The sequence below is a fragment of the Anolis sagrei genome, chromosome 4 (genome assembly GCF_037176765.1).
Source record: "Anolis sagrei isolate rAnoSag1 chromosome 4, rAnoSag1.mat, whole genome shotgun sequence".
In the NCBI taxonomy this organism is placed as follows: domain Eukaryota; kingdom Metazoa; phylum Chordata; class Lepidosauria; order Squamata; family Dactyloidae; genus Anolis; species Anolis sagrei.
This window is the reverse complement of record NC_090024.1, coordinates 105,813,513-105,957,691: the sequence shown is the minus strand read 5'-3', so window position 1 is coordinate 105,957,691 and position 144,179 is coordinate 105,813,513. Positions and strand designations below refer to the sequence as shown.

The 144,179-nt window shown below is 39.7% G+C and overlaps 2 protein-coding genes across 3 annotated transcripts; both read left to right on the top strand.

Annotated features, from left to right (window-relative positions):
- The first annotated feature begins 30,075 nt into the window (after positions 1-30,075).
- LPCAT1 (lysophosphatidylcholine acyltransferase 1) lies at positions 30,076-100,083 on the top strand. The gene is made up of 14 exons (XM_060774620.2): positions 30,076-30,499; positions 53,468-53,610; positions 58,208-58,422; positions 65,966-66,078; positions 70,497-70,557; positions 78,383-78,441; positions 79,811-79,845; positions 80,418-80,472; positions 82,433-82,515; positions 82,747-82,872; positions 83,703-83,856; positions 85,466-85,564; positions 87,014-87,152; positions 87,426-100,083. Exons 1-14 carry the CDS (start codon positions 30,323-30,325, stop codon positions 87,599-87,601), a joined length of 1,635 nt encoding a protein of 544 aa, XP_060630603.2. The 5' UTR covers positions 30,076-30,322; the 3' UTR covers positions 87,602-100,083.
- Positions 100,084-105,208: 5,125 nt separating this feature from the next.
- Positions 105,209-140,386, top strand: CLPTM1L (CLPTM1 like). Of its 2 annotated transcripts, none has more exons than XM_060774621.2 (17): positions 105,209-105,500; positions 111,221-111,321; positions 113,340-113,529; positions 113,974-114,119; positions 115,185-115,263; positions 116,137-116,254; positions 117,267-117,361; positions 119,499-119,583; positions 122,074-122,177; positions 123,790-123,855; positions 126,872-126,922; positions 128,180-128,262; positions 129,918-129,952; positions 132,781-132,836; positions 132,955-132,999; positions 134,123-134,238; positions 137,938-140,386. In XM_060774621.2, the coding sequence occupies exons 1-17, from the start codon at positions 105,225-105,227 to the stop codon at positions 138,020-138,022; spliced, it is 1,731 nt and encodes a 576-aa protein (XP_060630604.2). In that variant the 5' UTR covers positions 105,209-105,224; the 3' UTR covers positions 138,023-140,386. The 2 variants fall into 2 exon arrangements, with proteins under 2 accessions (XP_060630604.2, XP_067323659.1); XM_067467558.1 differs by lacking the exon at positions 105,209-105,500 and adding an exon at positions 111,097-111,119.
- The last annotated feature ends 3,793 nt before the right edge of the window (positions 140,387-144,179 follow it).

Genomic DNA, 144,179 nt, shown 5'->3' with positions numbered 1-144,179 from the left:
ATATCATTCAACTAGGATGGGCAATCAAAACACAGGACCCAGCTTCTAGGGCCCATGGACAACAAGCCGGCACCCCTTGGCCCAGTCCTTAGTTCTTCTTGACCACCCAGGTGAGAAGCTGGTAGAGCTTGGTGGGAGTTGGTCTTATATATTGCAAGCAAAGCCTCCCAAGAAATAGTTTTAGCAGCAGTGTGGAATAATGTTATTGCACCTCCGGCCAGAGAGGGCGATATTGCACTTAACAGAGTTTGTGTTGCTATGTGTTCTGATGAAAGCAGCTGAAGGCTGAAACCACTATCAGGTGGGCCTTCCTGTTGTTGTTTGGGCCCACAATGAAGGAGAGATTAACGGTGTTCGCTTTCCGGACAGCACGGTTGGACACAGGTCGACCCAGTAGCAGCTCTGGGAGATGGGTGATGTGGCTGCTGATGATGGTGGAGAGCGCTGATGGAGCACGGCGTCCTGGAGCGGCAAAGAAAGGCGCCCTGTTGAATGGAGCCGAGCAGTCACCATCCACCCAGAGCATGGCCCCGCTGCTAGCGCTGGAAATCAGCCCGGAAGTAGTCCCGGTCGAATGGCGGCGGCGGCGGTCCCAATTGAATGGCAGCGACGGCGGCGCCCAGCGTCAAGGGGTTGAGGGGCTTCTTCTCTCCCTCCCCCGGATCGGCGGGGTGGGGGGGCACACGGCAGTGGGGCCTAGAAGGCCCGATGAAATGCCGGCAGGCCTTGCTTCTTCCCTCCCTCCTCCGGATCGGCAGGGGGAGGGGCAGACGGCGGTGGGCCTAGCAGGCCCGATGGGAATGCCGGCAGGCCTTGCTTCTTCTCTCCCTCCTCCGGGTCGGCAGGAGGGAGAGGCCAACGGCGTTGGGCCTGGCAGGCCCGCTGGTATGCTGGTGGGCCCTGCTTCTTCTCTCCCTCTCCCGGATCGGCGAGAGAGAGGGCATGCAGCAATGGGCCTAGCCGGCTGGTGGGATTGCCGCAGCTAGACGGCAGCAACCAACGATGCCCCGGGGGGAGTGGACGAGACGCCAGCACACTCACCGCCAGCGCAGATGTCGGGCCTCAGGCCTCCGGGCTCCACAGGTCTCCACAGGTAGGCAGAGGATCGGTGAGGGGTTTTAGATTTTAAAATTGAGAGAGCCGGCCGCGTTGTAGTGGCGGTGCTCTATCTCGTCACCCTCTCCGCTTCCCTGCTTTCTATCTCCTTTTTTCCTGGCTCCCTCCAGACCATCCAGCCTCTTCGGACTAGTGGGATTTTCGACTCTCCCCTGCTTGTATTGAGGAGGTTGGCGGGGGTAGGATCGCCCTGGATTCCACCAGATTTGAGCTTCAGTAGGCGCAGCTCTAGATCTTCCAGCTGAGCGCCATACCGGAATCAAGGTGATCAGTTGAAACATTCACACCTAGCTCCTGCAGACAAGAGTCCTTTGTCCCACCCTGGTCATTCCACAGATATATAAACCCTTTTTCCTAGTTCCAACAGACCTCACTACCTCTGAGGATGCTTGCCATAGATGCAGGCAAAACGTCAGGAGGCAATGCCTCTAGACCATGGCCATATAGTCCAAAAAAAACCTACAACAACCCAGTGATTCCGGCCATGAAAGCCTTCAACAATAAATATGTTATTCTCCTTCTCATGTACACAATTCCTAACTTCCCAACATTATTTACATCACCATGTAAAACTATTATCCAATCCAGAAAAAACAAATACAATAATACAGTGATGCTCTTCTTGCCAACTGCATGATAGTACAATTTATTTTCAGTAGCCTGCCCATCACTGATTTAAAAAATGAGATGGGGTTCTTTTGCTTCAAGGTATTCAGGGAAGTCAATCATAATACATTATCAACAGTTTAAAATGTCAGTCAAATGGTTGCCTGCGTAGTGCAAAGTGCTTCGGCATTTATGGACAAGACTGATATGTCTAGAGCAAGGATGGGCAAAGTATTGACCATAAGTGTGGCCCGCAGGACTCTCCCTCCTCCAAAATCCATACAAACCAGTATTTCCCCAAATTGAATTCCTTTCAGGCTGATTTTTTTTTTTTTTTTTTTTGCTCCTCAACCAGCCCAAATATCTCAAAACTGCATAAAAGAACACTCTGCTCCCCTAAGTCCCCAGCCTCCCCCAAACAGACTCAAAACTGGTAAGATTTTGGCCCAAATAGCAGCTTGAAGTGGCATCACATCAGTTAGCATGTGATATGTGTTGCTACAGACGAGGAAGGGAAAATGGTTTCTGCCTCTTTTGTCAAATCAAATCAAATCATTTATTTTGGTCATTGACCAGCACAGGAAATAGAATCACATTTTCATACAAACTTGGTATGTTTGGTACATTAAAAATACAAATATAACTACTGAAGCACAATATGGATGAGGGAGCGGAAGGGAAGGGGAAACAGGTTAAAAATATACAATGCCCAGATCCATCACCAAATTGTAGATTCAGAGAAGAAGACACACAGTTAACTTTTGGAACTAGTCATTCCCTGACGGATTTTGTATGCTACTGCACAGAATTTTGCAACATTGTAGGTTGTAACTGAATTAATATCTGCAAGTAGCATGGAGGTATAAAATTGTCCTGAATGGCCTGGGTGCTTGTATAACAGAGGTAAGATAAGCCTGGCACGGATATCCCTGTGGAACGGGCACTGAAGAAGCACATGTTCTATTGTTTCTACATGACCCGAGTCACAGGGGCAGAGTCTCTCTGGGAAAGGGATCTTCCGGTAGCGGCCTTCGAGTACAGCTGATGGGAGAGCGTGGCATCGAGCCAGGGTAAAAGCCCTTCGCTGAAGAGGAACCTCTAAGTTTGTTAAATATGCCATAGGGGAGGCAAGATATCTGCTGTCTTCATTGATAAGGAAGGTTGGAACCGAGGCCAGATCTAGTTGTCACTCTGTGTCTGTGATATGGTGTTTAATAAGTGCTTTGGCTTGATTGTAATCCATAGCGAATAGTAGACCTGGAGAAAATCCCAATGAGGAGATTTTTGATGCTACCGCCTGCTTCCATGTGGATTGGAAGTCATCCTTCATGGTTAGTGGGGCAAGACCAAAGGTGCATGGGATAGTCTGAGCCAGAGGTTGAGTATGGCCACCCACACCCTGGCGTCCACTCTCATAAAGCCCGTCTCTAGTCGCAGGGTGGCATTAGAAACACATTTAGGTACCTGCAAGGCCGGTCTCAGAAACTTTGACTGAACCAGCTCTAATGGGGCAAAACTGGGGAAGGGGCCCAGCTGAGCACCATACAAGAGTTGGGCTAATGACTTAACTTCAAACAGCTTGAGTGCTGCCGGTGTGAAGTGGCCCCCTCTTGTCCTAAGATATTTAAGAATGGCAATTGAGCTCCCTTGCGCGGTGTTGGATACTTGATCCCCATGAGCTCTTCTGCTACCATTAGATTGGAAAACTACACCTAGATATTTGAAGGATGTAACTTGTTCAATTTTATGCCTCTTTTGTCATTGCCCATCCTGGTCTAAAGATAGAGATGGTTTATACACTCCTTCTGTATTGATATATGGGGAAGTAAGTAGGAAGATCAAGACAGCAGGCAGGAAGAGAAACATTTGTGACACAGAATAAAGACACAGCATAAGGGAATAGCAACCAAGGACCTCATCAGATGGGTGTAGGGCTCTGTTTCCATAAATGAAGCCCTACGGGAGTCCCATGGAAGCCATCACATGACACAAGGGTGAAGGGATTAGGGCAAAGGGAAATGAAAAAAGGACAAAGAGAAATAAAGAAAAATGGAAAAAAATAACCCAGCAAAAGTGCACTTCTGATGGGACTCCATTTGGCTCAATTTCCACAACACATGGAAACAGAGTCCTATGGCTGTCTTTAGGAGTTAGGTATTACCCCATTCCAAACAACCTTAAGATGAGAGAAAGTGGGGGAAAGACGGGTAAGTACCGAAGGCAATGGGGTAAGATGGTTCCCTCCATTTCCTCCCATTTTCCACTATCCCTCCCCACCCCTGCTCCATCTGATGAAGTCCCAAGATGTAACAGCATACATCAGTGGAAAGATTAAACTGAAGGTAGAGATTGTAAGAAGTTGACTGCAGACTTGCGTAAATAAAATTCCTTCGCTTACAACATTTTAAAAGAGAAAATGGCCTTTCGGATTAAACATCCCATTGTCCAACTCCATGATACTTTGATACACATCCAGTATGAACTAAATTGGTACCACACACAACAAATCATACATTTGTCTGACAATGTTAATGATTTTAATTTACAGTTATACGTTATTATTTTAAGATATGTAATGTTGATGATGATGAGTGCTTCTACAACGTGACCATATAGCCCAAAAAACCTACAACAACCCAATTTAGGCATTGTTTGTCCTTATAGCTTTCATTAACACCAGAATTAAAATAACCAGAGTTAAGATACCACTCTTTCTGCGATCCTTTCCCTTCTGTCTGTAGAGGAGATCAGGTTTAATGCTTTATTAAATCTGTTTCTTTTTACTCTAGAGGAGACAGGCACTGCAGGTGCTCACACGCTTCCCGGAGCACACACTATGCAGCTTTCTAAGGCATATTAAAGCAGCTTCCCACTTCCCAGGGAAGAAAGAGCGATTGACCTGGAACTATCCTATGCTGGGCTTCCTTTTAAAAGCCCTCTCTTTTCTCTTGTTTACACTACAGGCCATTTCTGGAGTAGTGCCTTTCCCCCCTTATGCTTCAATCTCATTTCGGCTTCAGATTTAATAATTCCTTAAAGGTTTTTCTACTTTCTACTCCAGAGGAGAGATAACAAGGTGGTAGCACAATTAAAGTCCTGGCAGACCGTACAAAATGAATATGCAAACCCCACCTCCTCCAAGATCAGCTGAACCACCTCAACTGGGCTCTACAGGCCAATGGAGACTCCACCTCATACATCAGAAAAGCTGCAAGACCGAGAACAAGCCACAAGAGTAAGGACAAAGATCCACCCAGAGGAAAAGAGTTCTTGCCATACATCAAGGGAACCACCGACCGCATAGGGAAGCTGATAAGCAAACACAACATACAAACTATTTTTTAAAAAGATATGTAATGTATTGTTTTTATTTGTATGTGAGGCATTGAATTTTTGCCAGTTATTATGCTGTACACTGCTTTGAGTCCGCTTATGGGTGAGAAAAGCGGTATAGAAATGCAGTAAATAAATAATAAATAATATTTTTTGTTGACAACAGACAGGCTGTGAAATGTATTCTTGTAAAAGTAAAACACCAAATGTTAAAGACACTGAAAGTAAAGTTGATAAATCTACTTATCAATAATCAGTACTGTTCCATTATCCAGGCAGAGGCCACTAGGGGCCGCTAGAGAGAGAAGGATACTTCATTTTATGAGGGGAGTTGAAGGAGGAAAACCATTTCTCCGTTTTCACTGGTAATTCCCACTTCCCATATCATAAAGGAGGGTTGTTTCCAAAACTGGAACATGGGTGGGGGAAATAACAGGAAAATAGGGGGAGATGGTTTTACTCTTTCAACCCACCCTCCACCCCATAAAATGAACTATCCATCTCTCTCTATCACCCACTAGTGGCCTCTGTCTGGATAATGGAACAGTACCCAATAATCTATTTATGGATATTTTGATGGATTTATTTATTTCACTAAACGTCTATTCCACCTTTTTTTAACTAAAAATAAGACTTATGATAGCTAATGGAAATATTAAATACTAGCCGTCCCCTGCCACGTGTTGCTATGGCCCACATGGGGGTTCTGTGTGGAAGGTTTGGCCCAATTCTATCATTGGTGGGGTTCAGAATGCTCTGTGATTGTAGCTGAACTATAAATCCCAGCAACTAAAACTCCCAAATGTCAAGATTCTATTTCCCCCAAACTCCACCAGTGTTCACATTTGGGCGTACTGAGTATTCTTGTAGAGTTTGGTCCAGATCCATCATTGTTTGGGTCCATGTAGGTGAATTACAACTCCCAAACTCAAGGTCAATGCCCACCAAACCCTTCCAGTATTTTCTATTGGTCATGGGAGAACTGTGTGCCAAGTTTGGTTCAATTCCATCGTTGGTGGGGTTCAGAATGCTCTTTGATTGTAGGTGAACTATACATCCCAGCAACTACAACTCGAATGTCAAGATTCTATTTTCCCCAAACTCCACCAGTATTCACATTTGGGCATACCGAGTATTCTTGTAGAGTTTGGTCCAGATCCATCATTGTTTGAGTCCTTGTAGGTGAATTACAACTCCCAAACTCAAGGTCACTGCCCACCAAACCCTTCCAGTATTTTCTATTGGTCATGGGAGAACTGTGTGCCAAGTTTGGTTCAATTCCATTGTTGGTGGGGTTCAGAATGCTCTTTGATTGTAGGTGAACTATAAATCCCAGCAACTACAACTCCCAAATGACAAAATCAATTTTTTTGGAGTGAAGGACATACATTGGGTTGTTAGGTGTCTCGTGTCCAAATTTGGGGCCAATTCGTCCAGGGGTTTTTGAGTTCTGTGAATATCACAAACGAACATTACATTTTTATTTATATAGATAAGAAAGATACAATTAAAACACAACTGAAGATCAAGTGTGAAAACAGAATTAAATTTAAAAAAAATTAAACCATCTCTGTCAATCAGATCTGAAAGTGAAGAAACGCAGTTGGAGTCCTTCATCCCAAATCTGGAAAATCCATTCATTTGTTCAACACAGTAGATATACCTTCAAAGTCCCTGAAGCCATATAAAACCGACAATGCAATTACCTGGGAACAAGCTTTATTGAATTCAATGGACCCATGCTTAGAAGACATATATTGTGCTGCATTGTTAGTTTTCAAAATTTACTGCAATATTACTAAATCTTCCTTGTAGAGCAAGTGCGATTTGGAGATCAGACAGAGAACAATGAGGTACCACTATATAGTTTCCGGAATGACAGGTTTTGCAGCCCTTGGACAGGTGGAAAGCCACAGATCAAAGTATGTCAAACTTCGTCACAGTCCTGACCATAAGGAATGCCAGGTTCTCTGTGGACAAGCAGCAAAAATGTAAATCATATTCACTTACAGAACAGATTGTTTGTGAAAAGCTAAAGATTAAAATAGGGAGCCCGAATATTGCAATCTACCTGGACTGAGTGTGATCAGGAAGGGGGCAATTTCCTATACTGACTGATCATAGACCCACTTTAAAGTCTTTTCAAGCCTGCAAGAAGAGTACAGTCGGCCTTCTACATTTGCAGGTTTGACATTTGTTGACTTGATTACTCATGGATTTCATTAATGTGTTCTCCTTTGGAAATCTAGGTCCTCCAGTGCAACTGTATGGTCCACCTCCACCAGAAGTTGTATGGGGTGACCTTGAGATTTCAAAGTATTTGGAGATCCTCCAGTGGGATTTTTAAAATTTGTTTTATTAGTTTTTAACTGGGAATTTTTAAAATACTGTTTATATTTAATCCTGTTTTAATATTTCCAAATTTCTATATTTTAAATGGTTATGCTGATGCTTTTATGTTTTTTTGGGGGGGGGGGGTTATCGTGTCAGAAGCGACTTGAGAACATACTGCAAGTTGCTTCTGGTGTGAGAGAATTGGCCATCTACAGAGACGTTGCCCAGGTGATACCTGGATGTGTTACCATCCTGCTGGGAGTTTTCACTCATGTCCCTGCAAGCTAGAGCTGACAGATGGGAGCTCACCTGGTCTCGTGGATTTGAACCAGCAACTTTCAGGTCAGCAACCCAACCTTCAGGTCAGTAGTTCAGCCAGCAAAAGAGTTTAACCCATTGCACCACCGTGATTTCTATGCCTTTATGTTCAGTTCCTTTGAGTCCCCTTCAGGGGAGATAAAGTGGGATAATAATAATAATAATAATAATAATAAAGAAGCAGATGAAACAATAGATCACATCTTCAGCTGCTGCAAGAAGATCGCGTAGACAGACTACAAGCAGAGGCATAACACCGTTGCTCAGATGATTCGTTGGAACTTGTGCCACAAATACCATCTGCCTGCGGCGAAGAACTGGTGGGATCACAAGTTACAGAAAATGAACACGTCAAACTCCCCTGCTGAACTTCCGGATTCAGACAGACAGAGTTTTGGAGCACAACACTCCTGACCTCATGATCGTGTTAAAAAACAAAGTATGTATTGTCAATGTTGCAATCCCAGGTGACTGCAGGATTGAAGAGAAACAACTGGAAAAGCTGACACGATATGAGGATTTAAAGATCGAATTGCAAAGACTCTGGCACAAACCAGTAAAGGTGGTCCCAGTGGTGATCGGCACACTGGGTGCAGTGCCTAAAGACCTTGGCCTGCACTTAAATACAATTGGCGCTGACAAGATTACCATCTGCCAGCTGCAAAAGGCCACCTTACTGGGATCTGCACGCATTATTCACCGATACATCACACAGTCCTAAACACTTAGGAAGTGTCCGATGTATGATCCAATACAACAGCCAGCAGAGTGTCTGCTGTGGACTCATCTTGTTGTGTTTCAAGTATAATAATAATAATTATTATCATCATTATTTTATGGTCAGCTTCAGGTGGAAATTGACTATAGAGTTGTGCTGGACAACATAAGTCCCTTCTATACCTGCCATATAATTCAGATTATCAAAGCAAATAATCCACATTATCTGCTTTAAACTGGATTATCCGAGGCCATTTCTACACAGCTCTATTAAATCCACATTATCTGCTTTGAACTGGATTATCTGGCAATGTAGACTCAAATAATCCAGTTCAAAGCAGGTATTGTAGATTATCTGCCTTGATATTCTGGATTATATGAGAGTGTAGAAGGGCCCTGAGTATACACTTGATATTCTGGATTATATGAGAATGTAGACGGCCCTGAGTTCAAAGCAAATAATCTAGATTTAATACAGCTGCGTAGAAGGGGGCCCTAGATAATCCTAGACTTTTATTTCAGATTAAAAATAGTTTTTGTTTTCATCAATTTAACAGGGGTCCTGCACCTCTATCCCAGCAAATGTGGGGGATTAATTGTATTAATGCAGTGGTTCTCAACCTGTGGGTCCCCAGGTGTTTTGGCCTACAACTCTCAGAAATCCCAGCCAGTTTTCCAGCTGTTAGGATTTCTGGGAGTTGAAGGCCAAAACATCTGGGGACCCGCGGGTTGAGAACCACTGAATTTGTGTCTTATACTGTATGGCAATACTTACAACAAAGTCTCCTTGGAGTCAGATGTTCTGATATTTGAAATGATGTGCTTGTTGTTGGGAGTAAAATTAAGCTACTTGTAACCTTCCCAATGCTTTTTGATGTAAACTCCCAACACCACTCCATATTAACTATATCATGTCCATATTAGCTATATTCCAGGTCACCAACATCTGAATTGGCCCACACCTACTGTAGACACTATTCTTGAAAAAAGTTTTACTTCCATTATTCAGTCTAAACAGGAAAATGGAATTCAAAATTTATACCATGATCTATTTATTTATGTATAGTCTTAGCTATAATATAGACCTTTTACCCACTTTAAAATTCCAATTTATCTGATAGAAATGTTACAGGCACCTCCCATTTTTCAACAGCTTGCTTTTAGATGACCCACACTTCTGGCTATTGTGAAATTAGTACCCAGTACCATATATTCAAAACGTGGTCTAGTCTTTTTGACCACACATTGAATTAATGGGTTTTGACTGCATATTATTTAAAAGCGTTGAAAGAGCAGTTCAGCAGCTGCGTCTACTATAGTACTATACTCAGACCGAATGAAAAGATTGCATTTTGCACATAACTTTTGCAACTCCACATGCTGTTTCCAACTCAGCACCATCTTTCATTCACTCTGTGAACCATACAATGCAGCAAAACCTGCAGCTGTCTCCTTGTTCTCCTCCTCCTCTGATACTGAGAAAGGCATTTGCGAGGGATGTTCAGCTTCACCCAGAAGCACCTGAAAAGGTTTGGAAGCGGCTGTAAATTGAACAGATCCTACTTATATTTGGGTGCCAGCAAGTGGAAGCCACTCAACCATCAATAACTAGGTTTTTGGCAGGTAATTTATTGCCAAACCTATTAACTATGTCACAAGAAGAGGAAGTATTCACTTGTTGTTCTGCATGGTCAAGTAAACTCCCAACATATGTTGTCGAGCAATTTAGAGTAGCTGTGGATAGAGAGATCCAAGCCATTGTGGGTTGCCTGGTGAGAAAAGAAGCCAGTTTTCCAGAATGAATTTCACCAAGTTGAAGAGAAAGCCACCAAGGTTTTATTTCATTCCAGCTGAAAAGGATGATGATTGCAGTAGCCTGCCAACAAATCAACATAACCTACTGGGCAAAGAAATACAATATATATAGCCTTCAGATTCAAAAGTTCCCATGCCCAACCCTGGCTTTGTTATGATTGGCTGTGACATCAGCAAGCCAGGAAAAGATCCAGTGAGGGCTCTCACCCTTCTTTTGGCCACCCAGCCAATGGGGTGGAAGGGAGGCGGGCAACATGGAAACAATTAAGAAATGGGTTGTTGTAGGTACCTCTGAGGATGCTTGCCATAGATGCAGGCGAAACGTCAGGAGAGAATGCCTCTAAACCATGGCCATACAGCCCAAAAAAACCTACAACAACCCAGTGATTCCAGCCATGAAAGCCTTCGACAATTAAGAAATGTCTAGTTGACTAGATTAAGAATGGCCGCTGTTTGCCAAATGGCTGGGCAATAGCTTTAGGCTCTCAAGCCTGACCTAGGTTATTGTTTGAGTCCTTGAATTAACATCCTTATCTTTATTCAAAGGAGTTTTGTCATTGCCTTCTTTTGAGACTTGGGCCCCTTCTACACTACCACATAATACAGATTATCAAAGCAGATAATCCAGATTATCTGTTTGAACTGGAATATATGAGTCTACACTGCCAAATAATCCGATTCAAAGCAGATTTCATATGACAGTGTAGAAGGGGTCTAACGACATCATCACATTGGGCTGAAATTGGCGGCATGTGCCAATTTTAGCCCAGGTCAACCACGGACTCAGTCAGCTCCCATCACATGATGCTATGCTGGCTCTGTGGGTGAAGGAGGGTGGAGCCAGGGCACGCCACCAGAAGGTCAACACAGGAGAGTTCCTGTGTTGCCATACAGTCTATGGGCGGGGGGGGGGGAGCCACACACACCACACATGCTGTGTGTGGATCTAGGCAATACGGGCCTTGGGGCGTTAGATTCGACACTTCCATATAATCCAGTTCAATGTGAATTTTATACAGCTATGTGGAAGAGGCCACAGTTAATGAGGGAATTATAGTGCTTCAGGCTTCTTACCTTATCATGACAATTCCCTGTTGTAACTAGGCATGTGCTTTTGGCTTCATTAAAAAAAAAAGATTGCACCTAATGATGAGTGTATTTGCTGTACTGGGGCAGGGGAGGTGCTGGTATAGAAAGGAAGATGATCAGGTAGTGGTTTCATATACTGATGTGCTCTGAAGGTATTGATTCCATCTAATCCTAAAAGCTAGAGTCAGATCTAGTTAGTACTTGGATGAGAGACAATAGCTAATCATTCCTGCCAGAAGTCAATGTGACTTGGGGTCCTTCCATACAGCCCTATATCCCAGAATATCAAGGCAGAAAATCCCACAATATCTGCTTTGAACTGAGTTATCTGAAGGCCCTTCCACACAACCCTATATACCAGAATATCAAGGCAGAAAATCCCACATTATCTGAGTGTGGACTCAGATAATCCAGTTCAAAGCAAATATTGTGGGGTTTTCTGCCTTGATATTCTGGGATATATGGCTGTGTGGAAGGGCCCTGAGTCCACACTCAGATAATGTGGGATTTTCTGCCTTGATATTCTGGGATATAGGGCTGTGTGAAATGGCCCCTGGAAGCATACATATGTTTATGCAATAATAAAAACATTATTGTTGGTGAAACTGCTACAGTGTTCAAACTGGGTATTGCAGATCTCAGGCCCCTTCCACACAGCTGTACAAAATCCACATTCAACTGGATTATATGGCTGTGTGTACTCAGATAACCCAGTTTAAAGCAGATTTTGTGCATTATCTGCCTTTATATTCTGGATTATATGGCTGCATGGAAGGGCTGTCATAGAATCAAAGAGTTGGAAGAGACCTCATGGGCCATCCAGTCCAACCCCCTGCCTAGAAGCAGGAAATCTCACGTTTGCAGATAAAATCTGAGATTCCAGCTTCAACCAGGCATTGGAGCTTTTCGTAATTCTGGTTTCCCTACATTTTTGTTACAGTTTAACTCTTGTTCTTTTTTATTTGTTGTATACATAAAAACAAGGTGAGAAGCAAGTACTAAAGAGCCAATCAAAGGAATCACTGTGTGTTTTATCTGCTCTGGTCCTCTTTACAATCTTCTTTATAAGCAAAATAAAAAGGTAGAAGGTATTAAGGAAGCCCTGGAGCAGTATCAAATGGGAGTTTTGAAACAGCTTAAAGAGCATTTAAGCAGCCAGTTTATAATACCCTTAGTCTAGCCATGTGAGAATATCTTGTATCTGAAGATCTGCCAGAGGGAAGAGATAGCCCTTTACAGTGTTCAAAGATCTGCACAAACTGAGTTCCTATTGTTAATTGCCATCAGATTGACTTCAACATATGGAAACCCTATGGATGAAAGACTTCCAAGTCATCCTGTTTTCAATAGCCCTGCTAAGGTTTTGCATTGAGTCAAGCCACCTGCCATGCGTTCTTCCCTCTTTTCCTACTGCCTTTCTTACCAAGCATGACTGTGTTTCTTAGTGAATTATGTCTTCTCATGATGTGTCTAGAGTATGACAGTCTCAGGACTTCATCCCACACAGTCTTCTCTCCATCTTCTCTCCATTTCTTGGCATTGCCACAACGGAGTCCTACGGAGGCCATCACATGATGTAAGGCCACTTTCGGGGTTTTCCAAGGGGATTCTGTTGTGGCAGCACCAGGAAATGGAGGAGAGGCTCAGTTTTCAGGAGACGGGTGCTACCCAATTCCCAATGACAGAAGCTGTAGAGAAGCTGGATGGGGAAAGGCAAGAAATGGACATGGAATGGCTGCCATCCCTGAAGATGGAAAGGCATGATAGGGAACTAAAGAGGACAGTTTCCTCCGCATTTCCCTGCTTTTCCCCACTTTTCCCACTTTCATGTAATGAAGTCCTTAGTTTAGCCATCTCAGCCTCTAGGGAGAGTTCCATCTTGATTTGCTATAATAGCCTCCCCGCCTCCGCTTTTTGACACTCCATACTACCCGCACAACTCTCCTTCAACACCACATTTCAAATCTGTATTTCTATCTGATTTCTTCACATACATAGAAATTGTAAATATAGGGTGAGGCAGCATAACTTCCTTTTTTAAAATGCACACCATTCAGTCGGTTGAAGACATAGCGGAGCGCTAGTGGTCTCGTTCGAGAGGCGGGAAATCATAGCAGGGCTATTGAAAACAGGATGACTTGGAAGTCTCTCAGTTTTGTCTTGACACAGTTCAGTCGCCATTATGCGTTGGAACAGTGTGGAGTGTGCTTTTCCCGTTGAGGCCTACTTTTCTAGCGGATTTGGAGTGGCCGGCCCGCTCTCCAGATTTGGCCCCTTGTGATTTTTTTCCTATGGGTTTTTTTGAAATCCTATGTTTATGTGAACCGTCCAAGGACCCTACAAGATTTGAAGATCAACATCCAGGAAGAAATTGCCAACAAAACGCCTGCTATGCTGGCAAGAGTCATGACAAATGCCAGAAATCGGTTTACTCAGTGTATGGAGAATGGGGGACGTCACCTACCTAATTTGATTTTCAAAACTACGTAAAACAAAACTTTAGGTATGCATCTACATTATAAAAAAAATCTGATTCATACAATGGGTTTTATTAAGTTTTGAAAAAAGGAGGTTATGTTGCCTCACCCTGTATAATGGCATGGACAATCCTAATTTTGGTATTCAATGATATAAAGCAGGGATTCTCAAACTTTTAAAACAGAGGGACAGTTCACAGTCCCTCAAACTGTTGGAGGGCTGGATTATAAGTTGAAAAAAGCATGAATGAATTCCTATGCACACTGCACGTATCTTATTTGTAGTGCAAAAGACACTTTAAAACAATACAATAATTAAAATGAAGAACAATTTTAACAAATATAAACTTATTAGTATTTCAATGGGAAGTGTGGGCCTGCTTTTGGCTGATGAGATAGGGTTGTTGTTGTTGTTGTTGTATGCTTTCAAGTCATTTCAGACTTAGGTTGACCCTGAGCAAGGGCCGGGTAATTGACCTTGGAAGGCCTATCCGGCCCCTGGGCCTTAGTTTGAGGACCCCTGATATAAAGTATCTTTACATTTGAGAATCTTGTCTAGTCCTTTCATAGCTCGCCTCCAGATCCTAGTCTTCTGATTCCCTGATGACAGTCTCTGTTCTGAATTTTGATAAAACCAAGCTTTGGAGGAAAAAAAATTAAATGCCTTCATTATATACTCTAAATCTTCTGTGCTTATTTTTTGTGTTCAACTTGATGTTCAACTGTAAACCTACTCTTATATTTTTTCAATAGTGCTTTCAAATCATTACTATTTTTCTGTGAACTGATGTCATGTGCAAACCTTCATTTGTTATGTCCTCCAGTTTTTATTGGAAGCCTCTTTCCTCTGTGTCTTATCCAGCTTTACCTTCAGTCTACGAGTAAAGCATATAGGATGATAAAGCGCAGCCTTACATGACCGCTTGCCAATTGGAAATTAGTTTACTTTTCTATATTATGTCCTGACAGTGGCCTCTTGTTCTGAATTATGCATTGGTACAATCAAATGTGTGGCAAATCTATTTTCTTTAAGAATGATTCATAATCTCAGTTGAGTTTAAAGATATCATTTAATGCACCAACTGCTGGGACCCCTAGTTGGTCAACAGCAATGGGCATTAGAACATTAACTGGCCATTAGACTGAGTATGGATACAGAGCACCTGGTCATAATTCTCCCTACCAAAGTGGATGTCTTATATCTTTATCTATATAAATAAAAATGTAATGTTCATTTGTGGAATTAACATAATTCAAAACCCACTGGACGAATAGACACCAAATTTGGACACAATACACCAATCAGGCCAACAAGTGACAATCACTGATAAAACACTGAAAAACACAGCAGAAGGGACTTTTTAAAAAAGCCGAAAAAGCAAAAAAAAAAATGCTACAGTGCATGCGCAAAAATGACTCCCCCAGCAAACAAAACACACAATATATTGTCAAAGGCTTTCATGGCCGGAATCGCTGGGTTGTTGTAGGTTTTTTTGGGCTATATGGCCATGTTCTAAAGGCATACATCAGGAGAGAATGCCTCTAGAACATGGCCATATAGCCCCAAAAAACCTACAACAACTCAAAACACACAATAGCATATCCACACTCTCTTCCAGACTACAGCTCCCAGCATCCCATAGACAAGACCCTCAATCGTTCTCCGCATTTGATCCCTTCCCCATGACCGGTTCCCTTTCCCGATCTCCCGGCGCCTCACCTGCCTCCTCTCTTCTCCCCAATCCGCAGGTGGGCCAAGGAGCAGAGCCGCCGCGCCTGGCCCGCTTTGGGTTCGGAGGCGTGTCTGAAGGCCGCAGCATGCGCACCAAAAGTCGCCTCTTCTCCTGACTTTCTCTTCAGCCATTGGGACCAAGAGAGAGAGAGAGAGAGAGAGAGAGCCCCTCCGGCTGGAGATATCTCCCACCTCCGCTCCCTCCTTTGTTTTTGCGCCTACCTTCAGGAAAGGTGGGCATCTCCACCTCTCTCTCTCTCTCTCTCTCTCTCCCTCTCTCTCTCTTGCTCTCTCTTGGTCCCAATGGCTGAGGAGAAAGTCAGGAGAAGAGGCGACTTTTTGGTGCACACGCTGGGGTCTTCAGGCACGCCTCCGGACCCAAAGCAGGCCAGGCAAGGGAGCAAGTGCAGCAAGTGTAGTTACTGGGGTGTATAGTTCACCTACAATCAAAGAGCATTCTGAACTCCACCAATGATGGAATTGAACCAAATATGGCACACAGAACTCCCACGACGAACAGAAAATATATATCAATGATTGTTTGGGGGGGAGGGTGCTAAAATACTGTTTACTTACCGTTGAAAATTACCTAGAGCCACCTCTGCTTGTATGCATCAGTGGAACACTTGGGAGATCCACATAGCGATTTGCATTCTGTGGAGTGCGCTGATGTGCATTAAGGGCTTCATTGGGACATTCATAGAATCATAGAATCATATAGTTGGAAGAGATCTCATGGGCCATGCAGTCCAATCCCCTGCCAAGAAGCAGGAATATTGCATTCAAAGCATAGAATAGGCAAAATAGACGTATTTGATTACTAGGCTTAAAGCATGATGCATCATGCTTTCATGGCATACATACTATTGCCACAATGTTTTGGATATAGCTTAAATCCACATTAAATGGTCAGTGTAGATGGGTCCTAAGAGGGTTTTAATATCCTATCCTATATGCTTGGTTTCAAGGCATCTTTCAGTTTCTGGGTTGAAGAAGTCTGGATTGCAGTGCCAGATTGACATGGGACATCTTCTCACTGTGCAGTGGGACTGGGTGTGTGGCTGTTATGGCCACCATGTTCACAAATGTGGGCAACTGAACTATCTTGGAACACTGAGGCTTACTGTCTGATCTGTGTTTTTTTCTGACCTTCTTGGCTGCACATAGAAACCATGATAGGCAGGGATTTTCCAGAGTACCCATTTCTCATCCTTCACTGTGGGAGGCAAATCTTGTGAATTAGGCATTGCTGGATGTGAGAAAGAAGTCTAGTTGAAGACAGACCAGTCTCTGCGTCAGCCGATCCAAGACATCCTGATTGAGAGTTCATTCTCACAGGTCCCATACTTGCCTGCTGAATCATTCTGCTTTGACATTCCAGGTCCTTTTTTAGATATGTAGAAGTACAGACCTAAACAGTCTCATGGCATTTTCCATGCTTATTCAAGTAAGATGTCATCCCTCCCTGCTCCTTCAGATGCAATTTTGTGACTATATTATCAGTTCATGTGAGAATAGACCAGTTCCTTACCAGACGGGTGAAGTGTTGAAAAATTAATCAATCAGATAAAAACTTGTATATTTAGTATATGTATGTCCTCGTTGAACTTCATTTTGTTAGTTTTGGCCCATCTCTCTAATCTGTCAAGATCATTTTGAATCCTGCTCCTGTCCTCTGGAGTATTGGCTATCCCTCCCAATTTGGTGTCGTCTGCAAACTTGATGATCATGCCTTGAAAAAGAGGATTGCCATGAAAGAACTGGAAGCTATCTTTTTAGTTTTTACTCCCCACATTTTTCATTGTCACTTTCAAAAGATAGCTTCCAGTTCTTTCATGGCAATCCTCTTTTTCAAGGCATGATCATCAAGTTTGCAGACGACACCAAATTGGGAGGGATAGCCAATACTCCAGAGGACAGGAGCAGGATTCAAAATGATCTTGACAGATTAGAGAGATGGGCCAAAACTAACAAAATGAAGTTCAACGAGGACAAATGCAAGATACTCCACTTAGGCAGGAAAAACGAAATGCAAAGATACAGAATGGGGGACAATGCCTGGCTCGAGAGCAGTACGTGTGAAAAAGATCTTGGAGTCCTCGTGGACAACAAGTTAAACATGAGCCAACAATGTTATGTAGCAGCAAAAAAAGCCAATGGGATTTTGACCTGCATCAATAGGAGCATAGTGTCTAGATTTAGGGAAGTAATGCTACCCCTCAATTCCGCTTTGGTTAGATCACACCTGGAATATTGTGTCCAATTCTGGGCACCACAATTGAAGAGAGATACTGACAAGCCAGAATATGTCCAGAGGAGGGTGACTAAAATGATCAAGGGTCTGGAGAACAAGCCGTATGAGGAGCGGCTTAAGGAGCTGGGCATGTTTAGCCTGAAGAAGAGAAGGCTGAGAGGAGATATGATAGCCATATATACATATGTGAGAGGAAGCCACAGGGAGGAGGGAGCAAGCTTGTTTTCTGCTTCCCTGGAGACTAGGACATGAAACAATGGCTTCAAACTGCAATAAAGGAGATTCCATCTGAACATGAGGAAGAACTTCCTGACTGTGAGAGCCGTTCAGCAGTGGAACTCTCTGCCCCGGAGTGTGGTGGAGGCTCCTTCTTTGGAAGCTTTTAAACAGAGGCTGGATGGCCATCTACCAGGGGTGATTTAAATGCAATATTCCTGCTTCTAAGCAGGGGGTTGGACTGGATGGCCCATGAGGTCTCTTCCAACTCTTTGGTTCTTTTATTCTATGATTCTACGAAGAGTTTCATTATCTGTCTTCTAAAATTCAAATTTTGAAGCTAAAGGGCTTGGTACAGTGAGCAATAAATATTTGTGAAAATCCATCTTACGCTGTTTTGTTTGAGTACAGTGTGCCTGCTGCAGCTTTTGGAGTCTGTATATTGTTTTGAAATAACAAAGACATAACTGTAATTAAAAAAAAGATAAACACTTGTACATGAACTAAGTTCTTATTGGGTTATTTCTGAACACTGGCTTCACGTCATGCCAGGAAATTTTCTAAATGTTTTTCAATGTGGAAGCCCTACAGAGAACTCCAGCCTATTGGGTTCATATTGTTGGTTAGGGTAACATGCTGTTGTTTTTGTTGTGTGCCTTCAAGTTTTTTCCAACTTATGAAAACCCTAAGAAGATAGTATTGGATTTGATGAAGATCACCATGAAGGAGGCAGCAATTCTGGCTGTGGGCTTGAACATGTCCAGGGGAACATGAAGCCTACTCCCATCACAGCTTGTCTGATAACCTCCATGCTTTCCTTATCAAGATAATATTTCTGAGAATGTTGTTGAAGATCTTGACTGCTTTAAGAACTGATGCTGAAGGCAACTGAAATATAAGCCTACTCCCATCACAGCCTGTCTGATAACCTCCATGCTTTCCTTATCAAGATAATGTTTCCCAGAATGTTGTTGAAGATCTTAAGTGCCTGAAGATCTTGATGCTGAAGGCAAATGAGTCTCTGAAGATGACTGTTCTCTGGAAAGATCTGCAAGGAGACAGTTTCTACCCTGATCCATGGATAGTTTTTCTGCTTCTAATATGTTAGGAGGACTTGAATGCAAACCTCACCCCTGGACAATCCACCCTAGAGATTGCAAGGCCTTCACAAGCTTTAGGAGGACATCATGTAGAGCTTGAGGAGTTTCTTGCCATTTTATGGAAACCTCGAAAGCTTACCTTGCCTGGGCCTCCTCTTTTGAAGAAGAAGACCCTTCAAAAGAAGGATTCAGTTGTGTAGAAAAATAGTGATTTGGGACAGGCTGGAAAGCTTTTCCTTTGTTTCATAGGACTTGAGGCAATTGGATTGTCTAGAATGCCTACAGTGTAGTTTTGAAGCACAATATACCGTATATACTAGAGCATAAGCCGACCCGAATATAAGCCGAGGGACCTAATTTTACCACAAAAATCTGGAAAAATGTATTGACTCGAGTATAAGCTGAGGGTGAGAAATGTAGCTGCTACTGGTAAGTGTCAGTAGGTTAAATGTTTTTGAGTATTTACACAAAACTGTAATTGAAGATAAGACTGTCCAACTCTGATTCAACCATTATTCTAACCTCCTTCAATGTAAATGTGCTTACCAATTACCTATAATGATAGAATAAAATAATAACATGCAATGACATGTAATAAAAATAATAATAGAGTAAATAATGGAAATTTAATAATAATAGTAATAATAATAAAGTAATAAATGTAATAATAACAATAGAGTAAAATAAGAAATGTAATAAAAGTAATAATAGAGTGTAATAATGTAAATGTAATAATAATAATAATAGAGTAAAATAATAAATGCAATAAATATAATAATACAGTTAAATAATATAAATGAAATAATAATAGAGTAAAATAAGAAATGTAATAAAAGTAGTAATAGAGTGTAATAATGTAAATGTAATAATAATAATAATAGAGTAAAATAAGAAATGTAATAAAAATAACACTAATAGCAGAATAAAATAATAAATAACCTTGACTCGAGTATAAGCCGAGGGGATTTTTTTCAGCCTAAAAAGGGGGCTGAAAAACTAGGCTTATACTTGAGTATATACAGTAATTTTGGAGAACTAAAATGTGTTTTTCCTGGTACAGGAGGTTAATTTATGAAAGAAAGGTTCATTAGACTCAAACTTCTAAAAAGACTTGGTTACAAAGTTAATTTTGTAACTATACTTCAACTTAATTTACCTTTTAAAAAGAAAAAAATAGAGTAAATATGAGCTTGCCTAATGAAAACATAAATGATAGCAATGAGTATATCTCATGGGGCCTATCTATATGACAGATTTATATCTGTTTGAATCTTATTTAATTGTCAGGACTCCTTTGAAAGAATTCTAGACTTGTGATCAGGAGTGCTGTTAAAATCTCTAGTCTCCCTTTAGAAAATTAGGTACAAGCCATCCCTGGGGGACAATGAAACATCTATTAAATCTTTTTTGAGGCTATAATCTTAAACACATTTATTAGGGGGTAAATGCCACCTAATATAGAGGGATGTACTTTTGTGAATACACCTGCTGAAAAATCCTTTCCTGAATAGTTATTAATTGTGCTGGGGCCCTGTTCTCTTTTTTGCACCCTGTGTGAAGCAATCTGAAACAGTGAGATGCAATCTGTGGGGAGCAAGGATATCTCTGAGATGTAAGTGGGAAAGGGGATCAAGTATCCTTGTGTGTAATTTCCAGCACCCACTGTTCTCTAAGATAAGTGATACTTTATTTTCCTTAAGTAGATTGCTTACATCCAGAAGTACGGAATTTCTCCAATAATGTGTTTACTTTTAGGAAGGAAGCCACTTAAAGTTCAAATATTCAAGGGCTGCATATTTTCATCTTCTCTTCTCGAATGACTAAATAAACAGATTTCATAATTAAGATCTGACTGATGCACGTACTGCTACTCCTAAGTATTGCATGAAGACATACTGGTGAAATAATCAATTCCCATGTCTGAGTAAAAGAAGGAATAAGATGAACTCTGCTGCCTACCTACATAATTTTATATATAACTAGCGGTCCCCTGCCACGCGTTGCTGTGGCCCAGTCTGGTGATCTGGAAAATAAAGTAATGAGAAAGTGTTGGTTTCTAATATATGTAATGTCTTTATGCATGTGGGTAAACAGTATTTCTTGCTGTTTCTTTGCCAGTGTTGATATGGAGATTGTCTGGTTTGCTTACTCTGGAACATGCAACATATCATTGTCCTTCTTTAGGGGTCCCTTTCAAATCTTTGATACTGTATTTGTCATATACATATATGTGTGTGTGTGAATGGCTGGATGGCCCTTTGTTAGGAGGGCCTTGATTATGTTTTCTTGCCGTGGTGAAGGGAGTTGGACTGGATGGCCTTAAGGCAGCATTTCTCAACCTGGGAAGTCAAGATCCCGGAGGGGGGGGGGGTGGTCACCAGGGGGCGTCAGAAGGGTCACCAAAGACCCACCAGAAAACACAGTATTTTTTGTTGGTCATGGGGGTTCTGTGTGGGATGTTTGGCCCAATTCCATCGTTGGTGGGGTTCGGAATGCTCTTTGATTGTAGGTGAACTATACATCCTAGTAACTACAGCTCCCAAATGTCAAGGTCTATTTCCCCCCAACTCCATCTGTGTTCACATTTGGGCATATTGAGTATTCCTGTCAAGTTTGGTCCAGATCCATCATTGTTTGAGTCCACAGTGTTCACAGGATGGAGGTGAACTACAATTCAAAAATTCAAGGTCAATGCCCACCAAACCCTTTCAGTATTTTCTGTTGGTCATGGGAGTTCTGTGTGCCAAGTGTGCTTCAATTCCATAGTTGGTGAAGTTCAGAATGCTCTTTGATTATAGGTGAACTATAAATCCCAGCAACTACAACTCCCAAATGACAAAATCATAATGATTATTCGTGCCAAGTTTAGTCCAGATTCACCATTATTTGAGTCCACAGTGCTCTCTGGATGTAGGTGAACTACAATTCCCAAACTCAAAGTCAGTGCCCACCAAACCCTTCCAGTGTTTTCTATTGGTCATGGGGGTTTTGTGTGCAAAGTTTGGTTCAATGCCATTGTTGGTGGAGATCAGAATGCTCTTTGATTATAGGTGAACTATAAATCCCAGCAACCACAACTCCCAAATGACAAAATCCTAATTTTTTGAGAGATGGTCACTCTTGTGTTGTGAGACGTTTTATTGCCAAATTTGGTGTGATTTCATTCATTGGTTCTTTTGTTTTTAAGGTACTCATTACTCACAGAGCATTTTATATATATAGATTGGCCCTCTACATTTGCAAGTGGGCTTCTGTGGATTTGATTACCCATGGATTTGATTAATATGGTTTCTCAAGGAATCTTTACATCCTCCAACACTTATCTACGGTCACCTTCCTGTTGATGTAGACCACAGAATTGTAATGAAGAACCTAGACCAGGGGTCCTCAAACTAAGGCCCAGGGGCCGGATACGGCCCTCCAAGGTAATTTACCCGGCCCTCGCTCAGGGTCAACCTAAGTCTGAAACGACTTGAAAGCACACAACAACAACAACAATCCTATCTCATCAGTCAAAAGCAGGTCCACACTTCCCATTGAAAACTAATAAGTTTATATTTGTTAAAATTGTTCTTCGTTTTAATTATTGTATTGTTCTAAAGTGTTTTTTGCACTACAAATTAGTTATGTGTAGTGTGCATAGGAATTCATTCAATTTTTTTTTCAAATTATAATCCGGCCCTCCAACAGTTTGAGGGACTGTGACCTGACCCTGTGTTTAAAACGTTTGAGGACCCCTGGCCTAGACATTCGTAAAGGGGTGTTTTCCTGGGTTAAAAAATAATTTTAATTCACGGGTATTGTAGGCTTTTCAGGCTCTATGGCCATGTTCTAGAAGCATTATCTCCTGACATTTCGCCTGCATCTATGGCAAGCATCCTCAGCTTGGAACGGTTTCTCCCCATAGAGAGAGTATGTATTGTTGAAGGCTTTCATGGCTGGAATCCACTGGGTTGTTGTAGGTTTTTCAGGCTATATGGCCATGTTCTAGAAGCATTCTCTCCTGACTTTTCGCCTGCATCTATGGCAAGCATACTCAGCTTGGAACAGTTTCTCCCCATAGAGATGTTTAATGTATTGTTGAAGGCTTTCATGGCTGGAATCACTGGGATGTGGTAGGTTTTTCGGGCTATGTGGCCATGTTCTAGAAGCATTCCCTCCTGACTTTTCACCTGCATCTATAGCAAGCATCCTCAGCTTGGAACAGTTTCTCCCCGTAGAGCTGTTCAATGTATTGTCGAAGGCTTTCATGGCTGGAATCACTGGGTTGTTGTAGGTTTTTCGGGCTATATGGCCATTTTAATTCATGTTATTTCCACTTTCATGGGGGTCTTGCATTCCTAATCTCAGCAAATGTGGAGAACAGTCTGCTCTTCTGAAGCTACTACAGTTTAAATTTCCTGTCTGATAGTGAAGAGATATTTTTAAATGTGGGAACATAATGCAGGAAAACAGGAAATAGCCAATAGAATTATATGTACAGTGGAGGGAGAAACAGTGATATGACAGCTATGGTACTCTTCTATTTAGGTTCTGGAGAAATCAGACTGGATATCTTTTGATTTCTGAGCCAAATTCAAAATGCAGGTGCTTACATTTAAAGCCTTAAATAGTTTAGGGCCAAAATATCTGAATTAGTCTACTCTTGTCTTAAAATCGTCTCCGTGTGACAACTAGGAGAAAAATAACCCAGAAACAGCTCAAGAACCAAAGTTTTTGTGTGGAGATTTTCAATAAATGGGGAAACTATAAATGGGAAAACTTTCACCAGTATTAGGTTTATTCCTTTTGTTTAGAAAAGATAACAAACATTGTATTAGTAAAAAACATTTTGTCTAGCAGATTGTATGGCAATTGCGCAAAAGGCATATACAGCTTCACTTTGGATTGCTGGTATGAGAAGTTGTGGTTTCCTGCTCTTAAAGAAAAACTGACAGAGCATGTTTGCAACACAAGAAATAAATTCCTTGATGACTCCTTTATTATAGTTTGGTTACCATTACTTCTTTTGTTAACAAAAACAGAAGTAATCTAGTTCCCTGTGGTTTCCATGTTGGGCTTTGGAAATTATGGTACATCTTAACTCAAAGGCTACAAAAAAGAAATGGGCGTGTATATAAATGCACACATTTATTATATGTTTTATTAAGGACCTCTGAGGAGGGACTCAGGTCAGCTGACAACATAAGATTCAATACAATAAGAAAAACATTATAAATCATCAATATAAAACATTAAAATACAATTATACAATTCATGCAGGTTACAGCAAAAATCAGTTCATCCAAAAGTATCACAAATTCATCGCCATCTGCCAGAAAGGTTACCAGTTATTGAATCAGTCATCATTCTGCAAATGCAGTATCCCAAAGTCGTGTTTTTACCAGCTTTCTAAATGTCAGGAGGGAGGAGGCAGGTCTAATCTCCATCGGGAGGGAGTTCCAAAGCCGAGGGGCCACCACCGAAAAAGCCCTGTCCCTCGTCCCCACCAAACGCGATTGCGAAGGCAGTGGGACCAAGAGCAGGGCCCCTCCAGAAGATCTTAATAACCTTGATGGTTCATAGGGGAGAATCCGTTCAGGCAGGTAAATAGGGCCAGAGCCATTTAGGGATTTATAGGTCAACACCAGCACTTTGAATTGTGCTCGGAAGCTGATTGGCAGCCAGTGGAGCTGGCGCAACAGAGGAGTAGTATGCTCCCTGTACCCCACTCCTGTTAGTAATCTGGCTGCCACTTGTTGTACTAGTTGTAGCTTCCGGGCAGTCTTCAGAGGCAAACCCACGTAGAGAGTGTTGCAGTAGTCTATACGGGATGTAACCAGAGCATGTACCACCGTGGCCAAGTCAGACTTCCCAAGGTACGGGCGCAGCTGGAACACAAGTTTTAATTGTGTAAAAGCTCCCCTAACTGTTTTACATATGTCTTCTGGCATATGTCCAGTTACCTGCTTCAGTTAGAGTAGATGCATTGAATTAATGGGACACATGAAGTCAACAAGTATGCCTTTCCTATGGGTTCAGTGGAGCTACATTAGTTAACACCCATAACCAGATTTCGCTCTTTTCCTTCTAACTATTCATGAGATCACCGTAAGTCAACAGATGACTTGGACCCCATTTATACTGCCATATAATGATGTACAATTGCATTATATGAGTCCAAACTGATCATATAATGCATTTTGAAACTTCATTATATGGTAGAATAGACGGGACCTCAAGGGCACACACAAACGCACATTATTCCAAATCAATTCCATATAACTTTGCACATCACTTTTTAAAATTTGGTAGTCCTAACCCATGCAGTGGGTTAAACCGCTAAGCTGTAGAACTTGCTGATCAGAAGGTCAGTGGTTCAAATTCACAGGACAGGGTGAGCTCCCATTGTTACCCCCAGCTTCTGCCCAACCTAGTAGTTTGAAAACATGCAAATGTGATTAGATCAATAGGTATTGCTTCAGCAGGAAAGTAACGGGCACTCCATGCAATCATGCCGGCCACATGACCTTGGAGGCATCTATGGACAACGCCAGCTCTTTGGCTTAGAAATTGAGATGAGCACTACCCCCCAGAGTCGGACACAACCAGACTTAATGTCAAGGCAAAACCTTTAGCTTTACCTTAACCCACACAAGCAAATATCCATACGTATAGAAATTCTTATTAATAAGCCTGTTAGTGTGTCTACATCTCCCAACAACAAATTCATTTCTAAAAACAATTCATTATTTTCAGTGTGGCTAAAAGGCAAAAAAAAAAAACATCCTAAAAAAACTAGTAACAGGTCATAGGACAGCAAGGACAAGGCAACTTGCAATCTAGTATCAAATCTAAAAGACTCTCTCTACAACAAGATACTTGTAGCAGCTTATGGTTTCCAAATTCCTAAAAGATAATACAGGTCAGTCAGTTTTAAAATTGAATTTCTTGCTTCCCTTTTTTTCAGTTTCTCTATAATTTAGTTTTTTCTTCTTCTACCTTATATCCAACACATTTTTATTTCTGCTTATTTTAACATTAACACATTATGGCTTGACACGCCTTCCTCTTGGCACGTTTCTCTCTTTCACCCTCCATTCGTGCCTCTTCAAATTCTGGAGCACTGCTGGTCACAGCTGACCTCTAGCTGGAGCACTCAACTCTGGCTTCCCAGTTCTCAGTGTCTATGCCAGAGTTTTTAAGGTTGGCTTTGAGCCCATTAACATTAATATCTCAACAGTTTATATTTCCAAACCTATACAATGTATAGTATACATAGAACCTTTCCCTTTCCCTCAGAGATATAAACTGGTGAAAAAAGCTTTTCATTCTTGTAAGAATGTGTCCAATGACTGATTCCACAACAACATTGTTATATGCTGCTGCTTACTTTATATGTAAGTAGACACATATGCTGTGCAGTTTGATATGTGTTGTTTAACTTACTTACTTACTTACTTACTTATTTACTTAGGTGATCCCTCATTGGATGAGTAGGATAGTCTTCCAGGATCAGTATTCTTATGGATCCGCAGGTGACTGTGGAGCCCTATTCTTGACCTGCATGTTCTCCCGCAGTGAGGGCATCTGTTTCCAGGTGGAAGGAGGTCTCGGTCGGGGTTGGCTTGACACGCCTTCCTCTTGGCACGTTTCTCTCTTTCACCCTCCATTCGTGCCTCTTCAAATTCTGGAGCACTGCTGGTCACAGCTGACCTCTAGCTGGAGCACTCAACTCTCGCTTCCCAGTTCTCAGTGTCTATGCCAGAGTTTTTAAGGTTGGCTTTGAGCCCATCTTTAAATCTTCTTTCCTGTCCTCCAACATTCCATTTTCCAATCTTTAGTTCGGAGTAGAGCAACTGCTTTGTTGGGCATCCGGACAACGTGGCTGGTCCAGCGGAGTTGATGGCGGAGGACCATCGCTTCAATGCTGGTGGTCTTTGCTTCTTCCGGCATGCTGACGTTTGTCCGCCTGTCTTCCCAAGAGATTTGCAGGATTTTCCGGAGGCAGCGCTGATGGAATCGTTCCAGGATTTGCATGTGACATCTGTAGACAGTCCACGTTTTGCAGGCGTATAGCAGGGTTGGGAGGACAGTAGCTTTATAAACAAACACCTTGGTATCCCTACGGATATCCCTACGGAAATGTTAACCATTTCCACTACCTTGGCAGCCACCTCTCCACAAAAGTCAACATTGATACTGAAATACAACACTGCCTGAGCTCTGCGAGTGCAGCATTTTTCCGAATGAAGCAGAAAGTGTTCCATCTGAACATTAGGAAGAACTTCCTGACTGTGAGAGCCGTTCAGCAGTGGAACTCTCTGCCCCGGAGTGTGGTGGAGGCTCCTTCTTTGGAAGCTTTTAAGCAGAGGCTGGATGGCCATTTGTCAGGGGTGATTTGAATGCAATATTCCTGCTTCTTGGCAGGGGGTTGGACTGGATGGCCCATGAGGTCTCTTCCAACTCTTTGATTCTATGATTCTATGATTCTATGAGGACTGGGACATCCGTAGGGATACCAAGGTGCTTGTTTATAAAGCTATTGTCCTCCCAACCCTGCTATATGCCTGCGAAATGTGGACTGTCTACAGACTTCACATGCAACTTGTTCTGTTGCGCGCTGAGCCTGTAACAGCTGTACTTTTCTATAGGACGTATACTTTAAGCCCAGCAGGAAGCCAGGTGGCCTCAAAGAGAGGTTCTCATGGATTTTTCTGAAGTGATGGTCTTTAGAGTCTTTGATAATGCAACAAAGTCTTTATTTTGGAACAAACAACAAATCTTCAATGGTTCAAACAACACTTCTAGGCTTTCTTAGTCTAGACCTCAATGGACTGGCCCCTGACTTTGAATAACTAAACTTTCTCTGTAGGAAAAACCCTTTTTAACCTCTACCAGGCTACTTTCTATCTATGCCTCATCGGTGTGGGACCTACTACTGACTCCAAATGCATCTGGGTATTGAGTAGACCTACTAGCCTAGGCTTGAAAATATTTCGGCTGGAGTTCCGTGGATCTGTAATGCTGTTCTCCCTTCGAGAATTCTTAGAAACTTCAGGGCTGTTCCCTCTGATGCTGTGAGGCTGTGAGGCTGTGAGCTCTCAGCCAAAGCTTTTGGGACCTTTCTCCTGGAATTTCTGCTTCTGCTTCCCCGGATGTTATTTTTCCCTGGATGCTCCTTTTTCCCTAGATGGTTACTGAGAAAGGAAGCCTTTTCTACGGGATGAGCTGGTCTACGTCCTATAGCTTAGCTACCTTGTGTGAGACTGCCCAAAAAAATGGCTCCTTTCCCTCCCAGAGCCCAGAACAAGGGGCGGACCCAAAGCTTAATTATGATGGACAAGAGGCCTGTCCTATGACTGCAAAACAGATAACATAAAGAAAATAAAGTTGGAGCTCCTGGTACAGCCGTACCAGCACACAACTCCTGATTTAGCTGCCCAGAGGGATACCCTTGCTGTTGCTGGGGGGACGCCAAGAGGAGTGGTAGTTCTCATAAAGCTTTTCCTTGATTTGAGTCTGCTGGGAGGAGGCTGGTAGCCATGTAGTGGGTGGTTTTCAACCTTATTTCTCTCACATTTAGCAGCAACTTCCCGTCGTACAACAGAGGGGGCAATGCTGGCTAGCTTGTAGTTTATTAACAGGTGTAGGTTTAAGACATCCTGTGATTATTCTGCATGTTTCATTCACCATGTTTTGCATGGGCAGACCTATGCCAAACAGGCCAGTCATACTCTACAGTTGAGTAAATACAAGGCTAGGCCTGATGTTCTTACTATATTGTAAGACAAGTGTTCAAGAACTACAAACAGAATGATGTGGGAGGATGGATGTGTGTGTGTGTTATAACTGTGCTTTTCCCGCATGACAGATGGTTGGAATGGAGGGCACTTGGGGTCCCTTCCAGCGCCTTTATTTATTTATTTATTTATCGTGTCAAGGACAGACCAAACAGTTGCATTGCATTTTTAACAAACAGACAGACAGACAGACAGACAAAAACGCAAAGTTTGCAAGCTTGGTAGTTGATTTAAGTTGTTGACGTGCTGGCTGATACCCAAACAAAGGATGAGGTGGAGATGTCACTCCCTTGGTCCTTTCACTATTGGTTGCTACTTCCCGGCGGATGTCAGGTGGTGCAATACCGGCTACACAGTGTGTAGGGCACAGACACCCCGTGATGATGCGGCATGTCTCATTAAGAGCCACCACATCCGCTGGTCTTTGGTGACCCTTCTTTTTTTTTGTTGTGTCAGGAGCGACTTGAGAAACTGCAAGTCACTTCTGGTGTGAGAGAATTGGCCGTCTGCAAGGACGTTGCCCAGGGGACACCCGGATGATTTGATGTTTTTATCATCCCTGTGGGAGGCTTCTCTCATGTCCCCGCATGAGGAGCTGGAGCTGACAGAGGGAGCTCATCCGCCTCTCCCCGGATTCGAACCTGCAACCTGTCAGTCTTCAGTCCTGCCGGCACAGGGATTTAACCCACTGCGCCACCGGGGGCTCTGGCGACCCCTCTGGCACCCCCTCATTACCCTCCCAGGGGTCCCGACCCTCAGGTTGAGAAACACTGTTGTAGAGTTTATTGACAGGTGTAGGTTTAAGACATCCTGTGATTAGTCTGCATGTTTCATTCAGCATGTTTTGCATGGGCAGACCTATGTCAAACAGGCCAGGCATACTCTGCAGTTGAGTAAATACAAGGCTAGGGCTGATGTTCTTACTATATAGTAAGACAACTCTATATACAGTAGCAAGACAAGTGTTCAAGATCTACAAACAGAATGATGTGGGAGGATGGGTGTGTGTGTGTCATAACTGTGCTTTTCCCTCATGACAGAGGGTGAGAATGGAGGGCGCTTTGGGTCCTGAGTCAGTGAGAGAACTAGCGCGCGCTCAAGAGGGCAGCTCTGCTTCCCTTTTTCCCGCCCACCGGCTGCCCGCTTGTCTCTCCCCCTCCACATCATTGGCGCGAGTGCGCCTGCGCGCGGCGAGGGCGGGGCGCGAGCGGAGAGCCCGGCGGTGGCATTAAGCAGCAGCAGCAGCGTCTGACAGAGGCGCGCATCCTCCTCCTCCTCCTCCTTGACTGCCGGCTCCGGAGGACCAAGCGGCCGACAGCCTCCTCCTCCTCCTCCTGCTGCTGCTGCTGCTCCAAGGCTTGGCCTAGTTTCCTAAGCCCTCCGTCGTCCATCCCGTCCTCAGCAGCCTCCTTCTCTTTCCTTTCCCTCCCGCCATGAGGCTGAAGGGCCGGGGATGCTGCGCCCCGGGCGAGCGAGGAGGAAGAGGAGGAGGAGGAGGAGAAGGCGCCGGCGAGGAGGAGCAGAAGCAGGAGGGCCGAGGGCCGCCCCCTCCCCCGCTGCGCAGCCCCTTCGCGCACCAGCTGCGCTTCAGCGCCCTCCAGAAAGCCAAGGTGGGTGCCAGTGTGTGTGTGAGAGAGTGTGTATCTGAGGGGAGGGGGCAGAGGGAGGGAGGAGGGGGCGTCCCCCCTCCCCTTCGAGGAACAGGCCACGCGCCCAATGGAGCCTCTGTTTCACAACAAGCCTCCATCCCTTGCCCAAGGAATGAATACCCTTCTGCCCTGGCCTCATCTCCCAGGATCTGGCCCCAGGTTATCTCTGTTTTGAACTGGATTATGTGAGTCCCCACTGCCAGATAATAATCTGGGATAAGCAGGTAACCTGGGATTGCATCTTGAGATTATAAAGGGCCTGAGATTCGTGGGGTCGGCTTGGAGGCAGGCACACACACACACAAAGGGGTGAATCTATCTACACCAGTGATTCCCAACATTTTTAAACCAGGGACCATTTGACCAGGAACCACTCTCCAACATTAGTACCAAATGGGTTGCAAATCGGTTTTTGGTCAACTTTAGATTCAGTTTGGTTATTTGGGGTTGCTGATTCAAAAAACTGCATTGGATAGACCACATCAGCTCTAGTTTCTGATACAGAACATATGCCATCCAGAAATAGCCATCTGCTCAACCATTGGAGCCTCTGTTTCACAACAAGCCTCCATCCCATGCCCAAGGAATGAATCTCTTCTTCCCTGTCCTCGTCTCCCAGGATCTGGCCCCAGGTTATCTCTGCTTTGAACTGGATTATGTGAGTCCCCACTGCCAGATAATAATCTGGGATAGGCAGGTAATTTGGAATTATATCCTGGGATTATAAGGGGCCTGAGATTCTTGGGGTCGGCTTGAAGGCAGTCACACACATACAAAGGAGGAGAGCTATCAATACCAGTGGTTCCCAGCCATTTTTTGACCAGGGACCACTTGAACATGGACCTCTCGACTAGGGACTGCATAACCAGGGACCACTTGACCAAGGACCACTCTGACCAGGGTCCACTCTCCAACATTAGTATCAAAGGGTTGCAAATCAGTTTTTGGTCAACTTTAGATTTGGTTTGGTTATTTGGGGTGCTGATTCAGAAAATTGCATTGGACAGACCACATCACCTCTAGTTTCTAATACAGAACATATACCTCCCCGAAGTGGCCATCTGCTCACAAAGAGGAGCCTCTGTTTCACAATAATAATAATAAACTTTATTTGTACCCCGCCACCATCTCCCCAATGAGGACTCGGAACAACAAGCCTCCATCACTTGCCCAAGGAATGAATGCCCTTCTACCCAGTCCTCATGTCCCAGGATCTGGCCCCAGGTTATCTCTGCTTTGAACTGCATTATGTGTGTCCCCACTGCCAGATAATAATCTGGGATAAACAGGTAACATGGGATCACATCCTGGGATTATAAAGGGCCTGAGATTCATGGGGTTGGTTTGGAAGCAGGCACACACACAAACACACACAAAAGGGTGAATCTATCTACACCAGTGGTTCCCAACATTTTTTTAACCAGGGACCACTCTCCAATATTAGTACCAAAAGGGTTGCAAATTGGTTTTCGGCCAACTTTAGATTCAGTTTGGTTATTTGGGGGTGTTGACTCTGAAAACTGCATTGGATAGACCACATCAGCTCTTGTTTCTGATACAGAGCATATACCATCCAGAAGTTGCCATCAGCTCACCCAGTGGAGCCTCTGTTTCACAACAAGCCTCCATCCCTTGCCCAAGGAATGAATACCCTTCTGCCCTGTCCTCATATCTCAGGTTATCTCTGCTTTGAACTGGATTATGTGAGTCCCCACTCCCAGATAATACTCTGGGATAAGCAGGTAACCTGGGATCAGATCCTGAGATTATAAGGGGCCTGAGATTCATGGAGTTAGCTTGGAGGCAGGCACACACACACAAAGGGTGAATCTATGTACACCAGTGGTTCCCAACCTTTTTTGACAAGGGACCACTCTCCAATATTAGTCCCAAAAGGGTTGCAAATCAGTTTTTGGTCAACTTTAGATTTGCCATCAGCTCACCCAATGGAGCCTCTGTTTCACAACAAGCCTCCCATCCCTTGCCCAAGGAATAAATACCCCTCTATCCTGTCCTCATGTCCCAGGATCTGGCCCCAGGTTATCTATGCTTTGAACTGTATTATGTGAGTCCCCACTGCCAGATAATAATCTGGGTTAAGCAGGTAACCTGGGATCAGATCCTGGGATTATAAAGACCCTGAGATTCATGGGGTTGGCTTGGAAGCAGGCACACACATACACAAAGGGGTGAATCCCAACATTTTTTTAACCAGGTACCACTTTGACCAGACACCACTCTCCAATATTAGTACCAAAAGGGTTGCAAATCGGTTTTTGGTCAACTTTAGATTCAGTTTGGTTATTTGGGGGGTGCTGATTCAGAAAACTGCATTGGATAGACCACATCAGCTCTAGTTTCTGGTACAGAACATATGCCATCCAGAAGTTCCCATCAGCTCACGCAATGGAGCCTCTGTTTCACAACAAGCCTCCATCCCTTGCCCAAGGAATAAATACCCCTCTATCCTGTCCTCATGTCCCAGGATCTGGCCCCAGGTTATGTCTGCTTTGAACTGGATTATGTGAGTCCCCACTGCCAGATAATAATCTGGGATAAGCAGGTAACCTGGGATCAGATTTTGGGATTATAAGGGGCCTGAGATTCATGGAGTCGGCTTGAAGGCAGTCACACACATACAAAGGAGTGGAGCTATCAATACCAGTGGTTCCCAACCTTTTTTTGACCAGGAACCACTTTGACCAGGGACCACTCTCCCATATTAGTACCAAAAGGGTTGCAAATCAGTTTTTGGTCAACTTTAGATTTGCCATCAGCTCACCCAATGGAGCCTCTGTTTCACAACAAGCCTCCATCCCTTGCGCAAGGAATAAATACCCCTCTATCCTGTCCTCATGTCCCAGGATCTGGCCCCAGGTTATCTCTCCTTTGAACTGGATTATGTGAGTCCCCACTGCCAGATAATAATCTGGGATAAACAGGTAACCTGGGATTAAAAGGGGCCTGAGATTCATGGGTTTGGCTTGGAAGCAGGCACACACACACACACACACACACACACACACACACACACACACAAAGGGGTGAATCTGTCTACACCAGTGGTTCCCAACCTTTTTTTTGACAAGGGACCACTTGACCAGGGACCACTCTCCAACATTAGTCCCAAAAGGGATGCAAATCGGTTTTTGGTCAAGTTTAGATTCAGTTTGGTTATTTGGGGGTGCTGATTCAGAAAACTGCATTGGATAGACCACATCAGCTCTAGTTTCTGATACAGAACATATGCCATCCAGAAGTTGCCATCAGCTCACCGATGGAGCCTCTATTTCAGATAATAATCTGGGATAAGCAGGTAACCTGGGATCAGATCCTGGGATTATAAGGGGCCTGAGATTCGTGGGGTTGGCTTGGAGGCAGGCACACACACATACACACACAAAGGGGTGAATCTATCTACATCAGTGGTTCCCAACATTTTTTTGACCAGGGACCACTTTGATTAGGGACCATTTGACCAGGGACCATTCTCCAACATTAGTACCACAATGCTTATGAATCAGTTTTTGGTCAACTTTAGATTCTGTTTGCTTATTTGGGGTGCTGATTCAGAAAATTGCATTGGATAGACCACATCAGCTCTAGTTTCTGATACAGAACATATGCCATCCAGAAGTCGCCATCTGCTTGCCCACTGAAAACTATAATTAATAAGCCTTGGCACTAAAAGAGGATTTTACGAGACCAGCTGCTCTTGTTGCAACAGCGTAGTAATGGTGAGGCTGTGGACCATATTTTAGTTGCTGCAGACCACTGGTAGTCCATAGACCACAGGTTGGGAACCACTGTCTGAGATAAGCAGATAACCTGGGATCAGATCCTGGGATTATAAGGGAGCTGAGATTCATGGGGTCGGCTTGGAGGCAGGCACACACACACACACACACACACACACACACACACACACACACACATAAAGGGATGAATCTATCTACACCAGTGGTTGCCAACATTTTTTAACCAGGAACCATTTGGTTAGGGACCACTCTCCAATATTAGTACCAAAAGAGTTGCAAATCAGTTTTTTGTCAACTTTAGATTCAGTTTGGTTATTTGGAGATGCTGTTTCAGAAAATTGCATTGGATAGACCACATCAGCTCTAGTTTCTGATACAGAACACATGCCACCCAGAAGTCACCATCTGCTCACTCCCAGAAAACCACATTTAATAATCTAGAGCCATGGACCTTATTTTAGGTCTCGCAGACCACCAGTGGGCCGCAGCCCACAGATTGGGAACCACTGATCTACACTGTAGCATGGATGGAGGCTGACCCCGCATGAACTGCTCCAAGCCATTGGATGATGATGATGATGATGATTATTATTATTATTATTATTGCATGTATTACTATTTATACCCCACATTATCTCTCCAAAAGGGACTCAGCCTCCTTCCACACAGCTGTATAAAATCCACCTTCAACTGGATTATATGGCAATGTGAACTCCGAGAACCCAGTTCAAAGCAGATATTATGGACTATCTGCCTTGATATTCTGGGTCATATGGCTGTGTGGAAGGACCCTCATACACTCTATTTTTGATAATTTTGTGCATGAAGCAAATTTGAGCACACTGACCCATCTGAAAGCAAAGGCTGTGGGCGTAAGGTTCCCATTTGAAACATAAATGAATGTCATGCTTGGGCTTGAATCCCACCTCCACAATATGTCATTAGGGGTGCAGGTCCAAAATATAGCTACCCTAAAATCCGAAACTCCCCTGGTCCTAAGGATTTTGAATAAGGAACAGTCAACCTGTAGTTGTGGATTATTCTCCTTGATATTCTAGGGCCTCTTCCACACAGCTGTATAAAATCCACATTGAATTGGATTATATGGCAGTGTGGACACAGGGCCCATCTACACAGCCATATAACCCAGAATATCAAGGCAGAAACCCACAATATCTGTTTTGAACTGGGTTATTGGAGTCCACACGGCCATATCATCCAGTTCAATGTGGATTTTATACAGCTGTGTGGAAGGGGCCCCAGTCCATTTTCAACTGTGAAATTTCAACCAGATGTTTGATTCTCCGTATAAGTCCAACCTTGGTTATGTGTATTTTATTAATGATAGTAATAATATTGTTATTTCTTTATTTATCACCCCAAAAGGATAATAGTATTTTTATTTATTACCCACCTCTTCAAAAGGATAATAATAATAATAATAATAATAATAATAATGTTTTATTATCTGCCACTCCAAAAGGATTATTTATTTATTTGTTTCCCACCTGAAGCCAAAAAGAGGCGGGTAATAAATAAAAAAAAATAACATTACTGTTATTATTATTAAACTACACATAACCAAGATTGGCACATCGTCCAATCAAAACACATATGAAAACATAGTTAAAATACAACCGCAAAAGTGTGTGTTACAGCATACGCATATTAAAAGACACAATGCAAGAAATGTAGCATGCAGTTTTTAATGAGGGATTTTAATGTATGCATTTTAATATTTATTTACAGTATTTGTATACCGCTTTTCTCACCCCGAGGGTGAGAGTGGCCAGTGAAAGAGAAGCAGGGAGCAAATAAAATGTATTATTGTTATTGTTGATAATTATGGGAGTTACAGTTTTATAAGGACTTTAGCCTTCTCTACCAAAGAGGGCTGGAGTCTTTACAAACTACAACCACCCCAAATCCCAAATAATTTCAGCTCAAAACAGCATTCATTTCTAAAGTGTGAGTGTTCGCTGTCTAGGCTTCAAAGTATGGCTCCATCCCCAACATGGGTAAAACAGGTGCTTAAACCTGAACAAGGTATGTGATCTTTAGTTGGCCTACTTGGCCAAGTTTTAAAAACCAACAGCAAGAAGGATAGAAATCTGTATTTCTTTGTCTCCAGGCAAGCCATTCACTTGTATCAGCTTCAGTGAGGACCCAGGGTTCAGTCCTATGGTTTCTAGATGCACCAAGCTTCAGAGTCCCCCATCCCTTGGGTTTTTCTTCTGCTATTTTTTGAAATATAGGTTGTTTGTCGTAGTACTTTACAAACCATTTTCATCCGAATGTTTTGGACATCGTTTCTCAGAATCCTGGCTATTATTATGAGCAGTAATTAGGGATTCTGGGAATTGAAGTCCAAAGCACCTGGGAGAGCAGATGTTCAGTGGAATTTATATAAATAAAAATGTAATGTTCGTTTGTGGGATTAAGATAACTCAAAAACCACTGGACAGATTGACACCAAATTTGGACACAAAACACCTATCGGGCCAACAAGTGACCATCACTCATAAAAACACTGAAAAATACGGTGGAAGGAACTTAAAAAGCCAAAAACCAGAAATTACATTACAACGCATGCGCAAAACCACATATGTACACAAACACATATATATATACATATACACAAATATATACACAGATATATGCACACACAAAACATACACAGAAAGGGGGAAGGAAGAGAAGGAAGGAGAGAAAGAGGGAAAGAAGAAGGGAAGGAGAGAAGGGGAAAAAAGTAGAGAAGGAAGGAAGAAGGACAGAAGGATATAAAAAGTGAAAGAGACAAGGAAGGAGAGAAGGAACGAAAGAGAGAAAGAGGGAGGGAAGGAAGGAAGGAAAGAGACAAGGAAGGATGGAACCAAAGAGCAAAGAAATAGAGAAAAGAAACAGGTAGAGAAGGAAGAAAGAAGAAGGGAAAGAAAAAGAGGGAGGGAAGGAAGGAAGTAAAGAAAGAGAGAGAGGAAGGGAAGGAAGGTTGGCCACTTCAATGCATGGCTGGTACAGCTAGTTGTTTAACTAAAAATAGTTTCTTTTAAACTGCAATCTCCAGTTTGGCTATAATACTGGACCGGGGTTCTGTGGAAGTGACATTATATATTGTACTTGTCTGGGCTGTGATAAGAGGCAGTCATGCAGTCATGCAAATCTTAGGTTTGTCTTCATTTATGCATATAATTTTGATCATTATTTTGTATTTAGTCCTATGTGCAAAAATAGTTAAATATGTGGAGCGAGGGGCTTAAATTCAGTTATTTATTTCAGTTGGAGAAGACTCACTGAACATAAATGTTGACTCACCAAGTTCCCATAGATTTGGTGGGTCAACCCTGATTGGATCTAATAGCTGAATTAGATCATCAGAGAAGTGTGGCTCTAACTTTATGAATGTAACAAAGTTTTCTCACATTCCACTCTAATTGTAACTTTTTAACCAGAATAAAATTTCATGAGAGTTGGGATAGTCTGTACAGCCTCCCAACTGTACAGCAGTTGAGAGGCTGCAGCAGAAAGTGTGAAGAGTTGCAAATCAGCAACCAACTTTCTGTCTCATTAATCGAGTCTTAATAATATGAAAATTTCAGCAAACACTGGCCAGTTTGTTATACATGCAGTGTCTTCTTTTAAAAACAACACACATTTAACTGAGATTTGTGCCACTGTAAAACAAAAATTCTCATAACGTGTGATGTACAAATAGAGCTCAGATGGATTGATTTGAAATATCATTAAAAGGAAACTGTCTTAAATCAAGGTATAGAATTCAAAGACATAGCCATGTTAGTCTGAATCAGAATGCAAAGAATCTTGAGGCGCCTTTGAGACTTGAGGGCCCTTCCAGACAGGCCCTATATCTCAGGATCTGATCCCCGGTTTTCTGCTTTAAACTGGATTAAATGAGTCCCCACTGCCAGATAATCTGGGATAAACAGAAAACCTGGGATTATATCTTGGGATATAGGGCCTGTCTGGAAGGGCCCTCAGAAAGAAATTCGTAGCATAAGTTTTTCTTGACTTCTGTAGACTTAAGTTGATGAAAGCTTATGCTATCAACTTCTTTCAGTTATTCTCAAAGGTGCTGCAAGATCCCTTTGCATAGTGATGTAAATCAGGTTTCCTGTTATGACCATGTGGTTGATAAACAATTATGGATAATGACATTTTAATAAAGCATGTCAGTGTGCAACTAAACAAAGGATTTACTTTATCTAGGACAGTATATTCTGTTTAATCCTGTTTTTATATTGTTAAATTTAGAAAATGTTATATGGTGCAATGCTTATTTAATGGATAACTCACCCATTATGGAGCTGAACAATGCTGCTGTCACTTCTTTCCAAAGTTGTGGCTTCCTGTTAAACTTTTGATCCTTTTCTTACAATAGTTTTCTACAATGCTGTCCCAACTCCAGAGATACAAAATAATTGAATGAAAGCCAAATTTGCTTATTGTATCCCATATAATTTTGTTTAGTCAACAAAGGGACTTAAAATTCTCAGATTGGTTGGTGCCAACTGGATAGTTACTTTCATAAGATGCAGGGAAACCCTAAACAATGTTCAAAAATCAGATAAACAGCCAAGAAATCGTGGTCAGTCGTGTACTCCTTTCTGTCATGCTTTTTATTCAGATTGGTTCACAAAATATATATAATTTATCTTGTGAACTAATCCGAATAACAAGACATTGACAGTCTATCAATATCAGAAACATTTCAGTGTATTCGTAAACAAGATCTAAAATGGACAAAGTGGGTGATTCTCATATTTATTTGAATAATAGTATCCCTTGAAGCTAGAAGGTGCATCTCAGTACTGGGAATTGAATTGCACTGTCTTGGCTCCTCTAATAAGTGTAATAGATGATCGTAAAGAGAACCAGTATGATGTAGTGGTTGAGTGTTAGACTATAGATACTCCTAGCAGTCACTGCTAGGAGTATCCTGTAATAGTTTTGTCTTAGAGTCACTGTAAACTGTTTTGAACTTCTTCAATGGAAGACATGCTTCAAAATTATTTCTATGAAGATCTCTCTTTGTGAACTCTTATAATGCTTGCAAAGGCATAAACACTCTGACGCTAAAGAGCAAAAGACCAGTTATACCACCAATATCCCAAGTTTCTGTTTAAAATTCATGAACATTTCAAATCCTTCTTCAAATCACGTTCTTTCTTGCCTTAACTGTTCAGGAACACTATTATGAAAGTGAATGCTTCTGTTTGAAAGAAGTCACTTGCATCAACTGTTTATATTTATATTCCTTTGCTTTTGAACCCATAAAGCTTCTCTATTTATATTTCTTTTTTTAGACAATTCCATATAACTTTTTTTTATCAAATTCGTGGGCAATACAGATTTTAATAATTGCTCTGAATAGAATAGAAGTGGGGGTTAAATACTTTAGTAACAATAAGACCTGGATTTTGACCTTAAGGAAAGCTAGTGAGGAATTATTCATCATCACCATCGTTATTTTTATTCACTATTATGATTCCTCACTAATCCAAACACACAACCAGTATAGCACATTGGCTGTTATTATTCCTCTCCAATATGATGATGATTATTAGAGTGCTAGTAGTAGTATTAGTAGCACTATTAGCATTTCTTGCCCACTTCTCCCAGGTAAGGGGTGGTTGGGGAAAAACAGATTGAAATACAACAACACATAAACATATTACACCATTTAAAATATGAATGCTGATTAAAATGCACACTCAATTATAAAAGCATAACATCCATTAAGAAAGCATACTAATAAAAACTCATAATTTGAAAACCATCTGGATAGGCCTGCCAGAAGAGATTGTTTTAACTCAGACAGCATATCTAGTTGTTAAATCTTTTCCAGAATATGATTCCACAATTAGGAAACAGCAAAAAAAAGTCTTCTTGTTTAGTTACAATCTTAGTACTAGCTGACTGAAGCAAATGTCTCTCAGAAGACTCAAGTGTCTGGGACAAATAGTACGGAAGGCAATCACCATCCATGGGTAACATGGACCAAACTATAAGGGGTTTTCAAGGTAACACTTTGTGTCTTGCTTGGAAACTAAGTGGCAACCAATGGCATTATTTTAATATTGGTATAACATGATTACTCCTAGATGTATGTTTTGCACTAATTTAAGTTTCCAAACTTGGTACAGAGGTAGCCTAGAATAGGGTTTATTCTAGAAGTCTGGCCTGGAGGTTACCAGCATGTGCACTCCCATTTTTAGATCCTCTAGCTCTAGGAAGAAACACAACTGACATATTAGCCAAAGCTGTTAATAGGCTCAGATAGATTGCGTCTATCTAGGCTGTCATTTGGAGTGATCCAGAACTGGTTAACACCTCAAAACTCAGATTAGAACCCTTAACAATAAGAACCTCTGTCTTGTCTGGATTCCGTTTCAGTTTGTTTTCCTCATCCAGCACATTACCTCCTCCAGATATTCATTCAGAGGAGACACTATTTTCAAAGGCATAGAAGTGTTTTGGAGTGTCATTAATGGCTTCAGATGATCTTTCCTAGCGATTCCTTGTATATTTTAAAATGGCATGGGGAACAGAGTGGTATTTGGGTTGTTTTAGGTTTTTCGGGCTATATGGCCATGTTCTAGAGGCATTCTCTCCTGACGTTTTGCCTGCATCTATGGCAAGCATCCTCGGAGGTAGTGAGAACTTCACTGCCTCACTACCTCTGAGGATGCTTGCCATAGATGCAGGCGAAATGTCAGGAGAGAATGCCTCTAGAACAGGGGTCCTCAAACTTTTTAAACAGAGAGCCAGGTCACAGTCCCTCAAATTGTTGGAGGGCTGGATTATAATTTGAAAAACAAAACAACACACAAATGAATTCCTATGCTCACTGCACATATCTTATTTGTAGTGCAAAAAAACCACTTTAAAACAATACTATAATTAAAATGAAGAACAATTTGAACAAATATAAACTTATTAACATTTCAATGGAAAGTGTGGGCCTGCTTTTGGCTGATGATATAGAATTGTTTTTGTTATGTGCTTTCAAGTCATTTCAGACTTAGGTTGACCCTGAGCAAGGGCCAGGTAAATGACCTTTGAGGGCCATATCCGGCCCCCAGGCCTTAGTTTGAGGATCCCTGCTCTAGAACATGGCCATATAGCTCAAAAAAACCTACAACAACCCAGTGATTCCGGCCATGAAAGTCTTCGACAATACAGAGTGGTATTTTGTGGTATGCCATATGACGGGTCCTTATTTGAGGATCCAATAACCTAAAGCACCACCACCACTTGGAATCTACTTGAGTGATAGGTCTGGAACCACTGAAGCACAGTACCCTCAATTTTCATCCCCCTCAGAAGGATGCCATAGCCAGTGGGGTCAAATACCTCAGAGAGTTCCAAAAGCACCAGCAGAGACACACTTTCCCTGTCAATTCTCAGGCAAAGATCATCCACTAAGACAACCATAGTGGCCGCATATCTGTATCCTGTTTTCCTTATAGAATGAGAGCATATCAGATGTTTGGATATCACAGTTGTTGTGTTCTTCCTCAATTGGCTTATCTTACTCATCTTAAAAGACTATTTTGCTTTTCCAGCTGAATCACTCTGGTTCATAGTCATCTTGTGATCCGGACCCTAGCAGCGTATTTCTTTTGTGTGGTTTCCATCTGATGAATCTTCAGTAGATAGGAAAAATAATTAATATTAGCTTCCAAATTTTGTTACTGCTCTCAGGCATGATACAGCAGAATCTAGTACCTTCAAAGTGCCATTTATTTCAGTAACAGGATTAAACATGTCCTTAACAAAATAAAGCGCTTAACTTTGGCTTGCTTCTACCTATGCAGTTTTTGTGTGTGTGTGTTGAATTCACTTCAGTAGTGTACTTTCTAGAATGGGTTCTGTCCTTGAATGGAGCACCAAGCAGCTACTAGTTTAGGGGATTTGGGGCAAAGGAAGATAAGTGGACCTTGATCTGACCCAACAACGTATTGTGGCATTGAATTATTACCTATTCTAAGGCCGCTCTTAGTCCCCTGCAGGGTGAGAAGGGTGGGATATAGATACAATAAATAAATGAATAAATAAATACATTTCTTGTAATGCATAAATAGGATCATTGAATACAGTATTGAACTCTCACTTTGTATTTATACTTTAAACCCTCATTCAAAACCACAGAGAAAAATGAGACATTGACTTGGTTTGGGAGAAGTCTTAGTGTAAGCAGAAAAGTCTTAAAGAAGGGGACACTCCTCACCAGAGAACTGGCTCAATGAGGAGATACTATATTCACTAGTCACAGGATGCTGATTATACTCTGGAAAAAATAAAAGCAGGGAGATGGAAAGCGTTGCTGGAAGAAGACGTGTCTAGAAGTAAGAGATGTGACATTTTCTTCCAGGTCCCTCTTGTTCCCTTCAATAGTGAACTCAACTAGTTAAGCACCTGCATAACCTAGTCCTAGGCAGTGGAATGGACCCCCCCCCCCAATAAGAGGGCCAAGGTTTCTACATACCTGGGTAACCTTGCAGGTTTACACAAACATAGACAGGTTTGTGAATTAAAAGAAAACTAAACTTAAACCCCATTCCTAAAAGAATCGGTCTGATCATACCTGCAAACTTAAATGACTTAGAATATCCCAGTCAAAGCCTAGACTACAACCACACTGAAAATGTGACAGGAAAGTTGCTGTTCATTATGAGTCCTCAACCAACCTGATAGAGCTAGAGCAGTTTTGCCAAGAAAAATGGCCAAAAACTGCAGGAATTGATCAAGAGAGCTGTTTGGCAGTGGAACTCTCTGCCTTGGAGTATGGTGGAGGCTCCTTCATTGGAGGCTTTTAAACAAAGGCTGGATGGCCATCTGTTGGGGGTGCTTTGAATGTGATTTTCCTGCTTCTTGGCAGGGGGGTTGGACTGGATGGCCCACGAGGTCTCTTCCAACTCTGTGATTCTACATTTAAAAAGATGCACAGCTGTAATTGCTGCTTAAGGTGTTTCTGCCAATTGGAAGAGTGGGTGAATACTTCTCTTAAGGCACTGTAGCTGTTCAGGCTTCTTCCCTTTGTATGACAGAAGTCATGTTTCTTTTTTCCAGTGTAGGTAGGTAATATCTGTTGGAATATTTGAATCCTAAATTGATTAATTTGTGGTATTTCTTTAGCCTGGAAAGCCAGCTGTCATCTTACAAGGGATCTGACTAGTCTTGGCACACGATGGATGTGATGAACCCAGGCTTGCGGCACATTCTGTTAATAATCTTCTACATCATGAATTATTTTCTTTCCAGAGACCTCCATACCTCCAAATCTAGCTGTAATTATTTGAAACTTTTTCATTGCTGTTCTTTGATAACACACAAACACAGCATAAAATATTCTCCATTTCATCAAGTACTGTCCCTGACTTTATGACCCAGTCCCTTGACTGGGCCATAATTAGATGTTCCAATATGTGGTTCTGGCCTCAATGAGGTTTTAGGTTCTTGGTCTTTGCCAAGCAGTTAACAGAGCATAGCCAGTTTCTGACCCTGCCACCTAACCATAGCAGCTTTAGTTTTGCATCTGCTATAGCACAGAAGAACAGCTTCATCTAACCCTGGGTTAAACTTCATCTAACCCAGGTTTCTGTTTCAAATAGTGTCCAGCCACGTGCTGTCAAGAATAAAATAAATAAATAAATCTTTCTTTGTACACTGGCAGGAAGCGCACAAGTGACACATACAATGTTTATTTCCCAATACATGTGAATTTGTTTTCAGGTACAATTCAAATGCCTGATTATGACCTATAAAGCCCTACATGGCTTAGGTCTCTGTATGAGTCTTATCTATATCCTGAAATCCTCAGCAGAGGCCCTTCTTTCAGTCCTCCAAGGCATGGCTAGTGGGTGTGTAAGAGAAGGTCTTCTCACTGGCTGCTCCTAGTCTCTCTGTAGAGAAACTGGAATGCTGTCCCTTGTGTCACTACACAAATACTTTTATTATTCCTAACTTTCAGAAGTGATGGTTGGTGAGGAATGGGAGTTAAGGGGGGTGCTGTATTGTTTTAAATTGTATTATTTTTAATAAACCGCAATGAGTCGCCGTTTTAGGCTGAGATATTAGCGGTATACAAGTGTACTAAATAAATAAATAAATAGTGACTGTTGTGCGCTTTCAAGTCATTTCCAGCTTATGGTATTCCTCAGACAAACTTGTCATGAGGTTTTCTTGGCAAGATATCTAAATAGGAGGTTATCCTTTGCGGAGAGAGTGTTCATCTGGTGGGTTTCCATGGCTGAGCAGGGATTTGAGCCCTAGTCTTAAGAGTTCTGGACAATATATGAATCATTACACCATGTACTGTTTTAAATGATTTCTGTAATTTTAAGTGTGTATTTTAATCTTATGGTTATGTTGTTTTTACTTTGTATGTTTTGTGATGCTACCTGGGAACCGCTCTGAGTCCCCTGAGGGAGATGGAGCAGTATATAAATAAAGTTTATTATTATTATTATTATTATAAATTATTTTAGTATCATTAATGTTTTGGGCAAAATATAAAATTTACTACTGTTAAGACTTCAGATTTCATCTTAGTCTCAGATGCAACTACTACTTCCTTTTTTTATAACAAGAAAATAAGTAAAATACCTTGTTTCTTTGATTCTGACATGTAATTTCCCCCATATAAACATCCCTAAATTTGGGGTGCATCTTATAATCACAGGGTGTGTGTGTGTGTGTGTGTGTGTATAGAGAAAGAGCTTTTTCTTTTGGTGTTACTAAAACTAGTGTGTGTTAGAATTGATGCTGCCATAGAATTGAAGAAATATGGTATCAGTTATGTCTTTTCATTATGATAAATAGAAATGTTTCCGAGCTTTAACTATACTTGATCTCTCTATCAGTTTTTTCTGATTGTGCCACATTGCCTTCAGGATTTTGGTATTACTTTTATGTTTTAAAATTTCTTGGGGTGACTAGCACATTGTGGACATTTTTATGTTGGCTATAGCTTCATTTTATGCTCTTAAAACTATGCTATTGAATAGTTGTCCAAATGCAATAAAGGACTAGATGTGGATGAATAGACAGAGCCTTTTATCTAGACAGGAAGGATGTGATGCTGGTCAGTAGGAAAACCTATCTGGGATTGGGATCACAGACTATTCTGAGTAGGGTTGCTCTTTTGACAGTTTGGTAGGGGGTCATTATATGTATGTGTAAATAAATAATTGTAATACAGTACATGAAAACAACACACTTTTAAAAAACCAGCTGTTGAAGTATTTTTCTGGATCATTTGCCTATCAAGGAGGAAGTCTCCCTGAATATATACAAAGAATGTCCTGGCAAGCAGTTATTTCCCCCAGACAGAAGAATGCTTGCCATTGATAACAAGTAAAAAAGCAAAAGCTTGTTTGGGGAAGAGAGTGGAAAGACTGGGCCTTCAATGAAACCTTAGCACAATAAAAGGTTCACTTATAATCTCTAATCAGTTGAACTCAATCTTTCATTTTTATGATTAAGACAATTCCGGGAAAAGTTGCCTTTGCTGAAGGCTTGAAAAAGATATTCTGCATTTCCTTCTTGCTCCATTAGCAGTTCCTGATAAAATCTATTTTTGGTTTGTTTAATGAATTTCACAAGAGTGTTGAACATCTATGAAGAATTCAGCTCTCTAAAGACATTTGGGGAACTCATTTATTAATTTAACTTCATATAATACTGGCATCAGAAGCTAAGAAGGTTAGTACCTGGATGATAAGCCACCAATGAATACGAGATGTTATAGGCTCTTTTTTAAAGGAAGGAATGGGCAAAACTACTTCTGAGTATTTTGTGTCTAAGATAACCCATTGGAAGTCATGCAGTTGTTGTATGTTCCTATTGTTCTTAAAGACAGAGGACTTAAGGCATATGCATACACCTACTCTTGTCTGGAATCTTATGTCTTGAAGGTCATCATACTGGTGCACCTGACAAGTGAAGTTAGATGGGTAGCTACAAGGGAGTTCTTTTCTGTGCTTAACTCTATTATTATTATTATTATTATTATTATTATTATTATTAATAATAATAATAATAATAATATTGTGCATTGCATTTACAAAGTTTCCAGAGAACTTTGTAAATAAATAATAATGTGACTTGCACATTTTTAAGAAATTGACTCTTCATTTTTTGAAAGGGTTGGTTTCCAAGTTTCTGTTATGGTTTGGATGCAGTTTATACAGAAACTAACGCTACATGAATGGCTTCAACAACAGGACTTTTAATTGGGTTGCTGTAGGTTTTTCGGGCTAGGTTATATGTTTTTAATTGGGTTGTTGTTGGTTTTTTGGGCTATATGGCTATGTTCTAAAACATGGCCACAGAGCCTGAAAAACCTACAACAACCCAGTCATTTCAGCCATGAAAGCCTTCAACAATACATCGGACTTTTAATTGTTCCTCTCTATACATTGCAACTTCTGCATTCTCTGAACATCAGATTAAGAGGATGTCTTAGGCTCCTGGAGAGAATTGTGAGGGCAAGCAATGAATTTCGGAGTAGAGAGTGACCCTCCAGAGTGGGAGGAAGGGCTGACATAAATGAATTGTAATGAATTTATTGAACATATTAATAAGAGTTGAAAGATTTGCAGTAGTTCATCATTGCCTCAGAATTGAGATTGGGTATTTATTTTTCTGAAAGCAGCTTAATGTAATTGTATTTTGTATGGTGTTCTTCCTATTGGAATTTGCATTAATGCCAACTTGCCATATTACCGTTTAATTTTGATCACATATAATATGGTATAGTTTTGACAGTGTTCATGGAGATAGCAGCATGCATTCCATGCTGAGATCTGCAAAACATGTACTACAGTAATTGTGTGTAATTCAGTGTTTTCTTCTGTGATTAATCTTATTTTATTTGTGAAAACTTCCATGTTTCATGCTTAGCTTTCATCATTTTGGTAGCTGTGTTTACATGTTGTTTCACTGAGATAGTGTCACAGTGATACTTAATTTCAGGCAAACTGATCCTTCAAGTTGTTCTCTGGCATAAATAGTAAAACAAATGGAACTTGTTGTAAACCTTGTTCATTCAAGTAACATGATTCTTTACCCCAAATCACTTTTGAAATCTTAGTCAGCTTCTTGTTAATGATCTGTATTGAATTCTCAACTCTTTTTTCAGAGTTGAAATTAAAGTACTACAGTTTAAAAACATTGTGTTGAGCCCAGACCTTTTCTGTTACCGAAGGAATAAAACAAGATCTTTAATCACAAGTCTTAATCCACATGTGCATGTGTTAAAGTTTCCTTATTGGATGTTTTTCTGTGTTGATCATCATGCCATTAACTTTTTATTAAGGTGATTTCACATTTACGTTTCATGTTTGCTATGTCTACCAGAATCATAGGGTCCTTCCACACAGTCATACGAGTATAACCCAGAATATCAAGGCAGAAAATCCCACAATATCTGCTTTGAACTGGGTTTTCTGAGTTCACACTGCCATATATTCCAATTCAATTCAGGTAATGTGGGATTTTATTCAGTTGTGTGGAAGGGGCTTAATTCACCAATTCAACTGGTTTGACACATTGTCTCTGCAATTCTTTGTAGAGGAGCAGCATCTTTTTTTTTCTCCAATGGATGAATGGATTTTAAAAATATGAATGAATCAATGTCCCATGGTAATAAAATCTCACATATTAAAAAAAAATTCTGGAAGTTTGTCAAAGTTTGCAATCTTGTCAGAAGAAGTTGATGCCAGAATTACTGTAATCCAATTACCATCATGCTTTTATAAAGTCATTCAGCTGAATGTACAATAAAAGCAGCCTAATGCATACCATGAACTTCAGCCGGGAGCCTTTGCTTCTTGATACTTTCAGTTTCATAGAAGAAATGGCCAGGTGTGTGAATTCTATGCTCATTTCTTATGGAAACAATATCCCAAGTTGTTGCACGATACTACTTAAAAAATCAGGAGGAGAGACTGCAGACGCTAGCATTCATGTTTCTACAACTCTCTGCTTGTTTCTATAACTCTCTGCTCATGGCATGTGCCACCTTTATAACTTCCGTCTTTGTCTGCCTTTTCAGTGTGGGAGATACCTAGCATCTCCAATGGCCATTATAAGTAACACCGTTACCTCCTGGTACATGAACATGCTCATGGGTCACATAGAACAGTGTAGTTCCCATTCCCAGTGATGTCTCTCTTTTTTGACATGGAAAGAATCCATATAGCAGGAATCAATGGATAGCTAGACTTTCTTCATGTTTCCAGCCCCAGATAATGCTTTGTCTCAGAGATGGGAAACTCCCCTGCTCAATGTGTTGACTTAGCAACTAAACCCCATCTACCAGTGGCAAGAGAGAATGAGTTGTTGTCTAAAACACAGAGGACCAAAATTTTCCCACTTCTGGCACCAGAAGTCCAAAAAAAAATTCTGTAAATTAAATTTAAGAAGCTTAAACCTATTTAATTGCTAAAAACACAGCAAAGATCTTAAATATTTATTTTAAATATTTAAATTACGTAATTGTTGATTTCTGGCTATCCTGGCAGGGGCTGCTCAGAAGTTGTTGACATCTGAAGGGCACCATGTTGCCCACATTGCCCCAAGCTATAGCTGCTTTACTTTAGTCTTTTAGTGAAGGCAAATGGTTTCAGAATTACATCAAGAATGAAAACTATTAAACTTTCTAAATATTACTTTTTCTAATGTTTGGCTTGGATCTGGGTTGGCATTTTAATTGTTTTCCTTGAGTCAGACTTTTCATAGTCTACCGCCTCTCCAAAAAACCCAAAAGAACTGAGCCTACAAAAACATATGAGCAATAGCAAAACAGCTCTTGGGACCTGTATTGTATGATTGATTGCATTGGAATTGTAGTTGTCTTTTTTTTTTAATCCACTGTTTATTTTAACCTTAATTCTGCAGTCATCTAGAGAAAAACGAAATATACAGTATGATCCCTGTATCCATAGGGGATATGTTCCAAAACCACCACCCCAGTAGATACCTGAAAATTGGTATAGTAATAAGCCTGGGGCTGGAAGTGTACCATAGAACAAAGTTTCTCAAACTCTGCTCCTCCAGATGTTTTGGACTTCAGTTCCTAACAGCTGGTAAGCTGACTGAGATTTCTGGGAACTGAAGTCCAAAACACCTGGAAGAACACTGTTTGTGAAACACTGCCATAGAATAACACTGGAGGATCTAGAGAAGCCTAGAAATCGAAGGTTTGTCAATCTCTCTAGATATTGGAAGAATATCATAGGATTACAGTGGATGGCCTAGAGAGGCCCACTAACACTTTGGGAGAGGGGCATATTTTTTGGTGCATGGATAAGTTGGGGATATTGAAATTGTGAACAAAGATCGGTGCCTAAAGTGAAATATCTTTGCCACAAAATTGCAATCATGGTGCAATTAGGGACTTATTCACATAAAGGGAGTGTAAATGTTTGTGCTCACTAGCTTATGAATTCTCTTGATTGTATTATGGCTGCCTATAATATAATGTTGAAAGAAGAATGCTGCTGAACTGCATCTCCCAGCAGCCCTTAGGCAGGAGCAGGAGCAAGGAGTGTTAGGAGCTGCAGCCCAGCAATATCCAGAAAACCGAACTATGGTTACCCCTTCTTTAAGTTTACAGTGATTTTGGACAAGTCTGACAGTTCCAGGTGTCAGCTTTTCTGCCTTAGAGACCTCTAGAGACAACATATATTGTCCAAAATGGAAAAGTATCTGTGGAAGTGTCCAGAAGGCTATGTCTGGTTTTGAAAGATGAGTATTTGTAATGTTAAATCATGCAGAGCATCCCTGCACCCTAAGAGAAGTGTCCATCCACACTAGGAGGCCCCAGTGGTGCAGTGGGTTAAACCTTTGTGCTGGCAGGACTGAAGACCGACAGGTCAGAGATTCAAATCCGGGGAGAGTGTGGATGAGCTCCCTCTGTCAGCTTCAGTCTGCCATGCAGGGACATGAGAGAAGCCTCCCACAAAGATGGTAAAACATTTTTAAAAACCTCCAGGCAGGCATGTGGGGGGGGGGGGCTTGAGGGGCTTCAGCCTCCCCTCCCCCAAAAAATTCTCAGGGTGGTCCGCGAGAAGGCCTTACTGGTACATTATTTAAACTGTTATGTTTATTCATATCATGATCTGATCACCATGCTCAATATATCCCATATGCATGGGGATATTGGGATAACGATACAAAAGGTTTGCTAGGGTAAATCCTCTCTCACTCAGACGCAACCCCCCCCCCCAAATCAAACTCCCCCCCCCCCGAATGAAAATCCTGGCCATGGGCCTGCCTCCAGGCATCCTCTGGGTAATGTCCTTGCAGACGGCCGATTCTCTCACACCAGAAGTGACTTGCAGTTTCTCAAGTTGCTCCTGACTCGGAAAAAAATCCCTGTGTCCTAAGAAGAAGGTCCACATTGGTAGGTACTTGCAGGAAAAGCATTCACTCTCTTTTCTCTGCCAGAAAAAGTGTGGTCTGCATGCAGAGGTTAGGTGCAGTCTAACGTTTTCATCCTGGCCTGTAACCTTCATTATCATCTATCTAGTATGCAGATGAGATTCAGGAAAAAGGGATCACTGAATTAAAATGGTGAAATAACTTGTGCATTTTTATTTACATTAATTACATAACTGTTTTTTAAAAGATGTCAGGTTTAGGAGGTCATTCATGCCTCTTTAGATTTTAAATTGTAGTGTTAACCCTGTATCTGTTCTCTTAATTGTCTTTTTACTACTCGTACAAGAAGAAAGTTCAGGCTTCTCTCTACAGAGAAAACAAGTAGTGTTCCAGGTCACTGAAGCGTTAGTACATTTTTTGTGCGCTTGGGTTTAGGATGCAATTAGATGAAATTACAGAGATCTTTGGTGTCAGATCTCTATTGGTATGTGTGCTTTTCCTTATTAAAAGATTATTTGGGAAGATAAAATAAAAATAAAGTAACAATATCTTTACATCGGTTCAAATAATTACTAACCTATTAAATGCTGCAAATACAAATAATGCAGAGAATTTGACAAGAAACTGAAATGTGGGATTAATTTCAGGCACTCTATGTTTCTCTTCTGATTATGGTTTTACAATAATATTACCAAAAGCTGCTGTTGCTATCTACTTGTACATATGATTATTGTCAGTGCCCTTAATATCTTGAATTAGAACTACCTATAAGAGCAATTATTATCATCATGCTATGTAGCAGGGATGAGCAGAAGTTAATTATGCCAAGAAAAGTTAGCGATGCTGTTAGCTATGTGAAGACAATAGTGGCAACCCATGACAGGATTTGTCTGAGATCTAAAACTTCTTATTTTTCCAACTGAAATAAATACAAATTCTGTCTTCTCCAAATCTGACAGCTGCACTAAGCAATCCAATGTGGTATACTGGGCAGAATACTTGTAGGCAGGGTTGTTCTAAGGATAACATGAAATCCCTGTATGGATGTTGCTCTTTTACTGCAAAATAATGGTAGAATAAAAGTGGGATACTTAAAATTGGTATCCCACAGGAGCTACCCCCCCCCCCCCCCAATGGAGGCCGTTACCAGGACAGCACAGATTTTGGTGTATTTTGGTACTCTCTCTTTTAAGAGAGACACTTGGGAGATTTTTTGATCAGTGCTCCAGAATACGACGTAAACTTCAGAGGAACTGCACTCTACTATATTTCAGTTTAAGTCAAAATACAGTAGAGAATGTTCATATGCTGATACCTCCACATATTTGCTAATGGATGTCACTTATTCTCTTCTAGTTTTGTTTCAAAATTATAGTTGTTTTTCATAGTTAAATGTCAGTCAAATACTCTACCAAACTAGTATATATTCCTATTAAAAAGCAATATTCTCTAGAACTGTTATCTTATAGTCTATGCATAGAGTAGTTTATAAACCTATGGGAATTTGGATATTGGCGTTATAGATCTGTTTTATCAATTTATAGAAGGGTAATTTACTACTATTAGAATAACGTCACCTTAATAAAACACAAAACAGAAATATTTAAATTGATAAATAATTCTTGTGTTTTGTATCTCAACAGATAATAAAAAGGTTTAGAATCACCTGAGCTAGGACTATAAAAAGTCCTAAAATGAGGCATCTATGCACCTATATCATTGAAATGTATTGTGTTTTGAAAAAAGGGCCCTCCTTATTTCTATAGGCATCAAGAACCATAAACATTTTCTCACTTCTTTTCAATTAACTGGATATGTACATTACTTTGTAAGCTCAAATCTTTTAGAATTTCCAAGCAGAGTTAAATCTCTGTTCCTTTTCCTGAGCTAGCCGGAGTGGTCTTGGGCCTGGAGTTGGAGTCCCAAAAACTAATTGTGCTGATGGACTTCAACATCCATACTGAGACTGTCCTTTCAGGAGTGGCTCAGGACTTCATGGCCGCCATGACAACCATGGGGCTGTCCCAAATCTTATCTGGGCCCACCTGTGTAGCTGGACACACATTAAGAAAGAGTTAAACTTGGTGATTACTGTGGGATGGGATGATGATGATGTTGATAGTGTGGGAGAACTTTCTATAGTTGAGTTGTCATGAACTGATCACTACCTAAAACAAATAGACCAGCAATCCTGTTCGGAGAGGGGACGAGATATAAATAAAGATGATGATGGTGATGATTATTTGATGCACAACAAGATTAGTACACAGCAAACAAGATCACTATGCTGGCTGTTGTATTCGATCACACGTCAGAGACTTCCCAAGTGTCTAGGGCGATGTGATGTATCAGCGAATAATGCATGCAGATCCGAGTAGGGTGGCCTTTTGCAGCTGATAGGTGGTAATTTTGTCAGTGCCGATTGTTTTTAAATGCAGGGCAAGATCTTTAGTATTATTATTATTATTAAATTTCCATGGCTATAATATCCTGTGTGTGTGTGTGTGTGTGTGTGTGCACTCACGCACCGTATTTTGGGACATATATTCATTGCTTTCTGTATTCATCAGAAAAGGTAAACATTTCTCCAAAGATATTATATAATTTTATGACTATAACATTCATGTAACACGTTTTGGGACATGTGTTCACTTCATTGCTTTTTGTGATCATCAGCAATGGTAACATTTTCTACAAATACTGTGTAACTTGTATCTGTCGCCAGTCCAATGTTAAAAGAACTAAATTCTTTGGATTTTTACAGATTGCCTTCATGACATTGACCGTGTTCCCCATTCGGCTGTTCTTTGCCGCTTTTATGATGTTATTGGCCTGGCCTTTTGCGTTCGTCGCATCCATAGGAGTTGCTGATAAAGAATTAGAACAGCCCCTCTCCTGGTGGCGAAAGTAAGTCACTATGTCCATTTAACATCTCCCTGGAATGTAATTCCTCAAGTGCTTTTGGCATAGTTTGCTGGTTTACATATTTATTTTGACTGTGAAATCGATCAATTGCAAAACCAAACACTTGACTCGTTTTGCGTAGTGGAGAGTTAAGAGTTTTTCCAGGAAAGATCTTTAGTATGTTGCCACTACACCACACCCACTGAATTTTATGGGGGGTGGGTGTGTTTAGGTCCAAATGAAATCCTCTTTCATTTGTAACTTTCCCTTGTTTCCCTGTTACTTCTTTACTACAATAAAATATATATCTTGAGAAAAGAAATAAACCCAAGTTCCACGACATTTTTGATTGGTAATGCTAAGACCTGTCAATCTAATCAGACCTTAAGGTTGTGGTCCTTTGTGACATTTACTTATTTACTCATGAAGATAGCTGATTGGTAACACTCTCTATAGCGCTCTTGCTACATTTGTGCTTTAAATGCATCATTTGTATACCTTTTTCAACCATATTAATGGTGTCATCAGTGAGCAGTTGGGCTTTATGTCCATACTTCAGGAAATAAAGCCCAACTGCTCACTGGAGGGAAGGGTATTAGAGGCAAAGATGAAGTACTTTGGCCACATAATGAGAAGACGGGAAAGCTTGGAGACGACAGTGATACTGGGGAAAATAAAGAAGAAAAAAGGAAGAGGGGCCGACCAAGGGCAAAATGGATGGATGTTATCCTTGAAGTGACTGATTTGACTTTGAAGGAGCTGGTGGTGGTGGCAGCTGACAGGGAGCTCTGGCGTGGGCTTGTCCAGGAGGCCACAAAGAGTCGGAAGTGACTGAACGAATGAACAACAACAATTGTGTCATTACCAATTCCTTTACCTTATCCCTCATTTTGTTATTAGTTTGTCCATTTTGTTGTAGATGTAATAATGCTGTGACTACAAAATGGTACAACAATAAGATGTGCTATAATGTTATGAAGATATAAAAGCAAACAAAAAGAATCATACGAGGAGGGTTAAGATTACCATAATCATGAAGTCATCTTCCCTAGAAGTAGTCTGTGGCTTTCTCCTAAAGGGAATCCTTAAGGGAAAGATAACATACCCAGGCCCCCTTGCTGTGCCCATTAATAGCTTATTTATGAAAAAAGCTCTATGAGATATCTGCACCCCCAAAAGGTTACTGATTTGTGGGGAAAGGGGGTCATTAACAGTTTGCCTCCAGTTTGGGGGAAAAAACCGAATTTCCAATGACCCTGGATGCAACAATGTCTGGAGAGCAACAATGTTGATGGTATACGGCTGAAGCACAAGGAAGACCAATGCAACTCTTTCATGATGTATCAACTTTGTGTGATTAAGACCCTTTTGTTAAAACTTTTGAGCTCCTTTATTTAAAATACCAAGGACTGGGCTGTTTTCTTTTTATATATAGTGAACAATTTTGAGTCAACACCTCAGTCACAAAATTCAGAGAAGTACATAAACCAAAGAAAATATGTATTCTGATTTGTGCATTAGTCTGAAAATTGCAGATCTGGTCAGTTCACTTAAAAATGCATGACTGATGCATGAATCATTCTCATTTATCACTAGTGAGTTGGTACAGAATGAACATGGTTAATCACACTCTGCTTTCTCACACCTTCTGTGCTGAAGATACCTCTTCTGAAGCAGGTGTTCAGGGTTTTTTTATTTATATGAATTATTTCTTTATATGTAAGGAGTAATGTTTTTCTTCACACTTTTCCTTTCTCCTACACAATGAATCTTCAGTATAATGTGTGTGCTCAGCCTTGCGGGCAGTCAATATACGACTTAACTTCTTTATTTGGTACCCAAAGATGAGTTGCCGGAAGTGTTTACAAGATCTTGGGGGTGGTGCTTCCTCCGAAAGATTTTCCATTTGTTATCTCTACGTGCTGCGCTCTTTAGTGCTAATCCCAGGATTAACACAGGGTACATCTGATTGGGCAGAAATGCAACATAGCTGTGGAGCTGTGTTGTCTTTCCTAAATCATGATACAGTCATCTGAGAAATAATATAGCAAAGAGTGTGCTGTAAGTGATACACTTCGAGCAGTTCCTTAACAGTAGTGGAAGTCGTTTAACTATCTGGGCTTACACCTACTGAAGAACTTTGATCATTTTACTCTTAATCAAATTCTCACTTTGGAGGAGCAAATGAGTCCAGTGCTACTGTCACTTGGGCTTACAAATACATAAACAAAGAGATTACATAACAGCAACTGGTGTCTGTAAGCACTAGAGAGATCTCTACTCCCTGGCTGCAAATATGGTGATACTGCAGGGCAAGTAAAGCTAGAAGGATTTAGGACATATAATCTTTTGGTAAACATTTAGTAAGAGAGAACATTCAACTTTAATGTTTTTTTTTCCAAATTAGGAGGATATGTGGGATAGTTATCTTCATCATAGCACACTTTTCTCCATCTCCAAATTTGTTGTCTTATAATATTACATGTCCTTCTTATTAGAAATGACTGAGACAAGAAGTTTTTTTGCATTTCAGGTTTTGGGATTTTGGGACCCCTGTTTTTGTGTTTGCATAGGAAATGGGGAATTGGGAAGGAGGAAATGGGGCTATTCACAGGTCCTCAAGGTGGGCGGGGAGATTATAGGGTGAGGGGGAAATTGCTTACACTCGTCTTTTATAAAAAGCAAGTGTCTCAGAAGCTTTACTGGCTGTTCTTCTATATTATCAAAAACTAGCCAGGAAGCTTGGAGAAAATCCCTGATCCCCTATACATTATGTTTTCCTTATCTCTGTGCTAGATGTAGCCAGCGGCCAATGGGATTGCTCTGTAACCACTCAGCTACCATTGGCCTTTGCGTAATATATGAGTAGGTCCCCTTTTCCCAAAAGTGGAAGTGGGTGACTGGCAGGAGCAAAAAGCTTTGGTTTTTGAAGTGTTTTGGATTTCTGGATAAGGGAAACTCACCCTGTATTTCTATTGCAGATAGTACTTTAACAGTTATAAAGCTGCTAAAATAAACAAGGTTATTTTATAAATACAATATCAATGTAGTATCAAATAGCTAGTTTAGCATAGAGGGTAAGAGAATGAACTATGAGCCAGAATATGCCCAGTTTGAATGCAACAGGGTCGCTAGGTTTCCTGGAATGTCATCATCCTTTTTTGTCAACGTTTGACATGGGAATAGCACTCATCTCTTTTATAGCAGTTTGATAAGGATTACAGTACAGTACAAATGTACATGGGGCACTTTTTGAGCACTCTAAACCATTTAATTCTTGATGGTGGTGATTACTGTTGTTTGGTGCCTTGAAGTTATGACAATCTTAGGGAGAACCTATCACAATGTCTTCTTGGCAAGGCTTGTTTGGAGGAGATTTGTCTTTGTTTTTCTCTTGCTTGCCCAAGATCCACAGCTGAAAATGGATTTTAGGGCTGAGAGTCGTAGTCCAGCACAAAACCATTACACCACACCGACACAGCGATTCATAAGTACCTTATTGTTATACTGTATTTTCATTGGAGAAACTATTGGCGAAATGGCTGTATCTGCGAGGTATAACCCGAAGAGTAGACACTGTTGGTTCCTTCCACTGTTGACAGAAGCCCACAAGCACACTTACTAGAGAAAATCCAGATTTTAGTGCATTTTATAATCAACTGGAAGTGGAGTTATTGATGTTGCCTTCTTTGGTCCACTATATGTGTTTGACACTGATAGGATAGCCCATGTCTAGAGGTGAAAGAGTTATGGACATTGGAAGTGATTTGGTTACTTTTAGAATAACTGCCTTGTATGCCTTCTGTGACTACTTATTTCTGGTTGTTCCAGTATTTCTATCTCAGGACAAAGGGATATTATTCCTGATTAGTGAAGGATGTGGGGTACATACAAAAACCAGAGGATAGAAGTGCTGATTCTAAAACCTTGTCTGAATAAAAGGGATTTTTCTTGCTGATTTTAAAGACAATGGAAGATAGGTTTATTTAGCCTCTAATGACAAGATTTTGGTCCCCAAGAACATCCTATAATGCATTGCTGAAAAATATACTATTAAAGGTAGCAGCAAGAATGGCCTTCACCCAAGTGAGGTTCAAAGGGAAGAATATAATCCTTTATAAATCTATTCTAATGTGCTGCAACCATCTGCATTTGATTAACACTGTAGTTAAATTCACCAAGGCAGTTTACATTTTTACAGTTTAATTCCCTTGCTCTTTTAAGCACAACATAACAACGCCATTTTAAAATACTTTCAGAAAATGAAGAACCTAAGTAGACGCAGTCCCCAAGTTACAAACAAAAAAAATTGGCTTGTTGTGGAAACATGCATTGATGAAAGAGCTTCAGTTAAGACACCTTTTGCCCATGATAACTATTTCAGAAGTGAATTTCACTTCCTAGGGGTAGATTTCTCTGTTGTCTCAGCCACATTCTTAACTATGAATCATTTGTAAGTCATATGTTTTTAACTTGGGGACTGCCTGTACTTTGATATGAAATCTTATTTTAACCAGACAGCATTTTTCCTGCGCTTGGTATTTTCTAGTAATAATGTTGTTCTAATATTTCTGCATCTGTGTTTTCTGATTATTTTCAGGGTTGTGGATTTCTTGCTGAAGGCTATCATGAGGACAATGTGGCTTGCTGGTGGATTCCACTGGATAAATGTGAAGGGCAGGCAGGCCCTGCCCACTGAAGCAGCAATATTGACCCTGGCTCCACATTCCTCGTACTTTGATGCTATACCAGTAACAATGACCATGGCCTCCATTGTCATGAAAGCAGAAAGCAAAGACATCCCTGTTTGGGGAAGTAAGTTGAAATCTTTAACTTACAAATAAAGTAATAGGATTTGCTAACAAAACTAAGTAGTTCCAAGTGACATAGGAGATTAATAAAATCAGTAAATATAAAGAAAGAATATAAGCATGGTTTATGGGTTGTCTTACCAGAAGTTATTCTTGATTTGTAAATGTTTTGTTCCTGAATACAGAACTGTAACTTTGGATCAGAGATCAGGTCTGATTTCATAAAAACTATCCTCTATCCTCCAGAAAGGGAAAAGAGAGAGTTATAACTTGTTAGCAAACTTCTTTGAAATACCACTATTCTCTTCTGATTGATTCTCTGATAGGGATTTTGTGGTCATGCTAAAAGTTTAATTAAAACATGAATCTAGTAGTATATGCAGCTATCAAAATAACAAATTATATGCTTAGAATTTCTAACAAAATAAAACTCCCTATATTGTCATGAAGTTATTCAAATTTAGTGCATGGCTTCATTGGGTGTGGATCTGTCACTTCTCTTAGCGGTATACCATAGATCTAGATAAGATACAGAAAGGGCAACCAAAATTTTATTTTCTTGTATTGTGTTTCGGGATAATTTAGTTAGGAGTAGATGTGTCCATGGAGAGACATTATATAGAATTATGAATAATACAAAGTGCATAAAGGGAAGTCTTCCCCTTTTCTGCCACAGCAAAAATTGGGGACAGTCTATGAAACACAAGGAAAGTAGAGCAGAAACAACAAAAATACATTTTTTTTCCACAGTGTAATTATTAGTATATGGAATCTTCTGTCACAGGTGTCATTAGCTTAAGTGGTTCAAAAAAGAAATTAGACTATTACATAGAAGATACGTTAACCACTAGCTATATATCATGATGGCCTCCATGCAGTAATGGCTTCAATGCCAGTTTCTGAGCAGCATCAATATGTCATGGCTGTTTATTTCCTCACTTATCGGTTTCTCATAAACATCTGGTTAGTTGCAGTAAGAAAGCATGTAGTTTTAAAAAAATACCCAACAGTGTTTTTATCTAATTCTCAGCACAGTGCTTGAAATCCACTTTTACTGTATTACGGAGATTCCTAAAGACATTTTTGTGAGAGTAAAAACATATCCATTTCTTCTCTGAAACAACATTCTGATCAAGTAATCTGCAGTTGACAAAAGCTTACACCAAATAAAGGTTTTGGATTTTAATGTGTCCCTCTAATAGTTGAGGTTATTTAAGACTTGTAAGTAACTTACCTGTTAAAAATTTATGAAATTATGTACTTTATTAATTATTGCAAGTATGTTGCAGTAGGTTAAGCCACTGAGCTGCTAAACTTGTTGACCGAAAGGTCACAGGTTCAACTCTGGGGAATGGTGTGAGCTTCCGCTGTCAGCCCCAGCTTCTGCCAACCTAACAGTTCGAAAACATGCAACTGTGAGTAGATCAACAGGTACCACTCCGGCAGGAAGATAATGGCGCTCCATGCAGTCATGCTGCTCACATGACCTTGGAGGTGTCTATGGACAATGCCGGCTCTTCAACTTAGAAATGGAGATGAGCAGCAACCCCTCACATGACTAGACTTAATGTCAGGGGAAAATCTTTACCTTTACCTTCTTATAATGAATGAAAATAATCAAAATATGATATAACTCTACGGAAAACTAAAATTAAAATAGAATATTTATAATATTCATGACATAGCTGATAGTTTGGACTCTGTTTCCTATTTATGTTCTTTTCTCAAAAAAAATTGAAGGAATAAGCTCTGGTCTAATTACTTGTACACATGAAGTGTAACTAAAGAATTTAAACAGCATTTAACATGGCCATAGACATTTAGTACTATAGGTGCATGGAATTTCACTTAATTCAGTCTTTCCAGTAGAGATATACTTGATCCCAAAGGGTTTTTCTCACCAGGTTTAAATTAGAGGGTTCTGTGTAGGGGCTGACATCACACTGGAATTCATTGTGATTGGAAAAAAATACGTGAAACTTGGAATTGAAGAATGATTCTGTTTATTTGTCGCAATGCCTCTTTCCTCCAGTACACACAGCATAGCAATGCCAAGGTATTCATTCAGATTTATCCTTGCATTAATGTTGTGAAGTGAATTGGCAGCAACTTGACAAAGCTACCAAGTTAAGCTTTTATTTTGACTGAATCAGGTCTCCCCTATTAGGTTGCTGTAAGGTTTTTCAGGCTGTATGGCCATGTTCCAGAAGCATTCTCTCCTGACGTTTTGTCTGCATCTATGGCAGGTATCCTCAGATGTTGTGACCTCACAACCTCTGAGGATGCCTGCCATAGATGCAGGTGAAACATCAGGAAAGAATGCTTTTGGAACATGGCCATACAGCCCAAAAAACTTGCAGCAACTCAGTGATTCCAGCCATGAAAGCCTTTGACAACACATCTCCCCTATTACTTCGGCAGCCATGACCTATTCTTTCGTTCATGGAAGGAATATAAAGCATAATAATATCAAGTTTTGTTGGGTGATGCAACATTGGATATCAAAGGAAGCTGGTTGCTTGGAGAAACAGGATACCTAGGAGACTAGACAAATTTATGGAAGATGGTCTGCTAATATCTACTCATGATGAAGACTCATGACCCCGACCCTGGAACTCACTCCCAAGGATATCAGACAAGCCCCCACATTGGCAGTCTTTAGGAGGAGCCTGAAAACGTGGCTGTTCCAGTGTGCCTTCCCTGAATAAGGAAACAATGTCCTGCTCTGATTAATTCTCTGCAATAGTCCTCAGAGGCACTTTACTACCAAAGTTCATTTAAGTTCGTTCATTCTTCTTTCCATTTGACTTCCAAGATTCTTCAAGGTTGGTTTCTTCCTTTTCTTTCGTTCCTTCTTCTCTCTTCGTCTTATTTTCCATTTCTGTTTTGACTATTATATGTATTATATTATCTTTATCTGTATCCAGACCTTTCTGTCTGTTTTATTTCTTATCAATCATATTTATTTTAAGTATTCTTTCAATATTGTCCAATCAGTACCTGTCTCTGTTATTCCCTTACTCCTTTGTAATAGGTAGCTTAAACTATCCATATTCCTAACATCCATCATCTTTCTTTTCCAATCCTCCATTTCTGGTACTTCTTTCTTCCTCCACAATTTGGCAAAGCACATCCTGGCTGCCGTGGTGGAGAGAAAAATCAGTTTATCTGTATTTTTGTCAACTTCCATATTTGTAATGCCTAATAGAAATAATTCTGGTTTAAGGGGTATACGAATTTTCAAAATGTCTTGTAATTTAGCCTGGATTTCCTTCCAGTAACATCTAGTTTTTTTACAATGCCACCACATGTGGTATAGTGTTCCTTCTGCTACCCCACATTTCCAGCATTTTGGGTTTAAATTTTTATAATATTTGGTCAGTTTATATGGTGTCAGGTACCACCTAAAGAATATCTTTGACCAGTTTTCTTGCATGTCATATGCCTTTAGATACTTTATTTCCTTTTTCCAAATTGTTTCCCATTCTTCTAGTCTTATCTCTCTGCCCACATTTTTTGCCCACTTTATCATACATTCTTTCACTCCTTCTTCCGTACTCCATTTCAACAATTCTTTATATATTTTAGATTTTTTTTTCTTCTCTATTTCCCATATTTTATCCCATATATTTCCCTTTGTTTCGAATCCAATTTTTTTATCCTTACCATAAAATTCTTGAATTTGCCTATATTGTAGCCAGGTCATGTTTGGGTAGGTTTTTTAAATTTCATTTAGAGGTTTCAAAGTTGTTTCTTTTTTTTTTCTTCTTTTATCAACTCTTTGTAGTTTGGCCATTTAACCCACCCTAATTCCTTTCTTTGACAGGATTCTAATGGTGAGATCCATGTCGGTGTTTTATTATACATCCTTTTCTTATATTTATTCCATGTTTTGATAATCGCTGCTCTAACAAAATGAACTTTCTTGAATCTTTTCTTTTAAATACACACTTCGATACTTTCCTACACCCTACTTTGCTGACTCACTTTCTTTCCCTCTATATTCTTCCCCCCCCCCCTTTCCCCCTGAAATCCCTCTGCTTTCCGTTCCTTCCCATTCCCTATTCTTTCCTCTCTTCCTCCTTTAAGTTTCTTTCTGTACTTCATTCTATCCTATCTTATTTTAATAACTGTATAATATGAAAACTTCAATAAAGAATTTTTTTTTTTAAAAAAGAAGCACTTTACTACCCATTGGGTTGGTCTCTCTACAATATCTTTTAAAACCCTCTTGCTTAGATACATCCTACCTCTGTTCACGCCCAGTGTTTATTTAAAAAAAATTAATTTCTTAAATCTGGCCCGGCCATAAGGTTTTAAATTCTCTGTGTTATTGTTTATATGTGAGTTATATTAATTGTATTGTTTTATTTGCTTGCTGTTTTGTTTTTACTGATGTGTTATTGGGCTTGGCCTCATGTAAGCTGCCTTGAGTCCCCTTGGGGAGATGGTGGTGAGGTGTAAATAAAGTAATATTATAAGACATGCCGCCACCAGTATCAGAAGCATTGTAGTTTGAGGATGCTTCTGTACACAGTTCCTGCTGGAGGATTAGCCATGGGCAACTGGGGGTGCATTTGCACTGTGAAATTAATTCAGTTTAATGCCACTTTAACTGTCTTGGTTCAATGCTATTGAACCATCGGAGGTGTGGTTTTACAAAGCCTTTACTTGGCCAAAGAGTCGGCTCCAAGTTGGATTTTCTTTCTATGAAGAAAGTGCATGAGATTTCCCCAAACATCTTGAAACCCAAAGTTTCCTTCGATGCTTTTTGAGTCATTTATATGGAGTGACTGCCAAGGTATTTTTGTATGCAAACATCATTTGACAAAATGTATTTCCTAGAATTCTTTGTTCTGTGGATTTCTGTGACCATTAACTTGGACTAGTTTCCAAGAGTGAAGTTCATTGAAAAAACATTTCTCCTAACCTTGAGCTGCAGCTTTTACCTATTATAAGTTTGGGCATCATATTTGTCAAGAAGTACAATGCTGAATTATTCCTCTTTCGTGCTCAGTACATCGACATTAAGAGGGCTAGCTCCACTTACATGATAACCCAATATTTATTATTTTAAAACACAGTGCTGCTGCAGGCTTGGGAACATTATGTAACAGGCAATTGTGGGAGCAGATAACTTTTTTTCCTACTTCATTATTTTGAATCTAGGGTAGAGAAGAATTGTAGAAACATGCAGGGAAAGCAGTCTCTCACCCCCCCCCCCCTCCCCACCACCAATTCTTTGCTATACATTTCCTTCCGCTAAAGTGGTTTTGCTTTTACATGAGTGTGTAATTAGTCAGTGTGTAACATATAATTAGCCTCTAAACATGATGTCTTTCAATTTTATCTTGCAGCTAATGCTTTTATGCTTTTTGTGTTGGTAATTTTGATGGCTGTATTAACCTGCTGTTGTAACCCGGTGAAAAGCCTCTGTTGAAATGGATTGGTTTATGTCTTTACTCTGTTTGTGACACAGAATATCACTAGAGAATCTTTCATTTGGTAAAACTCTTGGTAATCTCTTCTAATTTATTATTTTATCAGAGGGATCTTTTGGTTAATAATATGAAATTATGTTACTTATTATCTTTGCCTATACCTTTGGACTTCTATTAAACCTAAACAGATGTAGCAAATAGCATACAGAAACAGATATTTGTATGTGTTACTGTGAGTTTGTCAGGCTGTATGGCCATGTTCCAGAAGCATTATCTCCTGATGTTTTGCCCACATCTATGGCAGTCATCCCCAGAGGTTGTGAGGTCTGTAGGAAACTAGGCAAGTTGATTAACATTTAATGGCCTTGCAGCTTCAAAGCCTGGTTGCTTACTGCCTGGGGGAATCCTTTGTTGAGAGATGTTAGCTGGCCCTGATTGTTTCTTGTCTTGAATTCCCCTGTTTTTTGTTGTTTGTTGTTTTTTTTTTTGGTGTTGCACTTTATTTACTGTCCTGATTTTAGAGGTTTTTTTTAATACTGGCATTCAGATTTTGTTCATTTCCATGGTTTCCTCCTTTCTGTTGAAATTGTCCACATCCTTGTGGATTTTAGTGGCTTCTCTGTGTAGTCTGACATGCTGGTTGTGAGAGTGGTCCCGCATTTCTGTTTTCTCAAATAATATGCTGTGGCCAGGTTAGTTCATCATGTACTCTGCTATGGCTGACTTCTCTGGCTGAAATAGTCTGCAATGTCTTTCATATTACTTGATTTGTGTTTGGGCCAGCTGACACCTCCCAACAAAGGATCCCTCCAAACAGCAATCAGCCATGATTTGAAGCTACAAGGCGATTAAATGCTAATTAAGGTGACCAATTGCAACATTCACATTTGCCTCAAGCAGACAAGAGCCCTTTATCTCACTCTGAACATTCCACAGATATGTAAACCCCACTTGCCTAGTTTCCAACAGACCTCGCAACCTCTGAGGATGCTTGTCATAGGTGTGGGCGAAATGTCATCAAAGAATGCTTCTGGAACATGGCCATACAGCCCGTAAAATTCACAGCAATTCAGTGATTCCGGTCATGAAAGCCTTCGACAACACATTTTGTATGTGGATCATCTAGCGTTAAAGAATGGAAAGCTAAACTATAGATAGTGCTTCAGGGTTGTTGTTTTTTTTTAAAGAAAAGTTGAAAATAAAGCTCCTTTGAATTCAACCACTTCCAATGATTTCCAGTGTGGCATTTATTGGGAATGGGGACGAGATAACAGAAATTACACTGGACTGAAATGTACATACTTCTTGTTTAATTATTTACTGGTGGGAAGTCTCTGCCAGATGGCATGGACCAGTTTATACAATGATGTACTAACCTGCTTCTTTCCTACCACAGCTTTCTATGTTTTTGCAACAAGAACAGTAGATAGAAAAATATCTATCTATATGGCTCATGTGGTCTCTTCCAACTCTATTATTCTAAAATTCTAAGATGTTGTCCAGTAACGTTAACAACATTAAGCTAAAATATTACTTTATACAAGTTTTTAAAAAATGAAATAACATGTTTTAAAAACATGATATAGTGATTTGAGAGTGGAACTGGAAATCAGGGTTCGAATCCATACTTAGCTATGGAAACCTACTGGATAAAGTTGAGCAACTCATACTCTCTCAGCCTGAGAAGGAGGTAGAGGCAAACTCTCTCTGAACAAATCCTGACAAGAACAACCTGTGATAGGTTCATCTTAGGATCATCAGAAATTATTTGAAGGCATGCAACTATATTTATTTATTTAGGTAGGGAAACAGGTAAATTAAAAGCATTAGCAGTAACTAACAGGTAGCTAAAAGTATTTTGTGTTGTCATTTTTTGTAGTGCAGCTGCAAAATTGTATTGTTTAGTCCAGGCTTGGGCAAACTTTGGCCCTCTAGGTATTTTGGACTTCAGCTCCCACAATTCTTAACATCCTGTAAGCTAGCTGAAATTTCTGGGAGTTGAAGTCCAAAACACCTGGAGAGCCAAAGTTTATCCATGCTTGGTTTAGTCCAGCTAAAGAATAAAAGACTGTACTTAGAAGTATTGACATCTGTGTTTCTTTCCAGCTCTGATCAAATACATCCGACCTGTGTTTGTATCTCGATCAGATCAGGATTCTCGCAGAAAAACTGTTGAGGAGATAAGACGGCGTGCTCAATCTAATGGAAAATGGCCTCAGGTATGGATGAAAAAATATATATAATGTGCTTTAAAAATAAAATAATATCATCCACATTTTATATACCCGTCAGTAGCAAGGACCCCAGTCTGTGTCTCACATAGACTAGTGGGAGAACTAATGTTGTTGTAATGTGTTTGTATGTTGTGGGCATCGAATTACTGCCATTGTAAGCCACCTGAGTCCCCCTTCGGGGATTGAAAAGGATGGGGTAAAAATGTTGGAAATAAATACAATAAAATAAACACAAGGGTGTGGACCTTTTAGTTGGGAATCTTTCCTGAAACGATGTTCATATTCCCATTTTTAAAAAGTTCACTTAGCCATCTGGACAAGATTTGGTTTTTCAAGGAATCCTCTAAACAGCGATCAATAAAAGAACATTCCACTTAGTTTTCTGTTGCTACTTATTTTCTGTTGATTATTTTGTTGTTTTTGCTATTCCATTGTTACCTGCTGCTTTTTTCCACAAAATCAAATAAACATTAGGTCAATGTACTTAATCTTGTAAAGCCAGATCAACCATATCTAGCAAGTAGATTATATCCAAACATTCCCTATTACGAAAAGAATATACTAGAGGCAAAACTATGCATGTTTTGAAGCCAGAATTATTGATTTATTTTAAATAGGAGAATCTACTTTACTTTTTTTTGTTTTTTTTCCACTTACACAGCAGTCCAAGCAGCAACAATCAAGATCAATAATTAAATACCCCAGACTAAATCCTGCATAAAGTTCATGGTGTTTGACCATTCTGACATTTACACACCATTTCAGGGCTTCTAACAACCATGAAACTAGATCTACAATTCAATAAAATTCTTCTTTTCATGTCAGGAGTGTCTTGAGAAACTGCAAGTCACTTCTGGTGTGAGAGAATTGGCAGTCTGAAGGACGTTGCCCAGGAGACACCCGGATGTTTTGATGTTTTACCATCCTTGTGGGAGGCTTTTCTCATGTCCCTGCATGGGGAGCTGGAGCTGACAGGAAGCTCATCCGCTGTCTCCCCAGATTCTAACCTCTAAGCTGTCAGTCTTCAGTCCTGCCGTCACAAGGGTTTAACCCAGTGTGCTACTGAAGGCTCCAATTCAGTAAATTTACAAAACAGTATAAAACCCATTAAGGAAATGCTTGCCTGGACAGGAAGGTCCTTGCCATGTTGTGAGAGGCCACCAAAGGAGTGCTAGGCTAGCTTCCTAGAAAAAAAAATACATAGTTTAGGATTACTCCACTTTAGTTTATTTATTTACGACATTTATATACCTCCCTTCTCACTCTGAAGGGGACTCAGAGCGGCTTACAAGATATATTATATTATTAGCATCGTACAATATCAGTGTTAAATATTACTATATTGTACTATACCACTATATTGTAATATTATTAGTAATATTACATGTAATATAAATATATAGGAGCCCCCAGTGGTGCAGTGGGTTAAAGCGCTGAGCTGCTGAGCTTGTTGACCGAAAGGTTGCAGGTTCGATTCCGGGGAGCGGCGTGAGCTTCCGCTGTCAGCCTTAGCTTCTGCCAACCTAACAGTTCGAAAACATGCAAATGTGAGTAGATCAATAGCTGCCGCTCTGGCGGGAAGGTAATGGCACTCTATGCAGTCATGCCGGCCACATGACCTTGGAGGTGTCTATGGACAACGCTGGCTCTTCGGCTTAGAAATGGAGATGAGCACCACAACCCAGAGTCAGACATGACTGGACTTAATGTCAGGGGACAATCTTTACCTATAAATATATAATTATAATATTATATTAGTAGTAGTAGTAGTAGTATATTGCATTATATTATTATAATATTATATTATAATATTATGTGCCTCTGCCATACTTGGGAACACAGAAAAGAGTGTAATCGCAGTCAGATTGCTATGAGAAAACATGGTTCCTTGAGTCTCTGTGTCTAAGCCATCTGGAACTGTAAAGATCAGTGCCAGCACTTTGCATTGTGGCTGAAACAAACTAAGTGTTGTAGCTCTTACATAATTCCTTGTAGGTATGACATGATCTCAAAAGCAAGCACACAACATTCAGATTCTTGAATTGTGGATCAGTTACACTTTTAAAAAATGCACCTCTAAGGTGAACATACTGCACTAATTCAGATATAATTAGGGGATATGCATGTGGCACAGTAGCCTAAGCAGTCCTGCATGTACCTCCGCTCTACAGTTCCAAGCACAGACACACCTTGATTCTTAGAGGGAACGTACTATCCTCTGGCCAGGAGCCCTTTAGCTTGGCTAGATTCCAAGCCTCAGTATGAATTAGAAACAAATCAATTTGCAGTAGATATTTTACAGAATAAACCATTCAATTTGCTATGGTTCATACATTTAAACTGTCAAGCCAATAACACAGACATCTTAAATGTCATGGAAGAACACTGTTCAGCCTATTAATTAATTAGATGTGAGGCAGATGGTAATCTGGGAAAGGCCTTTTCAGTGATGGCATTGTGATTATGGAATTCTTTCCCCAGAGAAGCGCTTCTCGTTTGTGCACCTGGCACAGACTTGTTTATTTTCCCAGACTTAATTCTGAGATTTCTTCTTTGCTGCCATTTTATCAAGTTGTTTTCATACATATTATTCTGGTGATTAGTTTCCTTTTATAATAATTTCCAGTGCCAAGCTGGTTTGTTTATTTCAAGGGTGCCTAACCTTTTGACTTTCCAGGGCCAGGAAGATTAGTTTTGGGTCACACATAAAATACAATGCCACTAACAATTGCTGATGAGGAAAAAGTTCATGAATAATTTTGGGGTTGAGCAAAAATCCTCATGTCATAATCCTAATTAATGCATTGTCCAGTTTTAGGGGTCTTTTATAATTCTTGAACAAGTCTTCAGACTGGACTGTTTGTAATTATAATGCAAATGATAGATAATACTCTGTTATTTGTGGATATAACATATTCTGATTATTCCACTCCATTTCGTTGTCATCTACAAAGTTTACACTCGAGAAACACACAATCTAGTTACAAAAAATCACAAGAAAACTCATAATGTTTTAATGAAGTTTAAAATTTTGTGTTGGGTTGCATTCATAGGTATCCTGAGCTACATGTGACCTCTGTCATACTTGGGAACACATGGGTTGAACAAGCCTAGTTTAGTGTAGAGCAGGGGTCCTCAAACTAAGCCCCGGGGGCTGGATGCGGTCCTCTAAGGTCATTTACCTGGCCCTCGCTCAGGATCAACCTATGTCTGAAATGAAAGCACACAACAACAACAACAATCCTATCTCATCAGCCAAAAGCAGGCCCACACTTCCCATTGAAATACTCATAAGTTTACATTTGTTAAAATTGTTCTTCATTTTAATTATTGTATTGTTTTAGAATGTTTTTTTTTTGCACTACAAATAAGATATGTGCAGTGTGCATAGACAATCATTCATGGGTTTTTTTTTTCAATTTTAATCCGGCCCTCCAACAGTTTGAGGGACTGTGACCTGGCCCTCTGTTTAAAAAGTTTGAGGACCCCTGCTGTAGAGGTTCTTCAACATATGTAGTGTTCTATCTGCCATAGAGAAAGAAGAGGGGGAATTATGAATTATGATGATGATATTTATATAATCCTATATTTTTTCCAATCTGGAACTCAAGGTTACTTACAAAACTTAATATAGATACAGCTAGAATTTACATTATACAAAAGCTAAAAATATAAGTAGACTCCCATATTTCACCACATAATAGTTGCATCGAAAAAAGGAATGCAACTACTATGTGGTGGTGATTATTACACACTAAATTTTTTTGCAGGCAAGGAAAGTCTCATAACTGCAAAGCGGGCAGGCATCTGGGCAAATGAGGCTTTGTAGCGCCAAATGGGCAGATATAGGGGTGAGTGAATAAAAGGTACAACTATTATGTGAGGAACAGCAATATGTCTCCAGTCCACATTTATGTAACAGAATGACTGTTGCCACTGCTTAGTGTCATTTATATTTACTTAACATTCATAAACACTAATAGTACATACAGAAGCTTTAGAAGAGATGTGATTGTTCTTCCAAATGATGTGAAGTCTACACTAGATAATAAAGAATGTGAGGCTGGTCCATGGTTCTCATTCATGTGTCCATGGAGTGTGGAGAATCCTTTCACATTTCTGTCTTACCAACTGAGAGGGCATCTGGTTTCAAGAGTTTGAAACATGATAGTGCTTCAAAGATACCTGGGCCGCCTTCCAGATATTCTTTCATAATGTCGCATTTTGTAGAATACCTTGGGGAATAACCTTGGGTTCTTGAAACTCTCACAAATGCTTTATTTAGCAGCATTTTGAGGTTACCGCTAAAAGCTTACATTCTGACTTTGAAATATACTTTACGAGAAAGATGCACAGGAAGTATAAAAATAATTTGTAATAGAAGTTTTGTTTCTGTTTCTAAGATAATGATATTCCCAGAAGGAACCTGCACTAATCGATCTTGTCTAATTACCTTCAAGCCTGGTAAGTATTATGTACATCCTTCCTTTTCTGTGCCCTGTCTGTGTAACATTAGATTCCGAAACATGCCACTCATTGATCCATGATGCCAAGGGCCACTTCATTTGTCACAGCAAATGCATACCACTTTGTTTTTTGTTTGTTTTGTTAGCTGTAACTTTTCTGTAAAAAATTGTATATCTGGAAATGTAAAAAAGACCTCCATTTGTGACCTATAAATTGTGACGGCTTTCAGAAACTCAGATATTTGTGAAACATTGCATAAAGATGATATCAGACTTTAGCAACAAAAAAATAAATAAAAAGAATCTATATATTGTAGTATGCAAATTGACTCTTGTGTTTAGTAGCCATCTTGTTTTTAATGGTAAGTTGAAAAATTAAGTATCTAAATATTAGAGGTGTTGTTCGAACCGTTAAAAAAGTAAAAGTGCTGTTAATGGGGAAAAAAAGAAAAAAACACAAATGTAATGAGTCTAATTTACTGCAACGCGCTCTACATGGTGTTGCCTTTGAAGACTATTCGGAAACTTCAACTAGTCCAATAGGCAGCAGCCAGATTACTCACTGGAGCATCATACAGGGAGCATACCACCCCTCTGCTATGTCAGCTCCACTGGCTGCTGATCCAATTCCGAGCACAATTCAAAGTGCTGGTCTTGACCTATAAAACCCTATATGGCTCCAGCCCAGCGTACCTGTCCGAACGTATCTCCTTCTACATCCTGCCTAGGAATTTAAGATCTTCTGGAGGGGCACTGCTCTCGGCTCTGCCCGTGTCACAAACGAGACTGGCGGGCACGAGCCACAGGGCCTTCTCGGTGGCGCCCCCCCCCCCCCGCCTGTGGAACTCACTCCCCCGGGGAAATTAGATCATTGTCATCCCTCCTCTCTTTTAGAACGAAATTAAAAACATGGATATGGGACCAGGCCTTTGGGTAATCTGGCAGATTGACAAGGAAAATGACGACAAGGAGCTTTGGAAACGGACTATGATAAGCTGAATGGCTTACTAATTACGGAACTTGGCGAAATGATGGCCACCAAGCTGGCTTTTTCTATGAGATTTTACTGTAATAATTTAATGTTTTAACTATTTATAATTACTGTGATATGTATTGTATTGTGTTTAAATGTAAGCATCAAATATGTGCCGGCTGGTAGCCGCCCTGAGGCCCCCCTAGGGAGTTGGGAAGGGCAAGGTAGAAATGCTAAAAAAATTTTAAAATAATATAATTCTGGCCTCAATGCTTTTATCAGTTCCAACAGAGCAGTGGTTCCCAACCTGTGGTCCGTGGACCACCAGTGGTCCGCAACAACTAAAATATGTTCCGCAGCCTCACCTTTACTACACTGTTGCAACAAGAGCAACTGGTCTCGTAAAACCCTCTTATAGTGCCGAGGCTTATTAATTATAGTTTTCTGTGGGCAAGCAGATGGCAACTTCTGAATGGCATATGTTCTGTATCAGAAGCTAGAGCTGATGTGGTCTATCCAATGCATTTTTCTGAAATAACCAAATTGAATCTAAAGTGGACCAAAAACTGATTCATAACTCCTTTGGTAATAATAATAATAATAATAATAATAATAATAATAATATAATAATAATAATTTATTTGTATACCGCCCTATCTCCTCAAAGGGATTCTGGGCGATTTCCAATATGTAAGGCAAACATTCGGTTGCTGGTACTAATGTTTGAGAGTGCCCCCTGATCAAAAAAACCACTGAACTAGTGGAAAATGAATAAATCACTGAAATTTGCAAAAGTTTTGACATACTAATCAACAATTGATTCTGTGGGTCTACTTTAGCTGGGACTACTAATAGTATCCAAGTTACTAAAATAATTGAAATGCCATTCTGTCATTTCATCTCTCTGTGTGTCTTGTATTCTGTCCTTACACTTGCTTACTATCATCTAGTTTAAGTTCAGTCACACTGGAAGTTTTTCAACATTCTGTTATCAATGTAAGTGAGGGTGTGTTTGGAAAACAGTTTGGCCTCAAATAATTAAAACCTTACTATGGCAACCTAATCTTTTCTGAGTATTAATGCCACTAGCTCGGTTCTCTAAATGTATGGAATTTTAAAAATGTTTCCAAGTATGCACAAGACCTTCCTAACGAAGAAGGAAGCTGGAACTTCTGTGCTTTTTGTACTATGATTTTGAAGGAGAAAGAGTGTTCTGTTGTTTTCTTTTACTGCCACTTTGTGTTCTACTTTTGTGTAGATCATTATTTCCATACTTGTATGGTCCCCATTTCATCATCCAATAAAATCAGTTAATCAATATGGAAATATTTGCTAAAGATTAGAACAGGAAAATGTGCCCACCAGTCCTCTGCAGATTACTAGGAGACTTGGGCACATCTACACTGAGCACTTAAGTTGATGTGAAACCAGCAGAGATGGAAATGGTTGATTAGATTCAAAGTGCTGGTCTTGGCCTATAAAGTCCTATAGGGTTCTGGTCCAGCTTACTTGTCCGAAAGTATCTCCCTCTACGTCCCGCCTCGCAGTTTAAGATCATCCAGGGAGGCCCTGCTCTCGGTCCTGCCAGCCTTGCAAATGCGTTTGGCGGAGACGAGAGATAGGGCCTTCTCGATGGAACTCGCTTCCCAGCAAGATAAGGTTGACTCCATCCCTCCTGTCTTTCAGGAAGAAATTGAAATCATAGTTCTGGGACCAGGCTTTTGAACAGCAGGCATAACAGCACTTTGGATGTGGAATTCAACTGGAATGGTTATATGGATGATAATAATGTTTTTAAATTGTTTTTCATTAATGTTTTATCTATTGTTTTAAATTGTTGTTATGTTGTTGTATTTACTGTATGCTGCGGCATCAAATTGTTGCTGAGTGTAAGCCGTCCAGAGTTCCCCGTCTGGGGGTTGAGAAGGACTGGATAGAACTGCTGGAAATAAATAAATAAATAAATAAATAAATAAATAAATAAATAATAAGATAGGAAATCCTGGAATCAGTTCGAGATCTGGATGGTACACTGCAGAGACTGACCTCGACCAGGCTGCAGGATCAGCAGCATTTGCGGCTTGACAGCTGCAGAAAATGCAGGGATTTTTTTTTTTCAACTCTCCCATCCATAATTCACATGTGCAAATTGTTGGAGCATCTTATCTCTTAATCACTTTTGTCATGCAGTGTGGTTTACACTTCATCACATTGGTGCACATTAAGGACTCTGTTTTGGAGTATTCTTCAACTTTGGTTATCTTGGTTTAAAAACCTTAAAGTGCGCTGCAGCATGTGTTCACAGTATGTGTCATATAAACACCATATTTCCAAACTACCTTCAAACTGCCTTAAGTGGTAGATGTGCCCCCAGTTTGTTTGTCTGTGTTACTATGTTTTGATAAACCCTAAAGTTTAGCCAATATTCTAGCCAATTCAAGCATCATAACTAAGAGAATGATAATACTACCTTTTGCTTAGCTCTTTCAGGAGAGGTGATAAAATAAATCTGTTCTGATATCCCTTTATATGAGTCTTGAGCAGCATTGCAGGGTCCCTTTATAACCTGTACTTTATTGTCCTACGTTGATGGGTTCCGACATATGTATCTACAAAAATTGTGTGTATGTGCCTACTGTATTTTATATTTATTTATTTTATTTATTAACCATATTTATATACTGCCTTTCTCAGCCTGAAGGCGACTCAGGGCGGTTTACACATGGCATAATTCAGTGCCTACAAAACAAAGAACAATTAAAATATTTAGCATAAATAACATTTGATAAAATAAAATAAAACTGATAAAAATATAAATCCACAGCATCTCATTTAAAAAATCTGCATGCTAGGTCATCAAACTTAGTTTGCTTTCTAACAAAACTACAATGAAGGCTGAAGTAAGGGTTTATACATACAGATGCAAATATTTTTTTTCCGGTATATCCCAGATTAATGTTAATTATATCAGTATAATGTAATCATGTAATTTATTATTACTTTAAATTATAGCATAAAATGATAGAAGATATATGTCACATTGTAATGCAGAGCAGTGCTTCTCAGATTGTAATACAGGACAGCACTACTGCCTGTCCCTGGATGTTTCCGGGAAAGAAACAATTGTTGTTAATGAGCACAAATATGGTGCTGGTCCCTGGTGCACTGGAAAATGTAATTGCTATTCACCCACATCAGATAGCCTGAGGAACATTGCTATAGAAGATATGGTTTTTAAAAGTTAATTAATCTTTAAAATGTGCTATGCAGAACAGAATGCAGTAATCCAGTCTACATGTTACTAAGGGATCTATTACATAGCTACATCTGATCTCATCCAAAATGAACAAAGTAAAAGCAGTAGCTAATTCGTGTAAATGCAGTCCTTCTACAACCTCTAGGGGAGTGTTTGTTTGGGAGGTAGCTGGTCGAAGTTGATGGAATGGGTCCAAACCCTTACTGGAGACTTCATTGTAGTTCTGTTAGAAAGCAAACTGAGTTTGATAACTGATGATCTAGCATGCAGATTTTTAAAATTATTTTCATACTTAGAAGTACTCTAAATTACTACACAGAGAGACAGCTAAGTAGGTGGAGATTGTGCAAGAATCTCCTGATTCAGTTCAGAGCCCAATATCTCGGGCCATACATTATTTAAAAAACACATTGGGATCAGTATATTAAAACTAAATTTTTATTGGCTGGCCAGAATGCTAAAATAACATACAGAATGGCCCTGTTCCTATTTAAAGCAACACAGTTTCTGACCAGGAAGGCAGGCAGGAGAAAGGCCGACCAGCAAAGGGAACTCCAGCCCCTCGCCTGGGCTGCAGGGAAGCCCTTTGTGGGCCGCATGCAACCCGTGGCTGTTTGTTGTGCAGGCTTGGTGTCATGGTTTCAGTATTGGGTTGTGACTCTGTAGACCAGGGTTCAATTCCCCATTCAGGCATGGAAACCTACCTGGTGACCTTGGGTAAGCCATACACTTCCACCCCGGAACAGCCCATGATAGGTTCATTTTAGAGTCGTCAACAGGAAAAATGAGTTGAAAGCATGCAACAACAATAGATGTAATGGCAACAAGAGAATGGATAAACTGTCAATGGTATGTTAATGTTGTATAAGCAAAATATATTATGCTTATCCATTAGGAATTAAATTAATTATAAAACAGAGTTTCCTTCTGAGGATGCTTACCATAGATGCAGACGAAACGTCAGGAGAGAATGCCTCTAGAACATGGCCATATAGCGCGAAAAAACCTACAACAACCCAGTGATTCCAGCCATGAAAGCCTTCAACAATACAGAGTTTCCCTTACTTCATAGTATGAAATAGATGTGTTCTGTATGTGTGTGTATATACATGCTTTGTGAATAAAATTAACGTCTTCGTTGGCAGACTCAATAAATGTAAAATTGTACACAGAGACAGATGGAAAGACTAGAGAGATAATTTTAAAAACACTCCATATGACAGAACAAATCAAGACTGCATAATAATAGTTTTAGCTAATTGGGGTAAGGATACATTTTCCCATGTTCAACATACACACAAATTATTACCTAAGTTTACAGAAAGATAGACAGAAGCCTCTAAGTTAAACTAGATTACTCAGTTTTAAAATAGAGGCCATCTGTACCTCAGGAAAACATACTGAACTATTCGTAATGAAAGACATATACTTTCTTTTTACCATAATCTACCTACAGACTATGGATTCGGATATTATTACTTTTTCCATTTTTATTTCCTTAAAAACAAATACAGATCTTCAAAGAACAGATGGAAGTCCACCAATTTTATTTTTATACTCTTTTTTTCTTCCCCCTCACATTTTTGAGACTTCGTTCTTCTTTTCTTTTTTCTTTTCTTTTTTGTGTGTGTAGACTTTTTTTTCTCTACACAACACTTTCTATTTACTATCATTTCCTACTTTACTATCTCCTCCACAATAATTCCCCCACTTTCCTTGTAACCACACAAAAATGCAATAAAAATTATTTAAAAAAAATAAAATAAAATAGAGGCCATCTCAAAAGATTGTCAACAACCTCCTACCTCTTTGACACACCTCTTTCATGAGCTTGTACAACAGTTAACTCTATCAAATGAATGAAACAATGTAGATAGTCACTATAAAACTTGTTGATTTCATACAATTTCTTCCCATAAACACTGTGATTGGAAAGTCCTGGTGAAATTCTTGCTCCAGATTTCATATTACAAATAAGGATCAACAAAAGGCAGCTCACTTCTCTCATACCACTGCAGTGTTTTCCTTGTATAGTCCTCTGGAGACACGCTGTCTTGGTTCCCCTGTGTATTTTTTGACACCTGAACCTCCACATTAGTCTGAATATATTTTTGATTGTGCCATTCCTTCCCAGAACCAAGTTAATATAATTTTATCATAAAATTGGCCCAATTTCATTTGGAATTAGCCTGAATCAGTCACACAGACCCAACTAAGTATGTTTGTGAGAGAAAGAGAGAGGGAATTGGAATAGTAAACATATGAAACTGTAGATGCAGAGATAAAGAAATATACAATTCAAAATGCTGTATTCTGTTGTGGGAGATCCAAAGAATTGCTGATTTAGCTACTACTTAATCCTGTTTGTGAATGTGACCTTTTGTGGAGCGTGAGTTCAAAGCACCATTCTTATATAGACTTCTAGGAAATGCACTTTCAAATGTTAAATCAACAGTGAGCCTGAATTTCAGAAGCCTGTCTTAATAATCCTAGTCTCTGTAATTTTCTCTGTTGTCGAGACAAACAAAGAGAGTGAAAGAGGCCTAGATTTAGCTTCCTTGGTTCAACAGGTTTCACTAGTTTGTAAGTAAACAACAGTGGTCTTCAATATATGTGGGAAATGGCTTTGGAAAGAGATCTTCTGGGTTTAAGCAAAAATTCAGAAAAGCTTGTTTTACTGGAAAGATTTACTGGAATGTTGAGAGGTTAGTATTCCAGGATGGAAAAACCAGGCAGTTAAAAAAAAGGAAAAGAAGAAGAAAGTATGCCATTTTACAAATTGATTTGGATATGGTCTTCAGATTTTACTATCTTGTTCTTTGTGCATGTTTCTGTTGTTTTCAGTGCTTAGAACTAAATGCATGTCTGCATACTCTTTCGGTTCAGATTTCTTTATGTCTCTGGTAGATGACACTCAGAACATTGAAAGTACATATACTGTAAGCCAGGCATGTAGCCGGGGGGGGGGGGGGGCTTGGGGGGCTTGGGAGGCTTCAGCCCCCCCCCCCGAAATTCTCATGGTGGTCTGCGAAAAGGCCTTACTGGTACATTATTTAAACTGTTATGTTTATTCATATCATGATCTGATCACCATGCTCAATATAGCCCATATGCATGGGGGTGTTGGGGTAACGATACAAAAGGTATGCTAGGGTAGACCCTCTTTCACTCAGACTTAGCCCCCCCCCCCCGAAGCAAACTCAGCCCCCCCCCCCCCCCGAAACAAAATCCTGGCTACGGGCCTGCTGTAAGCTATTATATAAGTCTAAACCAGTGGTTCTCAACCTGTGGATCCCCAGGTGTTTTGGCCTACAACTCCCAGAAATCCCTGCCAGTTTACCAGCTGTTGGGATTTCTGGAAGTTGAAGGCTAAAACATCTAGGGACCCACAGGTTGAGAAACACTGGTCTAAATACAAGGGCAACAGAACCATAGTTCACGTTGGGCTTAATGCAGCCATGCTTACAGAGGCTCAATGAATTCTAGTGAGTCTGAACTTGTATGACTAAGTCTGGATCACACCCATAATCAAAGCTCATCAAAAGCTTGCAAAAAGAAAGTGTTCTAATTATATGTACTCCATGTGTCTTATAGGAGCATTTATCCCTGGCGTGCCTGTCCAACCAGTGATTCTACGTTATCCAAACAAATCGGTAAGTTCTGAGTGTGTTTTGATTCCTAAAATGAATATCAAGTTGATAGATAATATATTCTTTCATTATCTGTGTGTGTCTGGTAAAGCAAAACATACAACAAATCCCAAAATCCACAAAATAGCAATACCAGCTAAAATAAATAAAAATTTAATGCAAACTTTCAAAATTCTATTAGCTTCTTCATTAGGCAAAGGTTAAAAAATCATAGAGCTGGAAGACGTCATGGGCCATCCAGTCCAACCCTCTGCCAAGAAGCAGGAAAATCACATTCAAAGCACCCCAGACAGATGGCCATCCTCTAATACAGGAGGAGAGGAAAAAGTGACTATGTCAGAGTCACCCTCCTACATATTTTCTTAGTGGAGTTTAAATTTTATTGCTTCATTTTATGGTTCCTCTTTCCTAATTCCCCAATGACTAAAGAGGGAGTGGCCTCAGCATGCATTGATGTCCCTTCTAGACAAAATTACCTGACAAAAAAGCAACATCATAAAAGTTAAAACCAGGACTATAATATTGTCAGTTTTCCCCTCCATATAATTTTAACATCTTTGCCTGATAAAGAAGCCATTAGATCTTCAAAAGAATGCATACTGTATGTCATGCTTTTTATTGGCCCAAGAAAGGTATTTCAGTGATGTTGATTTTGGAATTTATTGCTGCATTGCCAATACGGTTTCCCCTGAATTTGGCTGAGTATCTTGAATTGTAGGATATATTTTCTTACATACATATTTTGAACCAGCCTAGGAAGCAATAGATTACATCATGAATAGATATATATCTTCAGAATGCATGCTCTGTATCTTATTATGGGAAGAACCTCTCAGTTTTGGAACAAATATACACCAGGTTGTATGGTCTGTCCTGTAACTCAAATGCTACTTCACTGTCACTAGAGGGCACTAAGAATTTTTTAATCAGCATTTCATAAGCTGCAGAAATTGCTGACTATATGTTATGCATCCTTGTGACAAATACATTGAAAAAACAGAATAATAGATATATGAACTTTTAATTCGCTATATGCATGAGTGCATATGTTTGTGTGCATATATTTTGTGTGCGCATGTGTGTGTACACATACAAAAGCTAGCATGGTGTAGTGGTTTGATGAGCATTGCACTATGCCTCTGGAAACCAGGGTTCAAGTCCCTGCTCAGCCATGAAATTTCACTGGGCAACCTCAGTTTGAAAGCGAGGCAAAGACCCCTCCGATCAAACTTTACAAAGAAAAACCCATGCTAGGTTCACTTTAAGGTCACTTTAAGTCATAATGTCTTGAACAACACAAACCCACACAATGCTAATTAGAAGAATCTGTTAGCCTGCTGATTATATTGAAATGTATTTCTTTTATACATAGGATACAATTACATGGACGTGGCAAGGTCCAGGAGCGTAAGTCAGTTATATACTAATTCATCAATTTATTTATTGTTTAGAGCATCATGTTTTCCTACTTACTATTTCAATTTAAGCTACACTTCTTCAATTTGTAACTGGTGTCTGTAGTGTGTTTAAAGAGCAATATGCGAAATAACAACTTATTCACTCTTTTCGCCCGTGTCCAGCATTATTTTTTGATTTTAATTACATTTGGCCTACCCATAGATTTTAAAGTGTGTTGTCTTATTTGATAATGTTTATGTTATTGTTTTACTGTTTTGTTGTTTTAAATTGCTTGTATTGTTATTGCTTGTATTGTTGTATTTTGGGCTCGGCCTCATGTAAGCCGCACCGAGTCCCTTGGGGAGATGGTAGCAGGGTATAAATAAGGTGTTATTATTATTATTATATTATAAATGACAGATTCTATGCTTAGCTAATTGGTTTTGTAATTAGCAAGGACTCGTTCATACATAGAATAGCTTTTTAAAAGAAAATGGCATGCATTCTAATGATAGTTGAGGAATTGATTGATAACTTATGAAGTTGTAAATAAAAAAACTTGTTTCTGTTTTCCCTTCAAGGCTGAAAATTCTGTGGCTTACTTTATGCCAGTTTCATAATTTTGTGGAAATAGAGGTGAGTATTCCTCTGAATATTGACTTAGGGTAACATATTTTTTAAGAACAAAATTGTGTGTAGAAAGAACTGGATGCTATAATGAGAAAAGCCTACAAAATAAACATCAAAGTATATAATTTTTAATGTAATGATCCGCTGGGAGAGATAATCTGGAGTTTTGGAATTCGATGCCACCTTTATGCAGATGACGCCCAAGTCTATCACTCCTTTCCATCTACTGCTAAGGAAGCTGTTCAGGTCCTCAACCAGTGCCTGACAGCTGTGACGATCTGGATGAGGGCAAACAAACTGAAATTGAATCCAGACAAGAGAGAGGTACTTCTGGTCAGTCATAAGGCTGAACAGGGTATAGGGTTAAATCTAACCCCCAACCCCTGAAATCACAGGTTCACAGCCTGGGAGTTCTCCTGGATTCATCACTGAGCCTGGATCCCTAGGTGCAGACCAAGGGAGCTTTCACACAATTAAAACTTGTGTGCCAGTTGCACCCGTACCTTGGGAAGTCAGGCTTGGCCTCGGTAGTCCACACTCTTGTTTCATCTTGAATAGACTACTACAACGTTCTCTACATGAGGTTGCCTTTGAAGACTGTTTGAAAGCTTCAAGTAGTCAAACGGGCAGCAGCCAGGCTGCTTACCGGAGCGGCATATAGATAATATACAACACCCCTGATTTATCAGCTCCACTGGCTGCCATTTTGCTACTGAGCACAATTCAAACTGCTGGCTTTAGTCTATAAAGCCCTAAATGGTCCTGGCCCAGCTTATCTGTCTGAACGCATCTCCCTCTATGAACCATCCTGGGCTCTAAGATCTTGGGGGAGGGGGGGGGCTTCTCTCAGTCCCACCTTCTTCACAGGTTCAGTTGACAGGAGCGAGGGACAGGGCCTTCTCAGTCATGTCCCCTGATGGGAGCGAGGGACAGGCCTTCTCAGTAGTGGCCCCTGACAGGAGTGAGGGACAGGGCCTTCTCACTCAGCTGTGGAACTCCCTTCCCAGTAAAATTAGATCAGACCCCTCCCTCCTATCCTTTAGAAAACAAGTTTAAAACCTGTCTATGGAACCAAGCATTTGAAGAATAGCACAGGACTATATACAGCTACAAAGTGAATGGCAATGTGATTGGAACACCTTGTGGATTATGGTATTTAGTCTATGTGTAATCTTTTAACAGCTTATTTTTGTATTTATATGTTAAGTGTTTTATGATTTTCATAATTTAAAGCACAATGTAGATTGTATTTTCTCTTACGTTAATGTGACATTGAATTATTGCCAACTTGGAAGCTGCTCTAAGTCCCCTTTGGGGTTGAGATAGAGTGGGTATACAGTAAATAAATAATAAAATAGTGTATGGAGTGACAGTAATATCTGATTTCCCCCTCTCCCTTTACAATAGCAAACTCTCTACCATTTTCCAAGCAGTGTGGTTTTACTTCAGTTACACTTCTGAACCTGAGTTGAAGTGTTCACATCATTATATGAATGGAAATCCACATAGGTGAAGAATAGTAAAACCATAATGATCAGAAAAGTCAAATATTCTTTGTTGTTCATTATGTCATAACCACATGGAGTGAGTACCTCTGAGTGCTACACATTATTTATCTGCAGTGCTCTAAAGAGAAAAACAGCATATTTCAACAATGGAAAAGATAAAGACACTTACTGTAACAGAAACACAATTAAGAAAAAGAACATGCTGATTAACACTAACACGATCATTTAGCCACTTTTTAAAAACTTAACATGTTTTGTAAGATAATGACTGAATTTAGAAAACCCCACCAGTGCTGCTTATGTTGCTACAGCTTCTGAGTGGTGCAGTGGTCTTTGTTTTTTGCTCTTTACTTTCTGTTCCTGTTACCATAACCCTCTAAAAAGCAACATAATTTGTGTATGGTTGCACATGATTATGATATTCTTTTGAAACTTTGTACATTTTTTTCTGCTCACAGTTTTTGCCTGTGTATATACCTTCTGAAGAAGAAAGGAAGAATCCATCATTGTATGCAAATAACGTCAGACGTATAATGGCAAAGTAAGTAATCTTCCCTTTGTGATAGTATAGGGTCACGTCTTCTTATTCTGATGTAGTACTGACTTTGCTTATATAATCTCACTGTAGGAAAATTAGTGACATTAAACTTTACAAAGAAAACATTGCCTTTGAATAGTGAAGATTTGTGGGACAGAGGGAGTAGTCCAATTCTTGTCAGCATAATTTATAATGCAGCGTATTATAATTGTGTACATATTTTCCTCACTAAAGGGCTCTTGGAGTTTCAGTCACAGACTATACTTTTGAAGACTGCCAGCTGGCTTTGGCTGAAGGACAACTCCGCCTCCCTTCAAATACTTGTCTATTAGAATTTGCAAAACTTGTAAGAAGTCTTGGGTAAGTAGATCTATTTGTGTGCAAAAGCATACATTTGAATAATTAAAGTTCAGTAAACATGGCCTGCTAAAAAAACTCAACAAAATAAATGTGTAAATAAATGTTCCCTGGGAGCCAAGATAACTGAACCAGCACTCTCCTCAGTCCTAGGTTTAGGACAAATGAGGCCCTATGCTAGTTAAGTTATGAGTCCCCTTCCTCAGGCCCTGAAGGAGGTTGGCCCAGTAGACCTACACTGCCTGCTTTGTGGCACACTTCCATTAACTATCAACTCTATCATTATATCTGGAATTGGTCAATAAATAAATAAATCTGTTTATAATTCTTTAAACTATTGGCTTGCTGACAGAGAAGGAACACATGCTTTATTGGAGCTAGATTGATTTTTGCAAGTTTGGGATATTACATTGAAGTTCATTTTCAGAAATGAGGTTTCATCACAATACATTTTGGTGGATTAGGGGCATTTTGGCCCAAAACGTAATCTTTCCAAGTTCTGGCCATCTTTCTTACAGTCAGACTGTACACTCAGTAAACTGCATAATGCAGAGTTTCAGAGATTTTCTGCAAGTGTGAAGATGCATATTTGAATAATCCACCACTAGAGGAGAAAATGTCAAATATGAGCATGTATAGAACAATATTCCAGACTTGCTTTCCTGCTAGACTCTAGCAGAGAAATTGCATAAATTAAATGTATTACCTAGTCTGAAGTCCAAACTACTAATTAAATCTGGTTTTTAGCAAAAACAGAGAATAGTTGGTATTTTCTTTTCAAAAAGATTTAATCACAAAAAGCCATCATTATTGTTTTGCTTTTTTGTATTTAGATTAAAGCCAGAGAAGCTTGAAAAGGAACTTGAGGTGTACTCAGGAAGTGCCAAGAGAATGAAAGGCAAAAGAGTCAGTCTTAAGAAATTTGCTGAATACTTGGAAGTCCCAGTTTCAGATACATTAAAAAATATGTTTGCACTTTTTGATGAGGTAAGAAATGCATTGATTTTATAATTGTTAAATAAACGTTTTATTATTTGCATTAAACCCTAAATCAGTGCTACTTAAAAAGTGGTTGCTGGATGAGAGATGTCTGTGAGCCATTGGTTGCCAATCAAGCTTCTAGGATAGAAAGAAGCAGTTGTAGCCAATGGGCACAAATATGGCACCAGTCCTTGTAATTTGGCTGTTCCAGTTGTAATATAGAAAGCACCAATCTACATTGTGAGCAATAGTCTCTTACAACATGAGTATTGAATTGAAAGATACTGTGCACATACCTTTGACCTGTGGGATGTATGGTCTTGAATTACGCCTTTTATTGGCTGCTCATCACTGTCTTCATCATAGAGAAATACAGGAAAAGGGCTCTAATGCTTGGAAGACATTTATGGAATGCAAATTCTAACTGTGCGTATTCAGCAAAAAATAGCATCTGTCATCACACTGGATTTCCTTTCTCTTCCCCCATGAAATCTGGATGACCTTTCAGAGCAGATTTTAATAATGTGTAGGAGGTTGCAATAGGGAGAAGAGGATAGTAAATTTCAGTTCAGACATCTGTTTTACTCTTAATGGAATGTTTTCCTATTGTATTGTTCACATGTTTATGTCAAATTGTAAGTGATATGTGTTGTCAAAGGCTTTCATGGCCACAATTATTGGGTATCTGTGAATGTTCTGGGCTGTGGCCATGTTCCAGAAGCATTCTCTTCTGACGTTTCATACACATCTATGACAGGCATCCTCAGAGGTCGTGAGGTTTGTTGGAAACTAGGCAAGTGAGGTTTATATATCTGTGGAATATCGGTATTAAAATCAGTATTAAAAATTCTAAAATCAGGACAATAAATAAAGAACAACACTCAGAAAACAGGGGAATCCCAGATAGGTGTCAATCAGGGCCCACTAACACCTCCCAACCTAGGATTCCCCCGGGCAGGAAGCTGCAAGTCTATTCAGTGCAAATCAAGGTAGCCATTTGCAACATTCACACTTGCCTCAAACAGACAAGACTTCTTTCTCCCACCCTGGACATCCCACAGACATATAAACCTCACTTTCCTAGTTCCAACACACCTCACAACCTCTGAGGATTCCTGCCATAGATATGGGTGAAACATCAGGAGAGAATACCTCTGGAACATACAGCCCAGAAAACTCACAGCAACCCAATGTATGTCATATGTCTCCACAAATCATTATGCACAAAGTAAGGGAATCTGACAATAGAAAATATATTGCAAAATGGTTATGTAAACACTTTTGAAAGATGATCTTATAGCTGGAGTACCAAAAAGTCTCAGAAATGCATGCAGTATAACTGTATGCAATTAAGACTTCTGGAAATCCACCTCTGCAAAAATAACTGGGACTTACATGAGACTCTGAGAGTTCAGAAATATGTAATTGGCCCTATTAAATGAAAAACTGGTAGAGATGTAGTCTTAACAATATCCTTTGGAACTTTGGGTTTGCACATCTTTCTGGAGAAGCCTCCCTATGCCCTTTTTTATACGTGCACTTGAAATGTTTCTTTTTTTTTCAGAGTTACTTTTTCTGAAATTGGTAATGTAATTTCGATTTGTTCGCTTTGTAGAAAGAAGATGGTCTGATTGACTTACGAGAATATGTAACAGCATTGTCGGTTGTTTGTAGGCCATCTAAAACTCTGCAAACAATACAGTTGGCTTTTAAGGCAAGTAATTTTATTGAAATATAATTAAGTAATTTCCCATTGGAATATTGACAAAGTAATTTTTAAATTGGTATTTACTATTTTCATGGGCATTTATATCTGTATTAAGGGCTGGAGGTTTAGCACAACTGGTAAATCATCAGCAATTATAAGATCTATCAACCGAAAGGTTGCAAGTTCAAAACCTCGGGTTGGCGTGAGCGGCCAACTGTCAGCCCTAGCTCATTGTTTACCTAAGCAATTCGAAAACAGCGGGAGGAGGTGTTTTACGACACCATAAAGAAGGAAGATCAGAGAATGTTGGACAACCAAAAGGAAGGAGGAAGCCCTGACGGCTCTTTGTCATAGAGGATGGAGCAACAGCACCCCTGGACTCAAACCCAACCTTAATAATAATAATAATAATAATAATAATTATTATTATTATTATTATCTTTATCTTTATTTATACCCCGCCACCATCTCCCCGATGGGGACTCGGAGCGGCTTACATGGGGCCAAGCCCAGAAAACATATTACAACAAAATAAAACCAAAGCATAAACAATAAACAAAATCATCAGATTACATCAAGTAAGAAAAAAAATGTAAACATAGTCATAAAATAACATTCAAATAGGCACAATCACAATAACAATGGGCGGGCCACATGTATTGGATAAAAACTATTCTAAGACTCTAATGAGATAAAAATAGGAGCAAGTTATCTGCAGGGAACTAGTAAAAACATACATAGTTATGATGCTAAACTTCCCATTTGGAGGGCGTGTATTCCAGTGGGAAGAGCGTTGAGGGGTGCAATGATGTCATATTGTGCACCTACTTGCCAAAGGCACAGCGGAAGAGCCAGGTTTTAAGGTTCTTTTTTAACCTTCCATGGCACCTCCTTCTATTCTGTCTGTCTGTGTATTGTCAATACAAAGCGGCATTGAATGTTTGCCGGGTATGTGTGCTATGATCTGCCCTGAGTCCCATGAGAAGGGCGGAATATAAATAAAGTGTTGTTGTTGTTGTTATTAGTAGTAGTAGTATTAGTAGTAGTTGTAGTTGTTGTTGTAGTTGTTGTATATGCTTTTCTCTTGTTTTTCATCACCTTTGAATGCAACTCGTAGTGAAAAAAACAGCTAATAAATTGTTTTAATAGATTTGATAATCAACTATCAAAGAATAGAGTAATTTACAAAAGTTAAACATTCTAAAGTGAGGAGGGAAGTGGCGTAAATCAGCATAGTTATTATCATGGAAATAGAAAGTTTATTTGTCAGGAAGGAAAATATCCCACTGGGCTTGGGTCAGGAAAAGCTATGTGTTATTGGAGAGCTGAATTGAATACTGATTGGAGAAATCTCTGGCTCAACATCTTCCCTTAGTAACAAAACTAGTTTAAATATGTTGCTTTGCGAGGAAAACAAATCATGTCTTTACTACTTCTTTTTTTCTCTTTTAACAGATGTATCAATCAGATTATGGCACTATAACAGAAGAGGACTTAACTTGCATTTTAAAAACTGCAATGGGTGTTTCAGACCTTAACGTATCAAACCTTTTCAGAGCTATAGATGTTGAAGGAAGGGGGAAAGTTACGTATGGTGAGTGCAGTTTAATTTTTACGTCCATAGACAGTGAAGAACATTTGTATGGGAATGAGGGTTATGAATATTTGCACCAGGGCTTTGAATTCAGTGCGGCTCTAAACATGGTCAAGACTGGATTCAATCCATTGTATGTAATAACTTTATTATTACTTTATTGGGTAACTTTATTACCCAAGAGATTTTTAAAATCGTACCTCTCCCTCACAAAGAAGACAGTGTCTGTTGTTGGAATTCAGTCAAATGTGTCTTTCTTTTGCCCATTTCTAGATGAATTTCACAGGTTTACTGAAATATATCCAGACTTTGCTGAGGAATATTTATATCCCGATCAAATGGAAACTGGAAGCTCCTTGGACGCTCCTGCCCCCAATGGCCTCTGTACAGATTTCAGCCCAGAAACTGTGGAAGAGAGGAGAACCCGTCTACAAAAGAAAATGGATTAATTTTAACCATTTCCTCATCCTCTTCTGGTGAGAGGAGTATGTTTTGTCTTGGGCTCTTCATAGTCACACAGTTGTATATGACCTGAAGGATGTGAGAGAAAGGTGCCTGTGTGTGAGTGCATGTATGAGTGTGTGAGTGTGTAGATGATTTTACTGCATTAATGAGCATCTTCAGGCTTGCTGTTGGGAAGGTATTGTTTTTCCATCAGTATCTTGGAAAGTAAAGAATGTAAATGAACTTTAATTTCTGTACTTAAAAAGAAGATGCTTGCGTATTTATATTCCATTGTTTAGTTCCATGTACAAAGTGTCCTACAAAGTGTGCATGTGTAAAGAATACTGTAGCTCCTATGGTGTCAAGTGCACTTCGGTGATTAGTGTTATCCCTATTTAGGGAATTGTTTTGGGGGTCAAGTTTTGCTTTTCTTTTTCACATGGATGGCTCTGTTGACTGCTAGCTGTTGACGGCTATCTTCTGAGCAAGGCAAGTGTGGCTTGGACCCTTTTGTTTTCATTTCATTAAATAGTTAAAGGAAGAAAAGTATGCAAAAAATGTTTCAACTAAGGATTTTTTAAATTATTTTCGGGTCTTTCAGTCCATGGTAACATCAATATGGATAAGGGGAATTGTTCCCTGGGTTGTGTGCAATCTGTGCTAAAATTATTACAGTTCCGTAATTTAGATTCTGCAGAATTCCATTTTTTAAAATAAATAATACAAATCAGGTACATTTCCACATTTGCATATGGCTGCTCTCTCAGTACATTGGGAAAGACAAAGAAGTATACAGGAAACACATTGATCTGATTCCTGGAAATGTAGATCATTTTTCTCCATCTCCTTATGCCAACCCAAAAACATATCTTGAGGTTTAGAAACCCATAATTAAAAAATTGAAAGTCAAATTCTTTGGATGTTGAATTCTGGATTAAATTGTGATTTCTGTACTAATGAGTTTGATAACAGAATATGCACAGCCCTGGTCATTTCCTTCTTTCTTCCATTGATGTTCCATTTGGATTTACAAGGCAAGGATAGTTAAAATAGGTTTGTTTGTTTTTTAAAGACAGCTTCAAAAGATAGGGCTTTTTGCACACAAAAAGTAATACATAATAGATACTGAACAGGCATAAAATAAACATCTGTTAACCTCAGAAATCCAAAATATTCCTTAAAATTATCCAAAAAGGTTTAAAATTCCACCTCTTTGAATTTTCAGAGAAATGTGATCCTGCTTTTCTATTGTTCCCTGCTTTTTTAATGGCTCTTTAGTAAGAGGTGTGCCTCTTTTGCATATAACATTAAAGCAGAATTAAGTTATTCATGAACTAACTGGCATAATTCCTGGGCGTTTACATATCTTGCCTCCTTTAACCCTCCAGTTCCAACATGGCACAGCCTGACATGACTTCTGAGTTGCGTTGCGTTTCACTGTATAGAGTTTTCAAAGACAGACATGTTAATCCCACTCTCAGTACTTCCATACTAAGTGTTTACTCTGCAGTTGCCACTATTTATTCACTTGTGTTTTACAGGGTGATTGCCTTATATCATCAGATCGTTGCAACTATAGTGCCCTTTCTCAATTGTTCCCCATTTCTTTTGGGAGCTCACAAAATACAACTTATTAAAAAAAAGGAGAGCAGTACGTCTCCATAGGTATACATCATCTCTTAAAACAACTACCTCTGGATTACTGAAGTGATATGACCTTGTTTACTAACTCGTTCACACTATCAAGGTTACCAGTCAGCAGCCTAGCAGCCAAATGTTTACCAACTAAAGCTTCTGAATTCTCATTAAAGGTAAACCCATGGAGATGTAGACCATGAAGACACACAGTATTGCTAAAGCGTGGATTCCAGTTACCAAATTATGTCAGTTCAAGAAATGTTGCAATGGTACACTAAATAGAGTTGTACAAAAGGATCACTTCCTATCTGGTTTTTCAGGGAACCCCACTAAAGTAGATTGAATCCCATTCTCCCACTCAAACTTTCTACTGTTCAGCAGCATGTTTATTTTGTTATGATTTAATTTCAGATTATCAAATCCAGACACATGTTATGGTCCTAACTGCTTCTCTACTGTTAGGTGACAAGGAGCAGTGCAGCTGAATCATAAGCATATTGGTAGCACCTGACTTCAGAGTATCAAATTATCTCCCCCAGCAGATTCATATAGATCAGTGGTTCCCAACCTGTGGGTCCCCAGATGTTTTGGCCTTCAACTCCCAAAAATCCTAACAGCTGATAAACTGGCTTGGATTTCTGGGAGTTGTAGGCCAAAACACCTGGAGACCCACAGGTTGAGAACCACTGGTATAGATATTGAATTACATGGGGTACAAAATAAAACCATGCAGGAGGGACAACCCGTTCCTATAAAGAGACATTAATTCTTAACTCCAACATTATTTCTATGCTGGTAGAATTAAGGACCACACAAACATAATATAGCCTTCAACACTCCATTTGTGTTGTCCATATCTTTGAGATCTACAAGCTTGAAAAGAATTCCACGTAATAGGACAAGTACTTGCAAGAGTTTCTTCAATGTCAATTGCCCCAAGTCTGGAGTCCAAGTCAAGTTGAACCTGATCAGTGTCATCCATGAAAAATCAAGCCCACTGTTCAAATTGAGCTACCAAATGTTTTGGCATCTCCTCTCCAGTTCTCTCTTGAATGAGCCATCTTAGCATGCACAGTAGAAAAGCAGTAGTGAAAGTGAGCTGCATTTGGCACTGTGAAAGTACAATTGATATCCTTGCTTTCCACCTTCCATCTCACTTGTACCGCATAACATATGCTAGTGGCAGGCCTCTTCTAGTTGCTTGAAAGCAGCAATTACACCCAGGTGCCTGTCCTTCCTCTAGGACAGCGATCCGCAAATTCTGGACTTCCAGGTGTTTTAGACCTCCGTTTGGAAGACTAGAGTTTGGGAATCACTGCTCTAGAACTATCATAAGACTGAAAGAACTTTCTTTTTTAATGGAGTTTTAATTTAAACTAAACAAAATATTCTAAAGCAAACTAAATGAAGTGTTTATTTACATGCCTGCTCTGTCTAGAGACAAAAGTCCTATTTGCTGTGCATAAAGGGACCAGAAACCATTCCAAATCTGAAGATTCGTGCAAATAGTCCTGGTGAAGCTGGTAAAGTAGTGTATATCAAGATAGGGACCAAAGAATCCAACACTACTTTTGTTATTTTTTAAAAAGTTGTTATGATCACTTCAGTTCTTCTGCTGTTAGTGGGAACAGCTTTTGATTAATTCCAATTGTTTGTGGGATGATGACTATGATATAGAGTCCTACTTGAATAACGGTCACAGCATTTTTATACTTCCCTCTGTTGTTTAAATTAATTTTAATGTAGGATCTTTCATTGACTTTTAAAACCATACAATATTACTATTTACATGCAGTAGCACGATGGCTGTTGGCTGCTATCAAGTTGAAACTTTTTACTATTGAAAAATTGCTTAGACTCCACAATCTTTTGGTTTTGTGAGACATGTGGAGTAAGAATAACTCTGTAGTTTTCTTCATGGAATGCTTTTGGAATATTCCCTGACCCTTTGTGTTGAGCAGCAGGATTGGAAGGGATTTTCTGCTTGGATCCTTGGGAACATGAGTCAAGCACTCCATTTGATCAGGGATCCTAATAGAAGAAACCATGTGGGAAATTCAGCTTGCCTGTATATGAATGCGAGCAGACTGCCCCATCAGATCTCCCTGTTGAATGAAGGCAAGGGTTGAATGAAGGCAAGAGTGGGCAGATGCATTGGCAGGAGTGGGAAAAACAGCTCCACTGCCCGGCTCATCAGGCAAATATTCAGAGTTATATAGAAACTATATACGTATAGAGCTATATATGTCTATACAGAATCCAAAATGTGTACCATATCCTTTATTTGGAAATTATATGGGTAGGATGGGAATTGGAAATGGCAGATTAAGGCTATATTCAATAGACTGCCTATTGAGTAAGCCCCAGAATGATGCTTATCCACCCTCCTACTCACATTCCCAAATTGAGTTATAGACTGAGCTTCATGACAGCATGGATAATCATTTGCAGAGATTAATCCTAGGGTAATTTTATCTAAGACTTTATATGTGAATTTAGGTTTTGTTTTTTATCCCTGTCAGTGAGCTGAATGAGCCACAGCAAAGTTTTGGTCCTTGAACCCGAAGGCTGAGATTGCCTTCCCAAATTAATACGTTCTGACTTTAAACACCTCAGAATTCCAACCACCATTCATTATTCTCAATCATACATTCTAATATTTAATGAATTAACTGATTGCTGGCCTACACATAGCCAGAATTATGCTATCTGCACACGAGGAAGGAAACATGTGTAGGGATGCTCCTATCCACCCACTGCTGATTTACAGGCTTGGAAAACAAAACAAAAAAAGGGGAGAAGATGGGAATGGAGTATTATGGAGCTGAATACGGATGATACCTTGAGCAAGATCTCTGTAGATGCCACATGTATCTAATCTTAGAAATCTGAAATAGTTATTGGTGTCACTCTTTAGCAACACAGTTATGGCAAGTACCATTCTCTGGTATATATATAAGTGCCGTGTGATACTAGAGGAAGTGGGAAAGCCTCTCAAGTTCAGCTGTGAAAGGAGAGGGGGGCTCCACTGTCTGGTTCATTACATTGGCCTGTCGGTGGTAGGAGCATTCTCCATATCTAAAAAACCTTAATGTATATGCCAGACGCTATAAGAAGAATCCTTCATGAAGGGGCACAAAGAACTTTCCAAACACTTTGTAGAGCCAAGAATAGCATCTATATTTATAGTAGGAAAACAATGGTTAATGATGCAAGAGAGTCTCAAAAAGGAAACATATTTACTGACCTCTAACTGTACTGCTTCTCCATTTCACTAAATTCCTCAGAAGAGCAAAACAGTGATGACTAAGCCCAGGACTTATGACACATTTCTTAACTCTTCTCTGAAAGCCTTTTCCCCAGAGGTCTAACTGCATAAGAGTCACTCATAAGTCAGGACGATGTTCTCTTCTTCAAGCTGTCTCTGAAGTATGAGAAAACTTGCTTCTTTCCAAGATTAGTTTTCCTGACTTTGTCAGATCATTTTCTTCCAATAAGTTATCATTTATTTCTCTTTCTGTGCATCTCTTGATTACTTCTTGAGCTTGTTTTCTAAAAGCCAGTGACTCATCTTTTGAATTTATTTGTTTTTTGTTTCAATATCATATACATTTGATAGTAAAACAAAGAATGAAGCTGTTTTAACATCAAAGAAATTTGAATTTGAAACAGCTTCATCCTTAAATGCAATCTGCCTAAGATTGTTTTCTTTGCTATCACAGTTTTGTGTCTATAGGTCAGCTTTGATTTTTGGCAACCCTATGAACAAAAGACCTCCAAAAGCCCTGGTCAGAAACAGTCTTGCTCAGGTCTTGACATCTCTGGGCCCTGGCTTCCTATTTTAAATGTTACCATCTGTAATGCAGTTTTCCTCTTTTCTTGCTGCCTTCTCTTTTTTATTTATTCACACATCTTGACTTTTTCAAGGCTATTTGCATAAAGCCTATTTGAAAAGCTGACATCTGGCAAGCTCTGATTCAGATTGAACAGATCCCGGAAAACCATCATTTGAACCTTAATCATGTGTTATTTGCATACAGCTATTTGTGTGGTGACGCGCAAGTAGGTCCCACCCTTGACACTTCATCTTTGGCTTAGCCTCAAACTCTACTATTTTTGTCTTTAATACGGTCATCTGTGATTTCCTGGTTAGGCTGTGTATACCAACTCAGCATATTGCTTTCTCATCTAAGAAGGAACAAATTTATAGAGCTGGACATTTGTTTGGGATTTGCTTTCAAGTTCAAATACAATCTTAGCAGACACAAACTCTATAAGAGAATAAAAATGAGGCATTAAAAGAATTGTCAGGAAAAGTGAATCCTTAAAAACACATTTTTGTATATAGAACTGTAATGAAATGAAAGTCCAAACAAAATGGATAATTGTTCATTCTGATATATTCCTGAAATGGACACTATAATATTAGAATACACAAAATGTCTACTTCTTCATCTGTTAGCATTTTCCCTCTTCTTAAAGGTTAGCCCAAGTATTTTACTAGTGTGATGATAAAAATGCTCAAAAGAATAACACAGGCCTTCAAAATTGAAGTTCATTAAAATATATTTTTAAAATGCATCGTGGGTTTATGGGAATTTGGTGTCCTAAATCCTCAAATAACAGCAGATTTGCTCCATCATGTACAGTTTTTATTTTGTAATGGGGTGGAGTAAGAGTTCTTTGGGAAGTAAAGAGTAAACACTAAGAAAGGTGTTGAAGTCTATTAGACTTTTAAAACAATTTAATTCGCTGATATAAAACACAAAATCAATTAAAAACCACTAAAACAAACCCCATTGGAACTTCAACATCCACATGTAATCAAAATTGGGAAATAATGGAATTGATAAGTTTATCAAATTTGTGAAAGTATTGTGTGTGGAATGACATTTGTAATATCAAGGGAAAACCACTTTGAGTCCCTTCAGGGGTGAGAAAGGCAGTATATAAATACTGTAAATAAATAAATACAAATTTAAAAATATTTAGCACCCAAAAATGCATTTAAAACATCTACTATATTGGAGGAGGGGATTCATCAAAGCTCTGTGTTATTGGCTAGCATAACATAATGTAGGAAAATATCATTTTCGCTATATTTCAGCAAATAATTTGTGGATAGAGACCATTTCAGTTGTTTGGTGTCATGGTGGCACAGCGGGTTAAACTGCTAAGCTGTAGAATTTGCTGAGCTGAAGTTCAAAACCATGGGACAGGGTGAGCTCCCATTTTTAGCTCCAGCTTCTGCCAACGTAGCAGTTTGAAAACATGCAAATGTGAGTAGAGCAATAGGCACCACCTTGGCAGGAAGGTAATAGCGCTCCATGCTGTCATGCTGGCCACATGACCTTGGAGGTGTCTACGGACAACGCAGGCTCTTCGACTTAGAAATGGAGATGAGCACCACCCCCTAGAGTTGGATTCAACTAGACTTAATATCAAGGGGAAACCTTTACCTAACATTTTATTGTTTGTTTAATGGAGCCTGTTTTGTTTATTTTATTTGATATGTTTTATTCCTTATTGCAGATTACTTAGTTTCGCAATAATAATTTAAATGAATTTTAGATGCAGGAGTATGCAAATTGATCCATTAGTTCCTTTGATGATCAAGGCCATATTACTTTAATAATTGAAAATTATGTGCCAGCTTTTGAAGACAGTACAGCGTCTTTGAGAATGCAAATTAGAACAATTCATCGTCATTCGATACTGCATACATTATCACTATCAGATGTAACACATACCACTCAGACAGGCTTTAAAAATGCTTGGCAAAGATTAAAAATCTAGATCAGAAGTGTCAAAACTTGTGCCCCTTCAGGTGTTTGGATGTCAGCTCCCAGAATTTCTGGCCATTTGAAAAGCTGGCTAGGGCTTCTGAGAATTGGAAGCCCAAACATCTGGCTAGTTTATCAGGATCATGCTTTAGGGTAGGCTTACATAACAATGTTCATCATGTGTTAAGTGCAGCTGGTACTTGAGGACCAATTGGTACACTTTTTAAGGTGCTAAAACACCTTGAAAGCAAAATCAGCTTATATTTTGTGTCCAACTTTAATAATATGGTAGACCACTTATTGTAGTGAGTCTTCATTATCACTAAATCTAATCCAGTCTAAGCCAATATTAGGTTATACATAATAAATTTTCCAATTATTTTTGGCCTCTACGTTGCTATTTAGGAAAATTGACAAAGTAGAACTTTTTCACTTTTGACATTTTTAGCAATGTTGTAACCCACACCCACCACGAGGAGTGGCTGGTAAGAAATAAAATTATTAGTATTATATTAAAATATTCAGATAGAAGCTAAAACTTACATTATAATATGAGACATTTACTGCATCTCCCAAACAAAAATGTCCAGATATGTGAAGCTGAAGTAACTTAAAACCTAACCTTTCCATAATATGTAGTGATAAATCCCAAGTGTAGTATACTAAATAAATATTACTGTGTCCTCTTTCCACCTGAAAGTGTTGTAGTCCAAAATATTCTCCATCTATTTTTCTCTTCTGATTATAACATTTAGAAGACCTGAATATTGCAAAGTCATGAAACACAATTACTTTGCTCTAAAGCCAATCAGTAGTCTAAACTAGAATAGATTTAAACTGAATCATGAGTCAAAACTTACATGCATCCCATTGATTCTACTCTAGTTGAGAGTAGCAATTAGATTAGGCTTTTTAGTCTCTCCTTCATTATGTCTTTATACTTTGCTGGTTATATTATTGTACTATGGTATAAAATAACTTTGTTTTTAGATCTGTCTTCTTCCAGTTGCATGTGTATGCCATTGCATTATTATATTTATTTCTGAGACTTGACTGTTCCTGTTAACCATCTAACACAGGCTACTTTTCCCAAGTAAAGAGAAGTTTTACACACACCATTTGCCAATGTTTTCAACCTACAGAAATACATATGACAAGGTGGTATTATAGAGAGCCTGTTACCCCTTAAGCTTGATCCTCAGTTTGTTTAGAAAGTGACAAATGACCTTAAGCAGTAATCTCAAGCGTCTGATTTCAGTCCTCCAGGCCTGATCTGTGCAATGGAAATGCCCAATTTAGTCCATGGAAGTTCTCACCCCTCACCCCACAAAGAGGGAACCTTGAGGTCACTAATGGAAGTTAACAGTGGAGGCTTAACCCACACATGATCCTACTCCGAATGACAAGTGCTGTGCATCAAGCTCAGTGTTTGCAGCAGATGGCTGAGTACGCAACCTCTCCAAAAGAAGAGGAAAGGCAACCGTAAATTTAGCCAGCTCCTCCAAAAACCATCTGAATGTACTTCCCTCCTCTTCCCTCCATCCTAGAAAATATTATTAGGACAGATACTGCTATAAATGAAACTGCATTTCTTTACACCTCGAACTATCCATTAGATTTTTACAAAAATCTAATGTTGCTTCCTTGTTCAAGCCTCTTACTAAGAACCTTAGCAAAATCAGTTGAGGTAAACAAAGGGCAGGAAGATTATCTCGCAATATAGAAGGATTAAATCTCCTTTGCTTCTCTTGCCTTTTTGAAGCTTCTTTTAAAGGCTTGCTACTTAAGGCGCCAGCGTCCGGATAAAGATGCCAAGGTGGCAGTCCATGACAAAGAAAGTGTAATATTGCAAGATAGATAATTGTCTATTCGCTAAAATCCAAAAGCTATGTGGGATTACCTTCAGAACGTGAATTTGACTCAGATTTTCTAACTTTAGGACTCCTTGCTTTCTTAGCACTGCCTCAAAGATTTCTCTGATTGTGGTTTCTCATCCTTGATATACATGTCTATAAGCTGTAAGTGTTTCAGCTTTTCTTAACCATAAAAAGAAGCAAGCAGTGATCAATTCTTTTAATTCTTTGCAGGCTTTTCTTTTGAATGTGAGAATCTTAGTAGGGATTTTTTTTACCCTAAAAATGCAAAAGGGAAAAAATTATACTTAAGGAAAGAGTTTGCTGTCTACTCAAGATACCTTTTTACAGCTTTCCTATTTATACTACTTCTTGTCTATATGGTAGGGATACAGAGCTCTTCATACTGATCTTATGGGTTTCTGCCCTTTGGTGCGCAAATGAGCATTTTGCCTACCTTTACTGTGTGAACAGCAACCTATCAACAAAATGCAAAGTGAAGTCAAAATTGTTATGAGCCCTGCAGATTGAAACCACATCAAAGTGGAACTCTGCCATATATGAATCACTCCTCCAAATCAAACTTTAAAATGCACTCAAAAACTATTTCGTTTCTGAATTAATTTATCACACAATACAACCTCTCTGAAGTCTGTTAGTTTGGGTTCATTTACATTTTATCAAGGAGGAAGTTTTTTAGGTAGGTATGGAGTATTCTTTCATACATGGTCCTGCCTTACTGTCATCCCACGCTATCCCTCTGAACTGTAGGAAGTGGAGAGGCTTTTAGCAATGGGCTTTCTGCGTGGTCAGAAGTTCTTAATGCTTTATAACATTCCTTTATATTCCTTTGCATATTTGTATAACTAAGAGAGAGACCTCTAGTCACCTGGCTTTCATTTTTTTCAGAGCTCGGCACTGAACTTCATCAGTGGGTGACTTAATTTTCTTGACTTCAGAATTTTGTAGCAAAAAGTCAAGACTATGATCAGGAGTCCAGGGCTTTGATAGCATGAACTCTAAAGCAGTCATGGGAACTATAATTTTAAAGGCACTTTCTCATATGTAGCTATGTCCTGGCAACTACCTCTTCTTCTGTAGACATGTGTATTTTCAGTTTTACTGTTAAATACCTCTACTGCAATTTAAATAAAAGCAAACCAGGGCTGATAGAATGATTCACCTGCAAACACACCTTGGTTAAGGGAATTAAATATTTTTTAAAGAAACTGGACATGCGTGAGTGGATGGAGCTTCTGTACAACATAAAACGATTTGACAAAATATGGGTGTTTTAGAAATAGCTCTTTGAAAACAAAACCTTAATATCTTTCAACACATCAAACATAGAAATGAGACCAACATTGAAGCTGTGTTGATGATGACAAACAGCTAGAAACAGAAGTTATCCCACAATCTGTAATGGTGGAAAAGAACTGAAATGTATGTTTGACCATGCATCAAATATTGAAAAGTCCTGCATTTCAGACAGTGAAGGGACAAAACCTTGAAAGCTTGTATTGTCCACATATCTTGTCTCAAATGCTGAAAATCAGTCTAGATTCCTCCTGGAGATCAGGTATATAATAAGCCAGCATAATTTTAAAAAGGAAAGAGAAAAAAAATATTATTTTGAATGGATTCAGGTAGTTGTGGTCAATAAAACTGAGTTCTGTTTACATTAACCCAAGCCACCTTGGGTCTCATGCCAGGAAAAAGACGGGATATGAATAAAGATTGTACCTTATTTCTGTGGTTACTTGTAAGTGATTAAGGCGGTTGAAGTAATGATGGTTATGTGTGAGAACTTTAATATGTAACTAGCTCCTCCTAAACCAGTTCAGAAATGTATAACTTAAGGACCAACGCTGGGCAACTATAACAGTGAGCCTATACATCTACTAGCTTTGTATGAAGTACTTTATAACTTCTAAGTTACAGCAATTGATTAAAACTATCTCCGAGATCACTGTAGTGGCACCATTTTTATATCTTTTTTCTAATTCCATAGGCATTGAGAACAAGTATTTATTTTGAGGAAGGCGTTACAAAATTAAATCACTAATTGAGAATGTTTTTTTAAAAAAACTTCTACAATTGTTGCTTGTTTCAGTTCAAGCTGGGACGACTTGTTTATACATTTTGTCTAGCATTACTACATTTCTAAACTTTTTTTAAAGAAAGAAAGTAGTTTTCAAGACCACTTTGCTACTTCTGTACCCAATGTAGATCACTGCCTAACGACAACATAACAGCAACAATCTTATACATGCTCACCTAGGAGTATATGCTATTAAACTCAGTGAGCTGAGATGTACAGGATTGTATGGTAGATCTTTAACTGGACCAATAATAACCATTGCTGAGTTGAAAATATATATTTCCAGACTGTGGTACTTGATGAGGGAATCACTAAGTTAGACTTCAGCAACAGTTACAACAATGTTATACATTCCATGGCAATCAATGCTACTGAATTAAGCCTCTCTGTAATTAACAAGGAGAAAAACAGTCTGCTTCTGGGGACAGTTTTTAATGCTGTATCTTTGCGTTGTATGACGCATGATTATATTGTACTGATTAAGCTAAAAAATGTGAAATCCATATTATTTATGATGCAAATGTACTTTTCCCACTCGATTTCTGTTGTGTACATGTATATGTTTGTTCATTATAAAGGCAATGACATTCCACATAAAAACGTCTATGAGCTAGATGGATTGGCAGCAAAATGCCCAACTTTCTCCTGCTGGCAAACAAATGTTGGATGAGGACAGGATGTCATCTGTTCTGTTTATCCCACCTCTTAAGCTATGATATCATGTTAGCACTGTGTGCACCAGTCCAACAGTGCAAGTCTAGTCATGTTTCAGTGCTGAAATGTTTCATTTTGTAGTCTTGACTTTGAAGTAATCTTTCAAAGAATGTTGTTATTGTTGTTATTATTTTGTACATTGTCGCAAGTTTATACAGTCTGACCATACCTGATATCAGTACTATACTATCCACTAATTTCCTAAAGGAAATACCTCACTTTGAGCAATCTCTTTTTGTAACTGTCACATGATTGGAATTCTGTGTCTTTGTTACTGACTGTAAAGTGCTATAAAACCGAGCCAAGGAACAAAATAATACTGGCTTTTATGGTTTACTGTTATGAGACATGCTGATTTCCTTAAAATAAATCTGGTGTGTTTGTAGAAAATCATCAAAGTGTTTCCTGTCATTTATGCACTAGAGAATTCCTGCTCGTTTTGACCATTTGAGTATTATCTTTTTCAACACCGTGGATTTCTATAAATATGGAAAGATCTTAAAATAGGGAAGGAGCTGCTAAAACATTTGCTTTTCTTTTGTGTGTGTGTTATTTTAGGGTTGTGATGTAACTCTTTGAATCAACAACCATAACATAGTTTGGCAGATTATAATTTCTGGAGACCTTGGTAGATCTTTTCTTGTTTCACAGAAAGAAAATCATGAAGAGAGTATATTTTTAACTTTGTGATCAGGACTGACAAAATCTACTCACTGTTGTACTCCTGGCTCTGGGATGGCTGGTTATAAGTGGTATCTGAAGATGTTATGTCCTGTAAAGGGAAATTTCTATACTAGTGCAATTTATTGTCATATATCTAGACTTGGAATATAAATACCTGGGTTGATGTCCTGTTTTGCCCCAGAAACAGCCTTACAAGGGTTAAGCAACTAAAAAAGCTTTACTTCAGCAAAATGATACTACTGTAACAAACAGCAGCAAAGGAACAGAAGGTAAATCCCAAAAGTAAAGCAAAAGTCTTACATCAAACATGAAACAAGAGTGTTTGGCAAAAAGTATTTGTGAGACACTAGCAGACGCTGGAGCTGCAAGCAAGGAAACCAGAGCACAAAAACACTAAGTAGAACGGTTGCTGCCAGCATTGACTACTTGCTTTACTGCTCTTTCATAGCCTTCAAGTTACCAGCACAGTTCCTAGAGCAAGGTTTGATTGCTCAGCATCCTTGTAGCAATTCTAGCTGAACTTCTCCTTTCTTGTTTCACCCGTCAGCGTTTCTGAAACAGAACTGGCAACATGTTTTCCTTGCCCTCTTCTTCCTCAACACTTGGCCCCAAATTCCCAACTCCTACATCTTCAGCCTCCTGTTCTAACCTCCTCCTTCTCAGATGAGGAGTACACAACAGTTGACTTCTCTCAGAGTGGAAAACAGTAAGTCACTAGATCAGGTATAGGCAAACTTCAGCCCTCCAGGTGTTTTAGACTTCAGTTCCTACCACCTGTGAGGAATTGTGGGAGTTGAAGTCCAAAACACCTGGAGGGCCAAAGTTTGCCCATGCCTACACTAGATGTTTTTGGTCTCTCCTCAGCAATGGCAATGCAGCTGAGTGATACATTCCAGGTCCATCTAGAGCACTGCTTCTTAAACTGTAAATCCTTGGCCCAAATTGGGTCTCCTCAGCTCAAAGATGGGGACCCTCCAAAAACGGCAACAGGAAAAGGTTTCTGAATGCCACCTAGTGTTTGTTTTAGACATTTACACAAATTTGTGATGCAATCTTTATAGTAGACTCTGCAGAAGATGCTTCAGCTTAACGCCACAAAAAGGAAAATCAGACTGTTTAAGCAAGCCTTGCAAATGCAGGTTTGTTATCATCAATGTTTGATTACATACCTGTTTTATATATCTATATACCTGGGGTATGTCAGAATTATTTGGGCAGAGAGGGGATCATGGGTGGAAAAAGTTTAAGAAACCCTGATCTTGAGAACTACTGTTAATCATCCCAAACCTGATTACTTCTGTACCAGCCAGTTTGAAAACCACAGAAAAGTCCAGTACAACTCAACTGCAATTTGCTTTTAGCTCTACCACTGAAATCCATGGATGTCTACAATTTGCTTTCAGCTCTTCCAATGAAAGAAATTTCATTTAATTGTAAAGTATGCGTACAATGACATGATCCTGTTGGTTAAGGATTTACAAGTATCCTATAAAAGTTCTCATAAATTGCACACATATCCTGGATTCAGGTCCCTACTTGCACTGTTGCATATCAAACCACTGCTGTTAAGCTCAATTATGTCATAACCCAAAAACTACACTTAGCATGAAGAAAGGAGGAAACCATGAAAATGAACAAAATCTGATTAGATGTTTTAAAAAAACACCAGAATCAACACAGTAAATAAAGAACACCACTCAGAAACAGGAGAATTCCAGACAGAAAACAATCAAACTGCCAGTTAATGCTTCCCAAACAGAGGATGCCCGCAGGCAACAACAGCCAGGCCACCTCTTTGCAAATACTCTCACTGATTGACTTTGCAGTTGTAATGTTACTCAATGCTAAGCTTGCCAATTGCAACATTCACACTTGCTCCAAACAGACAAGGGTTCTTTATCCCACCCTCCACAGATATATATACACCCCACTTGCCTCATTTCCAACATACCTCTGAACAAAACTCTGAGGGCCCTTCCACATAGCAATATAACCCACAATATCAAGGCAGAAAATCCCACTATATTTGCTTTGAACTGGGTTATCTGAGTTCACACTGCCATATATTTCAGTTCAAAGCAGATAATGTGCGATTTTATTCAGCTGTGTGGAAGGGACCTGAGGGTGCCTGCTGCAGATCCAGGCAAAACTTTAGGAGAGAATGCTACTGGAACATGGCCATACAGTCTGAAAAACTCACAGCGACCCAATGGGAGTATTCCATGTCAGGCTTCTCATCAGACTACAAAACCATGCAACATTGGTGGGTAGTTACAGTATTTATTTATTGCGTCAGAAGCAAATTGAGAATACAGTTATAATGTATAAAAACCACAAAGTTAAACACTTGGTCTTCTGCTCATTTCCTTTTACTGTAACTCATTGCCTCCTCCTGAGAAAAATTCATAATATCACAAAGGATTACCACCACACCTGCTTCATGGGAAATCTGCTACAAAACAGGAGAAGTTTTGTTGAGTTCCAGGGTTAGAAAAGCAGATGGCAAAAAACAGAAGAACGGCCCGCCTCAGGGGAGCGTGATTCCTCCGTCACTGTTTAACATTTACACAAATGACCAGCCACTGCCAGAAAGGACGATTGTGCCATCACCGCTGAAGCAGGGAGCTTTGAAATGGCACAACAGAAGCTCTCTGAAGGTTTAGGTGCTCTTATTGCCTATTACAGGAAAAATCAGGTGATTCCTAATCTATCCAAAATGCAGATGTGTGCTTTTTCTTGTGTTACCTCAGGTGGTTTCTCTGGCTGAAGCCTTTCACAAACTAGCCATGTTTGTGCGATTTCACTCTGGTATGATTTTTCTGATGCCTGATTGACCTTTCTAGCAACATCAAGCTTTTTCCCACAAGAAGAGCACTTGTATGGTCTCCCTTCCCAACGAACCCCAATTGGAGATTTACTTTTCCTTCTTTCCTGCTTTCAGTCCTTGATTTTTATCAAAGCAGGATCCTTCCAAGAACTGTTACAGGAAGGAAGGAAGGAAGGAAGGAAGGAAGGAAGGAAGGAGGGAGGGAGGGAGGGAGGGAGGGAGGGAGGGAGGGAGGGAGGGAGGAGGTATAGAAGGAAGAAAGGAGAGAAAGTGGAGGGAAAAGAAAAAGGAAGGCAGGAAGAAAAGAGGTAGAGAAGGAAGGAGAGAAGGAAAAAATGGAAGGAAAGAAAGGGAGGAAAGGAAAGAAGGAAGGATGGAAGCAAAAAGCGAAGGAAGGAAGGAAAGAGAGAAGGATGAAAGGAGAGAAAGTGGAAGGAAAAGAAAAAAGAAGGCAGGCAGGGAGGAAAGAGATAGAGAAGGAAGGAGAGAAGGAAAGAAAAAAGGAAGGAAAGAGGGAGGGAAGGAAGCAAAAAACGAAAGAAGGAAGGAAAGAGGTAGAGAAGGGAAAAAAGGAGAGAAAGTGGAAGGAAAAGAAAAAGGGAGGCAGGAAGGAAAGAGGTAGAGAAGGAAGGAGAGAAGGGAAGAAAAGGGAAGGAAGGAAAGAAGGAGAGAAGGAAAGACGGAAGGGTGGAAGCAAAAAGTGAAGGAAGGGAAGGAGGAGGTATAGAAGTAAGAAAGGAGAGAAAGTGGAAGGAAAAGAAAAAGGGAGGGAGGGAGGAAAGAGGTAGAGAAGGAAGAAGGGAAGGAAGGAAAGGGAGGGAAGGAAAGAAGGAAGGATGGAAGCAAAAAGTGAAGGAAGGAAGGATGGAAGCAAGAAGTGAAGGAAGGAAGGAAGGAAGGAAGGAAGGAAGGAGAGAAGGAAGAAAGAATGTGGAAGGAAAAGAAAAGGAGAGGCAGGAAGGGAGGAGGTAGAGAAGGAAGGAGAGAAGGAAAGAAAAAAGTGAAGGAAGGGAGGGAGGATGGAAACAAAAAGTGAAGGAAGGGAGGGAGGAGGCATAGAAGGAAGAAAGGAGAGAAAGTGGGAGGAAAAGAAAAAGGCAGGGAGGGAGGAAAGAGGTAGAGAAGGAAGAAGGGAAGGAAGGGAAGGGAGGGAAGGAAGGAAAGAAGGAAGCAAAAAGCAAAGGAAGGAAGGAGAGAAGGAAGAAAGAATGTGGAAGGAAAAGAAAAAGGCAGGAAGGGAAGAGGTAGAGAAGGAAGGAGAGAAGGAAAGAAAAAAGGGAGGGAGGGAGGGAAAGAAGGAAGGAAAGAGAGAAGGAAGGATGGAAGCAAAAAGCGAAGGAAGGAAGGAAGGAGAGGAAGTGGAAGGAAACAATAAAGGACGCCAGGAAGGAAAGAGGTAGAGAAGGAGAGAAGGAAAGAAAAAAGGGAAGGAAAGAAGGAGGGAAGGAAAGAAGGAAAGAGAGAAAGAAAGATGGAAGCAAAAAGGGAAGAAAAGAGGTTGAGAAGGAAGAAGGAAAGAAAAAAGGGAAGAAAGGGAAGAAGGAGGGAAGGAAAGAGAAAGAAGGATGGAAGCAAAAAGGAAGGAAGAAAAGAGGTTGAGAAGGAAGGAGAAGGAAAGAAAAAAGGGAAGAAAGGAAAGAAGGAGGGAAGGAAAGAAGAAAAGAGAGAAAGAAGGATGGAAGCAACAAGGGAAGGAAGGAAAGAGGTAGGGAAGGAAGGAGAGAAGGAAAGAAAAGAAGGAAAGAGGGAGCTCTTAGTATTATATATTATTCTACTGTACTATACCACTATACCGCAATATTATTAGTAATATTACATGTAATATATAATGAGTTGGGCTGAGCTGTGGAGGAGGCTGCATTTCCCGCCCAGCTGGTACCAGTGTGAGAGAACAGGAAATGGCTTTTCCTATTGAAGCGCGCCGAGACTACATTTCCCGGCATGCTCGCGGAGCTGAGAGCGAGAGGGAGGGCAGCAGGCCGGCTCAGCGGACGGCGGTGCCTGGGCTCGCGCTGGGTGTTGGGGCGCATGCGCGGCTGCCTGCTCCTCCTGGGCCTGAGGCGGCGGGTGGTGGATGCCGGCGGCGGGCGCTGCCTTGGCGGCGCGGGGGGGGCCATGCTGCCTCGGCGCAGCTCTCTGACGGGGCTGGCGGTGGGGCTCTTCGCCGTCTACGTGGCGCACACCTGCTGGGTCATGTACGGCATCGTCCACACGCGGCCCTGCCTCGCCGCCAACCGGGAAGGAGCGCCCGGCGGCCACGACGGCTGCATCCGGCCTTACCTGGCGCGCAGGCCCAAGCTCCAGGTGAGGCGCGCGCTCCCCAACTTCCCCCTCCCTCCCTCCCTCCCAACACTGCAGGTTTCAGCACTCTGTAGCATTGAGCCATCGAAGTTGGTGTGCTAATGCAGTGTGGATACAGTCCTAAAAGGTCTTGGCTGGGACCTAGCTTGGGGATGAGGCAGCAGGCCCTTCGCCAGAAAAATAATAATTCGGGAGGGGTTTGAACCTTTTTCCCCCCAGATGACTTTTCAGGCCAGTGTCTCCTGATCTGATCCTGAAATGACCATCATTGTGCAAAGATCCATCCCAGGTCATAGCTCCTGAATCATTGCTCCCTCTTAAAGCCCCTTCGTTTTGCCCACAAAGGACCATAGTTTCCACAACCGGCATAAGCTTCTTTCTGATTTCTTCTTTTATTATCTAGACATTTTCCACAGTGAATTAGTTTTCAGCCAAGCACAAGTTGTCCTGGTGGTGTTCTGTTTTTTTGATGTCTGACAAAAAACTTCGATTGCATTTTCCCATTTCACAAATGGTTTAGCAACCAGTGTACCAAGCTGCTGATAACCATCTTTACCTCCAACGTCTCTTCCAAACACCACACCGTACTTCCAGAGTGCACCTTGTACATAAATAAAATAATATAAAATGAAACTCAGGGCAGTTTCCAAGTAACATCTCCAAAACGTTAACTGGCCAGGATGTTAACTGGCGCTCCTTACAGAGAGAGGTCAACCCTCCTGTTTAAGGAGCTCCATTGGCTGCCATTTACCTACCGAGCCCAATTCAAGGTGCAGGTGCTTACCTACAAAGCCCTGAACGGTTTGGGACCTGCCTACCTGTGTGACCGCATCTCCGTTTATGAACCCACGCGCTCCCTTCGTTCATCCGGAGAGGCCCTGCTCGTGATCCCACCTGCGTCACAGGCGCGTTTGGTGGGGACGAGGGACAGGGCCTTCTCTGTGGTTGCCCCCTGACTCTGGAACACCCTCCCCAAAGACATTAGACTAGCACCCACGTTGGCAGTCTTTAGGAAGAACTTGAAGACCTGGCTATTCAGATGTGCCTTCCCAGAATAGGATAACCCCCCAGCACCATGCCCCAGAAACACTTTATTAGAGTTAAGACTCTCTGCACATTGCACTTGCCCAGAATTTCAACATACCACCGTCACATCCAGCACTTTTTAACCTGTACCCATCATTGCCCCGGCCTGTTTTTAATGTGTAATAGTGTAATGTTTTTGTCATTGCTTATGTTTTAATTTTTGCTTTGTATTGTATTGTTATTGTTTGCTGTTGTTGTGTTGAGGCCTTGGCCTTTGTAAGCCGCATTGAGTCCTTCGGGAGATGCTAGCAGGGTACAAATAAAGTTTAATAATAATAAAATAATAATAATAAAAACGTACAAAGTAAACCGCATAATAATAATAATAATAATAATAATAATAATAAAATAAAACTTTATTTGTACCCCCCTACCACCTCCCCAAGGGACTCGGTGCGGCTTACATGAGGCCGAGCCTACAATACATCAGCAAAACAACAATAACAGCAATACAAAACAATAAAATGAAAGTCATAAACAAAAAATAAGCAGTAAGCATTAACAATAGCACAACAACACTTAAAAACCTATGGCTGGGACAGTGTAATAATTAAAATTTAAAAAAATAATGCTGAGCATGACCAGGTGAAATATAGAACTAGCATAGAATTTCGGAGAGGAAAGGGCATGCACACAATCCTAGATCATTGATAAAGTGCATTTAGGGACATATTGCTGGGAGTTTTCTTAACATTAAATTAACAAAACAACATAAGCATAAAATTATCAAAATAACATGTATATTAAAAATAATCCTGCCTATTCACAGGAATTAAAAAGCCAATGCTAGTGCAAACTCAAAATATGAGGGGGCTGGGAATTAAGTACAGTGCTATAACACGCTAATGGCAATAGCAGGGGGCCACCACCGAGAAGGCCCGCTCTCTCATCCCCACCAACCATACTTATGATGGGGGTGGGAGCAAAAGGAGGCCCTCCCCAGAAGATCTTAGAGTTCGCGCCAGTTCATAGAAGGAGATGCGATCACGGAGAAAGGTGGGGCCCGAACCATTTAGGGCTTTATAGGTCATGACCTGCACCTTGAATTTGGCTCGGTAATTTATTGGCAGCCAATGAAGCTGTTTTAATAGGGTCGTTGTATTCTCCCTGTAGTTTGTTCCAGTAAGGAAGGCTCCAATGGGCGGCTGCTGCCCGTTGTACCAGTTGAAACTTCTTGGCCGTCATCTCTACATGCAATGAGTAGGCTAACCAGGGAAATCAGTTGAACCATTTGAGTTGAAAACTAAGACCTTTTCCACACAGCTGAATAAAATCCCACATTATCTTCTTTGAATTGGATTATATGGCAGCGTGGACTCAGATAACCCAGTTCAAAGCAAATATAGTGGGATTTTCTGCCTTGATATTCTGGGTTATATGGCTGTGTGGAACTGCCCTTAGTTGCCTTTTCTTATCCACAGAAAATAGATATCCTGGCAATGGAGTCTGTGGATTTAGCACTCGTTAAGTTTTCACGTGGTCATCAGAAGTAATCTTGTTCATATAAAGTCCAAGGTCTAACAATGACACAGCTTCTTCTCTTTGCTCCTTTTTGGCAGGGCTTGGATTCAATGAACCAATCAGTGGTAGACACTTCAGTTTCCAACTGAAAAATTGCACATGATTATGTTGTCAATAATAATTGGAAGTTGGCACCTTATTTTATGTATTTGGTTGTTAGAATTTAATTGTTGGAGCAGGGATTTAACATAGGTTTTTTTGCACGCACATACATTTCACAAATAGACTTATCTATTCACCCACAGACTTATCTATCACAATGTGGGCTGAAGAGGCAATGGTACTTCAAATGTGTGGGTTACCAAGATACAGCAGTGTCCAAAATGGTGGGGAAACTGACAAGCATGGGTACTAGTGTGGCCTGTGTTTACGTAGTCTCAACACAAAAATGGGTCAATATTTTAAATGTTTAGGCAGTCTGAAAGCAACAGGAAATATTTAAAAGTAAGTATCTTGCATTTTCCCACTGTTACCATATGAGTTTTTATACATAGGCCAGAACATATCTATTTGTTCAGTAACTAATTATTTTTACTACATCAGCATATCAGAGAAAAGCACTTGCTAATTTCTATCATTGTAGGGGCTGCCTAAGAAAGAAGGAAAACAGAATGATGGCAGGGTTAGTTATTGAGTATCCCTCTCCTTCTTCCCCTGGGGTGTTTAAGGAGTTCTTCTCTGTACTCAGACCATTTGTATCAGCATGCTGTGTTGTCAGAAATCGAAAGTCATAAATATTAGTCTGATAATTAATAATCATAAATAGAAAAATGAGTAGGAAGATATCTATATGTTTTACATTGAATTGTACAATGATAAATAAGGAAGTGAACACAATGACATGTCCCCATCACCCACAGACTTATCTATCACAATGTGGGCTGAAGAGGCTTCATTTTTAGAAAAGCAAGTACACAACAAAGAGAGCGACATTTAAAATCTCTGATGCAAATAATCCAAGTGCATACGTTTGCAAAAGCAAGCAAATTCTGTTCCCCCAAAACACCAGAAAGCCCTGATGGTGATGAGGAAATCACTGCCCAAAACACAGTGATGAGTCAGAGACTGGATTCAGATGACCTGACAAGCCATGGAACAGCAATAATCCTGGGTTGTCGCCTATTATTAGGTTGCTGGTGCATGCCTCTTCTTTTGCAGAAGCGACAAACAAATCTTTGTTTCTGATTTGTTGTGTCGACTAAATGTGGGTGCTGTTTTTCCCTCCTGGATGTATTTCTCTTTTGGAGGTTTCCTCCTTTGGTTTGTTAGTTGAACAGGAAGACGAAAAGAAGAGGAAAGCAACTAGTTAAAAACCAACAACAAACTGTAAAGTAGAGTTCCTTGGCTTATTTAGTATGCATCAGTACACTGCTGACTGTGCACCTTCAAGTCACCTGTTGACTTATCGCAACCTTAGGCAAGGAATCCTCAGAGGTACTTACCAGTTCTTTCCTCTGAATTGTAGCCTACAACATTTGTACATGGCCAGAGTCTGTTCACTTCTGTGATTGGCCATGCCTGACCAAGTGCAATGAAGCATATGTTTCCCTTCTGTTCAGTTTTGTCCCACAGTGTTAAGGGGAACATTGAAAGATGGAAACCACTGCAAAGACGTATACAGGCAGTCCCCATGTTACAAACAAGATGGTTCTTGTAGGTTTGTTCTACATTTTTAAATGTCATTCCAGCCAGTATATAAACTTTGGATAGCATAGGGAAGGGTGAACACACCTGTGGTGTTGTTTTGCTGTCTGTGCCCTTGTTCAGAAGATTTCACCTCACTTTCTGTCCCTGTGAACATTGGATTTTGAAAAAAATTGGATTCTTGTGGAAACAAGCATTGGTGATAAAGCTTTAGTTGAACCACCTTTCCCCATAATAACTCTTTCAGGACTGAATTCCCTTTCTAGGTGTAGATTTCTTTCACTTCCTGTTGTCTCATCCCCGTTCTTTACCAGGAGTCGGATGTTTGTAATTCGGGGGCTTCCTGTAGTGTGATTTTCCCCCCATCCTAAATGTGGGATGAATAGCCATGCCTTATTTCCTTAATGAAGAGATATATACCATATGCTTTATGTCTAGAACAGTCACACAGGATGATTTGCATTTAAGCAAGGAATGAAGCAATAAAAAAACACTAAAAATGGATTACAGCGGAGAAAAATACTCTGTGTTATAGCATAAAACACAGGCAAACCATAAGATTAAATGCTTGCTGGAACAGAAAGATTTCCAAAAAACAATTATAAAACAAAATCAAGGAGAAGGCAGTGAACACATTCTCCGAACTGCCTGTGATTACTGTCCTGGCCAGACATTTAGTGCAGAGTGTCTCCAACTGATCTTAAAATGCAGGCAAACACACATGGGATGAAATAATCTTATAAGTATACATCTGAGACGGTTTCTCTTTTTCAGATTTTGCTAGAACAGTTGCAGCTATGTTGCTCAAGTATCATGAGGACATCCCCTAAATTAGTTAAATAAGCTAAAATATTAATTTTAAAGCTAAAGGATCTTAGTTACCTAATAGCTTATTTGATTAGGATCCTTCCTAATAAAGACAAACAAATGAAAATGCTTCTAATGCGTTACCCTGAAGCCCTAACCACTACCTTAGATGACACTTATGAGTCTTCCTATGTTATGTGCCCACTTCAGACCTCATATCGTCAAATCAGGAATCCAGAACAGAGGGTCAGTTCCTTGGACCAAGTTAAACAAGCCTATACAAGTTGAAAGATGTATATCAGCCACATATTGTGGCCCACCGCTGCTTGACAACTCCTATTTCTAGTTTGGCAAACAAGAAGCACAGTATGGGGGTTATGAGCATCATTTGCTGAGACACAATTTCTGTAAGCTGCTTAGGGTGATGTGGAAAAGAAGAGGCACGATTAATAGTTCTTCTTGCTCTTCTGAAGTTTGGTAGACACATGTGGATTAGAAGGGACAGAGAGGTCTAGCAACATATGGGTGTCACTCCAAAATAATGGAAATAAATGCTCTAGGATGGTAAGAATACAAATTGTTGCTTTTTTTGTACCAAACAAGCAAGATAGTATGGTTGAAACATGACTTTGTAGTTCTTACTAATCGTTTCTCTTCTGTTTCAGCTAAGTGTTTACACAACTACCCGATCAAGTATAGGTGCTGAGAATAATATCGATCTGGTTTTAAATGTGGAGAATTTTGATGTCGAGTCAAAATTTGAAAGGTATGAGGAATGCATAAATTGTTTGTAAAGTGATTCCCACTTAGTGCCATGTATTCTGACAAGCCTGTCTTAAGTACTTCTAAGACTCATTTATTTTAGTGACAAAGATAAGCAAGTGCTTAATCCCTTTCATTGAACTGACTGGGTCTTGAAGGTGTTTAACTTTGGCTAGATTATCAAATGCCCTGACAGTTATCTAGCCATAACATTTTGTTTTATGTTTGGTTTAAAACATTTCTGTGCTTTTCCCCCATTGATCTCAAATCGGTTTCAAAAATGATAATCTGACCCCCATTTTAAGTATGTTCACTGAGAGGTAAATTAGCCAATTAAATTGATGTTAATAGGATTTACTTCCAGATTATATACATAGATCCAAGCTTGTCTGTTTTGATTGTCTGGTTTGCACACAGTGTAGGTTGAAAAGCCTTTACAGAATTTAGCTTAGTTCTTCAGAAAAGCCCAATATTTGTGATCACCACCGACCCCTTCCTGTTTACTAACTTTTGTGACATGGCAGAGATTTGTGAGAGGTTTTTTGTTTTTGTACAGAAGATTTCGCAGAAGACTTAGATTAGTGCTCATGTTTCTTCACAATGGAAAGACCACCCTGGTTTCCTTTGTGGCAGTTTGGTGCGGAGAAAGAGATGCAGTTTGGGATTGTGCAGAAGTCCTAGCTTGATGCTATTCTTTGAAAAATCCAATAGGAAAGGAAAATAAACTGCTTCTCCTTCTTTCCTTACCCTGTCTGCTCAGTTCTACTTAGAGAAAAGTAGTTTCTTTCCCTAGTCTTCTTTTAAACCCAAGAAATAAGAGGAAATTCCCTCTCTCCAGTTTCTGCCTTTAATCACCTATAAATGTAGAAGTAGAGAATCCTGCTTTGATTCTGTCTTTTCTAAACGGTCTCAGAAGTTTTTCACTTTTGCCAGATACAAAAGTTTAAAAGCCTGTACATTCAGGTGAGAAAGAGACTCATTTTCCCTACCATCCCAATAGCACAAGCTCCTTCTCCTCACCAAATTGGGACCATCCTGGGCGCATTGCATATATGCATGCCTACCTTGGCATCACCCAGCTGGACGGGAGCATGACCGGGGGGGGGGGGGTGGCTCTGGGATTTGGTCTGCTCCAGGTTTTAGTTGAAGTTTAATGAAGTGCTCTCTGAGACAGAGAAAAAGAGAGATGCACCCAATGCTGCTAACACCTTTCAAGCAATGCAAGTAAGAATCAGCACAAAAATCCCCCCAAAAGTATAAACATCAGCTTTAAAAAAAAGTTTAACAAATTGAAAGATTAAAAATTACAACGTTATTGAAATGTGTTTTTTATCATCCAAACACACATCCAATGCCAGCCTTTTTTTAACAGGAGGCATTCCAAAATAGTTCTGAGTTAAATGCAGAGTGGTTTTTTTTCCCTTTTCCCAAGAAACGTTTTCTAGGACAGGTACAGTAGGATAGTTTCTTGCAACTGCTTTTCTCCCTCAAGAAAGTGTTCAGGGAACAAGGCAAACTGCAAACACAGCTTGAGAAGTACAGAGAAACACATGCACACAGTTCCACACATGCAGCATTCCTCCTCACCTCCTATAGTGGTTCCCTTGACTGTTCACCCACAAGTTGCCAAGAAAAAGCCTGTGAAAGCATTCATTGTGAGGGGAGTCCCTCACATGAACATCCAAGACATCCCATATATTTGTATGTATGTTTATATTTGTGTCTGTTTGTGTTCATATTTCTGTCAGTTTGTATCTATGCATACATATCTGAACATCGTATATATTTGAATATGTCTGCATATTTATGTATGTCTATCTGTATGTATCCACAGATATGTATTCAGGGTGCCCTTCTAAAGTTCTGAATTAGTTGAATGGGCACGAAGGGGTCTTACTTTCCTTATTTAAAACACTAGTATTTTTTCATTATTTGAATGTTACTCATTGTGTCTGCAGTAATACTGCTATCACTGAACCTGAGGCAAACTGTAAAATGTGTTTTTATGTTTTGTGTTTTTAGGACAGTTAATGTATCTGTACCAAAGAAAACACGAAATAATGGAACATTATATGCTTACATATTTCTTCATCATGCTGGAATTCAGCCTTGGCAGGATGGCAAACAAGTGCACATAGTAAGCCCTCTGACTACATACATGGTACCAAAACCTGAAGAAATTAATCTTATTACAGGAGAATCTGTCACGCAGGTGAGATTTTTTCTCTTTGTTTTTCTACAGTATGCACATTGCTATGATGTTATTTGAGAACATTCTGTGTATAAACTGAAAATATTCATTTTGGGCAGTATCTTGCTTTGTTCTCACCTGCTAATGGCCATGCTTTTAAAAATGTAGCCATGGACAATAAATTGAAGGCAAGGCTATGACAGTTACTTACTATCTTCTCCATTTTCTTGGAAACGGTGAATCAAATTTGTGCAAACCCAATAAATATTGTCACATTGGCTTTGTCATGGACATTTGGAACAGCTCAAATTTCAATACCATTGCTTCTGTTTCCGTCAAAGCCTGGTTTAGTATTAGCTCCTCAGTTATTGTGCTAAACATTGTAATGTTAGTGTGGCTTGCTGTGAACCCAGATTTCCAAACCTTTCATTTTTGCTTTTGCCTCTTTTGTCTTAAATTGAAAAGCAAATTGAAGCAGGAAAAAAGCAGACTTATGCCCTAGATGAGCCCGTCTCGCATTGGAGGTCCAGGTTGACCTTAAATGTTATGGTGGAAGATTTTGTCTTTGATGGGTCTTCTCTCCCAGCTGATGTGCACAGATATATGAAAATGTAAGTTCCTATTGATGCTTTTTTGTTGCTAGTTCTAAAGGCAGTAAAATATTTGAATACTTCAGAACAATGGCCTAGGGGCAACACATGCAGATTAATTTTAGAAAAGAGAAAGCTTGTTGAATGTTATAAAATTAACCGGTCTTTGAGTATTTCTAGCAGGTGACCTGCTTTTTGGGAAATCTGTTTTAATGCGTTGGTAGATTACCCTCAGTTGTACTACTGCTACTGAATCTTTCCCACTGAAGCATGGGAGTGTTAGATAAAACACTGCATTTAGATCAGGGCTGTCTTGAGGAAACTAGCATCTCACAATCTACCTTTCTTCAAAAGTTGGAAATTAAAATGACATCACACTGTGTATATTGCCCTGAAGATTTTAGGAAGGTATAAGACAAATGTAATAGATAAAATGTAATACCTAATACACTTCAGAAGTTAACTGTTTGAACCTTACATTTCCGCAAGAGAGCTGCATTCACAGGAAAGGTAAAAGAAACTCCCAGTGCCCTATCCCAAAACAGACATGTCTGGCTCCATTGCTTAAGGTGGTGCTCATTTATAGTAATGTTTTTGCCTTTGGAATTGGCAGTCTAAGGGTGCATTTACACAGTCGAATTAATGCAGTTTGGCATGACTTAAACTACCATGGCTCAATTCTGTGGCATAATGGAAGCTTTAGTTTTACTAGGTCTTTAGCCCTTTCTTCAAAAGAGTGCTAATGCTTCACCAAACTACAGTGGCAATTAAAGTGATGTTAAATTGCATTAGTTTGACAGTGGAAGAACATACCATGCACTCCATGAAAGATTAGTGAAATTTGCTTTGCAGATCTGAGAGACACTGACTTGAGTAGAGAACCCTCCATTTCTGTACATATTTAGAAGGGGAAATTAATGTATTGTCCCTCTTACTCTCTCTGTTAGTTAAGTTTTTAGTCTTGCTGTTAATCATATAGATTTTTTGTTTTGTACTGAAAAATGTGTATGGTGAAATAGTTATTGAATCATGATATTCTTGTTCAAAGACCAATATTTTAACAATAAAATTCTTGTTAAAATATAGGGTTCAGTTGGGCAAGACAGTGCATTATCTTCCAATATTATTTATTGATCAGTTGAGCAACAGAGTGAAGGATTTAATGGTAAGTTTTGTTTATTTATTCAAGTATTTATGCCTCAGCCTTTATGATCTTAGCATAACTTAGAATAATTTGTTAATAATATTGTAAAACAAATTTGTGCAAAATAAAAAACAATGTGGATTTTATACACACACACACACACACACACACATATATATATATATCCTGATTTTCTCCCCATAGTATCTCCCAAGGTGACTTATAACATAATCAAAAACAGACATAACCAAAAGCCTAGTAAGCTATAATATTAAATAATATTACACATGAAATATGTTCCATTAAAACTATTAAATTTAAAACATTACAGCAAATGTATCTTTATATTTGAATCACCAACCTCTTCTTGATGAAGATTAAATATAATTTCTACCAAATGTGGAATCATTTGAACTACTATTGGATTAAATGTTATTTTCAAAATATAATTCAGGAAACAATTATTTTAGGAGTTATATATTTTATGAAGGATATTGTTTGCCTCTGTGAATCTATTTTTGTATCCTTAATATTTTTCATTAATGTTAGTAAGACAACCATATTTCTAATATGTTAAATATGTTAAAAAATTTAAAATCATATCCCATTATTCGTTTTTGTTAAATGTATTAATTCTTTTCCAGTATTCTGTGCCTCTGTATTAATGCCTATTCTGTGCTTCTGTATTAATGTTATTTATTAGCCCTATTTCATGAATCGGTTTTCCATTTTTTCCTTTGTGCTTGACTACAGTGATTTTTAAGGTCATAATTTAATGATTTAAAACACTCCATTGTATGATGTGAGCCTTTTACCTATAGTTTGGAAAACAGATAGAATACATTCTGAAAGAAATGTCAGCCTGAATCTTGTTATTCTCAAAACCTAATTCAGATTATAAACCGTTCAACAACAGAGCTGCCACTTACAGTGTCATATGATCAAATATCGTTAGGAAAACTCAGATTTTGGATCCACATGCAAGATGCTGTGTACTCCTTGCAGCAGTTTGGTAAGGTTCTGTTTTTATTGGATTGGGTGGGTGATGGGGTGTATTAAAGAGATTAATTAAACATGCCCCCCGGTGCAGCATTTATTCTACTCGTTGGCCATTGCATGCAATGACATTGGATGTGGTGGTAGGCTTATTAAACACGGCCTGCTTAAAAATTCCTGTAATAAAAATACTGAAGATTGCAAAGCTTTTCTATTTTAGGTATTTTTAGCGTTTGTGCTGTTCAAGATACGATGCCATTTTGCATTCTAGAGACTTTAAAGAGTCTCCTGGTTCTCCTTTGTTTGCACACAATACATATCCACAGAACAGGTAGAAAAGTGAAATGCTTCCTGGTTTGTACCATTTCAGATTGCAAGGCAGGATGTAATTGCTAAATGTTTCTCCATTAAAGCAATTGGCTAAACCTGATGGAGATAATGGAAATAAGAACTAAAAAACTTGTCTTTTTCCTCATATTCTGGTTATCTTTGGGTGGCTTCCTGTCAAATGGGCCCACTTCATCTGCATGAAGCTCATCTGTTCATGCAGCCTTGCCTTGCCTTGTGCTAATCAATGCTGGGATAGTCCACATTCTGGCCCAGTGCAAATTGTTGGGCTGGTTTTAAGACATAACTGGCCACAACTGTTTTCACTGCCATCTCACATTTCCTGGGCTTGTGGTGGCCCAGGAGCATAAGATGGCACTTACTGTCCTCTCCTATCCTCCATTTCGCATAGGTCTCTGTGTGCAACATTGGTTCTATTGGTTGGCCATTGCCTGCAGTGGGGTGGCGAGGTGATCTAGAAAGTGGGAGAAGAGGAAAGAGCAATTCGTAGTAGACCATTGCATTTTCCAATTAGGTTGCAATTCCCATCATCCTTGTCGCATGGTGAACAGGGCTCGTGTCATTTAGAGTCAAACGGTTCCTTACTCGAGAAATAGTATGGGTTGTGATAGCTGCAAGTCTAAGCTACATAGAATTGCAGAAACATCTTGTGCTCATGTATTTCCTGTTTGTTTTTCTAGGCTTTTCAGAAAAGGATGCTGATGAAGTTAAGGGAATTTTTGTGGATACAAACCTCTATTTTCTTGCTTTGACATTCTTTGTAGCAGCTTTTCATGTAAGTTGATTGTGCATAGTGAATCCTTTTGAGAGAAAAATACAGAAGTAAAATCTGTACATATAGTTCCTAAGTACAGTATTAATTTTCATAAAATAAACACTTGAATACTTTAAAAACACAATACCTGTTATAGAACATTCTTCTTAAATGTATTAATCTTATACCAAATCTTTAATTTAAATGATACCCATCTAATTAAATCAAGAGATATTTCAGCAAGCGATGCAAACAGATTTGTTTTGAACCTTTGAGTAATATCCTGAGCACCCAATATGCCTGTATATATCTAATAGCTTATGGAAACAAACAAAATGACTAGTTGACAAACAACTTGTAAGGAATATTATGCCCAGAAAACAAAAAACTCTCATAAAGAAAACTCTGGAATGGGAAGATCATTAACATATAACACTGCCTTATATTCATGTGCTCCATTTATGAACCTAGAAATGTTGCCTAATTGGACATGCCTAAATTTCCATATGTAAGTCGCACGTTAAGGGAGAAAGACGGCATCATTGTTGTGAGAATTTTTTAGGTGAAAGAAGTGGAATGTACCCTGTTTGTAATCACTTAACCTAGAAGAGAGGCAGAAAATCTGAATTCATTCAAAAATTCTGATGGAAAATCAAATGTCTTTACATTCTTAAAAACTAACTTCCAGTTGTTTATCAAAGCTCTTTACAACCTCAAGGCAGATAATGGCAGCAGGTTCAGGAATATTTCAAGCAATCAAATTTGCAACTTGACTTGAACTATCAGTTACTGTCTATGATATATTAAACCAACCTGGACTTATATATTTGCCAATATTGCAGCTAATATCTAATTGAAAATGGATCTATGGTTTGCATAGCTAAAGTATTTGTCTAGTTTAGGAATAACTGATAAAAGCTTTATACGGGGATATTGGAGAAGAACCAGAATAAAAATTATTTTGATATAAACAAAAGTAGTAGTATATTTGAGTATTTTTTATTCCATTCAGTAGGGAAACTGTCTCACCATAAAAAAATTTCCATTTTATGATAGACTCAATATGTTTGTAAATCTCTTGCACTCATAAATCAGCTGCAAGGGATACTTAATGCTGTAGATTAAAATATAGCAGAATTAAACTTTAAAAAGAGCAAGCAGTAATATGAGCTTTAACCATTTTTTGTGACTACAACACCCTTTACTTTTTTAGCATTTCAAAGAATCTTTACTATGTTTCATGCAGAATTATGTAAATCAAGGCTTGCCTGGCATGATTATTTGAATCAAACAATAGTATTTTTAAAGTGGAAGATAAATAATAATTTAACCATGACTCTTTAAAAAATATTCATGTAGGCTATGCATACAGCTTTATGAATATGAATGTGTCATTTTGGATAATAACAATGATTGTTAGGGAATTCTGATATGTAAGTATGTTTTTGCTGCATCTAAAATACAGGTAGTCCTGAGTTACAAACGTCTGACTTGCAAAATACATAGTTAAGAATGGGGATGAGACAACAGGAAGTGAGAGAAATCTACACCTGAAAAAGTTATGTTGAAAAGGTGTCTCCACTGAAGCTTTCTTATCAATCCTTGTTTCTACAACAAGACAGGGACAGAAACCAAGGTGAAATCTTCTAAACAGGGACACAGACAGCAAAACAAATGCTATAGGGATGTCAACCTTTTGACAGCTAATATGCATATACATATTTGGCTGGAGTTCCACTTTTAAAATGTACCTGTTCTGACTTCTGTACAAATTAAACTTAGAACAAACCTACAGAACCTATCTTGTTTGTAACTTGGGGACTGCCTGTACATGCTAAAGTTCTCAATATAGTTTGCTCTTAAAATTCCTGGTGAGAAAGTTTTGCAACGTGCATACTTTTCTTAGTCAAACATCCACAGTAAGCAAAATGTGCTGCGGTTAATTTGCAGCTCTTGCTGACTTTATAGGAGAACAGCATTCATGAAGATAAAGAGCAAGGTTTTCTCTTTTAGACAAATGAAAGGCTACAAACATAGTTTAGCAATATTGTGGCTCTAATCGCTGTGGTGAGATATGCTAACTGTATAACTTTAATCATATTGCTCTCTTTTGCTGGAAGTTCTGGGCTAATGGTGTGTTGACGTTTTATATTTGCAGCTTCTCTTTGATTTCCTTGCATTTAAAAATGATATCAGCTTCTGGAAAAAAAAGAAGAGCATGATTGGCATGTCCACAAAAGCAGGTATGTATGCATTTTTGACCTTAGAGGGATTCTGTACTGTCTTCGTGCTGCTACAATGCCAGGTTGTTTCCTCCAGCAACATGTCAGCCATTAAAATCGTAAATAAACCCAGCTAATAAAATTACAACACAAATGACAAGGGGGGGATCAGCAGATAAAAATAAAATTTTAAGGGAAAGTCAAACAGAGCAAAACTGTCTTGAAATGTCCTCATCATATACTGTGTATTTGGTTGTCAGGCTTCAATATCTTGTTACTCCTTTTAGTGGTAAGGATGGAATGTTTTGAGAAAGGCCTACTCACATCCAAAGTGATGTATTTTGCTTGGTTGTACGGTCCGCAGAATTCACTAATATCACGAATATCAGCCTGGTAGGTAGCTAGCTTCAAGATTTGCTTCAGTCAAAAAAATGTTCAGAAGGAATGTTGTTCATTCATTCAGTCATTTCCGACTCTTCGTGACTTCATGGACCAGTCCACGCCAGAGCTCCCTGTCGGTCGTCACCACCCCCAGCTCCTTCAAGGTCAATCCAGTCACTTCAAGGATACCATCCATTCATCTTGCCCTTGGTCAGCCCCTCTTCCTTTTTCCTTCCATTTTCCCCAGTATCATTGTCTTTCTAAGCTTTCCTTTCTTCTCATGATGTGGCCAAAGTACTTCATCTTGGCCTCTACTATTCTTCCCTCCAATGAGCAGTCAGACTTTACTTCTTGAAGTATGGACTGGTTGGATCTTCTCGCTGTCCAAGACACTCTCAGCACTTTCCTCCAACACCACAGTTCAAAACATCTATCTTCCTTCGCTCAGCCTTCTCTACGGTCAGAAGGAATATTTCACCCTTATTTGAAAACCTTTGCTCTGGGCTTCAAGCATTCACACATACCAGAACAAAAGCCACAAAACAAAGCTCCCCAGTCATCTTAAGGTGCTAAATGTGAAGGTCTGTTTTCCAGTTCATGTACCTCATACTGTTATTTACTTTTTTTGTGTTTATATTCACTGATTTCTTATGATAATGTAATCCCCCAGTTCTGGATTCTGGGGAGGAGGTGTTTTACCAGCATCCAGAACTGTGCTTCACCTTCAATGTGAGGATCATAATAATCTTCTTTCTGTGCTTTCAGTGTCATTTCAAAGTTACATAGCACATAGGGATCGACATAAGCTGCATTTCTGTTTCCGCTTGATGTTCCTTTCAGTACCGAGCAGGAAGGGGGAAATCTTAAGAGTGCCCTCTTTCACTGAAGCAAAACATCATAGCTATTAGGAGGCATGACCAGAGCAGTTGTGTTGGTGGAGTCCTCTGCAGGTGAAATGTTATTACTCTTTTCCACTCTCAGTGCTTTCTGTGGTAAAGATGCAAGTATCTTTTAGTCTAGCCTCAGCTAGCAGAAATCTGGAAAAGGCTAGTTTGGCTTAATGTTGGGATTGTCCCCAAATCCTCATATCCTTCTCAACTGATTTCTGTGTTGCACCAAAATGCTAGACCACCAATAGGAAACTTGTTTATCTGCAGCTGAACAACAGTTCCCAATATTTCTTGCCATCAGCCACCCTGGGTGAGACTTTGATCACTGGAGTTCAACAACATCTCATGAAAAGCACATGAATACATCCCTATGCACACTGCATCTGTCTTATTTGTAGTGCAAAAACCCATGAAAGAACAATAAAATATATAAAACGTAGAACAAATTTAAGCAACGTAAACATACCAGTCTTTCAGTCAGAAGTGTGGACCTGCTTTTGGCAGATGAGAGATCAAATAAATTACTTACTTAGGCGATGCCTCGTTGTCCGAGTAGGATAGTCTTCCAGGATTAGTGTACTGGCGGTGGGTCCGTAAGTGGAGCCCTATTCTTGATCTGCATCTTCTCCCTCAGTGAGGGCATTGGTTTCCAGGTGGAAACCAATGCCCTCCCGGTTGGGGTTGGCTTGATGCGCCTTCCTCTTGGAACATTTCTCTCTTTCACCCTCCATTCATGCCTCTTCAAATTCTACAGCACTGCTGGTCACAACTGACCTCCAGCTGGAGCGCTCAAGGGCCAGGGCTTCCCAGTTCTCAAATAAATCATGATTGTTGTTGTGTGCCTTCAAGTCGTTTCAGACAGTGGCGTATGCTGCCCCGGAGACTAGTCAAGTCTCCTTCTTGGAGACTTGAGGTTTTTCAGCAGAGATGCTATGGCCATCTGTTGGGAGGACTTTAATTGTGGCAGAGAAGACTTATAGTTGCCACCTGACTCTCCCCTTTTCTGCCCAGGAGAAGTGCCACGGCGAAGGGCAGCTTTTTTGGAAAACACGGAACAAAGGCAGGACAGAAAAGGAAGGGAGGGAGGACAGCTAGACAGGCTCTGGGCCTCCAGCGGCCACCCTTCCTAGCCATGCAGCAGCAACAAGTGCCTGGGCAAGCAAGGCAATTAGGGGAACACTTTGGTATGAAGCTCTCCAAAACATAAAACTGATTTCTTGTCAAATTTCCTTTTGCACAGTGCTTTGGCGATGCTTTAGTACCGTGATCATATTTCTTTTCCTCTTGGATGAACAAACAAGCTTGTTGGTGCTGATTCCAGCTGGTGTTGGAGCAGTGATTGAGGTGAGTTGCCACACATCTGTGTTTGCTATGTATATACAGCCAGGCAGCCCAGTTCGGAAAGCAGCTTAGCAAGAATGTGTGGATTTAAACTGACTTAATCCAATTTACTTTAACAGGTCAAAACCGGCTTAATTCCAATTGATATGTCTTTTTAACCAGTTTGAAGATTGATGGTGATATAAGCTAACTGAAAAGCAGTTGCTAATTTAAACCCATTTCTGTTTGATTTACATTAAAAAAGTAAATTCTGGGCCAAGAAGACAGCTTAGCTTCGCAAAAATGACTATTCTTTTAATTTGCATAATTTATTTTGCAATTTCCTGAATAGTGCCAAAGTGCAGTCCACAAGTCATGTTAGTTATTCCCGTCACTGAAGTTTCAGAAGCAAGAGTTCTCAGTTCTTCATTGTTGAAAGCATTGACTGCCTTGTTCTTATCTCAGTTTTATTTTCTCTGCCTTGCTAATCCTTGAGTCTTTCTTTCTCTCCCCATATTTCTCTTTTAACTAATGTATTCTTTTATGCTTAAATTTTTAAAAGGCCTTTTCTTGCAATAAAGCGCCTTTTCTAATGTAGAGTAAAAAAGGTGCATTTTTCTGTGCTCTAGCAGAACTGCAGCATAAGCACAATTGAGTATTGCATTAGTTATCATAAAGGCTGATTCACATGCTTTTTTGCCCCTCCCTAATGACATTGACATACTTATGTGGAACTAAAAACTCACTGATTTTCATTATGTGGTTTCTTGTTCAAATTTGGTACACTTTGGGCTTTCAAAGGTTGCTGCAATACTGTGTCCTATTCACATGTTAAACTGGCCACTGAAATAAACCTCTCTAGTGAAAGGAAAAGGAGGCAGTAGGAAAATAAACATGAGTTTGCCCATGCCTGCCTTAGTTACTCCAGGTGAGAGTGATAACTGAAATCTATATAAATAAAAATGTAATGTTCGTTTGTGGGATTAACATAACTCAAAAACCACTGGACGAATTGACACCAAATTTGGACACAAGACACATAACAACCCAATGTATGTCCTTCACTCAAACGAAAAATAATTTTGTCATTTGGGAGTTGTAGTTGCTGGGATTTATAGTTCACCTACAATCAAAGAACATTCTGAACATCACCAACGATGGAATTGAAACAAACTTGGGACACAGTTCTCCCATGACCAACAGAAAATACTGGAAGGGTTTGGTGGGCAGTGTCCTTTGGTTTTGGAGTTGTAGTTCACCTACATCCAGAGATCACTGTGGACTCAAACAATGATGGATCTAGACCAAACTCTACATGAATACTTAATATGCCCAAATGTGAACACTGGTGGAATTTGGGGGAAATAGAATCTTGACATTTGGGAGTTGTGGTTCCTGGGATTTATAGTTCACCTACAATCACAGAGTATTCTGAACCCCACCAACGATAGAATTGGGCCAAACCTCCCACACAGAACCCCCATGTGGGCCACAGCAACGCGTGGTAGGAGATGGCTAGTCTTTCCATAAGAATCCAGGTCTGAAAACGTGATTGTGATATTTTGTTGTCAAATTACTCTGAAGTCAAATTATAAAACATTGTGGAAAGATGTGGTTTTGTGATTTTATCTTCCAGCTTTGGAAAGTGAAGAAAGCATTGAAAATGACATTTGAATGGAATAGCCTGATTCCAGTGATTAAGGTAATATATTCTCTCTGTCCTTCTCTCTGAGTCATCTGTCACCCCACTCAACCACTTTTTATCTTCTGAGGCAGTCTTAATTGTAGTGTTTACTAAGAATGACCAGAAGATGTATGGGATCTGTGATTAAATCTCTTGTCAACTTTGAAAAATAATAATAGAAGTTGATAATTGTGTTGGCGGCAGCACAAAGTAAGGCTAACTGTTCTCACCCTCTCTCTATCCCATCCCAGGCCTGGAGCTAGATTGAAATGGTTCTAATAGTCCATCTGATCTAGGGAACCTGGAGCTGGAAGGCCACCTTACACTCCAGTATCTTTTACAAAACTGGTATATTAGAGATTGCATTTATCTCAGGAAGGATCTTTAGTAAGCAGTAATGTGGGAAGTACCAGCTACCCTGCATGTACAAACATTCTAACCCAACAGGGTGCAAAATTGGGTGACTAGTCAGGTAGAGGCAATGTTAATACACTTTAACTCCACCTCTTTTCCCCATCCTATAAAGACCCCCCTAGGCAAAGCCTAAACTTTGAAATCATGCTCATTCCAGAACTCCTAAATAACAACAGATTTTTCATTCACTAACCTAGTATTCAACAGGATCACTTTTAATGAGAGATTGTCACAATGGTTACCCAGATTAATTGAACTGGAAGGCAACTTGAGGGCAACCAACACACTATTGCAGTGGTTCTCAACCTTCCTAATGCCATGACCCCTTAATACAGTTTCCCATGTTGTGGTGACCCCCAACCATAAAATTATTTTGAATGGAATAGCCTGTAATTTTGCTAGTGTTTTGAATAATAATGTAAATATCTGATATGCAGGATATATTTTCATTGTTACAAATTGAACACAATTAAAGCATAGTGATTAATCTCAAAAACAATATGTTTGGGTAAGTATGGACAGCAGATGATGGGATTTGCAATACCTTCAACTGCTTCAGCTCTGACTTACACAGACCACTGAGACCCCCATGAATGACAGACTTGGCCAAACTTGGCACACAGAACTCTGAGTTTGGGAGGAATTGACAGTGATTTAGGACAGAAACAATTATCTGGACCAAACTTCGCATGAATACTCACTGTGCCCAAATATGAACATTAGTGGAGTTTGGGGAAAACAGATTGCTGGGATTTTTAATAGTTGTTGGGATTTTTAATTCACCTACAATCAAAGAGCATTCTGAACTCCACCGGCAATGGAAGTGAACCAAACTTGGCACACAGAACTTCCATGTCCAACAGAAAATACTGAAAGGTTTGGTGGGAATTGACCTTGAGTTTTGGAATTGTAGTTCATCTACATCCAGAGAGCACTGTGAACCCAAACAACGATGAATCTGGATCAAACTTTGAATACTGGCAGGGTTTGAGGAGGATTGACCCATGATTTTGGGGGTTGTCATCCTCCCACATCCTTATGCATTTTCTAATGGTAGCATTAATAAAAACAAAAGGGAAGGCTGACTTCTTTCTAATAAATAACATTACAAATTACATAAGCTGCTTCTGCTCTTCCTTCTGATGCTGCTGGGCCACTCACAGTTCTGTGCCTTTCCCCTTGCCTTGAAGGGACTTGCGAGACTCCCTCCAGCCTCTCGCACTCTCCCTCGCACCACTCTGTCATGCACCGAGAATGCCTGCTCTCCTCTCGTTGCTTGGAGTCCCGGAAATAGCCCTCTACTTGGATGAGAGGGCAGCTAATCACAGCAAAGGAGGGCTTTTGGTGGGAGGATTCACTACCGTCTCTTTCCAAAAAGGAAGAAAAGGACAAACAGAGAGATTTTCAGCCTTTTCTGCCAAAGAGGTTCCTAAAACCATCAGACATAGGTGTTTCTGATGGTCTTTGGCGACCCCTCTGAAACCCCCGCGTGACTCCCCCCAGGAGTCCCGAACCCAGGTTGAGAAACACTGCTCTATTGTGAGGCATTCCCCCATGATAACTCAACTGCCTTTTACTTTGTGTATTTTCCTCCGTTGCGTACAACTGTGACAGCTGCTTTTCAAGTTCTATCATCTGTCGCTACTCTTTGGAAAACACATTCTTGCAGAATACTCTAATTTTAACAGATTAACTGATTAATCTGATAGGCAGATGTCAAGAAGTTGCCAACAGGATTCTTTAAATCTCTGTCTAAATCTAAACTGGAAAGCTTTTTTTTATCTCTTTGGGTGAATTATGTAAGGTGGCTGGTACATCTCTTTCTTTGCTATCTATTGGAACCCTTTTTTCCTTTTAATCAAAATGATCAAAACAGTAGAACATGTGCTGTAGTATCTTCAAATTTTAGATTGCATGTTTTCTACATTTAAGACAATGTTGATTAGAGTTCAAGCTTCTTTTAATGTATTTTAGATTTCTGTTTGAAACCATTTTAATGTTTCATGTTGGAAGAAGATTGTCCTCAATCATGAGGTTATTGTAGTCCATTACAACTAAGACTGATCATTGGCTTCAGCTTTAACAACTGTTGTTAAACAGTCATGCACTTTCATCTGGTTTTATATAACAAATACCTTTTCTGATACTGTCTTGTCATTAGTCACTTAGTCAGAAAAGCATGTGGTCACACTTTGAAGTCTCATGCTCTAAAATGCTCTTTCATCCTTTGAACATTACTGTATGAACAATCTCGTTTTGTTTAACGATTAGGCACTATATGTTCTCATCATTTTATTGCTCTTAGGCGTCTGGGTGGCAGTTAATTTTCTAGAAGACCTACTTTGAGAAATGATCAAGTAGTACAGTGCTTCATCCAAAAACTGGATGGCCCTCAGGTTCTGTTGCCTAGAATGCCTGCTTCTCTGTGATTTTTTATGTTATTGAATGTCATGCCTCAGGAGGCAAGGTTTAGCTAAAAGTCCTTTAGTCCTATAGGTAGTATTTTGATCTCAGAGTGATATATTTATTTCTGAAACCAAGGCTATGTAACAATCAAAACTTGTACAGTTTTAGTATATGTATTTGTCTGCCTAACAGCTTTTTTTCTTGTTTCCTACAGTTCGGTGCTTTTACAGAGTCAGAAAGGAAAACTGAAGAGTATGATACCCAGGTAAGAGAAATCTATCAAGTAATCTGTAATACAGATATTTACTGCTAAACCAGGTTGAACGGTTAATTGTGTAGTTTCGTACTAGAATACAAGCATGAGGACATTTTAAGCAGAATTTACAATAGGGATTTCAGGGTTGGGGAAACTGCAAGATATGAAATGTTTATGTAATTTGCTTTCATCTTTTTAAATGTTTTGGATTGAATATCACCCACCCAATAGAAAAATACTACTTCTGGAATCTGCTAGGAGTGGGAAAAGACAAATAACCTTTTTCCCAAAGCCTCAAGTACTGGCAGCATACAGCTGAAAATAGAAGCCAGAAATCACTGCCATTTTTCTGCTCAGCAACCAATTTTCAGCCATGTGCATCCAAATGCTGGTGTGGAAAGTGGGATGGCCCAGAATTGGTCCCTACATCCAGTTGCCATCACTGGCCAGACAGGACCAATGACATACAATTGATCTCTAACACAGATCCAAAACTTGGTTTGTTTGTTTGTTTTTGGAAGTGTAACCTGTTAATACATAGTTGTCTGCCCAGTCCACCATCTTGCCCAGATGGGAAAATGGAAACTGAATGGTTAGCAGTAGTTAAGTGTTGGATTCTTGTGGTAATTCAAATGATTGAAGAATTGAGCTTAGCAAGGTCTTGTAAAGGAGCCCCCAATGGTGCAGTGGGTTAAAGTGCTGAGCTGCTGAGCTTGTTGACTGAAAGGTTGCAGATTCGAATCCGGGGAGCGGCGTGAGATTCCGCTGTCAGACCCATCTTCTGCCAACCTAGCAGTTCGAAAACATGCAAATGTGAGTAGATCAATAGGTCTGGGGAAGGTAAGGGAGTTCCATGCAATCATGCTGGCCACATGACCTTGGAGGTGTCTACAGACAACATCGGCTCTTCAGCTTAGAAATGGAGATGAGCACCACACCCCAAAGTCGGACATGACTAGACTTAATGTCAGGGGAAAACCTTTACCTTTACCTTTACTAAGGCCTTGTAAAAGGATAATGCTGGCCAGAGTAGCCCTTTCTATCCAAAACAACATGGATGTAAATTTTGTCTGAATGTCAGTTGAATGGGATCAATAGGTTCACATTTGTGTTACTGGTTCAGCCACAAATTTCTCAGTGATATGACTGTTGTGAGTATAAGAGAGATAAAAACCATGTACATCAGCTTGACCTCGCTGAAGGAAAAGTGAGATCTAGAAATATATAGAGCTGGTGAAGGCTTCAACTTTTGTTTCTCTCTCATAGGCCATGAAATACTTATCATATTTGCTGTACCCATTGTGTATTGGAGGTGCAGTTTATTCACTGCTCAACATTAAATACAAAAGGTAAGGGTGCTATAAATATATTTTTCAAATCTGAAACATACATTGAGATTTATCATTGAAGTTGCCTAGCTTGCTGACAACTCCAAATTATGTGTTTCAAGGAGATTAGAAAGAGCTCCAAAAGGATCTTTTCAAAACTAGAGAAAATATATTTTAAAAGCATTGTAAACAAGTATAAATTGATATACAATATGCTTGAATATCAAAGCTTCGTGTTATCACTGATGGCATTTAAGCCAGCAGTGACTAACCAAGCAATACGTCCTGGAGTTATAGTGTTTGATGAAAAAATGGTTCCATTATACAGCTGCTGTGGAAAAAAGACAAACCTTATGTTGTAGGCAGAAAATGAATAAATTGAATGTTCAAATTCATATTACTCATGTTACAAGTGGAATAGTAATAACACTTCAAAACAACTAGTATGTAGATGTAAAAGGTGCAGAGAAACCTCCAGTTGTATAAAGATTAGACTTGTTAGAGCAGAAGAAAAGTATGAATAGAATGGAGAAAGATGATAGTATTAAAATTTAGAGCCAAAACTCCGTCATGGGCACTTGGTTGAAATGTGCTATATCCTGTGGCATGTGAGCAATTAGTCTTTAAAAGGGAGGAGAACCTTGACAATTTTAAAAGCAGCTGAAGCAAATGTGAGGAAAATGCAACCTACAAAATACATGCAGATCATTTTTGGGATTCTGTTCCACTCTTCCAATTTTTCCTTCAACCCAAAATGCTTCCAAAGTTTGGGGGGGGGGGGGACAATTTTTCTATGTCCCCTTTCCAAATCATTTGAGGCTGTTTTAGGGAAGGCATTATCTCCAACTCAAGAATCACTTCCTGCTGAGAAAAATAGGCAAACAAAGGTCTGTAAGGGTCCAAAATATGACAAATTTCCTTCTTTGTCCCCTAATGGTATACGTGGGTTGTTGTTTTTTTAGGAGTGTTGCCTTCCAAGATTTCCAGGGGTGGACTGGGTGGTCGGCTCTTGTTCTCTTGACTACATATCATAACTGTCCTTTTGGATTCAGGATTCTTCCCTCTCTTGTTGTGTACCTTCAAATTGTTTCCAATTTACGGTGACTCTACGGTGCATATCATCAGGTTTTCTGAGCAAAATATGTTGAGAGGGAGTTTGCATTTGCGTTTCTCTGAGGCTAAGATAACGTGACTTGCCCAAAGCTACACAATGAATCTGTATGGATGAACAAAGATTTGAACCCTTGTCACCACGAACGTAGTCCAAGAGCTAAAATCGCAACACCATGCATAGTACAGTATGGTGTTGCCATTTTAAATGTTGGGCTACTGCCATGTTACTAGATGTAAATTTGCATTAATTGTTTTACTTTTCTCTTCTTTCCCTTTCCTTATGATTTTTTTCCATTTTATAATTTTTGTAAATACTTAATGGAGGGGAGATTATAACAGTGGTTCTCACTGCATATCCTAAACAATGCACCTTGTCTACCAGTACTGCTCCCAGTATTCCTCTAAGACTATTGAATATTAAATGCCTTAAGTCCATAATGGGAAAGTGGGCTACTGCTATTTCTTTAAAGAGGAGGAGGGATCTTTTCCTTGTTAAATATGGAATCTGTTTTAAAATTGCCCTTGGATGAAAATACTGTTCTCTTTTTTTCCTCTCTTGTTAGCTGGTATTCATGGTTAATTAACAGCTTTGTCAATGGTAAGTGTGTGCTTTTTGTTTCTATAGGTGTTTTTTTTTATCTATAACCCCCCCCCTTCCCCCCCCCCCCCTGTTTTGTTATAGCCCTTTAAAGATAAGAATACACTAACTGGTTATGAAAAGAAATTCCTTGAAATGTAGTACTGGCTAAGTATCCCTGTATTTCATAATGAAATATCTCAACATGAAATCCATTTGTGTTTCATATGCACTTTATACACACTTTGTGCATGAAACAAGGTTTATGTACACTGAACCATCAGAAAACAAAGATGTCCATGTGGACAATTTTGGAATATTTTGGATTTTGGAATTCTAGATAAGGGATTCTCAACTTGTACTTAAAATCATGTGTCTTAAAAACATGTGTCTTAAAATCAACTATAATGAAACTCTGTCTAGATTGTGCTATTGTGAATGGAAGTAATACTTCCTCGCATATTACACGAACAAAAACTAACATAGAAAATGTGAATGTTTGGAAGGAATGGAACTAGAACCTAAAGCTGATGTGCAGGGAGTTTTTGATGTTAGGAGGCACTGAGATATTCCCTGAAGTTTTCAAATGCACCTCAAAAGCAATTTAGTAGACTCAAATACTGTGGGATCCCCTAGAAGCTTAATATTTACATTTTTGTTTAAAATTCTGGTGACAGTATCATCAAGTAATCAAATACCTTGGTTCTCATAGAGAAATATAAAGTTAATAAAAATAATTTGGTTTTTAAACACCCGCTGATTGCTTTCTGTAGTCTGTAGAGTTTTTCTAGTTCATTCTGCAAAAACGTGGTAGGTTATGTCTGTTTTTCTGTGAACCACCCCCAGATCCTATTAGTAACTCTTCAGTTTATTCTGTAGTCTTTAATTTATATATGTAATAATAAAATGTTTCTGAGGCCTGCCTTTTGACAGGCTGCTAACAATTGAAGTAGAGGGCAGCTATGGGAAAGTAATTTTGGTTTACTAGCATATTTAAAGCTAAAGACCTGTGGTAGCTATATTACTTACTTACTTAGGCGATCCCTCATTGGACAAGTAGGATAGTCTTCCAGGGTCAGTATTCTTGTGGATCCGTAGGTGGCTGTGGAGTCCTATTCTTGACCTGCATCTTCTCCCTTCTCTCTTTCACCCTCCATTCGTGCCTCTTCAAATTCTGCAGCACTGCTGGTCACAGCTGACCTCCAGCTGGAGCATTCAAGAGCCAGGATTTCCCAGTTCTTAGTGTCTATGCCAGAGTTTTTAAGGTTGGCTTTAAGGTAGCTATATAAAGATTAAAAGAATAGTGTAGCTTTCCTGCAGGCTTAAAATCTGATAAGACACTATATAAAGATAGGAGAGAAACAATGCAAAAGAGGGATCAGTGCAGCTTGAGACCACTTTAAGTGTCATGGCTCAATGCAGTGGCATCATGAGAGTTGTAGTGAGGCCCAACATTCTTTGGCAGAGAAGGTTAAATATGTTGTACAATTATAACTCCCATGGTTCCATTGCATTGAGCCATGGCAGTTAATGTGGTGTCAAACTGCATTGATACTACAGGGTAAATGCACCCAGATTAAAGTACCAAAGTACATGCATGTTTGTATGGTCAGCCTCAGAATTTTGAGAGAGGAGGAGCTAAATGGAGGTTAGTCCTAATTTGACTAATGAAGGCAACCTCTCCTCCTGCTGCCTCTGATAGCTTGTATTACACACCTACTTGGAAGCAAATCTTTTTAAGTGCAGTGAGACTTTTATTTATTTACTAGCCGTGCCCTGCCACGCTGTTGTTGTGGCCCAGTCTGTGTATATGTGTTTTGTGGGTTTTGTGTGTATATATGTGTATATATGTGATTTAGCACATGCAGTGTAATGTATTTTTATTTTTTGGCTTTTTAAGCCTTTTCCGCTGTGTTTTTAGTGTCTTTGTGAGTGATGGTCACTTGTTGGCCTAACAGGTGTCTTGTGTCCAAATTTGATGTCAATTTGCCCAGTGGTTTTTGAGTTATGTGAATCCCTCAACCAAACATTACATTTTTATTTATATAGATTTATTTATTTAAAACTTTTATAACCCGATCTTCTCAACCTCCGTAGAGGGACTCAGACCGTCTTACAGCAAAGATTCAATGCTAATTGTACAATCTAAAAACATCATATAATAACAAGTTGAAATACGTATCGATTAAAATGACAAATAAGCCAAATCGCCAAGATAAAACCATGTCCAACCCAGTCCATATGTATGGTCAAAAATCCTGTAATGCAAGCTAGTATTGTTGTATATACTAAAATGAAGTGGTGCCATACATAGGTTTGCTTAGTATTCTTGATACACAGAGAAGCAGAGACCGAGACCTTGCATTGAGACACATTCATGTGTCCCATAGTTAGGACTCTGGATGCTAACCCACCCCAAACCCATTTTGTAAGCAGTGCATGCCCTATTCCACCCCCAAATATAACTATTTTACATTGTTCAAATGGCTGGCAATAAGTGAAGATCCAACCAGCTATTTTCCTGTAGCTGGGCATACTGTAACAGGCATCGATAGGGAGCCACGAGGGTTCTTGATACATCCTTGCAGATGATGTCTGACCACAGGAAAACAGGTAGACACACCCTCATTGATCCTCCTGGTCTCTTGAGATCCTAGAGGTGGCAGTGTTGGTGGGTTGCACTTGCTTGCAAGGTAGATGTGAAAGGAGTTTTTGGTCCTTTCATGGTCAAAATAGAATTACAGCCTCCACCACAACAAAAAAGTGAGTTGTGATGCCTTCCTAAATGTTGAATTAATTCCTCTGTAATCTTAAAAATTAAAATCAACTCTTTCTTTCTCATCCAACAGGAGTATATGCTTTTGGATTTCTATTTATGTTGCCACAACTGTTTGTAAATTATAAGGTAAATGGATACTTAATTCACTATTTTAATGTGTGTATGTGTGCATATGTTGTTATTTTTAGTTTAGCAAGTATCATTACTGTTAGTATATATGACCACCTTCTTTAATTTCTTCTAGATGAAATCTGTTGCACATTTGCCATGGAAGGCATTCACATATAAAGTAAGTTAATTTCACATTTCAAGATTTGTAGTTTAGAGCAATGGTTTCCATGTACTTAAATAACAAAAAAAAACAATAGATGCTTTGAGTGAGGGGGTTGTCACCCTGGAAAGGCTAATATAAAAGTTACTCTTCAGTAATTCTGATAGCATTGGCAGATATAACGTGCCATTATAATATATGAAAATTATTTTACATGAGCCACACTTTTAATCTGTTTGAGATGATTGTTGGTAGCAATTTTCATTACTCCTCAAGCATAATCGTTTCAAATGCTAATAGGTGTGTGGGAGCAGCTTTGAATGTACTGTGAAAAGCTGCATTTGGAGATGGGAATTCGAAAGTGTTTAACAGGTAGAAAGGAATCCCTAGAGCATGTCTGTAGAACCTGTGCAAACATAGTCCCATCAACAACATGTGGGAGCTTAAAAGGGGGGATCAATTAAATTATGTCTTTCCTGACTGTCTAGAATTGTGCTATTAAATTAGGAAGAGGGATGCCAAGCACCAAGCAGACTGCAAAATATGGCTGATGTAGTGCCTTCAGCTTGATGGATCACTGTCTGATTAGACTATCAGGCCTATCTCAAATCTTTGTCAGCAATGCTTTAGGTGTCTACTGCTACTGTTGATGCGTGTATTTATGTTATCAGTTCACAGTGGTTCTCAACCCGGGGTCCCCAGATGTTTTTGGCCTACAACTCCCAGAAATCCTAATAGCTGGTAAACTGGCTAGGATTTCTGGGAGTTGTAGGCCAAAAACATCTGGGAACCCCAGGTTGAGAACCACTGAGTTAGAGTTTTTACAACAGTAAGGATTCTGTTTTGAAACTCAGACATACAATCTTGTGCAGTATAAAATGGAGTATCCTTCCACACATGGGTTCTGGAACTGACTAGCATGCAAATACACAACAGTCATTTTTAGTTTTCTGTGCACAGTTGGAAATCATGTTACAGCGGTAGGGTGGCCATTTGATCAAATAATATTCTTACTTTAAGGGTTGGTTTTTATGTTTGTTTTTACACTGTCATCATGAATGCTTCCAAATTAGTCATTGGGGATTAACACATAATTGATGTATTATTCAATCTGATGCATTTCTCTCCTTATCCTTTCTAGGCATTTAACACTTTCATTGATGATATTTTTGCATTTATCATCACAATGCCAACATCGCATCGACTGGCGTGTTTTAGAGATGATGTAGTGTTCCTGGTTTACCTTTACCAAAGATGGTATGGATTCCTCATCCAACTTCCTTTGTAGTATTCTTAAAAAGGCAAATCTTAGTAGTTCTAAATACAATGAGTATGTGAGAAAAATAAGTTTCAGAACATGTGAAACAGGAATTCTTCAGTCATGTTAATAGGTGCTTTGATTGTGCTTTTCCTTCATGGCAGGGGGTTGGGCTAAATGATCCATGTGGTTTCTTCCAAATCTATTATTCTGTTTTTACCTAATGTGGAAAGGCAGGAAGATCTTCTTGAAAGACATATGAGGGGGTGAGAAGAAAGCCTATAATCCTGAGTCATAATCTCTCTTTTTTAAGAGTTTAGATGTATTAGATGTGAACTAATCCTTGTCTAGATGTATTGATAAGCACTTGTAAAATCCTGATGCTACCATTTAGGAGGATTGTAACTTGGTGGGTGACCCCACATCTATCCAGTTCTCCATACCCTCCTGTGTCTGTCTCAGATTGCAGGAAGGATTTTTAGGCTGTTTAAAGAATTCAGATCTTGATATTCTGCCTCATTCTAGTACAGTGGTTCTCAACCTGTGGATCCCAAGGTGTTTTGGCCTACACCTCCCAGAAATCCCAGCCCGTTTACCAGCTGTTAAGATTTCTGGGAGTTGAAGGCCACACCATCTGGGGACCCACAGGTTGAGAACCAATGTTCTAGTATATCCTGCCTCAAACGTCTGCCCTCCAGTGGCCATGCTGCCTCCGGTTGATGAGATTTTCACCTGATACATCCAAGAGGCTCCATCCAAGAGACTGGAAGATCGTCAAAGGCTTTCATGGCCGGAATCACTGAGTTGTTGTAGGTTTTTTCAGGCTATATGGCCATGTTCTAGAGGCATTCTCTCCTGACGTTTCGCCTGCATCTATGGCAAGCATCCTCAGAGGTAGTGAGGATTCTTGCCATAGATGCAGGCAAAATGTCAGGAGAGAATGCCTCTAGAACATGGTCATATAGCCCGAAAAAACCTACAACAACCAACTGGAAGATCAGTTTTAAGAGAAATAGAGTAATTTTGCAGACAGAGGCAAAGGGTTGATTTTAATGTCTATCGTGTGCAGGGAGAATGATTAGCCCTTTTGTTTTGTCTTCATAAATCAAGCTTGCACAGCCTGTGGCCCTCTAGGTATTTGGAACTCCAACTCTCAGAACCCCTAGCCAGCTTGACCAATGGTCAGGAATTCTGGGTGCCGACGTTTAGAAAACTTGTAGGGCCACAGGTTGTGTAGGCCTGCTATAGATGAATGGCAGTTAGTCACTGCTAGATTAGAAAAGAAAAATCATATGGCTTTAGAGATAGAGCAGTCAATGAAAAATCGAACAACCTTTGCCAGCAGGGACATTGTGATGGGTGATAGCAGTAGTATTTTCCCTCTTTAAAGGTTTTAAAGTATGAGTAGAAAGAACTGCTGTTTCTTCTTCGTGGTCTTTGTGAATACACACAAATGGGTCTAACTGTGCCTGCACAGGTTCCAACAGAAACCAGCGCTAATGTTTGAGTTTTGGTAGTAACCCCATCCACTCCACCCTAGGGCATAAAAGAAGCCCTGGACAGCAGCTCCCCAGTTCCTTTTTTTACACCGCCGCAGCTACTTCGGAAGCTTTGCTCTGCACCAGGATGCCTGCCACATGGTTTAAATGTTGTATGAGCTGCATCACGAAGATTCTCGACTCTGACTGACATTTGCTGTGCCTCCTCTGCCTTGGAGAAGGCCACATTGTCAGAGCATGCCAGCATTCCCAGGCCTTTACTTTTCAGGCCAGGAAAAACAAGGAAGTGAGGCTTCTCTCCCTGTTATACCAGAAGGCTCTCGCACCATCTGTGTCTGAGACGCCTCCATTGTACCCTCACAGGCTCGTCCTCGTCAAAAACGTCGACCTCAGTATCCAAGAGGACGTCAACCGCAAAGTCTTGGGCCTCGAAGCAATCAGCCACATCAATAATCGAATGGATGTTGGGCTCGATCACATTCATATGATTAACACACTCCATTACTCTACCCCCCCCCCTTCATTCTCAATAAAAAAACTTAAGAGGGCAGAGACTGTTGGACTGGGGTCTGCAAGATCCTTAATCCCTCCTACACCTGGAAAATCCCTGGAGGCCAAGTTACAGAATAAGAAGTAGTCTTTCAAGAAAAGGAGAATTCAACATTTTTCTCCATCTGCCTCGTTCAGGACAGAGCTGGTGACCTTATTGGAAAAATCCTCATGCTGTTCTTCTCCGTCGCTTCCCCCAGTAAAGCTTCCTTGTTCGCCTCCCAACTCTGTGGTTGACACCTTTTCAGAAGGTGAGTTTCAAGAATCCCCTCAGAGATCCACAAATACAGTCATCCAGAGACAGCTCCCAACAGCTCCTCCATCACCAGTCCACCAAGAGCTCTTCCCGGCCCAGCCTTCAACTCTTCAGCATGACCACTGTTGTCAAACAACTCGCATTGCCAGGACAGCTCAGGAGTTGGCCTCAAAACAACCCCCCCCCCCTGCCCCACTTCTGCCTAAGAAAACTACCAAGGCTTCAGCCATTTGTCTGGAACATCCTCCATCACCTCTTTGCCTAGCGTTGCCAACTTGAGAAGGTGAGAAGAGCGACATATAAATGTCATAAATAAATAGAAGAACCCCAATCCTCTGGCAATCATAATCACGAAGCTGATTCCATCGACTTTGCCTCAGTGATTTGGCTTGGAATTGAACTCTTCCCACAGAATGATGCTTATGCCTCTGACCCACCTTTACTTACCGACAATGTCCGAGCCTTTGGTGAACAGATGGTAAGAATGGCTGAAGTAATCAACAACTCTGTTTTTAAAAAGGTTCAGGGAAACGTCCCCTGCAGCGACCCTGCTCCCTTTTCTCCTGTACCTCCTAGAAGTCATCCAAGCTTCGTGGGGAAACCCTTCGCCTATCCCACCCACATCAAAGAAAATAGAATCCTGGTACAAGATTGACAATCAGGGCTACGACTGGTTGGCACACCACCCGATCCCAACTCAGTGGTGGTCAAGGTGTCATAATCATCAGACAAGCAGAACCCCTCTTCAATCAATTTACGCATGTCCCACCTTCCTTCATCTAAGCTTGCTAGTTTCCATTTGTGTGTATTCACAGAGACCACAAAGGACGGGTTGCTTACATTTAACTGTGTTTCTTCAAGTGGTCCTCTGAATTCACACAAACCCACCCATTCCTCCTCTCATTCATGCAGTCCTACCCCTTTCTAGCTGCTTGTGGCTTAGGAACTGGGGAGCCACTGGACAGGGCTCCTTTTGTGCCCTGGGGAGGCATGGGCAGGGTTACCACCAAAACGCAAAAGTCAGAGCTTGGGAAAGCTTTCCATTGGAACCTGTGCAGGTACAGTTAGACCCATTCACAGAGAACCACTTGAAGAAACACAGTTACAGGTAAGCAACCTGTCCTTCTGGAATATAGGTAGAGGAACTAGTCTTATTTTGTTAATCAGGCTACAGATATACTTTTTGATTTAAGAAACAAACCTGGTTTCAAAATGACACTGCTCCACATTGATTATTTGATAACACTGTCCACATTTTCAGAAGGTTATGCTAGCAATCCAAGCTGTTTCATAAATTTGTGTTATGCACATTTATTAATTGAGCAATAGAAAGAGCTGCAAAAATACAAATGCAGTGAGTCTTTTTTTAACACAAGTTTTTGTTATTTTGCAAGGCTTTATCCTGTGGATAAGAGCAGAGTGAATGAATATGGTGAATCCTATGAAGAGAAGCCGAAAAGAAAGCCCCACAAAGAATAATTTTGGGATAACTCTACAAGCCTCTTGGGACTGCTGCAAACTGTCTGACTTTTTAAAAAGTGATGAAGCGAAAGAGTATTCTTCAAGGCTTGCAACAGAACTTAACAGACAATATATCATCTGCATTGCCAAAATATGTTTTCATTGCCGAGGGATCAATCTTCTTTTATCTTTATCATTTGTGTGTGGTTGGGGGGGGGGGTGTCAAGAAGTCTGACAATATTTCTGTTAGGTTTCACACCACCAGTCAACCTTTTCTGTGAAAGTTTTTGCATTGGTATTTGTGTCTGTTTTACTTAATACCTTGAACCTTCCAACAACAGGCAATGAGGCATTTGCAATTTGTGGCCACTACTTAAGTAAAGAGAGGGGGGATACTGTGCATAATTGTAAAAAAAGGTGATCGTGGTGTGTGGGGAGGGATAAGCCTTTGACTTTCCAGCCTTCTATAAAATGTTTTTGTACTTTGTTGGACCAATCCTAAGGCACAATATATCCAAAGCTGTAAGCTGTTAAGTCCAATTGATTTCGGCGAAGAAGAGTGAAGCATATGCTTATGCTCTCCTTTAGAAATCAAGTGGGTTAGAGAAATGTTTGTTTAGCTGGATTGTCCCCCATGTTTTATATCACTTTTCCCTACTGTGCGCATTTCAATTTCGTTTTTAGACCAAGCTGTCAGCTGCAGGTCTCAATAGGAAATTAGTTACGGCAGCAAAACTGAGCATCCTTGCTGCAATATTATCAATATATAAAGGCATGTACTGTATGTTATGTGTACCAGACAGTTCTGAAATGCCACTGGACATAGCTTCTAACTTTTTAAAAATACATTTTTAACTTGTAGAGGCGAATTAGAATAAATCCAACAAACCACATGCAGCAAAGAGTATTCAGTTGTTATATTTTTGTACACAGGGCGAAACACTTTCTTTTGCCCTATAGATGGAACATCTGGGTTCCTCCAAAACTAGATCTTTTTTCTAAGGCGAGAACCATTATGTTGTAGTCAGAGACATCTTTTTAAAAAGGATGTAAATACATACTTGCATGACACACTATTGTGCCAATTATACTTCGGCAGGGAACCTTTTCCTTTCTATATTGACATTAAACAATGAAGGAAAGTCATTTGAAGTCATCAGTAGCTAGACTAAAACTGGAGGTAGCAAGATACATTTCTAGAGGAGATTGTGTTTAAAGTCTGGTGAAAAGAGAAATCAACTTTCCAATTGCCTTTTTTTTGGTACAGGGATGTAAACTTTTATAACTATCCTTTTTATAAATTTGGATGCTGCATTTATTAATTAAATAATCTCCCTATTTTTTTTGAAATGTAATTTATTTTAAGTATGTTTGGAATGCAAGTGAAAAAAGATCTTCACTTACACCATTGCATGGAATCGAACAGAGCTGCAATGCTATCTGTCCTATATTGAGGTAAATGCCCGCTGAATTCTGTGGGATTTTTATTACTGGACAGAAATGTATGTATCTGCAGTTTTAGTCCCTTGGTATGAGCTCCTTGAGCACTGCATTGCAAACATAGGTCTTTTGTGCATGTCAGTAAGGGATCTCTCTGTGCATGTAGGACCACTTGCCCACCCCACTGGATGGGGGCTTAGGGGTGCCATCTTGTGCCCAATTATGCATGCTTAAGCCCATTGACGTGAATGAGACTTGAGCATGCTTTATGGTGATCCTTGTTGCCAAAAGAATTTTGCATTTAATACCACTGAATGCACATGCATGTTTTCCCCATTAATAACACCCCGAAATCCACTTATGGTTAGCATCAGGTGGCTTGTTGTGGGTTTTTAGGGTAGATTACTAATGGGTTGGAACTCAACTAAGTAGTTAAGTCCTAGTCCCATTCAAGGGAATGGAAGAAACTAATTAATTTGTCAGTGGAACCAAAGTGTGACAAATCTAATATGCAGTGTCATGTTCCTAGTATTTTTTTAAATGACAATGTTGGCACCCAAATACTTGATTTTTTTTCCTACTACCTTTATTCTATAAAGCAAGGCTTAAATTAATGTACTGAGTGGGTTTGGCCATGATCTATCCAGTGGAATACTTCTAGGTCCAAAAAAAAAAAAAAATCCTGGCAGAAATACTAATATCCCAGGTTTCTTTGTCTGGTTGGTGTATCAAAGTACAGAGGATCCATGCTTAGCGGAATAATTTGCAGCACAGTTATTATTTCCTTGTTTTGTTTTAAATCTTGAATGAAGAATGTAACATCTTATTGTCCTATCAAAGAAGAAAAGACCTGATTAGCTTCTTGTTGAGTCAGTGACCTTTGTTCCCTTCAGTCTGTGTACAAAATAAACGTTCATGCAGAGAGCCCAGGCTCTGATTATACTTCTGAAGATGTCTGTGGATTCAGTGTAAGGTTCCCATTTAATTTAGCAGTTGATTCAAGTTGAAGTTGAGAAATGATGCATTCTGATACATACATTTGATCCATTCTACAGTTATGAAGCTGCTGAGTTCTGGAAAATAGTCAAGAGAGATTCGCAAAAAAGTTTAGGTTATTTATTTTATTTATTTATCGTGTCATCAGCAACCATACCATTGTATTACAGTTCTAACAGAACAAAACAAACACACAGATTAAAAACAAAAACAAAACAAAAACACAGATTTTGCAAACTTGGTAGTTGGTTAAATGTCCTTTGACCAGTATCTGGCCACTTGGAGTGCCTCTGGTGTTGCCGCAAGAAGGTCCTCCATTGTGCATGTGGCAGGGCTCAGGGTGCATTGCAGCAGGTGGTCAGTGGTTTGTTCTTCTCCGCACTTGCATACCGTGGATTCCACCCTGTAGCCCCATTTCTTAAGATTGGCTCTGCTTCTCGTGGTGCCAGAGCGCAGTCTGTTCAGCGCCTTCCAAGTCGCCCAGTCTTCTGTGTGCCCAGGGGGGAGTCTCTCATCTGGTATCACCCATGGATTGAGGTGCTGGGTTTGGGCCTGCCACCTTTGGACTCTCGCTTGCTGGGGTGTTGCAGCGAGTGCCTCTGTAGATCTAAGAAAACTATGTCTTGATTTAAATTGTTGACGTGCTGGCTGATACCCAAACGGGATGAGCTGGAGATGTCTCTGCCTTGGTCCTTTCACTATTGGCTGCTACTTCCCGGCGGATGTCAGGTGGTGCAATACCTTCAGATTACGTGTCTTGACCCCACACTATGTGACCTTTTCCCAATTTCATTTCATCTATGAAGCAGATCTAGGCAAGTTGCGATTACTCTCCTACCCCAATAATTTTGGTTTATGTGTAGGGAATATTGATGATAATAATAATAATAATAATAATAATAATAATAACAATAATAACTTTATTTACATTCCACTCTTATCTCCCCAAAGGGACTCAGGGCAGATTCCAAACATAAAAGGCAAATGTTCAATGCCTGAATACAATACATCCATATTAACAAAATTTAAACAACCCAACATATAAACACGAATTATAACTTAACAACTAAAATTAAATAAAAGAAAAAAAACTGCCTGTTACGACAGACATAAGACAAAACATATAGCACGTGGAAAGATTACAAACCAGTGTGTTTACGATCCGAACCCCTTTCAAAGCCACGACTTATGCCGACTCCTTGAATTTCATAGGGTTTCTTCAGGTGGTTTTGCCACTTCCTTCCTCTGAAATAGTGCATTTGTTAACAGCCTCACATCCCTTCCTTAGCTTCTAAGATCAGATGGGATCTGGAGCAGCACTTCCCAAACTTTGGTCCTCCAAATATTTTGGACTTTGTGGTCCATAATTCCTGACAGCTGGCCAAGGTAGCTGGGACTTCTGGAAGTGGAAGTCCAAAATATCTAAAGGAGTAAGATTGGGAACCAACTGCTTTCAGGTATTTAGGTTCTTAGGGTCTCTATAATAAATGTATTCAATATGCGTATGTGTTTTTAACCATATAAAATCCAGATTATCAAATTTGAACTGGATTATTTGATTTGATAATCTGGATTATATGGCAGTGTAGGCCCTGCCTAGATTCTCCAACAAACTCTTTAACACTCCTCACTTTACTCCCTTTGCTTTCATCTTGTAATTCAATCTATTTTACCAAATGTATTTTAATTCAATCTAGTTTTCCTATGTTTTAATTTATTTTAGTTAACTGTTACAGGAGTTTTAGGATAGTGGTTAGTGTCTATTTTTGGTTTTTTTTTTTGTCTTTTATTGTTGGTTTGGTCAGTGGACTAATCAATAAACAGGGTTATCTGTCTATCATAGGGGCTCCTTGAGTGACTCTATGACCTTTTGCCCATTCATTCCTCTGAGACCCCTTCTACGCTGCCATATATTCCATGATCTGATCCCAGATGATCTGATTTAAACTGGATTATGAGTCTCTACTGCCAGATAATTTGGGATAAAATAATCTGGGATCACATCCTGGGATATAGGGGCAGTGTGGAAGGGACCCGAGGCTGGATCTACACTGCCATATAAATCCAGATTATCTGTTTTGAACTGGATTATATGCGTATATACTGCCATATAATCCAGTTCAAAAAGATGATCTGTATTTTATATAGCAGTATAGAAGGGGCCTCATATAATCCAGTTCAGAGCATTTAATCTGGATTATCTGTTTTTGATAACATGGATTATATGGCAATGTAAAAGGGCCCTAAGTATTTTTGTATTTTTAAGGACTCTGCTATTTGGGGGGAATTCCCAAATTTAGGACACTTCTACATTGCCATATAATCCAGATTATATAAAAAAAGTAATCCAGACTACATTCTTTGAACTGGATTATATGAGGCCTGCTGAAAGGGCCTCATATAATGAGGCCTGCTGAAAGGGCCTCTCTTTTCACATTCTCAGAAGTCCCCTTCAGGCTTGGAATGGCGGCATTCAACCCATGAGTTGAATCTCCCTGAAAACAGCTTTATTAGCTGCCAGCAAAAGCAAATGACAGCAATTGTGCTCAAAACAAAATCTGGCTACTAGTATTAAAAACTCTAAAATCATAACAGGTGGGAACCCCAGGTTTCAGCGGTGACCAGGGGAGCATTTGCACAGCTAAAGCTTGTGCGCCAGCTGCGCCCATACCTTGGGAAGTCTGACTTGGCCACGGTAGTCCATGCTCTGGTTACATCCCGTTTAGACTACTGCAACGCTCTCTACGTGGGGTTGCCTTTGAAGACAGCTCGGAAGCTCCAACTAGTCCAACGCTCGGCAGCCATGATTTTAACAGGAGCGGAGCGCAGGGAGCATACAACCCCCCTGTTGCGCCAACTCCACTGGCTACCAATCTGCTACCGGGCTGAATTCAAAGTGCTGGCGTTGGCCTTTAAAGCCCTAAACGGTTCCGGCCCTAGCTACCTATCTGACCGCATCTCTGCCTATGAACCCACGAGGAGTTTGAGATCTTCCGGGGAGGTGGGCTCTCCGGGGAGGTGGGCTCTTCCGGGGAGGGCTCTTCCGGGGAGGTGGGCTCTCGATCCCACCTGCTTCTCAAGCTCGGCTGGCGGGGACGAGAGATAGGGCCTTCTCGGTGGTGGCTCCTTGGCTGTGGAACGCCCTTCCTACGGACATTAGACTAGCACCATCTCTAATGGTATTCCGCAAAAAGGTGAAGACCTGGATGTTTGTGCAGGCGTTTGAGTAATTTAGTGCAATCTGGTAATGGAACATAGGAATGGAACAATGGACGACGAACCTGGACTACGCTTGGATGATGAGAAGATTGGGTACGGTTGTTTTTTGTAATAATTGTGCATTGTAATTGCTTATTGGTAATTTATGGATAATGTGTTAAGTCAATTGTTATATGTTGTATGGAACCACTGCTGTTTCTACTGTTTTTACTGTTTGTGAACCGCCGTGAGTCGCCTTCGGGCTTGAGATACAGCAGTATATAAGCAAAGTAAATAAATAATAATAATAATAATAACAGTAAATGGAGAACAACTTTCAAAAACAGGAGAACTCCAGACAAGAAACCATCAGGGACAGCTAATCACCTTTCAACAAAGGATTCCCCCAGGCAGTAAGAAGCTACACCTTGAAAACTCCTGGGCTAATCAATGCTAATCAAGGTGACCAATTGAAACATTCACACCAAATTTCCAAAATGAAGAAAACCAGAGACATTGGAATGGTGGGCAGAATGTGTAT

Coding starts and splice junctions, on each gene's coding strand:
- LPCAT1 (XM_060774620.2), top strand. CDS start 30,323: ATGAGGCTGAAGGGCCGGGGATGCTGCGCCCCGGGCGAGCGAGGAGGA. Junction 78,442..79,810: donor TACGTTATCCAAACAAATCG/GTAAGTTCTGAG, acceptor TTTTATACATAG/GATACAATTACATGGACGTG. Junction 87,153..87,425: donor AAGGGGGAAAGTTACGTATG/GTGAGTGCAGTT, acceptor GCCCATTTCTAG/ATGAATTTCACAGGTTTACT.
- CLPTM1L (XM_060774621.2), top strand. CDS start 105,225: ATGCGCGGCTGCCTGCTCCTCCTGGGCCTGAGGCGGCGGGTGGTGGAT. Junction 123,856..126,871: donor GCCTGATTCCAGTGATTAAG/GTAATATATTCT, acceptor TGTTTCCTACAG/TTCGGTGCTTTTACAGAGTC. Junction 126,923..128,179: donor CTGAAGAGTATGATACCCAG/GTAAGAGAAATC, acceptor TCTCTCTCATAG/GCCATGAAATACTTATCATA.